This window comes from Podarcis vaucheri, assembly GCF_965113315.1.
Source record: "Podarcis vaucheri genome assembly, chromosome: 8".
Taxonomy (NCBI): Eukaryota; Metazoa; Chordata; class Lepidosauria; order Squamata; family Lacertidae; genus Podarcis; species Podarcis vaucheri.
In genome coordinates, this window is record NC_138766.1 from 64275678 (window position 1) to 64397573 (window position 121896).

Genomic DNA, 121896 nt, shown 5'->3' on the forward strand with positions numbered 1-121896 from the left:
AAGCACTAGGCACCAGCCTCCTCAGCTCTGACAAGCTATTGTTGATCCGATCCCTGCGGCGTTTTTCAATAATCTGAAAGGGAAGCAGGAATATTTTTCAAGGGGGCTTCAAGCAGAGCAGAAAGAGAAGGGACTTCAAGCACAGCAGAAAGAGACCTACCCCTCTGCGTCTTTTCCGAGCCAGAATTTGGGAAGTGGTGGTTGGAGACATGGAACCTGGAGCGGAGCTCAAGTTTCTGAAACCAGCAAGAAAGAAATCGGGCGTCAATACTGAGAAGGCACAGAAAAGGAGTGAGGTTGGGGAGCAGTGATTTCCACAAGAAACAGCTGGAAAGCCTGTAGGCACATAAATAGTTGTAGCACAGAAACGCCTGGGTAATCCCAGGTAACCCAGTGCCAAATGCAGAGCATGGGCAGCAGGCAATGGAGCATGGTTTAATTTGTGCAGAGACCCATCCTTTTCCTCCCGTTTTCAATGCCAAGATTCGCCGTCTGGCCCTGTGCCACCAGGCAAGTGTGTGTCAGGTTGCAGCCGCAGTCTTCCGGAAAGTGAGAAGACGACCTAGAACGAGGTTGCCTTGAGTGAGTGCAGAGGGCCTTTCCTTCGCCACCAAATGAATCTAGCCAGAAGCACCCTCCTTTCCTTAAAATAAAGGCGTCCAAATCAAGAGGGTGAGATCCGTCGCCGCACCCCCGATTCCCCGTGTGTTTTGTTTTAATGCACCAACAAATTCACTAGGAAAATCGAGTGCACAGTAATTATGGAACCGGCTTTTTAGCAAAAGGCAACCAAGGAGCCGTACCGCAGACGGTAGCGCATGGTTACTCTGAATTAACTCCCGCTGAGCGGGACCGGGCTTACTCCCGGGTAAGTGCGCACAGGATCGAAGCCGCAGCACGGGCGGCCGCGGAGATGGTTGTCTCTGCGTGTCAGCAGCGGGAGTTTGCCTACAGCTTCAACCCTGCACCTGGCACAGACCAGCTCGGACCAAGTGCCACTGCTGTGCCAGGGGCTGGAGACCCCTCCCGGCCTCCCCGCGGCCCGACCCCCCAGCACCCTCACCCATTCTCGTCTCCGCTCTCCTTCTCCACCTCGATGGGCTCATCCAGCTCCTCGCTGTCGGAGGAGCTGTAGTCCGGGTGCGAGCGCTTCATGCTGCTGCTGCTGCCGGCTCCCTCTAAACAACCGTCCGGAATGGGGAGGGGTGGTCCTGCTCCTGCTGCCCGCCTGGTGCGAACGAGCGGCGATTCCCCGGTGCCAGCTCAGCGCGCCCTCTGCTCCCACCGCCGACGCCGCTCGCCCTCTGGCTCCGTCTCCCCCATCGCGTTCCCACGCTTCGCCTCTTACCCGGGGGAGGGGCAGCCTGGGAGGCGCGCCAAGCGCTCCCGGCTCCAGGCAACTCCGAGCAGCCGACATACCGCCCTGGCGCCTCCGATTGGCTGCGCCCCCGCCGCCCTGAGCCAATGGCCGCCGACTCAGGGAGATACTCGACGGCACGCCCTCTCGCCCGCCGCCTCTCATTGGCTGGAAGCGTTAGGATTTGCTACACGGCCGCGTTCGAAGCTCCTCTCCCGTTCCCTCCTCCGCCTCCGCCCACGCCGACCTCCCCGCGCTTGTGCAACTGGCTGGGCTCGGGGCCAGTTGGGGGCCTGCGGAGCCACACGCGTGGCCGGGCGGCCGTGGGAAAGTTGCTCTGTGCCCGGCTGGCGGCCAAGCGGGGCCGGCGGCGGCGGCGGCACTGAGCGGGGCGTGCAGGAGCGGCGGCTGCCGCGTGTGAACCTCCCCTGGGCGCGGGGTGGAGCGGCGGTGGCACTCGGGCCAACGGCGGCTGTTGCGCTGAGTTGCCTGTTCTCAGCCACCGGCGCCGCGGCGCGGAGCCCAGCCCGGGGATGAGCCCGAGTGATCGCTAACGACGCGGGAGCCCGCAATTCGCTCTCCGGCTTTGCCTGCTGTCGGGCATTTGTTGCGCTTGCGATGAAGAATCGCTTGTAGGTTCAGCAGCAGCACTTCACTCCGCGTAAGGCCCGACCCTAGGGCGTTTTAGAAAACGTCGTGCTGCCCGCAGTTCGTGCACACGTCCAGCTGGTCGCTTCCTGACGGCGACTGGTAGCAATTCTCTACACGTTTGCGTGCGAGTAAACTGCATTCAAAACAATGGAAGTTTCCTCCGAATAGACTGATATAGAGTTGTGCTCTGTATCACAAACGGTAACTTATAACTGACGTATAGAGTCAGTTTACATGCCCCTTTCAGTTGCTAAAAACATGTCAATCAAGTGAGATGCTAGTTATTTCATAATTCAGGACACTGTAGACTAAATTCAATGTTTTGTATGTATATAAAGTTAACCATAAATATGGGCTGCACTTGGGGGGAGGGAATTGACTGCTCAGTCAGCAAGGCAATTGTGAACTGAGTTGCCCCCAACCTTGTCTGCATAGTAGAAGTGAGCCAGAAAACCATTCATTGTAGATAATGATCTGAAATCATCTCATGTAGTTCTTTCTATTCATGAAAAAGTTGGGCCGGCCCTACTTTGTACCTGGATGGACGATTTGAAAAACCCCATGACTGTCAGCCTTTGTTCCTATAAGGGAAGGTTGGTAAATAAAATACATAAAGATGAAATGCGACCAACCTGGTTTGAACCATCCTTGCAGCCCAAGCTGTAACATTGGCATGTAAGCCTCCATGCTGCCTCTACTGTCGCCTGCAAACTACCGATAATCTTACTTTGGCACTAAAATGCTCAGACTCTAGAAACCCCGACGTACGCATGTCCCTAAATATGTTTGTGTTAAATCGCTTACTGCATTTAATCATAGAAGTTGGCTGTAATGATTTTACAATGATCACATCTGCTTTCTGTGCTTACTGCTCTGGTTGACTTAAGAGACCTCCGAGACTCTTTTAGGCTCTTTTCTAGGCACTTCAAAGGGAATTTATGGGGACAACTGACATCTAGGCATGCCTGTGTAAGTACTTGCAGATGAAGCAGATAGGATGCTGAAGGGAATGATTACTTGGAGCTTGTAGGCCAGCTTGACAGATTCCAACCTGGACATTCTGCCAATCAAATGCCTTTTCTCTGGCCTGTTGGCAGGCAAAGGGAATCCTGGTGCTGCCCTGATACCTCCAAGCCTTTCTAGGGTTAACATCTTTCAAAAAGTGAAAATCCAGACACAAAAATTATTGACCTTTTTTTTAAGTTTTGCCCAAAACTTTCTGAGCTATTTTTAAGGAAAATCGCCAAAATCTAGACTTCTGACATGGGCTGCCATACGTCCAGATTTTCCCATACATTTCAACAATTTCTGCCCGGACATTGCTTAAAGGAACCGAATACCGGCTATGTCCGGGAAATTCCAGATGTATGGCAACCCTACAACTGGTGCTACATTTCCTGATCTTGACTTTGGAGCTAAACTAGACAAGATGTTCAGGGCTGGCAGATTTCTTTTATATATGCTGCTCAGATTCATAAAGGGTGTCTCTCTCCCCCCCCCCCCAGTAGTCAAGAATTGAGTGCAGAGGTCTTTTGAGCCAAGTCCCCTTCCCTCCTCTTTTCTTTTGGCTGTTCTTTTGGCAGACGTCACTAAGCCTTCAGGGGAAACTCAACTGCAAACCCAGGATCAGTCCAGAAGTATCTAACCATCTTTCTTTTAAACAAAAACAAAAACAGTTCCTGCAGGCTGTTGCATGAACCTAGTCAAAATAATACTGAAAGGTGAGAAGAGGTAGCTTTAAGGCACCCTGAACAGGAAACCACTCCTGTTGACCTTTGCTTAGTGGGTGTGCTAAATTAACTTTGAAAGCCTTTCTCTCCTTAGACTCCACCCACCCACTTTTCTTCTTCGGGAAGGAGGAACTGCTTTGAAGAGTAATCCTGTCAACCTGTCATATTAAGTCCAAAAAACTTACTGTGTCACTATGGTGCCTTACTCACCTCCTGTAGATCATCAAATGGTACTGGCATTCCTGCTACCTCTAGTAGACGGCATGAATGCCAACCATAGCTGTCAATGTTTCCCTTTTTTTAAGGGAAATTCCCTTATTCCAAATAGGATTCCTCACAAGAAAAGGGAAAAGTTGACAGCTATGATGCCAACATAGTGCATGAGCTGTCTGATCATACTCATACATTAACCCTCATTCATCTAATGACCTGGGATATCTAATCAGAAGTTAGAACAAACACATGTGAGCGTCCTTCCTTACACAGCACAATTCTGATCATGCATGCTTACAAGTAAGTCCTACTGATTTCAATGGAGCTGACTCCCAGGTATGTAGAGTTAGGATTGCAGCCTAAATCAATTGTAATGACTGGGTGATTTCAGCAATTCTACTTAAACTTTAAATGAAAGAGGCAGAGGCATAGCGTTGGCTATATAAATATGACCCCAGATAATATAATTTCACAGATGGAAAGTGGAAAATCTGGGTAGAAAGGTTAAGCAAGTCCATTGACGTGCAAATGGTATAATGAAAATCTTAAGTTTTACAATGATTGTTTTGTTTATTGACCAGTGTTTTAGCAGCCACAATGATTCAACAGAGAGAGTATTAGCTTGAGAATGGAGGACATCATTTAAATACCAGTGATCCACTGGCCCAATCCTAATCATGTTTGCTCAGAATTTAGGCTTGGGACTGGTTTACAGATCATAAACATCACTTGATTTCAGTTAATTACAACAGCTGAATGTATGAACAAGGTGTCATAGAAAAGCCATGTGCTTGTGATACATAATTTGACCTGCGATGGCTTATTCACACAAGAAAGCCATCACTAGATGTTGCAAGTATCCTTCAGGTGCTGATGGGTGAAGCAGGGTTGAGTCTGGCAGCCACAGTTCCCCATAGCCAATGTGCACATTGGAGGGCCCTTCACACACAGTGGCTGCTTGTGAGGTGGAATCCCAATTTGATGTAGGGCCATTTCACTCACACGCAGGCTGCAAATGCGGCAGGCAGGGGGAGCATGGTTGATGGTCAGGGGGCTTGGCCAACAGCAACCTGCTCCCCCATCAACGCATGAGTGATGTTCATTTGAACATCCCTTCAGTCATCAAATAATAACCATGCACCTGTGAACTAGCCTCACTGATACAGAAGTCTCTTTGGGCCTGCAGTGCAAGCTACCTTGTCCCATTGATTTTGTCCTAAGTCACATTGATTTCAATGCGCCTTCTTCAGACATGACTCTAGTGTAGATAATTCATTTCATGTTAACTGCCCAGGGAGTTTCTGCTGAAGGCATGGGGATTTTTATAATACACAAACAGCACGTTGAAGATCTCAGCCTTAAAAACCAAATGCACTCTTGGTTTTTATTTGTCTCAAAATGAATGCAGTATTGCATAAATATTGAATTATATAAGGCCAGTGTGCCCAGACACCACAATGATGACTTTTGCAGAAATGCAGTAGGTTGTTATTATGAATACTATTTCCCCAGGGGGCTAAGAGAGGCCGTTAGACATTACAGAGCTCTTTCTCCAGATCCAGTGTGTTTAATCTGCAAGGGGTCTCCTCAAAGGAATCTCCTGAGCTGCAATGGAAATATGGGCTTTGCCCTCTCCCATTTTCTTTCAGCCAAACATGTACAAGGGGCGTGCAGTTTTGCAGGACGATAATCTCCCCCATGTGCTTTAAGCTGCTTCAGTACTGATGGAAGCGTGTTCCTTTACTTCTCTTACCTCTCAACAAAAGCGAAGGGTACTAAACATTATCCATGCAGATATATTTTTTGCTCCCCACCACCTCACCCATTATTATTATTATTATTATTATTATTATTATTGCAGAGAGAGGCAGCGTCTGTGTTTTCAGAATCTCGAGATGGAAATAATTGCTGCGTCAGAGCCAATGAGCACCTTGACGTGAGATGCTCGTGCGCCCCACTGCAGTCTGTGGACCACTAGTAGCCAGCAAGGAGGTTGCAAAATCTGAAAGGAATCAGTAGGGCTATAATCGTTAAACCCAGTGGGATTTATTCCCCAACGAGTGGCTTGCGGGTCACAAGGCAGGCCTTCTTTTAGCTGGGGATTTATTTATTTATTTATTTGAGGAGGGATGTAACTGCAATTTATGCCGCGTTCCCACGCTGCCATTGTTTAGGCTTTTGTTTCCTATTCCCATCACGTGTCCTAATTAGCCGGAGCCACTGCCTCGCTGGGAGGCGCGCGGCTGAAGCAGCGGCGGAGAGAGATCACTTCCTGGAGAAGGCGAGGAAAGCCGAACAATTCTCTTGCTTTTATTTATTTTTTTGCTCTCAGGCCTTCTCCCGACGTGGAAGCATTTGTTGGCTGGCAGGCAAAACACTAGAGAGAAATGGCCCTCATTGTTAGAAACAATTAAAGGTGCAGACATATTACTCCACCCACCACTTTGAGTTTATTTTTGCAGAATGGTTTTTTCAAAGGCTTCCTATTGCTTATAGGGCTTTAGAGAAAAGCTATATATTCTGGGGGGGTTCCCTTTATATTTTTTAAACTACATATATCACTGGGTGACCTGCTGAGACTAAAGCTAGCTCAGGCCACAGGCAGTAATGTTAGAAACTACAATTCAGAATGCTGGTTTTCTATTTGCTGGGATTGGCGGCAGGGTAAGGCGATAGTTTTCTTTATGCGGTATCACTCAGTTATGAGACACCCACAGCCACACACCCACATACACCTGTAGTCTGAATGCATATATAGTCTAGCAAGAGTTTTCCATAGAATCTGCTGTTGGTATCAATTATATTCCTAGTGACTCATCAGATCACTGCTGCTCAGTCCTTGGGCTCCTCTGGAGCATCAATGGGCATTCAACCTGATACGCTTGCACAAAGCTTATGCGAAGGTGAGACAATGTCTGTCTTCATTGAGCATTCATTCCGATTTGTTTGCAGGGCAGCTATACCACAATGAACATTCATCCTGATTTGCTTGTGCAGTGGTTATATGTCTTATCCGTTAATCAACCAATTTTCCCACCCTATTTAGTGCAATTCACTTTCCTAGCTGTAAAAACTCCTGTGTTTCTAGGTGGATTTGTTGTGGCAGAGTGCTTTAACCCACTTTTAACTGTGCAAATCTAAATTTCCAGCATGTGATCTCCCAGTTTCTTTTCAAGTCTTGCTACCCAAGGTCCTTTGCTAGGAGATTCCAGCCAGTGATTAAATCCAGGATGGGAAATGGACAAAACTAAGGCCCTCTTTAAGAAAGAGGCGATAAAATGTAAACTGCACAACTTTCTTTCTCGCAGAATTTATATACCGGTACTTCATTTCTAGCCCAAAAGGGCTCTTTGAAGTGGCTACTGTGAATTTCCAGCAATTCTGTACACGTAAGCACCATTGATTTCAGTGAGACACCGTTAAGTATATACCTTTTCTAGGGAATAAGTTCCAGTTTGTATTACTCTGAAGTAAACATGCAAATGATTATGCTGTAAATGAATGCATATATTGGTAGGACCATGAGATAATAGCCAACCTTAGGGTGAGAGGCTATCCCTTATTACATCTGTACCAGCAGGTAAAGGGACCCCTGACCATTAGGTCCAGTCGTGACCGACTCTGGGGTTGCGGCGCTCATCTCGCTTTATTGGCCAAGGGAGCCGGCATACAGCTTCTGGGTCATGTAGCCAGCATGACTAAGCCGCTTCTGGCGAACCAGAGCACCGCACGGAAATGCCGTTTACTTTCCCGCCGGAGCAATACCTATTTATCTACTTGTACTTTGCCGTGCTTTCGAACTGCTAGGTGGGCAGGAGCAGGGACTGAGCAACGGGAGCTCACCCCTTCACGGGGATTCGAACCACCGACCTTCTGATCAGCAAGTCCTAGGCTCTGTGGTTTAACCCACAGGGAGCTGCTATATGTGTCAGATGATTTGATCTGAACTGATCAAATCAATTTAATTTGAACTGATTTTATAATGAATTGATTTTAGAATGCTGTATTATTTTACTATTTGTTACCACACTTTGCTTTTAAGATTTAATAGCTTCCCTTGAGAGTGGGTTGCCTTTAGCTTCATGAGGCAGTTGGTTGTGTATTTAGGTAAAGGCGGAAGGGTGGAAGCAGGGCTTTTCTTTAGCTGGAACTCAGTTTTGGCACCTCTCACATGGGTGCCATTGCCATTACCATTGACTGGGAGTGGCCACCTAGACCATATAACAACGGTCCTGAAAGACCTACATTGGCTCCCAGTACATTTCTGAGCACAATTCAAAGTGTTGGTGCTGACCTTTAAAGCCCTAAATGGCCTCGGCCTAGTATACCTGAAAGATCATCTCCACCCCCATCGTCCAGCCTGGACACTGAGGTCCAGCTCTGAGGGCCTTCTGGCAGTTCCCTCACTATGAGAAGTGAAGCTACAGGGAACCAGGCAGAGGGCCTTTTCGGTAGTGGCGCCGGCCTGAGGAACACCCTCCCAGCAGATGTCAAGGAAATAAACAACTATCTGACTTTTAGAAGACATCTGAAGGCAACTCTGTTTAAAGAAGTTTTTAATGTTTGATGTTTTATCGTGTTTTTAATATTCTGCTGGGAGCCACCCAGAGTGGCTGGGGAAATAAATTAGTGGGGTATAAATTAGTAGTAGTAGTAGTAGTAGTAGTAGTAGTAGTAGTAGAACATGTTCATGGTGAGTTCCAGCATCTCTTTTTCTAGAAAAATAGCACTGGGCAGAGGTACATGGAGGCCACCCTTACAGTGGTTATGGGCAATGGGATATTATTGTTGGTCAGAGGCAGTAATGCTTCTGAATACCAGCTGTTGGAAACCGCAGGAGGGTAGAATGCTCTTGTGCATGGGTTCTGCTTGCACATCTCCCACAGGCATCTGGTTGGCCACTGTGAGAACAGGAAGCTGGACTAGATGGACTATAGTCCTGATCCAACAGGCTCTTATGTTCATATTGTGATCATCAGTAGTCAAGGTCACCTGGAAGAAGGGGTGTTATATACATTAAGTCCATTGCGCCTCCTGGACCACCCCACAGCTATCAAAGTTGGGTTGTCCATGTTAGTCAACCCCTCACTTGGTGGGTGTTATGAAATGCCAGGTCACTTCACAGTAGGTCATCTATTCTTCCTGATTCAATCATGGAGGACAGGGCCCACATGGTATGCGTTACAAAGACCTGAGTGGGCAAGTTGTGTGGACTGAAACTCCAGTCCAATCTAGAACCATTGTTATAAACATTCTATCATTCTTACCAGAAAGCCAATCCACTCTGGGACTGGATTTGAGGATGCTGCTGGTGTGTCACCCATCTCTCTGGCCGTCAGGTTCCTAGGCTGAGCTAGCAGAGGTGGTGTTGCGGGATTTCAGCATTCACACTAAGGTGGTCTCCAATGATGCTTGACACTGCTGCTTCTCGTCTTAGTATAACCCTCCTACCTATGGATCTCTGATTTTCTCTATCAAAGGTATGTTTTAGATATCACTAGCCACTGTGTCCTCGTGGAGCACCTCCAGGATTTGTGTGTGCTGGAAGCCTAGTTTTGCAGCAATTTCACTCCTGCCTCCAGGGTCATTTTCAGAGAATAAGAATAGGAGACTGCTGCTTAGTCCCATGAAAACTGTCCTGCAGGGTCCCACAGGGTTCAGTCTTAGACTATTTGACAGCTATATCAGGGATGAGGAACCTCAGGCCTGGGGGATGGGGTTCAGGTGGCAAATATTTGGTAATTGGGACTTTTACAAGCCTACACACCATCTCCAGCCCTGCTCCACACCCTCCTTGAGAGTTTTTGCCTGGCTGGAATGTGTCCTTGAACTCTCTTAATGATTCTTGTGTGCCTGAATGGATGATAGAGGAGTGTGTGTATGTGTGTAAACTAGCTTAGTGTACAAAGATAAAATTCACATTTGTTGCTCTGTCCACATTTGGTTCTGGCCTCGCTCACTACTGGAAGGGAGTGCCCAGAAGACCCTCAAGTTGAAAAAGTTTCTTCATCCCTGAATTATATGAAGCTGTTAGGAGCAGTCATCAAGGGATTTGAAACAAGGCATTATGACTATACATAGGACACCCAATTCTCTTCCAATGGAATGAAGGGAAGCCGTGCAGGTGCTGAACTAGTGCCTGGAGGTGGTAATACGTTGGATGTGGGCCAATAACTTGAAGCTAAAGCCAGACAAGATGCAGGTGTCAGGTGGGGAAGACTGTCAGGCCAAGGATTGAGAGAAATCTCCTGTCACTGAAAGAGCAGTTGTGTAGTTTGTGGGTGCTCCTGAAGCCAGCATTGTCACTTGAAGCCCAGGTGGCTTCAGTGGCTAAGGGTGCTTAATCCCATCTCTGTCTCATTCTCCAGCTATGGTTATTCCTAGAGTTATCCATGGCCTGATAACTTCCAAGCTAGAATACAAATGGGCACCATGAGTCAGGCACATATAAGACCAATTCTTGTACAATCACGCTGTTTGCCAGTTGTGTTCCATGCCCAATTCCAGGCACTTATGATGACCTACAAAGCCCTAAATGCCTTGGGGCCCAAATATTTGAAAGAATGTGTCGAATACCCTATGCAAAGCTGTCCACGATCAGCAGATTCTACCATAAAGGGACGCAGGTGGCACTGTGGTTTAAACCACCAAGCCTCTTGGGTTTGCCGATTGGAAGGTCGGCAGTTTGAATCTGTATGACGGGGTGGGTTCCCGTTGCTATGTTCCAGCTCCTGCCAACCCAACAGTCTGAAAGCATACCAGCGTAAGTAGTTAAATAGGTACCTCTGTGGCGGGAAGGTAAACAGTGTTTCCATGCGCTCTGGTTTCCGTCATGGTGTTCCATTGCACCAGAAGTGGTTTAGTCATGCTGGCCATATGGCCCAGAAAGCTGTCTGTGTACAAATGCCAGCTCCTTCAGCCTGAAGCGAGATGAGTGCTGCACCCCCTAGTCGCCTTTGACTGAATCTAACCGTCCAGGTGTCCTTTACCTTCTTTTTTTTACCTCTGCCCCCACCCCCAGTGAGGTCTGCAGTTGTGCAGGAGGACCTTCTCTGTAGTGGCTTCATACCTATGGAATGACTTCTCCTCTGAAGTGGGTCATGAATCATGGTGGAATCTGCTTTCTTTGTTCACTGCTGCCATATAGATATTTAATTGACATTTTGCCTTATGTTCTAAATGTTTTAAACCATGAAATGTTTTTAAATATGGTCATAACATATTAATCCGATGAAGAGCGATTTATAAATTTGCTAAATATAAGCAGGCAGGCAGCCCTGTCCTAAAGCAGGTTAAAACACCTTTTTTAAAGAAGAAGAAGAGGAGGAGGAGGAGCTAGAACAAAGGACAGGATGAAAGGGATTGAAAGGTTTGTCCAAATGACCATGGCTAAGGTTATTGGTAATTTGGAAAGGTGCTAATTTTAATACTTGAAAGGGAAAATGGAAGCTGAGACGCAAACTGGGGCAGAATATAGTATTAAAAACAGACTGCACAAGCAATATGTGGCATTTACGAGGAGGGGGAGTCACATGCCGAACAAATTATGGTAAAGATACCTGTTTAGCAAAAACAGGATCTGAACTGACATGAAGTTATGCTGATTCCTGGGCAGAAAGCTTATACCCTGCTAATGCAAAGGGGTGTATCCAAGTCAAGACATGCATGTTAAAACTGGATTGCCCACTGTTTCTGTATTTTATTTTAAAACAGAAAGAATCAGCAGCATTGGGCAGTTTAGGTTTATGAAACTATACATGGGAAGCTGAAAGGAGACCTCCTGCCCACCCCTCAATTTTGCCGCAACAGCCAAGTAGGTGGCTGGAGATTATTTATGTAATTCCCCCAATTGTTTTCTCATCATATTCCTGATTCTGTCATTATTGCATTTCCTTTAGATGTGCTGTTTTGTCAGTCTATGGGCTTTATGAAGACCTCCTCCCGTCTCCACTCATGGCATTCTTCTTATTGAGCTCATTACAGATCTGGAATGCTTTTCTTGCTATTTGGGAAATAACTACAATTTGTGTGGTCTGAGAAGTGGCCCCAGAGTGCTTCAGATGCAGCAGGGCCTACAGGAAATATATCTGGATAGTAGAGCAGTTGTACTAATCTACGAGGAACTAAACAAAGCACTTACCCCAGGCAAAAACAAGTAGCGAGGAGCTTAATTGCTTCCATGTCACCGGGAGAAATTGCCATATAGACTAATGTGAACCTGATTTGGTTGCAATCCTCTACACACATACCTGGGGATAAGTCCTAGTGACTTGCTTTTGAATAGGCATCTACAGAATTGCACTGACTTGTATTTCTGATTAAGGACCATTTTGTTTACCGTATTTATCGCTCTATAGGACACACTTTTCCCCCTTCAAAAATGAAGGGGAAATGTGTGTGCGTCCTATGGAGCGAAGACGCCATAGCCCCGCGACCCTCTCCCGGCTATGGCAGGAGCCTCTCCGCTGCACCTTTCCGCTGCTCCTTGACCTGCTCTTTGGGGCTGGTGGTGGGCTTCCCCCCGCCAGCCCCAAAGAGCAGGTCGAAGGGAACCTGAAGCCTGGAGAGCAAGAGGGGTCAGTGCACACCAACCCCTCTCGCTCTCCAGGCTTCCAAGGTAGCTGCCTGAACGCACCTTAAATGGCACCTTGTTTTAGAGCGGGAAAACAAGAGGGGGAAAGTTCTCCCCCTCTCTGTGCATCGCCTCCTGCCACTTCACTGAAGGGGCGCTGGGCAGAGAGGGGGAGAAATTTTTTTTCTTGTTCTCCCCCCTCTAAAACAAAGTGCGTCCTATTGTCCGGTGCGTCCTATGGTGCGAAAAATACGGTAAATCATTTCAGATAACCCAGATCATCCATAATACAAAGATCCTTGGCTCAAAAGGGAAAGTCATGTGAATAAGGGGCTAAAAGGGGACCATTTAAAATATGGTTAAACTGTTACTGCACACACATTTATCGCTATGGTTTTGCCTTAAAGCAACAGCTAATCAGAATGTAAGGTTTGATTAAAAAAAAATTAACGTTTTTTAATGGCCAAGGGGAGGCAGCTGTGAAAATGGGTGGGCAGCCTCAGGCCAGAGGGCAAAATGTGGGTGTCTGTCTCTGGCCCTTTATCTGGCCCTGCCTACGCCAAGCCCCTTCCTCAGTTCACATCCATCACTGGTCCTTCTTAATACCCTCCTTTATTGCTTTTGGCTGGGCCAGTGTGGTGTAGTGGTTAAGAGCGATAGACTCGTAATCTGGGGAACCGGGTTCGCTTCCCCGCTCCTCCACATGCAGCTGCTGGGTGACCTTGGGCCAGTCACACTTCTCTGAAGTCTCTCAGCCCCACTCACCTCACAGAGTGTTTGTTGTGGGGGAGGAAGGGAAAGGAGAATGTTAGCCGCTTTGAGACTCCTTCGGGTAGTGATAAAGCGGGATATCAAATCCAAACTCCTCTTCTTCTTTTGCCTGGCTGGAATTTGTTCTTGACCTCTGATAATGCCTCTTGGTTGGTTGACTGAATGCACAATAAAAAGAGTTGTGTGAGTGTGTATAGAAACTAGCCTCCCATATAAAGACAGAATTCACATTTGTTATCATGTCCACTTTAGCCTCTGGCCATCCCACTTTTCACCTCTGTCTTCACCTACCACTGACATGTGGAGCCCAGAAAGGAATGTGCCCCACTGGGTTCCCCACCTCTCTGTTAGAAAATTATCTTTTTTCATATACAGAAAACTCACGGAGATGTTTGCAAGGGAAAGTGATTGTTTTCAATGAGGGGATGAGGTTGTAACCAGATGCCTGGCTTCTCTCACTAGTGAGGCTGAAAGGTGTTTCACTTTGGCTGGATCCTACCAATTCCCCTCCGCTTTGGTCTTTTATTAAGGCAGTTACTAAATAAGCACACCCACACTTCATTACTTGCTTCCTCCTTGTTGCTCTAGCAACTTAGCCAGGTTACTAGTAATCTAGTCAACCAGTATTTCATTAGGTCACATTAGGGTTGCCCCCTCTTTATGCAGCTTGACTCCTCCAACAGCTGCACAGCTAGAAGAAATTTTGAAAAAGCCAAAGCATTTCCCGGCATGCAGATTTCAAGAGGAAAACCACCTGCTGACTTCCTGTTTGTCACACAGCAATTATAGGCACAGGAATCTGCCAGAGGAGATGGTAACCATGGGTCAAACAGGTAGTTCTCCAGCCTCCGAAATGTCTGCCTGTGCTACATAAAGAGGAGAGAGTACAGTAAGTTGTCACACTACCATGTGTGCAATAAAATTAATTTATGGTGCACCTTTGACTGCCTCACCTCCACACATTTCACTAATCCACTCCAGCTGGATCAGCTTCTAACATTCCAAACTTCTGAGATGCCTCCGACAGCTGCCGCTGTTTGTTCTTTACCAACCTGCTATAGAGAGACGTTTCATTTGTTTCTCCGCTGAAAAGTCTTGATTCCCTTCCCCCACCACAATCCATCTATCGCATTTAAAATTAGTTTTAGTAAAATGTGCAACCATATACATCCCTTTAAAAAATAATGCTCCACACAATAAAAAATATGACCGTATTTGTAGCAGGGCAGGGAAGAGACTTAAAGCCATCTCCTTTTTAATGGCTTAAGGTAAAGGTACCTATTTATCTACTTGCACTGGTGTGCTTTCAAACCACTGAGTCTCTTGGGCTTGCCGATTGGAAGGACGGCAGTTCAAATCTGCAATGGGGTGAGCTCCCTTTGCTCTGTCCCAGCTCCTGCCAACTTAGCAGTTCAAAAGCACGCCAGTGTAAGTAGATAAATAGATACCACTGTGGTGGAAAGCTAAACGGCGTTTCCGTGCGCTCTGGTTTCCATTTTGGTGTTCTGTTGCGCCAGAAGTGGTTTAGTCATGCTGGTCACATGACCTGGAAAGCTGTCTGCGGACAAACGCCAACTCCCTCGGCCTGAAGTGAGATGAGCACCACAACCCCATATTCTCCTTTGACTGGACTTAACCATCCAGGGGTCCTTTACCTTTACCTAATGGTTTAAGGAGGGCACCTATGACATCAGTTGATTGAAACTTCAACACTTACCACACTGAGCTCCTAATTCTTTCCTTGCAACCATGGCTGCAAATAAACACTTGTTTGACACACATGATCTGCATATGTCAAGATGGTGCTTCTGCTGTGAGGGTCCTGCATGTTGCCTGAGAAATTGCAACACTTCCCTCAGACAGGCATTCCATGTGGAACATGAGGGGTGTCTACCTATTTAGTATCTCTTGGTTTGCAATTCCATTCTCGGAATGGCAGTATTTGAAAAATGGGAAGAGTACAGCCCTTTCACCATCTCTCTTGACACACTCTTGTGTGTGTTTTATGCTTTTATTTATTTTTATTTTTATTTTAAAAAAAATTATGCACATCACACAGACAACAATTCACAACACATCAACCACTTTGCTTTATCAAATTCTTACAGTTTACTCCAAAAAACCTTTCCACATATTGCAATGAGATCTTAGGAGGTTATAAACACAATCTTCTTGATGCATATAATCCAAAAATGGTTGCCACACACTATTTAAAAAGATGGGAGTTAGAATACCCTTCAGTTGCATAAATCTGGCACATCAGCTTTTCAGCCAGGGTTACTGTCCATTTTCTGGAGCACTATGCTTCAATGTTCAAGCCCAAGACAGTGCACCATTGCATTGCTATTTCCATATATGCTGCTGCGAGCAGAAACATTAAAAGTCCTTTATGAGCCATTAGTGGAGTAGACATGTCCTTTATTCCAAGTAAAGCAAGTTGAGGGAAAGGTTGTAGGTCTGTTTTGTCTATTAAACTCAATGCTTTAAATACCAAAACCCAAAATGGGTAAACAGATTTGCAAAATCACCACATATGGATGTAAGACCCTTTTGTGAAACCTTGCAAGGGAGACTATGGATCTTTAGCATTACCTAGGATTCTTTGGGAAAGATCTGGCAATTAAACTGATTTAATCTTTTTTAGAAGCATATAGTGCACAAGGGCAGAGCAGATTTCTAGGTCATTCTCACCACTCCCTAACTCCCCAATACTGTAGGAAGCTCATTTTTTAGAAGAATCAGCGGAAGGTGGAAGGACAGATACAGGTGAATAGCAAAATGTCCCCATGTCAGTCCCAACTAGCTAGGATCAGCAGACTTGTTTCTACTCTCACTATTGGCCTCTTCCAGCATCATTCTAGTTGGGTGAACAGATGATGGGGCCAATGTGGATGAATTTGCAAGCACTCTCTCTTTCTCACATACACATCACTGTTTTGATCAAGTTCCATGGGCTGCTGATTATCTTCCATAGCAGGGAGCCCCTGTACTCATGGAGAAGGTTCCTGTGGAAGATTCCCCATGCATTTTAGAACCCTGATTTTTCAAGTTCACAAGTTTGCCCTCCCAACTCATGGAAGGCAACAGGAATGGCAAAGGGTTGGGGGCAGAGATAGTGCACATGCTTACTGAACTCAAATAAAGAACGCCCGAAGAGGGTTTATGTTTTCATACATTCCTGGTGGTGCTTTCAGAAGACGGCCATTCCAATTGGTTGCTCACACAGACTCTTCCTTTCTCCTCTTTTTTTGACACCTGGTCTGGGTTTTCCAAAGGAGATATATGATCTGGAGCAGGCCAAGCAGCTGTAGGACACTCATAGTTTCCTGATGTCATCAGCCTGCCAGCTTCAATGGATAAGTGCGCAGAAACTCCTGTGTGCCATTACCGATTAAATGCAAAACATGCGGCACCATTTCAGGAGTATCTTTTTTCTACTTGCATAGGAAACAAGTAACTGACTTTGCAGTATTGTAATATGGGGTAATCTCCCTCTTACAGACCAATTTCAGTCCCTCCGTCCCTGTTCACATCAAAGGACTGAATTCTCTATCTGATTTACACGTTGCTCAGCTCTAAATCAACTGAGCTTTGGGCCACCCTATCCCTCTGACTGCCAAAGTACTATATATATATATTGGAGTGCTCTGATGCCTAAGTAAATGTGGAAATTAGGTTAGTCATACTTTCCTGTAATCTATATTCCGGCCCATTTGGCGACAAGCTGTACATTTTTATGAGTGTTCTAGCAGGAGCCAAAGCTGAATGCTTGTCAACAAAAAGAAGTACCAGTCAAGACAAAAATGTAAACTTATGCCACAGTGTAAGAGTAAGTCTGACTCATACAACAACAAATGACTTTAGATTGCTGCTGGGGAACATGCTTTGAAAACAGAAGAGACCATGTCCTATTCCTCATATCTGAAGGTAAAGGATTTCAGGAAGCAGAGCTAAGAAAGACTTCTGCTTGAGACCATTTGTAACTTTTGCCAAATGGAATGAATAGTCCTGAGTGAGACGGGACTGAACGGATACAAGACAGCTTCAAGCGCTCAAGGATTTCTTTGCAAAATGAAAGTTCAGATGAAGCAGGCCATGTTACAAGAATAACTTCTGACTTGTTCCCAGGAAAATCAGACAGAGATGATCCAAAATAGTTCAGATGCTAAGTTACACTGCCTAAGAAGAACTTTAAAAAAGCATCCTTCCCCAACCTGGACATTTTGGACTACAGCTTTCATCAGCCACAGCCAGTACTGCCAGTGAATGGTATTGGGTGATGGCAATTGTGGAAGGCCACAGGTTAGCCACTCTTGGCATGTCTCGTAAACTAGGGTCCACTTCATCAGATGTTCATCTAGTTGTCCCACCCACGTCTTCATTGATGTTGGGGATATCTGAAATACCAGAAGTTGCAGACTCTGGTAGGCTAAGTCTACTCTCTCCTGCCATGGCAGCTGCTGAATATCTTCCCAGCACACTGAATGGACAAGAGCCTCCTTTGACTGAATAATCAGCAGTACTGGCAAATACTCTGAACTTAGGCTTGGGGCTTGACTTGTGCCAGGGTTGAGTTCCAGAGCTTACCCTCTGGGAATGCCAAAGCATAACACTGATGGCAGTGCCAACGAGGAAATGCACAATTTTCTTCCCTTTACCACTGAACAACCACCCCCAGTGGTCAAAGCAGGTGACTACCAAACAAGTTCTGTACCCACCCCCAACTGCTAATTTAAAAATTAACCAGTGCTGAAGTTTGTCAAAATGGTTCAGCTAAGTCTTGGTCAAATTCACACCTGATAGCAGTGAATTTTTAAGCGCACGCACACACAGAGAAAGAGAGTTCTTGCCAAGCTAAGGCAATTGGAAGTCAAATAAAGGAGGATTGTCCTGAAAGTGGGTTGCATAATAAAAACAAACCCAATATTCTGTTAACGAGGGTTTAGAGGTCAGGTTCTCATCCCTGCCCACAAAGACATGTGCAAGCCCAGGAGATTAAGGGGAGGGTGAGGGGAAAGGAGCTGGAGGGAGACTGTTTCCTTCCTCCCCACCCTGGTGCGTTTCTCTCCTCCCACCCCCAATCTCCTTGCAGACTGACACTGAAAGAGAAAGGATCGTTTTTTAAGGCGCCGAGGTGCGATTGCACCAGAGAATGCCATGCATTGTGCACTTCATTGCAGGCAGGCCAGCATTTCAGTGCCAGCAGAGGAAACAAATGCTGCCCCTCTGTCTCCTGGAAATCCCGCTCTCATCCCTGCTGGGCGAGCTCATTTTGACGCCAACTGACTTTTTGCCCTCTTCTTAATAGAGCTTAAAAGGTTCCAGCTTTCTTCTGTCCTCTCTCTCTCTCTTTCTTCCCCCCACCCTGCTTGCCGCATGCAATGATCCCAACCATGAGACATGTGCATAATCCTGGTTCGTCACCAGGGAACATACCGGGAGAGGAGGGGGGAAACTCTGGGGTGGTGGGGATTAATAGGAGGGCGCTTCTCCTCCAGCTTGCAAGGGTGTGTGTGTGTGTGTGGAGCTGCTTGGGTGCGAAGGCTTCTCCCCGCAGCAATCTGAGCAAAACACTATAAAAACAACTGATCTTAAAAGGTAGCAGTTAAAGCCACCCAAATCCCCTCTGGAGCCTAACCTTTACAGCTGCGGGGCTGGATGGGCCCCCCAGCAGATCTTTCTCATACTCTCTCCCCCCTAATGATGTTTTCACTCCCCTGGAGGCGCACACTCAGCCCCTCTCCCCCCCCGCCCCCCCCCTCGGCACGGAAACAAAGGTTTTGTGTGAAGTGCGGCCTGGCCTGCCACCGGGGAGCCCTTTCAGCCTCAAAGAGGCAAGGCTCCCAAGGCGGTGGCGGGCCTGAGGTAGGCTGCTCTCCAGTAATTAAGTTAGCTCTGAGCTTCTGTGAGCGGAGGCCTTCGCCCCAGCTGCACCCCCCCCGCCCCTCTCTCTCCCTCTCTCCCTCCTCCCCCCCCAGACTGTGTGTGTTTAGGAGGTGATGTTTCCCACAGCTCTGATCTAATTCAACTGTAATTCAATCTCCGTGTGACCAACACTCAGCCAGCGCTCTCCCACCCGCCGGCAGACTCCTCTCTCTCGCAGGCTGTGTGTGTGTGTTACACATTTGCACTGTCAATCTGACATACTCCCCTCAAACAACCTCCCCGTATAGATTTACGGTGTCAATCAGGCAGGCTTTGGGGTTGTTGGGGGGGGGGAGCCTGTCTGCAGCAATAACTCTCCACTCTGGACGCCTCCATCCGTTCCTACCTTCCTTTTCCACCCACCCCTTCTCTGTGTCCCCTTTTATGCTGTGGAGAGAGATACCCTATACCTGCCACTCAGCAACTTGCAAAGGGGTTTAATAGGGGTTTGGGAGCAGCCGCAAAGACAAAAGGCACCCCCAAACCAGATAAGGCTGAGAACCTGAAGCAGATGTAAAGGAGATCAGGCCCAGTTTGCCCCTGGATCGACTTGTAAAAAAATTATAATCCCTTTTAACCTCTGTCTAAATTGGGGCTGCTTTACGACTGATGGAACAAGGCTTGCTGCTTATCTTGAAAAGCAGCCTAAAAAGCAGACAGAACTGGTGAATTCTTATCATGCAGGAGTTCGGGCAGCTAACTACATTTCTTGTTGTTTTTCTCCCTCTCACTTCAGTTATCTTCTTCTGACTTCATTCTGTGAATCCCCTGAAATATCCCAGTACTTTTAAACTAGTATAAATATAGCTGCATATGTATCAGCTCATCCTGCATGACTAATGCAGAACTACGATTGCATTGGCTGGTTGTTCCCAACTTCTCAACAGCAGATTGCCCACCAAATTTCTCAGTGCAAAGTTTCGTTTGAGTTGGTTCAATCCCCAGCACATTCAGGTAGGTTGGGCCTCTCCAGATACTTAAGGAACCCACAAGCCTTCTTCAGGCATTTGAGTTGAATGCATGTGGGCCAAATGTGAGGAGAGAGGTGGAAATGCACATGCAAGCCCTGACCCCAACATCCCCACATATGCTAGCTCCACTTCAGACCTTCCCACATTTTGAGAATCTGGAGAAGGTGCACTATCAGAATAATATGTTTTCAGGCATATATACCTGCGTAGTGCTACAGTGTGTGTTGTAATTATGCAATTAGTCACAACTCCCCCATCCCCAGTAATGTGAAGCGGTACAGCCCATGCACATGGACATAGCCAGGATTTTTGTTGGGGGGCAGGCCTTAAGGGGAGCAGAACCTCATTTTCCTATGTATTTTTTGTTGATTTTGAGGGGGCAGCTGCCCCTCCCTGCCCCCTGGCTACACCCATGCTTCTGCATGTGAAGATGAAATCTTAGATACAGTGGTTTTTTCCTCTCATTTTCTTAACCAGTTTTCCCATTGGTAGAGAAAGCTCTGAACTACTCCTCCCCTCCCCCACCCCAGAGGTTTTTCATGCTTTTTTTGGTGCTGAAATCTACTGATGGTTAGAATGCCAGAAACGTTGTAAATCGCTGTGATATTTTCAAGAAATAGCGGTATATATATATTTATAATTAAGAATGCAATAGTATTAGGCCAAGTTCAACTGCTGGACAGCACCACTGAAAAAAACATTAAAACTGAGGGAAATTACTTCATCTTTTTTTTTTTTAAAGAAAACTATCCATCCTCCTCCAGCAAATTCCAGTTCTGCACATTAACCCTAATGCTGCAGTCCTGTAATCCCCATTTGCCTGGAAGTATGCTCCATTGAACTTTGTGGGACTTATTCTGAGTAGACATATAGAATTGCACTGTAAGCATCTAGTTTAGCCTAATCTTAAAGAGCAATCTCACATTTACTCTGGAGAAAGAATTAAGGATCACCCATGACAGATGACAATTTTTCTTCAGCTCGGAAATAAAGCGCCAGGACTTTTTACTTAAAGTCTCAGTGAAATATTAAAACCCCAATAGAACCATCATCTTTCAAAGGATATGTGGTGCTCGTTAAGCTTCATTAGACAGCCTTGAAGATTTGCCTTTTTCCTCCTGGGAAACTAGAAAGGGTAGCAGTATCTTGGTGAAATGTCTCCCAAGTCCTCAATCACTATTTAAGAGATTGTGGTCTTTTGAAGGGCCATAGAGGAATGGAGTTGTTTGGGGATTACGTGAATAGCTTTTATTTCCGCCCATAATGGTGTTGGGAAATGCAACAGATGCCCCTGGGCAGATAAGCTGATCCACAAAATACTGCTCAAGTGCCTTTGCTAAGCTAGAGGATCAGCGTCAACAATGCAAAAAAGAAAACCCAGCCTCTTTTATTCGGTCATAAGTCATAATGTTTTAAAGCATTGAACAATGAAAATGTCAATGGTCATGCAGTGCTGAAAGAACCTGCAGCCGTTACATGCACATCCCCTTTGAAGTGACTTCAAAGTGACTACTCCTATAAGCAGAGGGTGTGGTTTCACCCTGCTTGGCTAACGAAGGAATTCTAAAAATTATTTAAGAAAAAAGAAAAAAATGTAATATATCTGAGCATGTTTGTGTGTGTGTGTGTCGTTGCAGCTCCTAATATTGTTAGCTAGCTACTGGCACTTCATTTCAGCAGAAGATGTTTGTGCTACACTCTGAAGAGAAACTATTTATCTTTGGCATTAACTTGCACACAGGCACAAATGAAGACCTTTTAATTGTGCACACCTAAATTTCCCTGCATGTGCTTGAAACCTTCCCACAAAATACCGACAATCTGGAGGTGCCTCTGGTCAGTTGCTGTGGAAGGAAGGAAGATGCTGGGCTAGACTTGACAAATCCTTGGCCTGAACCAGCAAGACTCTTGCATTAAATCCTTTTATATTGATACACCCTTGCAGAGAGGAATCCAGTCATATAATTGCACAGCCTGTTCCTCTCAGTTTTAGAACTGAGGGAGATTCCTTTAGCCTGAATCACCTCCCTCATCTGGTTTGCAGCAGTGATCAAGTGCACCAAACCTTTGATTAGTGGTTGTGGAACAAGACTGTGGAACACTAGGAACAGGAGCTTTCTAAATGATCCCCTCAGCTTGGCCGAAGATAACAACACAACTTAGTTATGTGTAGCATGGAGTGAGGGACATATGGTGGTCCCACACTCTGCACAGGATGACTCATGTTGAATATTCTGTTGCATGAAGACAGCAGCTGGGCTGGGACTCTTTTGCAGGCACAGGTGGATAAAGCCCCAGCTGCAGCATCCTGAATACAAAGCCAAGGCAGCCAAATGGGGAAATTGTCAAAACCAAGAGAAAGGTTCCTTTGGCCAAGATGTATACATCACAGAGCAACAGCATTCTCTCTCTCACTTCAGCTGCTCTCTCAGGACATACTTGTTGAGTTCTTGTTGCTTTCTTTTTTGGAAACATCACAAGATGATAGTGGAGCTTCCCAAAACACAAAGGGCACAGGAAGTTTCCTTCTCAGGCTCCACTGAAACAAATGAATGCCAGTCTCTTGCCTCTTGATAACACCGGGATTTTGGTATTCCCTGGTGTGTAGGTAAAAGGTAAGTGTAAAAGAACCCCTGGACAGTTCAGTCCAGTCAAAGGCGACTATGGGGTTGCAGCGTTCATTTTGCTTTCAGGCCGAGGGAGCCAATGTTTGTCCACAGACAGCTTTCTGGGTCATGAGGCCAGCATGACTAAACCGCTTCTGGTGCAATAGAACACTGTGATGGAAACCAGAGCGCATGGAAACGCCATTTACCTTCCTGCCACAGCGGTACCTATTTACTTGCACTGTGTGCTTTCGAACTGCTAGGTAGGCAGGAGCTGGGACAGAGCAACGGGAGCTCACCCCATTGTGGGGATTCGAACCGCCAACCTTCTGATCAGCAAGCCCAAGAGGCTCAGTGGTTTAGACCACAGCGTGTGGTCAGGGTGGACCCTACCATTAGGCAGAGTGAGGTGCCTTCCTTAAGGAAGGCAGCCAGGTGTGTGACATATAAACTCTGCTTTGCACCCTGAGCTTGCCTGCTGCCCACAGATTTGGTGGAGATTGCTATTCTGCTGCCAACATAACTTCCCTCAAAGAATCCTGGAGTTTGTTAAGGGTGCTAAAAATTATAATTCCACTCCACGAGAGGGGAAACTACAGGTCCCAGTTTCTATGGAGAAGCCATGTGCATTGAATGTGTTTTAACCTTATAGCGTGTAGCTGTTCTTGTTCTTTCCCTCAAGCACAAAATGTTTTGGGTTGGCTATGAACGTGAGGAGGAATTCTGGAAGAGGATAAGCAGGGCAAAGCTATTGATGAAGAATACCAATTACTAGCCACAATGGCTATGTTCTGCTTCCACTACCAATTTCTAGGGATCAGAATTGGGGAGACTCAGGTCCTGCTCGTGGGCTTCTCATAAGCATCTGGTTAGCTACTGTGAGAACAAGACGTTGGATTAGATGGGCCTTTGGTGTGATTCTCTGAGGCTTTTTTATGTTCTTAAGAGGAGGAGGGGGATAAATTGGTCTCTCGGTGGTCCTGACTTCCCCACTCCGAACTACTCAGATCGCCTCACAGTTTTGACCTATTCACCCTTTCTCCCAGTAATTCAGTTTGTTGCCTTGTATGGGAGAAATTTAGGGGACTATATTTGGGATGACTGCAATAATTAGTCTATACCTGTCATCTTCCTCATCTCTTAGACTACCTCATAACACCTTTATCCTCGTTCTCCCAGAGACATCAACACAAAGCATTTGCTTTCATGGGTCAAGGAAGTATCCATGGCTCATACTGATCTGCACCTTGTTAGTTTATGGGAAGATTCTAAAATCTATAGCTTCAGCATTTGAAGCAATCACTTGGGGGCAAATAAAATTCATCAGTGCCAAAGCTACTGAGTATGGAGCTGAGGGATTAGAAGAATCATCAAGAAGCTTCAACATATAAATAATGAGATCAGGTAAAATGCTGGGAGGTACACAAATAAACAGAACAAACTTCAGGAAAAAATTGGAGGAGCAAAAATAAATATTGAATATGGCACTACAAAGCTTTTTTAATCCAACAATGCAAAACTAGAAGATAGCATGCTTGCACTGCACCTCATTGCCCACACTTTGGCAAACACCTTAAAGTTCTGTTAATCTCAATATGAGAATTAAGCACATGCTTCAATCTCTCCCTTGAAATAAACAAAATTAAAAACCCGTTTGACATCAGATGGATTGCAACCAGTGTGTTTTTCAATACAGTAAATACTTTAATATAACTTCTAAGATTTAAAAAATGTGGACTGCTAACATTGCACATTTTTTCATTCAATGTTGCAATTCTTCATGTCCGTGATAACTTGTAGTTAGTTCCATTCAATTCAATGAAACTTTTTCCTGTATGAAATTAGACTGTATTAATATAGAAGCAGCAAAAAAGAAAAAGTAAACGTGAAATAGAACAGAAAAGGCATATTTAGGAATGCTAATTTTAAAATAATCTGTCCTCCACATAATAAAGAAGTTATCTGCAGAGTTTTCTTCCTTCCCAAATTGTATGAGTCAACAACTGTCCCAGCAACATCCCACTAAACTGAATGGCAACTTCATAAAAACACACTCCTTTTATTTCTGTAGGACTTACTCAGGAAACATTCTCAATGGATTGTAATCACCATCAGGGGACCCCCCTCAACTGATATAGCAAATATTAACAGGAGCTCTTTGACCCTGTACATGTTAGTTTTGCCATTGTTGTCAATGAAGAAAGAGCAGCTCAAACAACAATAGGGATAGTTCTGAAAAGAATTCCCAACTATATATGGAGGGTGGCTCCTTTTAAGAAAAGTACCTTTCTGCAGCTGAGCAGGAAGTCTACAGTTAAGTTGTACAATTTCTCATTCTCAGAATTGTTTCCCTCTGCCTACAAACTTTCTATTGTTCCCTAAGCATTATCCTAGAACAAATCATATCCTTGAGAAAACATGTCCTTTTAAGCCACTCTGTTGTTGTTGTTGTTGTCTCCTCCCATCCCTCCCTGGAGCAGATTTGCCTGACGCACAGAAGCCAGTCTGTCCTTGCTGCTCTTGCTGCTGCTCAAATCTTATTAGGAGGGAAACAAGGACAAAAGGATTCTTACACAATGTACAAAAAGATATACGTGAGGCCCTCTCAACTTTCCTGATGTCACCCAGTGAAGTTTCAGATAGGTAGCCGTGTTGGTCTGCCATAGTCAAAATAAAAAAATTACTTCCAGTAGCACCTTAAAGACCAACTAAGTTAGTTCTTGGTATGAGCTTTCGTGTGCATGCACACTTCTTCAGATACACTGAAACAGAAGTTGCCAGATCCTTCTATATAGTGGGGAGGGGTATTACTCAGAAGGGTGGTGGGAATGGGAGATTGGCAGATAGCTGAGATGAGCCTGTTGACGACTCTTAACGACTGCAAATAATCTTCCCAACAATACTATACTAGCTACTATGGATGTGGAATCTCTGTATACCAACATCCCACACAACGATGGTTTACAATCTATAAGGAACACCATTTCAGATAAAACCACAGCGGACCTTGCCACCAAACTCTGCCAATTTGTCCTTACCCACAACAACTTCAAATTCGGTGATGACCTGTTCCTTCAGATCAGCGGCACAGCAATGGGCTCCCGCATGGCCCCACAGTATGCCAACATCTTCATGGCAGATTTAGAACAACGTTTCCTAAACTCCTACCCACTCAAACCTCTCTTGTACCTGCGATACATTGACAATATTTTTATCATCTGGACACATGGTCAACAGACCCTGGACACCTTTCACCAGAAATTTAATGATTTTCACCCCACAATCAACCTAACAATGAATCAATCTATACAAGAAATACATTTTTTGGACACTACTATAAAAATACAGGATGGGCGCATAGACACCACCTTATACCATAAACCAGCTGACCGACAAACATATCTACATGCCTTTAGCTACCATCCCAAACATACCAAACAGTCCATTGTATATAGCCAGGCACTACGTTACAGCCGCATCTGTTCCAATTCTACAGACAGAGACTCTCACCTAAGAGATCTACAGCAAACCTTTTTAGAACTAAAATACCCAGCAGATGAAGTTAGACAACAGATCAACAGAGCCAGACTGATACCCAGAGAGAACTTGCTGCAAGACAGACCCAAAAAAGAAAACAACAGAACACCTCTAGTCATCACATACAGCTCCCAAGTTAAAACAGTACAACGCATCATCAGAGATCTACAACCTCTCCTGGACAATGACAGTTCTCTTTCTCAAGCTCTGGGAGGAAGACCTTTCATTGCCTACAGACAGCCACCCAATCTTAAACAACTCCTAACCCACAATAATACTACAACCAGACTTAACACGGACACTGGCACCAGAGCCTGCAATAAACCCAGATGCCAACTTTGCTGCCACATACACCCGGACAACACCATTACTGGCCTCAACAACATCACACATACCATCTCGGGACTATTTAATTGCTCATCGTCTAACATTGTGTATGCCATCAAATGCCAACAGTGTCCTTCAGCTCTCTATATTGGACAAACAGGCCAAACCTTACGCCAAAGAATAAACGGACATAAATCTGACATCAAGAATCACAAAACAGAGAAACCAGTAGGAGAACACTTCAATCTCCCAGGACATTCTATACAAGATCTCAAAGTAGCTGTTTTACTACAAAGGAATTTCAGAAATAGACTGGAAAGAGAAGCTGCTGAATTGCAACTCATTACCAAACTTAAAAACAAGGAGAGACCTGGTCTGAACAAAGACATTGGATTCTTATCTCATTATACATGACTAAGCCATTTTTCACCTTCTCACCCCTTGCCTTTTCCTGTAAGACCTTTTGCAGTCGTTAAGAGTCGTCAACAGGCTCATCTCAGCTATCTGCCAATCTCCCATTCCCACCACCCTTCTGAGTAATACCCCTCCCCACCTTCTCACTATATAGAAGGATCTGGCAACTTCTGTTTCAGTGTATCTGAAGAAGTGTGCATGCACACGAAAGCTCATACCAAGAACTAACTTAGTTGGTCTTTAAGGTGCTACTGGAAGGAATTTTTTTATTTTCACCCGGTGAAGTACAAGGACACATATTAACTCCCACCAAATATGAATTCCTATATCTGCTCAGGGAAAGTCCATAGCTCAGTAGCAGAGCACATGCTTCGAATGCAAGAGCCCCAGGTTCAAATCCCTAGACTTTCCAAGTCTACATCTGAAAGCCTGGAGATTTGCTGCTGGTCAACGTAGAGGCAGTGGTTTGATTTGTACAAGGCACATCCCTATGTCACTTTGAAGCCCAGCTGATACTTTTCCTTCTGTTCTTTTCCACTGACAATAGACCAATTGATGTAAATATGTTTACTGTTGAAACTGCTCAACCATTTCAACATGCTTGAATATTCCCACTGTGCTGCTATTAAGTTTTTATATGTGCTGCCCAGAATGGCTGGGAAAACCCTGCCAGATGCGCAGGGTATAAATAATAAAAGTGTTGTTGTTGTATGTTGCAGTGGCTTCTGCTGCTACTTTTCGAAGAGGTTGTTTGTTGGTTTGTTTGTTTTTGCTGCACTCTGAATTTTATTGGAAAATGACACAGTGTTTAAAAACAGGGTCTTTGCTTCGTAAATAGTCCATTCATAAATGGGGACCCCACCATAAAAGGGGTCGCCTCTCCCTTGGACAAGGCGGATGGAGGGTGACGCGTTGGACAGCCATGTGCCCTCATCCTGCCCTCCCTGTGGAATCTGGGCCCTCAGGCCTCCTTGGGGCCCCGGCTAGCTGGATTCTCCCCCTCCTTCCCTCCTTTGGCTCTGGGGGGCTTGGACCCCTGGCCAGCCTTGGCTTTCTCCCCCTTTGCCTCTTCGGTTTTCTTGGCTGCTGCAGGAGCCTTGGCCTCTGCCTGGGGGCCCCTCATCCTCAGCCCCCTGTCTTGCTTTCCTTAGACACAGCTTTCCGGGGGGGCACCAGGTGTGTTTGCCAGCAAGGCCTTGGAAGAGCTTGGTTTCTGGAGGATTTGGGCTGCTTTCTCCCCCTCAGGGGACTTCTTCACCTTGGGCTTTGCTGAAGGTTTGTCTGGATGCTTGCTAGCTTTCGCCTTGCTATTCTTGCTGGGAGCTACCTCCTTCTTCTCCCCTTCTGTGATTGCTCCCTGCCTCGGTTTCTCCACAGGAACTTTCACCTTGGGCTTCTTGGCTGCTTTCTTCAGTTTGGGTGCTGTTTTTCCATCTGAATCCGATTTTTTTCCATGGCTCTTCTTTCCCTTGGCTTCCTCTGTGCCCAGCTTGAATCTCCCCATGGCACCCAGCGCGGAAGAGTTTTGGGGCCAGATGAGGCAGCCCCTTTCCAGACCTTGGGCCAGGGTGTACTTCAGGCAGATGGGGTCCACCCTGGAGTAGCTGTCCAGGATGTAGCACTTTATGGCCACGACAGAGACCCCCTTGCGCTCATCCAGGGTCTTCACCACCTCCATCACCATGGTCAGCGTGGGTGGGTGCTGTGCCTTGGGGCAGTTCAGGAGGGCCAGGGGGCTGGCCAGTGGGGCAGAGGACTTGGCTGCTGACAATGCCTCCATTGCAAGCAGACCCCAACTCTTCCATCCCTCCCCATCTCTTTTCAAAGATGATTTGTGCAGATATAGGTTGTTTAACCAGAGTCCCCCAAAACACTCTATTGTGAAGGGTGAGAGCAATAATTGTCAACATTGTTCAAATACTCTGGCATGATGAGGCAGTATCCTAAAGCATCACTCTTGGTTTATTTTCATTCTGCTGATAGGGCTCACCAGGAATCTTCTATCCAGAAACTGGTCAGGCCCAAATCTGCTTAGAATCAGAGGTGGTTTTATATCGCACCTCTTTGATTTCCCTGTGACATATTCAACGGGAGAATGATCAAGAGAAATATTTCTTCCTCGTTTATTTCTCTCTTTCAACACAGGACATCTAACACAGGACTTAAGAAGCTGTGAATGGTGTTCAACCCTTGAGTTCCATCAACTGTAGCCAGCATGGACAATGATCAGGGAGGATGGGAACTGTAGTTCAACAAAATCTGTAAAGTCACAGGTCTCCCAGCCCTGATCTAGAGCATCACACAATTAAATTGATGCATCTTTGTTGATTCTCAAAATATGGGTGGGAAGTCATGGGAGTGAGAAGACCTGGGCACAAATTAATCTGTCATGTGAAGGACGAGGGTGAACCTAATCCCCTGTGCATGATGATACATTCATTTCACTTCTGCAGGCCTTTATTTGCCAATTAAATGCATTCACAAAGCCACTGATTGTGCCAATTGCTGGGGTTGTCATCGCAGTTCCATATTAGCAGGATAAGCATCCTCCTGTCACTATCCTCCTGTAAACACACTTACATAAAGCACTGCTTGGCTCCATTAGCCTAACTTTAAAGCAGACTCTGAGAACTCTCATCCCAGCAGAGCGGGGGGTGTGTGTGTGTGAGAGAGAGAGAGATTCTATCAATACAAGAAGTCAAACCAGAGGAAACAATTTTAATTGAATCAGAGGCCTCCTGTGGTTGCAGTTTATGTGCCACCAGATTGGTCTCTTCGTGAACAAATTCATTAGACTTCAGGCCTGTCAGAACTGCCAGGCATGTTCCTACTTTAAAAAAAATAAAGAGGCCAAATTATTTTGAGGTCAGGATTTCAATGAAAGTTGCCTAAAATATTATTATTTTCAGCAGCATTTTTAAAAATTTCACAACTAAAGCAAAAAACAAAGATTCCGCAGTGCATCCCTGAACAGAACCCCCCATTCATTAGGGCCCCAGCACTCTTAATACAATTGCACAGGTGCATAGAGAACAGGTGTTCTAATCACAGGTGGTGGTTAAAAAAAACATTCTTTCCTCAAATGGGAAGAATGTTTTTGAGCCCATCATTTTCTCATTCCCTATTCAGATGGCTTCTTCTCATGAGCACGGTCTGCACTTTTCTCTCAAGAATGGTGCAGTGTGTGGACTTGAACCCTGTTTAATATACATGAAGGACAATTTTTATTGGTCCACATGCATCTCTGTGTGCATGCATCCAGGTGTTTGCCTATTCCTAAATACTCAAATGTGTAATACCACAGCCCTATCCTAAATTAAACTGGGCCAGGATCTACTTGACTTGTCAATGTTGTTTTTTGTACTGAATTCAGACTCCAGTCTTCAAAAACCACAATATGTTAATGTCATTGCTTTAAGTAGAGGGTAGGAGTGAATAACAGCACCATCCTTGTACATGGACTCAGAATTAAGTCCCAGTGAGATCTGAAGTAGATAGGATTGCAATCACAATCATTTTAATTTTACAACATACCGAGGATTTCCCCTGCTCCAAATCTCAGATGCGACTGTTACTGTGATACCCTCTTTATTTGCATGAGAATACTTTTATTTTCTTTCACTTGGCTTTTATGTGCCAATTAAATGTATTCCCAGTGCCATGGCTGGCTGGCTGGTTGGCTGGTGTGGTCATCAAAACTCAATTTTAACAAGCTATTTTGTCTTAGAGTGACCATGTGTCCTGTTTTACAGAGCAAAGTCCTCAATTTGAAAGAGTACTGTTTGAAGGGCTGTTCAGTTTTAAATCTGTAATTCTATTTAACTTAATATTTCTAAATATTCTATTCAAATCTGTGTCTCCTTTTGTTTTCTTTTTTGGTGATGCCAAGTGGGTATCCAATTTCCTAGGCTAGTGGGACAATTTCCCAAGGTATTGCCCTTGTTCTCATTCTTGTGCAAAGCTGGGAGAGCTCAGCTGGTAGAGCATGAGACTCTCCATCTCAGGGTCGTGGGTTGGAGTCCCACATTGGACAAAAGATCCTTGCATTGCAAGGGGTTGGCCCAGATGACCCTTGTGGTTCCTTCCAATTCTATGACTCATGTAATAAGTAGAACAACTAATTAACCCTATGAATTTCAGGTAGTTTTCTTGTCACTGATATAGTTTCAAGAGTAGTCAGTGGGGTGCCCTCTGAATGCTACTGGACTACAACTTCCACCAGGCACAGCCACCATAGCCAATGGAGAAGGATGTTAGGAGTTGTAGTGCAAAAACATCCAGAAAGCATACATTGGCTGCTGGTGGTTAGAGCACCAAACTAGGGCTGGAACTCAGGGAAACAGGCTTTGAATCTTCACTCGACCATGAAGCTCACTGGGTGGGATGGGGCCAGTCACTGTCCAGCAGCCTGAGCTCCTTCTCAATGTTAATGTGAGGATAAAGGAGTACAGTGGTACTTCGTGTTATGTACTTAATCCGTTCTGGAGGTCCGTTCGTAGCAGGAAACTGCTCGTAACATGAGGTGCGCTTTCTCTAATGGCGCCTCCCGCTGCTGCCGCGCCGCCAGAGTGCAACTTCCGCTCGCATCCTGGGGCAAAGTTCGCAACAAGGGGCTTCTACTTCCAGGTTAGTGGAGCGCATAACCTGCAACATTCGTAAGGGGGGTGGTACGTAACACGATGTAACACTGTAGGTGGGAAAGAACCGTGTTAATTTCTGGATAGTACAGAACTGGGATGTGGAAGTTACAAAGACCACAACCTTCTGCCTTTGTGGGGGGGGTATACCTTCCGTTGATTTCAATGGTCCTTAATACATGTAACTGAGCTGCAAGCGAAATGTCTCAAGGGCTTTAATCTGGCTCTGCAAAAGAGCAACATGCTGCATGATTACTCAGCGCAACATCAAGGCAGCCTTGCAAAAGACAATGTTGCTTTAAAGGGTCTGTAAAGCAGAGCACACATGTACCCTATTAAAGAGAACTGAGAGAGATAAATGTAGGGTTTGTCCACTGACACATTTTATTTCCCAGCTCAAGTCGGTGAATAACTCTGAACGGTTCTGGGGTGCAGGGGGAGAGAAAACAGAGAGGTAGCGAGCTCTAAATCCTCTTGCCAAGTACCCTTTTCATAATTTATAGTCTGTCACTGGTTTTATCACAGAGAACTGTCCCTCTCCCTCTCTCTCGTTCTGCCGGCTCCTTTCCCACTGGACAGTCCATGCCAGCTGTCTTGGCAGCAGGAACGTCCTTTTTTTCCCAAGCCCCGACCTGTGGGAAAATCTTCATTGGCCAGTAATTGATTCCACCCTGCCAGCTCCATTACTTTACTCTACAGTCATACTGCCAGCAATCTGGAGACAGGCAGCCTCAGCCCTCCCTTGCTCTCGCTATTGAAGTCTGCTCTTACCAGTACTGCAAGCTACTGGCTCTCCCAGTTGATGTGTCAGCCCTCCCTGCAATTAGCACTAATCTGAAAATTGGCCTCTGCTTGCAAAGCCAAGCACCTGACAGCTAATTGTTTATGTCAGATTGATGTGCATTTAATATGGAAAGGTTATTTATCAAAGGGTATTCTTCCCTCCTCCTCTTTCTCTTCCCCCTCCCCTCCCCCCCCCTACTGTTTGGCTTAGTTCAGAGCAAGAAGCATCGCCACAGGCTGTGTGAGTTGCCAGAACAACCCAGATCTACGTCATATACCTTAAGAAAGCACCTAAATAAATACCTAAAGCCAAAACAACTCCAAGAAGGCAGTTGACATAGTTTATCAGGGAATAACTGCTAGTGCTCTTCACTTCTTCAGAATCAGTGCAGCTTGAGGGAAGGAGGCAGAGAAAGAGGGGGGTGGGATAAAATCTCCATACAGTATTGGGTTGACCCAGTGGCACAAGCAAGCCAAGTTGTCATTTGGGATGGCGGTAACATTTTTGGGAATGCCCAGTGAAGCTTCCTATGGTTCAGGAGGTGCACCCCAGTGCATTGCAAGTCCCTGATAATGCCACAGAGTCTGCTGAGGTGAAGTAAAAGAGCTGAAGCCCACCAAGCATTGCTACATTACAAGGGATCTCAGTCCATGCAGTGCGGTCTGTTGGGGTGATAAACTGCCCATGTTGTGTTTATGGAATAGAGGTGCTGTGATTTTTTCTAAGGTGCATGTTAAGGAAGTCATGGCTTCCTCTCCAACAGTTTCTTCAGTCATTGAGGCTGGCAACAGAGCAGAAAGTTGATGTTCGGCTGGGTCATAATTGTTTATTTGCCACTGCTGACACAGCTACATAGGAGCCAACTCCTAGGGGCTGAGGTCCCTTCAGCCCCCCAATAAAATATTTGAGGGGGCCACCCCTCAAAGTTGATGGGAATTGTGTGTTTGTGCCATGACATGTGATCAATTATGCAGGCTTACCTGGACCTGCCCAATATTTTATTTAAGTTGGCCTGCGGCACCGTTTTACAACACCCACTTGTTCACAGCCTGACATCGTATGCAGGGCCAAATGGAAAAGGGAGATCTAGGTGTCAGTGGCGTAGCATGGGTTGTCAGCACCCGGGGCAAGGCAAGTAATTTGTGTCCCCTAACCCGTGGATTTGCGCCCCCTAACCCGTGGATTTGTGCCCCCTAACCCTAACCCCCAGATGTTGCGGCCGGGCCCCCCTGCACCCCCCACACTACGCCACTGCTAGGTGTGCCCTCCACACTCACTTCCAGCTCTTTCCACTCACTGGTACTATTTGATGCTCATTGAATTTGGTACCTTTTCCAATCATCCTATTGCACGGATGCGAAAGTAGGGCATAGCTTCTGGTCTCATCCAACCAAGAGAAAGCTAGTTGTACTGAAGCCTGATTGAAACCATTTGAAGTTAAAGTAAGCCGTGTCAGAATAATTTCAATTGAGCTTAAGCCTATACATATTATTCAAATGTCATTCATTCATACATGCATATATATATATATATATATATATATATATATATATATATATATGCTTTCGTAGATTTTCACGGGTATAGGAATGCAGGTTTTGGTGTCTTCGGGTGTCTTCCCGTGTAAGAGTCGGGGTGTCTGTGCGACGTCGAAACGTCGCACAGACACCCCGACTCTTACACGGGAAGACACCCGAAGACACCAAAACCTGCATATATATATATATATATATATATATATATATATATATATATTGCTGCTTTCCAGTTAAAACAAAAATCATGCTCAAAGAAGCGTACAACAAAGAAACAGGGAATGCATTTCAAGCAAACACTATAAAAACAACTTCATAGAATCATAGAATTGTAGAGTTGGAAGGGACCCTGAGGATCATCGAGTCCATGCAATACAGAAATCTCAACTGAAGTATTCAGGACAGATGGCCGCCCAACCTCTTCTTAAAAACCTCCAAGGAAGGAGAGTCCACCACCTCCCAAGGGAGACCATTCCACTGTGTAACAGCTCTTACTGTCAGAAAGTTCTTCCTGATGTTTAGTTGGAATCTGCTTTCCCGTAACTTGAAGCCATTGGTTCAAGTCTTACTCCCAGAGCAGGAGAAAACAAGCTTGCTCCATCTCTCATGTGAAAGCAAAACAAGAACATAGGATAGGAACCATTTCATACTATCATAGCAAAACAAAACTCTAATAACATACAAAAAACCCCCACATGTCAGTACTATAAATATGACAGGATTACTTAAACAACATACCTATAGCATCCAATAGAAAGAAAAACTAGGGAGCTTCACAGTTTCACCTTAGCCCTAGAAACCCCCCTCCCAAGATGTTACTTAAAGTAATTGCTGTCATAACGAAAGGTTCCTTAATTTACTGTGACATAAATATTATAATGTTGAATGTATCCATCTGAACAGTAAATAAATGGCCACACTACTCTGTTGGATGCAGGAAGCACTTCACCACTTATTCAGTTACTGGTCTATGACTCTGAGGAAGACAAGGCTTGATTTACACTGTCCAAAGGCTAGTAATAGAAAAATATATTAACATTTCCATCGCACTAGGTCATTCACTGCTTGAGTCTTCTGCATCAGAAATGTTTTGTGTTACGGTACTTTAAAAAACAATAACAGCAAAAGATGGCCCTTTAAGATATGATTGTGTAGCCTGCAATTTTTAAAGTTTTCAATTATAGCAATGTATTAATAAACAGTGGAAACAATGACCAGCTTTGTAATTTGTAGGAAACACACATAGCATTAACCTAAGCCAGAACTTTTCAAACTTTTCATGTTGGCAACACACTTTTTAGACATGCATCATTTCGCGACATAGTACTTCAGTTTTACTAGCAAACTGGAGGTTAAACTAACCCTTTTCTAGGCCTGGGAGGAGTATGTGGTGCATTTGTGCGACACACCTATGCACTGCAGCTGGCACACTAATCTATCACAACACACAGTTTGGAAAGCTCTGGCCTAAGCATAACTCCCCAAAATAGAAGGAACTTAGGAAGAATATACTACTAATAATGAAATCTATTACAGAATAGAGAACTGTCAGCTGCAGATTTCGAAGACATTCTTATTCATGAAAAGTGAAAGAAGGAGGTTAACAGAGCTTCACAAATGTTTCAATTGTGTTCAGTTAATACACGCAGATTAATACACACAGTTAATACACTCACACACACATACTTTGGCATAATTTATGAAAGAGCCTGTTTACATATGATTGTTAGACTCTTCACATGATACGCTGAATGGGCAATATCCTGGTCCCTCCTCTACACGTCATGTTGGTTAACATCTGTACATTCTTGTTGTCATCAGAAGGGTAGACAATCTGGTGCTTTCCAGATATTGTTGGATTACTGTTTCCATCCTCCCTGTCCATTGGCTGTTCAAGCTAAGTTAATGGGAGTTGTTTCCAACAACATCTGGAGTACCACATTGGCTTCTACACTGTGGGAACAGGCGTCTCAACTGCCCTGCTATCTGATTTTGGTTTCCTTCAACACTTCTTTTCTTAAAAAAAGAAAAGAAAAGAAAAGAAAATGACAAGGAACATGCATACATTTTATCAGTTAAAGGAAGAAATGGGAATCAGCATGCCTAAACAAACAACCAGAGGATGAAAGATTAAGATGCATCATGCAAGTATTCAGAGGTATCTTTAAGGGAGCAGCAGGGAAATGGAAGCGAAACAAACATTGTGCATTGTATTCTACAGCAATGATTATCTGCCAGTATTAAATGCTTATCTCCCAATCTAGGCCTTTTCAGATAACATACTCAAGTTTGCTCCAAGGACAGTCTGTACCAAGGCACTGAAAACCAGTTGTGATTGAAGATTATGCAAAATGGTAAATCAAAGTGACACTCCTTTCCTCCCCACAAAGACCAGTTCTAAATTCTGTTTGCTTTTTCTTTCATAAAATTCCAATGTAATGAGGGGGAAAGTCCTGGGGGGGGAATGAAGAAGAAGGCTAACATGTCTCCCCTCTACACAACTTCTATTCTATAATATGCAATGTGGTATCAAAGGTTTATTGGTCTGTATTAGTGTGGGCTGCTTTTGTCCCTTAAAAAAGTAAACTGAGTAAACAGTGGAGGTACTGTGTGTGATTTGGGTTGGGGGTGGAGGAAAGGGAAGCAATCAGTAGGAAAATAGATTCAATCACATTCTCCTTTTACTGTTTGCACAGGTTTCGTATTGCCTTCTGCGCACAGCTCAAAATACTGGATTTGACCTACGAAGCCCCAAATGCAGACCAAATGCTAATAGTGGTGTTACCAGTTCATGTTTTAACACAGAGATGGGGAACTTTGTGGCCCTCCATATGTTGTTGGACTACAACTCCCATCCTCCCTAACCACTGGGCTGGTAGGAGTTAGGAGTTCAACAACATCTGGGTGCCAGATGTTCCCCATACTTGCTGTGAGATAGCAAACCTATTCTTACTGGCCATTATGAGGTTGCTCTTACCACCCTCCTTCAGAATGGTAGAGCATCATGCTATGCAAGTGTGAGAGAGTGAAGGGGTGGGGAAATTACATTGGCAGAGTGCTACATTTGAACCAGCAGAAAGGCTACTGACAACTAGGGATGGGTAAAAATTGTTTCAGTGTGTGATTTTCACTTTCCTAAACAACAGAAACCCAATCACTGGCATCCTTCAAAATTAAAACTTCTCCAAATTTTGCAATGCAGTTCTCCAGCCAATTGCAATACTGCAATATTATGTTGGCCTGAATGAAAACACTAAGACTGAATTTAATGAACAAGCCAAAATGTCTTCACTCCATTCCTTCCTCTTTGTCCCACTCCCCGCCCAGTGTTGTAGTGGTGGTTGCAATTCTGTCTGCTTCCACAGCTAATTAAATCATTGTATCACTGGAAGGACAGATCCTGAAGCTGAGGCTCCAATACTTTGGCCACCTCATGAGAAGAGAATCATAGAATCATAGAATCATAGAGTTGGAAGAGACCACAAGGGCCATCGAGTCCAACCCCCTGCCAAGCAGGAAACGAGAAGACTCCCTGGAAAAGACCCTGATGTTGGGAAAGATTGAGGGCACAAGGAGAAGGGGACGACAGAGGACAAGATAGTTGGACAGTGTTCTTGAAGCTACCAGCATGAGTTTGACCAAACTGCGGGAGGCAGTGGAAGACAGAAGTGCCTGGCGTGCTCTGGTCCATGGGGTCACAAAGAGTCGGACACAACTAAACGACTAAACAACAACATGACACCAGAGGCATATCAGATCTAGCAAAGGAAACTTGCTGTCCCTTATCAAGATGTATGGCACAGGGCTGCATCGCTCTGGCCTTATATACCTTGCAGCACAGAAATGAGAACACGGATAAAATCACCCTGCAAGAAAAAAAGAAAAAGACTACCAAGGACCACAATAATCACAACAATGTAGAAAGTGCATATTGCTAACACTTGTCTTCTTAGGACCAGAAACAACCATCAGGAACCAAAATACTCCCACAGCTGGGGCCTAAAGGATAGGGTTTCCATATTTCAAAAAGTGAAAATCTGGACAATTTTGTTTTTTAGTTTCTTTGTTCACAAAGAAATTGGATGTTTTTGAGCTATTTCTGAAGGAAATTGGCAAAAATGACACTGGCAACATGGGCTGCCAAAAATCTAGATTTTCCCAGACATTTTGCCAATTTTCACGAGGACACTGCTTGCAGCTACAGTATTCCGGATATGTCTGGGAAATTCCGGACGTATGGCAACCCTATTCAAGGACATAGAAATCTACCTTATATTGTGTCAGAACATTGGACCATTGGCTATCCTGACTTGAGAACAGCTCTACAGAGTTTTAGTCAGGACAGAATCTCTCCCAGCCCTACCCAGAATGCCAGGAATTGAACCTTGGACCTTCTGTATGCAAGGCAGATGCTGTACCACTGAGCTATGTACTTTCCCCAAACAAATGCAAGCAAGAAACGGGAGCAGTTAAATTCAAGTAGGACTTGCAAATATCCTACATCCTTCACTCTGCGCACAAGAGCAAGCAGAAGAGCTCACCACCCAATACCACCAGATGACTCCTCCTGAACAGCTGCAATATAGGGAAACATGTATTATCTTAACAGCCTTCTCCTAATCCACAAGCTACATATATTGTCAACCAGCAGGCCATGACAATCATCCAAATGAAGATGGAAATATGGTTGGACAGCATAATGGGAGCTGGCTAACATGGAAGGTTTCTGGGGCATAAATGGGCCAAGTTAACAATGTGAGGCTATCATGCGTGCTAGTGTGTGTTTCCATCCCTTTCCCCCTGGGAGATGGTGGCAAGATCTCAGTTTGCATAGATGCTTTGTTCCCACAGTGGAACTCAAAATACTTGGGATCCCACTTGGATTCCCCATGTAGAGTACCTGTCCAAGGCACCATAATAATTTGAACACAATCAATTTCCTTTGCTTCCTATGAAACATCACAAAACAATTAAACCAAATTTTCTGCCTCACATTTTGCCTCCTTTTGTTAATTGGTGGATGAGTGCGATCACAAAAATGTTACACTGGCATCTGGTACGTTGCTAGGGGTGGCCTGGAAGGGTGGCAGAATGAGCTACGGATGCTGGGAGAGTCTTCTGTTAGCCAGGTAAGCTACCTGACCTAACTCTCAGGAGCATTCATGAATGCATTGCTTCCAAGAGAGCCAGTGGCTAATGTTTGACTTTAGACTGGGGAATCCAAGACTGGGTTGTTTTTTATTATGATTTTTTTTCATTGTGTACATAAACACTCACCTAGAGAAGTTTTCTTTAAGGGGACAAATAAATAAATAAATAATGGGGAGGGGGAGAGGATAGAGAGCAAGCAAGCAATCATTATCCTACACCACATCTTGTGTCCTACTTAGCTGCCCACTATCCTTCGTTTCTAGAAATTAAGTGACACCACAAGACTAATTGAGCTTCCATTGTGAATGAAGGCTGCCTTGACGGATGGGCCATATGGGAGCTTCCTGGTCAGCCCTTCTTGTTCAATAATAATAAAAAGGGGGAGAAAATATTTGATGGGAAAGAGGGTGGTGGAGACACTCCCCACAGCTCCCTAATCGCTCGCGGTAGTACTGCCTGTACTACCCTTGTCACAGCAAACTAGCAATTACAGGGAATATCCTGTGGCAATTGGATCCTGATTCTCACGTCAAAGGCAGGTCTCACCATTTGCATGCAATAAATTATGCAGGGCTGTCAGCTGCTCAGATGGGAATTGGTACGTCTGTGGTTAAACGCTCGCCACATGGCTAATTTGAGGTGTGCCCACCAGAGCCTTACCCCACTCAAATTAAATATTATCTGGGGTGCAGACAATCCCCATCTGTGCCACAAGCTCATGTAATTTGGGTGAAGAATTGTGGTTTTGTAGATGTGTGTTCATGTCTCTCTGTATATCCATCCTGCTTGGCAGGGGGTTGGACTCGATGGCCCTTGTGGTCTCTTCCAACTCTATGATTCTATGATTCTATCTTCTGGCTAAGGGGGCAAAGCAGGGGGGGGGGGAGGAAGATAATATCGTAGTGTGATGATCCAAATTTCAAAAAGACTAACGTATTTGCAACCTGCAGAATACCTTGCTAACGTTGTTATTTGCACGAAGAAAAACGAACATTTTAAAATGCGCCTCACATTTTCAAAAGCGCAGCAATATTGAGAAAACAATAAATTATACAAGATGAAACGTAAGGTCACTGTTGTTAACTAATCTTGGTTGCTTATTTAATTAAGGTACAGTTCTTAAATACTGCTTTTCAAGCGGTCCTCACAAAGCTGTTGCAATAACTATCACATCTAAGATCGCCATCACTTGTCTGGGCAGGGATAGTTGCAGGAAATTGCTCATCATATTTGATAAGAGAAGATGTTTATATGGGGAGACATTTCTGCTGCTGCCTATCTGGAACTGCTGAGCAAATGGGGTAGCAGGGAATTCATGGATGTGTGCAAACATATTTGTATAAAGAGAGTCCCCCAATCTGAGCTGGCAGTGGTGCAAGCCCTGGTGAGGCCAAGAATGAAATAGGAGTGTAAGGCAGCTTTCCTCCAATGAAATGCTCTCCAGCTCTTTTGGACTACAACTCTCATCTTCTCCACCCAATCACCATGCTGTCTGGGGCTGATGTAATTCTTCAGCAAAGAGTTCATTCAAGGAACCTGACCCATAGGATTCATGCACCATACTCCCTGATCCACTGAGTCTGCATTTAGGCAGAGGGAAAATAAAATAACAAATGAAGAGTCCTGCTCCAGCCCAGCATGCTCTTCTCACAATGGCCAACCAGTTGCCTGTGGGAAGACATGAGCTCAACAGCACATTTTTCCTCATGCTCCCTAGCAATTGGTTTGATCTTTGATGCGCTGTGGCAACACCTACATAAGGTGTACTGCTGTTACGCAACCCAGTCAGAGCAGATCATCTTAGGAGCTGATTGAAGGCCAATCGGAGATGCTTCAGTTCGAGCAACTTGTCAAACGAAGCAGCCTTTATAGCACAATTTAACGCATTTCTGATATTTATTTTGATGGATTGTTTAATTTCTTGACCGCTTAATGTATCTGCAAGCGGTATCCAAAATCTGAAGCAACAACAGACAACTTAAAAGATTACAAAAAACACAGAGTTACCCAGTTACGATTATCTTATATTAATTTACCACTTTAGAGTTGTGACTTGGGTCTTACGATGCACAGATCTCATGTCTCCAGACGCAGCAGATGGATTCAGGACAGTTTTATATGATTACATAATTTAGTGTTACATGGCACAGTAGACAAACTCCCCCATCCCTCCACCTCCCAGTGTTATTTGTAACATTCAAAGCAATCCTCAGGCTTCTGGGTTCATGTGGGAGATGGGCCCAAGATGGTGGCAACGGAAACTCTTTTCCTTTTACTGTCATTAGGAAGAACTTCCTGACAGTAAGAGCTGTTCGACAGTGGAATTTGCTGCCAAGGAGTGTGGTGGAGTCTCCTACTTTGGAGGTCTTTAAGCAGAGGCTTGACAACCATATGTCAGGAGTGCTCTGATGGTGTTTCCTGCTTGGCAGGGGGTTGGACTCGATGGCCCTTGTGGTCTCTTCCAACTCTATGATTCTATGATTCTATGATCCTTGCTGGTTTGAAGTTCCATGCCCTTGCCTAATGGGGCTGCGAGAGCTGCAGGGAGCAGCACACACATCTTAATGTGCTAGCAACAGCTGTGGATCCTTGATCTAGGGAAGCCCTAGAAGTAATGTGCAGTAAGCAGGTGTGGTGCTAAGCCAGGGGCCTTAGTAAAGGGTTTGGAAATGTTGGGTGGGATGTTAGTGGGGAGTGAGTCCGTCACTGATTATTTTAAGTATTAACTTTTTCTGGGAAAAGACCTAACGTGTTCATGTTTGAAATATCTTGAAAATGTATTTTGAGTCTGTAAGTCTCAAAAATCCCATTGTGACTTTCAAGTTTATTTTCACAGGTGCAAAAAATACTGATGGATTAAAATGTGGTTACAAATGGGTTCCAAGATACCACGTATTTTAATAGCGATCTTTTGTTCCATAATATCATAGTAACAGAGAATATGATATTTCCACTCATTCTTTTAAGAAAAAAAATATTGTTCGTTTAATCATGTTCCCCGAACACTGGGTAGCCTATAAATCACTACATTTTAAACCATCATGGTAAAAATGAAAGGGCCTAGGAATCACGTTTGTAAAATGAATTTTTTATGATGTTAGCAACAAAAAAGGGATGGATCAGGAACAAAGGTGCTGGACATTTGGTTTTTCTGTTGTAGTAGGTCTTTCTCCAGTGTCCCTCAATGAATATGTTCTTAGTAAATAAAACAAAAACAAAAACAAAAGGTCTCTGAGAAATTATTGGCACTTGAACTTTCAGGGCTCTAAATGAAAAGCACGACTAATTTTCCAATTAAGCCGTTTGATAGGCACGATGACATGTGCAAAAGAGGAGGGCAAGCTTGAAGCTGCATTTTTTATCAAAATTTCTCATGACTACAGCGGCCTCTCTCCTCACTGACAGCTGAGAAGTACACTTTCCCATGCCGTCAGGGGTGAGAAGGTTACAACTTAAGTATTGTGGCAGTTGTTTTTCACACAAGAATCCAGCTCGCTTGAAAGAATCCAGTCCCTTGAAAGAGATGCAAGCGTCCCCCCACCCCCACCCCCCACGCACCCGGCTCTTTCCTCTCCTTTTATTGCACGCTACGCCCCCCACTTGAGTGGGCAGCTCAGTTTAACCCGCCATTGATCTGGACAACTTGCAACACTAATTGGGAACAGGGGCTTTTTTTTTTCAAAGCTGCTCAGTCGGTAAATGAAACTTCAGCTCCCCTGTGATCCAGCGTGTGCAGGGAAGCTGCAGCCCAAGGGGCAAAGAGCACAGCAGAGAGATTCCAGGCAGCCGCTGCTCTTTCACAGCTCACGCTTGCTTTGCCCCAAAGCCAGGCAGCTTGCTTTGTTTGGCAAAACGGGGGGACACACACAGATCTTGATCTCCTAGCACGCCTCCCAACCCAGGGTTCATGGGGCTACTACGCAAGGCACCAGCAGGCTTTTCACTACTGGTCTCATTACTGTAATAAATATTCCTCCAAGCGGCTCTTCAGCAGCGGAGCTAGAAGCTCAGGTATCTGGGGTGGCGCAGAGCCTGCAAGTGTCCAAGCCACCACGTCACTCTTAGGAGAGACATGTGGTGCCCAGTGCCCCCTGCCGCCCCCCAGCTACGCCTCTGCTTCTCTCCCTCTCCCATTTCATCTTCAGAGCTACCCTCGTGAGTAGCCTCAGAGGTCATGGCTGGCCCAAGGTCACCTAGGAAGCTGTACTGTTTAGTGGGGCTTTGATAATAACTGTGCTGAAACCTCATTCCCCAACTATTCAGAATCATAGACTTGTAGAGATGGAGGGGATCCCGAGGGTCATTTAGTCCTGCAATGCAGGAATCTCGGCTAAAGCATCCATGACAGCTGGCCATGCAACCTCTGCTTAAAAACCTCCAAGGAAGGAGAGTCGACAACCTCTAGAAGGAGTCCGTTCCACTGTCGAACAACTCTTACTGTCACAAAGTTCTTCCTGATGTTTAGTCAGAATCTCCTTTCTCCTTGAAGCCATTGGTTCGAGTCCTGCCCGCCAGAGCAGGAGAAAACAAGCTTGCTCCATCTTCCATGTGACCGCCCTTTAGATATTTAAAGATGGCTATCATATTTCCTGTCAGTCTTCTCTTTTCCAGGATAAACATTCCCAACTCCTTCAACCGTTCCTCATAAGGCTTGGTTTCTAGACCCTTGATTATCTTGGTTGCCCTCCTCTGCACATGTTCCAGCTTGTCAACATCCTTCTTAAATTGTGGTGCCCAGAACTGGACACAGGACTCCTGGTGTGTCTGGCCAAGGCAGAACTATTCCTTCCTTGGACACTATAAGCCTGTTAATACAGCCTAGAATAGCATTAGCTTTTTTTTTGCTGCTGCATCACACGGTTGACTCATGTTAAGCTTGCGGTCCACAAAGACCCCTAGATCTTTCCCACATGTACTGCTGTCAAGCCAGGTGTCCTCCATCTTGTGTTTGTGCAGCTGGGTCTTTCTGCCTAGAAAACTCAAAAGTTTTCTACATCTGCAAGAGAGGCTTTCAGTTTTCCACCTTTCACAGGACACTTTAGAATTTTGGTATACTTTCATCGCATAGAATTTATCTTTGTAAGGTGCCTCTGGATAGTGTGCTTGTTTTTTTGTTCCAGTTAAATATTTTTGCAGCCTCCCAAGCTGCCTGTGCCCCCTGATCATTGAAAGCCCTATGGAAGAAGTTACCTCATGACAGCCTTCCCTGAATTTTAACTGATGTGGGAAGTTGTAGGTGGATACCAAGCACCTAAGACTGGTGTGCATGCCCATTTTGTTTCTAAAGGGAACTCCCTCCATCTTTCTTTTTAAGCTTTCTGCTCTGATTTATTTACAAGTGAAGAGCTCACTTAAAAGCCACCACAACAAACAAACAAGCAGACAGGCACAAGGTAGTTAGCATCCCTGCCTTCTGTACTCAGAGTAGCTCAGCCAAGGACATTGTGGGTTTTTCAAGACGTGCAGGTGCCCAGGAAGGCTGCAGAGTGCAGACCAACTGAAAGTTTATTTGTGCAATGTTTTATTATGTTTTTATATAGGCTGGAAGCCACCCAGAGTGTCTGGGGCAACCCAGTCAAATAGGCAGGGTACAAAAAAAAAATTATTATTACTACTTCGATGCACTAGATAACTGTGTAATTCCTTATCACAAAATACATGGCCTTTTTTCAAGTTTCTACATAACTCATCGGGCTAGATCATGGGTAGGCAAACTAAGGCCTGGGGGCCGGATCCGGCCCAATTGTCTTCTAAATCCGGCCCGCGGACAGAAGGGGAATCAATGTGTTTTTACCTGAGTAGAATGTGTGCTTTTATTTGAAATGCATCTCTGAGTTATTTGTGGGGCATAGGAATTCGTTCATTTCCCCCCCCCTTCAAAATATAGTCCGGCCCCCCACAAGGTCTGAGGGACAGTGGACCGGCCTCCTGCTGAAAAAGTTTGCTGACCCCTGGACTAGATGGTAAACAGAACAATGTGGCAGGGTGTTTGTGTGTGTGTTGGTGATGCTGAAGCCATGGATATTTTTGTCTGGCTATACTAGCTCCTAGTACTCAACCGACCTACCTCACTAACCACAACATATGAAAATTTGCTCCAATTCATTTAATAAGCACAGCTTTAGCCACTGGCATTATGTCGTATGCAACTTCATTCAGGACACAGTAGCCTACATGAGCTCTGGGTGTAAATTTGCAAAGTCTGTTTGAACATGTGGTTACACTGATTAACCCAGAGCAGTATCAGTAAATTTCATAACTCAATTTGCATAACCAATAATATCTCATAGTTCTCGGGGGGGGGGGGGAATGCATATTGGATTGTGACTGACAGGTCAGAAGAGTCTCTACATATTCCCAATCTAAAGAACTTTATTAAGCAGGGTATAATTGTTGGAGAAATATGTTTCCCACTGATTTGATGCTGAGCAGTCATAAATGAGCAACCACAGACATAGCCATGTTCTTGAAGTGGGAAGGGTGTGTAAAATAATGAAATGCAATTGTAGACTTGCTAGTGATACTGTAAGTTCTCTGAGGTGGCTGACAAAACAATACAACAATTAAAATGACAACTGTTAAAATGAAGAACACATACAAAACACAGATTTTAAGGACCTGGTCGTAAAATACAAGTTATTTTAAAGACATGGATGTTCACTTGGTACGAGAAAGACCATAAAAAATAGTAGCAGGAAAACCTCTCTGGCAATGCTGTTTCATAACGGGGGGACTATTACTTTACATGAGTAGAATGTGTGATTTTATTTAAAATGCGTCTCTGGGTGATTTCCCCCCCCCCTTCAAAATATAGTCCGGCCCCCACAAGGTCTGAGGGACAGTGGACCGGCCCCCTGCTGAAAAAGTTTGCTGACCCCTGTACCAGATAGCCTGACACCTGGCTGGTTGATAGGGGATCAAATACTTATTTCACTCATTATAATGCACATCAATCTCTGACTTTTGTCTTCTGGGTTTCTGGGTGTTTTCCTGTTGTTATTCTGTCTCTCACAGCTACAATAAACCCACCATTAAAATTATGGACTGGTCATTTCTTCGTCAGAGGGCAAATGGGCAAATTTAGCAGGGGATCAAATACTTTCCCCCCTCACTGTATAGGAGAAGACTGTCTTTCAGGTAACCTGGTCCTAAGTGCTTTGAGTTTTAAAGTTTAATGCCAACAGTTTGGGCCTGGAAACAGTCTAGGAAGCAGTGCAGCTGCAGACTATGGGCAGCTCACCAGTTAATAATATTCTAGACTTGCAGGGGGAGGAAAAGCCCTGTTGTGCTAGCGGAAGTCCTTGTGTGGGCTTCTGCTAGCAGTACTTGCTGGCTGAATCTGGCCCAGCATTTGGTGTTTAACTAAACAGCTCACAGACAAGCCAAGATGGATGATAATTCCTAGCAATACTAAAAGCTCATACCAAAGAAGTACGGATGTCATATTTTGTATGGAATATAAAAGAAGCAAGGACATAAAAGTATTTCTGGTTGCCGCTCCCTTCCCCCAATATTTGCTGGTGACACTTGTTGGTTCCTGAAAATGTATTGCCCATCTCTCTTTGTTTTTTAACCGGAGGGTAACATATGGAATTCATGTTCAAGCTCTCCTAATAAATAACACCATGAGAGATCAGTTGTCTTTGGCTTAGAGCATTTCCGATCTGACAAACAACCTCTCATTATTGGTTGGTATGCAGAATATGCTAAAACATGTCTCCATTCCAAGCATGTTATTTTTAAAGGCATCTTATTACCCAGAACGTGCTGTGAGAAATATGTTATAACTGGGCTGGACTTAAATCCAGTTTACTCTTTTACTTACCAGAAATACTGAAGAGAAGATCAAGAGTAGCTACACAGGACATTTCAAATAGTCTGGTCTTACAGGTGGAAGAAATAATTTATATACAGTGGTACCTCTGGTTATGTACTTAATTTGTTCCGGAGGTCCGTTCTTAACCTGAAGGACCACTTTAGCTAATGGGGCCTCCTGCTGCTGCCGCGCCACCGGAGCACAATTTCTGAAGCAACGTTCTTAACCCAAGTTACTATTTCTGGGTTAGCGGAGTCTGTAACCTGAAGCGTATGTAACCCGAGGTACCACTGTACTCTGCTACACTTCTAGTTAAGACTTGTAATTCTATGAAAGACAGGTATAATGGGATTCAATATACGAGACACAAATGCATTATGAACTTACCTAGAACACATCACTGAAATGACTGGAAGTACTGAATGATTCCTTTTAAAAGTGGCATATACTGAATTTCTCCTGACTTATCATGGAGACCAAAATACACATTACATTTAAAATATTGTGAATAAAATGTGCTTACACTGGCAGCTTTTATTCTGAAGGAAAGATCAGCTGATCTGGAAAGTGCTTCTGCACCAGTTTCCTGCTGACCTCCCTCCACCCCTGCTGCTATGTGCAAACAGCAAGTTTGAGGTCAAGTAGTAGTTGGGGTGGTAGTGTGCATTGGCCTTCAGAATGTAGCCAGTTGATTGTCACTGGAAGCTTCAGAGTTTAAGACATTCAATGGTTCACACTTTAATCAGAAAACTTCATATTTCATCTGTCATGAATTTGTGTCACTGTTTGTCATACATGGTGAAATTACCTCTTTCTTGGATTAAATATGAATACAAAATAGAATTAATATAAACAATTAATAGTATGAAGGCAACAGAAGGGAAACAGATATTACAGAACCAAATTTGCTAAGACGGTTTCTTTTTAATTTACATTTACTTGCATCTATTAGGCAACAGAGGTGGAAGAATGGTTTCAACGTTTTAATTCAGTTCAATTCTTTATTGCTTAGCCAAGCCATCACAAAACACTGAAGTGCTGCACAAATCAAATAACTAGCTAGATTTGCTAAAATGTAGTCAGGAGTGAATCTATATTGAGGGTTTTGGGGAGGGGAAATAGCATTTGCTATTTTTGTCTATTTTCTTTGCTTTCCACAAGTCCCAAGAGTACTGCATCAGCTTCCAGTAAAGTTGTGTCTGTTTTGGCTCCCAAGAATCTAGATGAAAGTTCAAGGTCAGTAAGCCTCAGCCGGACTTTGGATCCCTTCTGATATTTCCTGGTGAGAAAAAGGAAAAAATGTTCAGCACTGTTTGTACTTACATCTTCTCAAATACAGCATTTTAAATTTGGCAATAATGTGACTGTGTTGAATTCTTTCATTTACTGTAAGATATAGGGGTGCGGGTGGCGCTGTGGGTTAAACCACAGAGCCTAGGACTTGCCGATCAGAAGGTCGGCGGTTTGAATCCCCACGACGGGGTGAGCTCCCGTTGCTCGGTCCCTGCTCCAGCCCACCTAGCAGTTTGAAAGCACGTCAAAGTGCAAGTAGATAAATAGGTAAACGGCGTTTCCGTGCGCTGCTCTGGTTCACCAGAAGCAGCTTAGTCATGCTGGCCACATGACCCGGAAGCTGTACACCGGCTCCCTTAGCCGACCCCAGAGTCGGTCACGACTGGACCTAATGGTCAGGGTCCCTTTACCGTTACCTTATCCTTTGTGATCTTCAATAAGCTGCTTCAAATGAAAAGCTATTTTGTTGTGGTGCTTGTCACCCAAGGTACAGATCCTCATGGAGCCTCATGTTTTTTATATAGTTTGACAATAAAACAAACATCAAATCACAGAACACATCTGTGGCCTATAATCTGAGAGGACCCCTCATAAAAATTATGAGGGTCCTTAAGGATCCATGCTTTCGATTCATGTTTTTGTGTTGTGATAGCACTCGAAAGTACCAGCGCCATAATTTTAGGGTTCAGTCAATGGAGATATGAGATCTGTGATTTGATGGTGGTTTGAGAGAGGGGGGAACTATGGAGAAAATATCCAATTTCAAGAGTTTCCATTTAACTTAGTCTGGCTTTTGTGTGTGTGCATCTCTCTCCTGATTGCTGCAGTACCTCACTCTCTCCTTCCTGGTCACCTTGTAGCACTGGTAAGAGTAACAAGGAGCCATATAAGTGAAGGCTATATTGCATGGGTAGGCAAACTAAGGCCCGGGGGCCAGATCTGGCCCAATCGCCTTCTAAATCCGGCCCACGAATGGTCAGGGAATCAGTGTGTTTTTACTGGAGTAGAATGTGTGCTTTTATTTAAAATGCATCTCTGGGTTATTTGTGGGGCATAGGAATTTGTTCACCCCCCACCAAATACAGTCCAGCCCCCCCCACAAGGTCTGAGGGACAGTGGACTGGCCCCCTGCTGAAAAAGTTTGCTGACCCCTGATATTTTGATCAGTCAATGCAAGCTGTATCTGGAAACATTCTATTGTTATCCTAGGTTCTGCCACCACCAAGTTCCTCTATGGTTACAAGAAAGAAGAAATCTCATCATTAAAAGATTGAAATGGCAAATAAGGTATAGCATGTGAAAAGTTCAGTTCTGACTTCCAGTTGCACTTTCCCTTGCTTAATTTTTTTGTGATAGCCGGAGCCAAACAAATATTAGTTTTTGCCTTGAAGACTCTCATTTACTATGCACCCAAAGGAGCCTGCTTGTCTGAACAGGATAGAAAGAGAGCAATTAAATCTGATTTTGCAATTCTGCATGAGGGGGTGATTTGAAAGCTTTTCACTTGGAGATTTTTATTTTTACTTTCTTACATTTTCCCCTATAGGCATTCCTTAGCATGTGCCAATTCTCTCTAGAAATTGCTTTGCTTTCTTAGAAGGAATTCTCTGTGCTAAGGCTTTGACATGATGAATGCAAAGCACACTGAAGCGAAGAGACCCATCATCTGTTTGGGTATGGACTCATGCTGGAAAAAAAACTTACTGGTACTTCTTTATAACTGGAGCTTCCTGGCTATTACATACACCTCATCCCACTAACACCTGCCATAGCCTTGAAATTAGGAATGGACCTAATTAGTGAGAGAACTCTCACTACAACTAGTTGGAAGAACTAGTTGTTAGTTACTCTTGCAAGCCAAGCCACTATAAAATTTTTGCTTTGTTTTGCCGATCATCAGGGCTTCCAATACAGTTATACAATACAGCTGAATTTATAACGTAGTATTCAAAGCCTAAAACAACTGTCATAAGCAGGCCACAATGGAGTCTCCAGTGTAGGGGTAGTCTATGTATCGCTCTCTACACATTGTGGGCTATACTGTTGAGCAGCTCCATCCCACATGGCTAATGGTCAGTGATGATGGGAGATGAAGTTCCCAACATCTGGAGAGTGCCATACTGGTTCAGGAAAATTCAATATACAAGTCAAGATGAGTGCTATCACAGGATGTTTTGGTCTCTCTCCCCAATCCAGATAAACGGCCAGAACACCCTTCAGTCGGATTTCCTGTGAAGAGATATTCTGATTTTTAGGACAGCTGAGAATAAATAATTATTATTGCAGAATTGTTTATTTTCTAGGAACAGCTTTTTGTATGGTAGAAAGGGGGTGGGTTTGCATTATACACGTCATTTTCATTCAAATGTACACAAAGCCTTCCCAAAGTACTGGACAAAATATTACTATTTAAAAAAGAAAGGCCCTTGTGGGATTCAGAAAATTACAGATTTGCTAATCTAAGTGCTATAAAACAGGCACACTGGTGAAAACATTAAAAGAATTAACTGTATAAAAGAACAAGCTGTATGTAAGAAAAATCTGCATGGCTTCTGCAGTAGGCCACTTTTGACATGTTGGCAGATCCACACTAACTTGACACCATTTGGCATCAGGTGAATCTGTGCCCACCAGAAAGCAGAGAAGCCTGCATTGGGTGCTATATTTAAAAAGCTTTCAGCAGGGATCGACTTCAGCCAGGAGCTCCTGAGTGGAACCAATCTTAGCAGTGCTTAGACTCAGCACCAGATTTAAATAGCACTGAATGTAAGCCCTGATGTGAAGAAACAATCAGGAATGCACACCTGCTGCTGCAACTTTAACCTGTCTCACACCTGATGTCATATGATGACAGGTAGTGGGGTGGCTGTTTGAACATTTTGCCCACGGACCAGAGGTTTCCCTTCCCTGGCAAAGGGTGATAGCAAACAAAATCATACTCAAGGGTAGATCCACTAAAATCAATGTTCCTAAGACAAGTGATTTCAATTGTTCTGAGACTAATATCAATAAAAAATAAATGTATTTTAAAAATACATAAATAAAGCATTCTAGGCTGCAAACACACTTTTAATAAAAAGTTTTTCAACAATAATCTGTATACTGTTGCTGCTGCCCATTGAACAACTTGTGTGCTGTAGAATGTTGCATCTAGAGAGATTTTTTTCCAGGGGATGGGGGTGGGGAATCACCTTTCTTTTCTTTTTTAAGGTGTATCTGCCTCCCTGTGGGACTTATATACATTTCCTTTCAAATCAAAGATGAAATCTGTAACCTTTTCATTGTGGCAAAACGCAGAAGAATTTGACAACTGAAACTCAGGAAAAGTAACTCCTGTCATCGCAAAACTTGTATTGCATGTGATTATGTCATAAAAAATAGTTAATGCCAGTCACCTTTCAAGGCAGTATTATAGAATTTATCACCTAATTTGAGATGAAACGCCATCTCAAAAGGACAGTGACAGGAGATAACTGTCTCTTTCCTTCAGACTGTCTGAAGTACCTGCACATCTATGCATAACATCAAAATAACTCTTCCTTGCTCTCCCAGCCATATGTTTCCAGTACCATAAGGTTTACATACTTTTCGGGTGCCTCTTGTCAAGCATCAGAGCTTGAATAGCAAAAAGACAGAAGCAAGCAAGCATGCCAAGAGCCCTTAAATGTCACAATAGCCAGCTTACGTCAAGACATCTTTCTGTACCCCATATTATCTTCTGGTTCTAGAGGGTGAAGTTGCAAAATGCTAAAAAATAATGGGCCGAACCATAATTCTCCCCATAGCAGCCAGTGTGTGCAAGCAGATATGTAACAATATGCAAGCCTTTCCCAGTGTAAGATCTGTGAAACTTGAAAATATTTCACTGAATCCAAGGGTATGTTTTGCCTCTCATTACTATTTAACAATAATGATGTGGGAAACATTTTATTTGTTACCACTCTGAATGTAATAATATTTCAGTTGGATGAAAAACAATGCAAGTTGCTTTGTGTGTTCATTCAAACTGTTTCTAAAGCTATTTTTAGTTGTTTTATTGTGTATCTTATTGTAAGTACCTTGAGATTAATAAAGCACAACTTCACAATGAGAATGTAAGCCAACAAGACATCAAGCTGCTGTTTTACAAATGTTTTCGAATTTCATGCAGTTTTCTTTTTTTTAATGTAACTAGCTACTGTCTTTCATTAGCCAAGTTCGTGGATTGTCTGTTCTTAAAAGTCCCATTCTGAGGGAGCGTAATGATTACTGCAGTGGTTTGCACCTTGAAAAGAAAAAGAATGACATGCTATCTGAGGTACAGAACTGACAAGAGGAGTCTGTATTCTGCAGTGTAGTTCAAGGCTGCTGTTAAGCTGAAATTTCAGCAAATGAATGGGTTTGTTCCTCAGCATCTCTCACACTTGAATTTCAACAGAATCAGGTCTCACACAAGGGAGTATAGTGATGATAGGGACTCCCACCAATGATATGGCTCAGCTTCCTTTGGTCATGTAAGTTCAGAGCTATGTTGGTGCTCCCAGAGGCTCAGGTTACAACAGACTACTTTCCTGATACAGGAAGCTGGGCTACCAGGAGCATGCAACAATAGTCTGTCAACATTTGCATTGGTTCCCTATTTATCTTGTCTTCTAGGTTCAAATCAAGAGCTATTTTTGACCCACACAACCCAAAAATTGTTATGGTCCAAATACATAAGACTGCACATTCCTGTACTGTATTAAGCAAGATGCATTTCTGCCACACACACTGCTGAACACTGTTAAGTCCTTTCTATTTCAACTTTTTCAGCGACAATGGTGAATCCAGCAGGTTGGCAGTTTAAAAGTTTGAGGTTTTAAGCTTTCTTACATTGGATTTAAAATTGGGATTCGTGGTTACATCCAATGTTGCATGTGCAGAAGGCAGCTCATGCAAGCAATCTTGGCCTTCTCACCCCCACCCCCCTGAAAAGCTTTCCCAAGGGCCTGAAGACCTAGTGAACACTGTGAGCTGCATTTTGCAGGGCTTCATGCAAGGTGGGAGGAATCTTGCACCACACAAAGCTCCTAGTTTCTCCTTCCACTACAGCCCTGTAAAACAAAACCCACAGTTTTCTGGTAAGTCCTCCATCCAACTTTCTGGAGAGGGTACAGGTAACTTCAGAGGAACAGAGAAAGATTTATTATGTAAACTGCTGTTGACTCAAGCACTACTGGGTGTACCCCCAAGATCTTTTGTCCTTTTCTAATTTTGTGGATACTTACTCCAAGCCTCTGGGAAGTGGTAGCCTATACAGTTACAAAGATGGATGTTTATTGTGTGGCTCTTTTTTATTATTTTTCAAGAAGAGATTCTATGCCACCTCTAGGGTCAAAACTCCTGTAATTCATGTTGTTAAATCTTGAAACGCACAGAAGCGGCATTGATACCTAGAATTGAAGCAAGCCACATGACTATGCTAACTATGTGAAGCATACCTCGTAAGACTGTCTGCTGGAGGAGTATGTTATTAGCCAGGCTTGGATGAAACAATCCACTGCTCACAAAACTACTTTAAATGTACAGTCTTTACTAGAATGGGGGGAAAGTCAGAAAACTAAAACAATACATTACGCTACATTCCCATCTCTGCAGCAGTTCCCACCACAGGCAGCACTTTGTCTTCAACAAAGAGACTCACATTCTATGCTACTAAAATCTCTATACTGGCTAATACTGTAAGAACGCCAAGAGGAACATCTGTGTGCTCAGAACTATACAAACCCAGCTTTAAATAAAAACCCTCACAAACAATGCCCATGTGATTGCTTGGTTAGGAGGCACTCCTACATTCTTTCCCCATATCCTCAAATGTATTTTATTATTTTTATCCAAATGCATGTTTCATTGTCTAAATTAATTGAGTTTCATGAAGTTTATCTTCTATCACCAAGACTGATTTGCATTTATTTTTAGAATAAGCAACTGCTGTAGAAGCAGAATTCATCACTGAGTAGCATTAATGCCAGGTATAATGGTTGCAGTTTAATCACAGAATAAAACTAATATGAGATTACTGTAAATCCTAAGGATAATGTATATTGTACTACAGAAAATCATGGCGATAGCCACCAGTTTTTCAAACCGTTACAATGGGGGAAATGTTGTAATTCATCATGATTTTAACAAGAGACTCACAAACACATATATGCACACAATGAGCTGCAGCATAAAAAACTTCGAAACCCTACATTTTAAAAATTATTTACATGGAGGCATAATCTTCAGATATGGGGAATTCAACTAAAAGTACTTCTTCGTTTTATGGTTTGTGAGGTTTTTATTGTGTTTAATGGTATGTTATTTATCACAGAATTATAGAACTGTAAAAGTTGGAAGGCACCCTGAGAGTCATCTGGTCCAACCCCTTGCAATGAAGGAATCTCAGCTAAAGCATCCATGACAGATGGCCATCTGACCTCTGCTTATAAGTCTCCAAGGAAGGAAAGTCCACAACCTTCCGTGGGAGTCTGTTCCACTGTCAAACAGTTCTTACGTGTGCTTAAGAATTACTTTTAGGTGCCTTGGTGGATCTCTTCAACTGAAGGGCTGGGCAAAAGTACGTTAGTTAATAAATGAAGCCAGAATCAGACATTGTTCCTGAACACTCCCAGTTAATTAATAAATACACATTTTTAAGCATTCTTAGTTCTAAGACCACCTTGCACCAAACAATAATATAGTAGTTAAAATTTATAGTAATAGGTATCAAACATGAGAAAACATTAAAATGAGAAGGGGGGAAAAGCTACCATGTGCACCATGTTAAAGTCTATTTTAATTAAATTAAATGATTGCCCCCCCCCCAAAAAAAAATCAGGATCATGCATATATGAAGTATGGATGCAATGCATAACCTAAATGTAACTTGTATTCACAGTATTTCTTTCAAACAGGACAAACTATGTTTTGTAGTTTTAAAAAAAATTGATCTTATTGATGCTGCACAAAATGATAACAACAACAATAAGGAATTTCATTTTTCAACTTACTGTATCTGGGCCTTGTTGTTTTTTGGTTATGTGCAACTAAAATAGCCCCCCTACTACTTTTCATATATTCCCTTTTTGGGGAAAAAAATGATTGATTCATATCCCTGTAGACATACTGTTTGAATAAACCATTATTCTGTATGTTATTTAAACTGTATGTTATTTAGAATGTGTCTGAGCAATTTCATCTGGGAACTGTTGGCCACCACAAGGGGTTTTCTATCATCATCTTCTCCAATAAACCTATAGTACAGCAGATCTTCTGTGGGTCTTAATCTGATACCAAATCTGTCTTTTCAGCTCATCAAATAGGCGTCACAGGTTCATAAGTTCCCACTGTGAAGTCCTTCAAGTGTGTGTGCTTAACATTGAGGAATATGTGGCTGTATTACAGAACTTGGCTACGGGCCACAATTATGCAGTACACTCTAGAATGTAAGTGGGTAAATAATGGTTAATTGTGTTGTATTGTATTTTTTATTTACTTTGTTGGAAGCTGCCCAGAGTGGCTGGGGAAACCCAGCCAGATGGGCGGGGTATAAATTTATTATTAGTACTAGTAATAGTAATGGTACATCAGGGTAAGTATAGCAGTCAGTGCAAAAACTGGGGTTTTCAGGACCACCATAGTAAATCAATTTAAATTTTACATGGATTCAATTAATAATGGGCACAGTTAGTAATAAAGAATACTTGGTTTGAGTCAAACATAAAGGTGTCCTAAAGTAAGTGGATAGTGTGAGAGGATTACGGCATATTCTATTTATTATAGCACCACCTATAGGCCATGATCAGTTTTTGCTCTTTGCTTTGTTTCTCTCAAGCACAGCTTGTTGAGGTCCCAGGCAGCGGTGATTCAGCTTGCTCCATCTAACAAAGAGATCATGCCACATAAAGGGCAACAAAAGGGGGCATTAAGGAGGCAGGTAGACATCTTCACAGTCTCTGTTCATCGAAGTACCCTGTTTGGTAACATCTCTACCCCCGGGAATCATCTGCATGAAACAATTCAGTACTGCAAATCAAGATGTGTTCTCTTAGTTGCATTGCTGCAACTTTGTAAGGAGGACCTTCAGAGCTACCACCTTCCAAGGAAAATGCTGTGTGTTTAGGCAGATGTTTGGGTGTAAAATTTTCTGCATACCTATGGAAAGCATTTGTTTTCCTGAGTATGGCTGCAAATTAATATCAGCGGCATTCACACATGACTAAGCCGTGGCTTGTTTAACAAACCACAGGCTGTCTCACAGATGAGCAAACAAGCCATGGTTTGTTTCTCCAAACCTTGATTTGTTCTCCAGTTGCTACTGGCTCTGTAGCTTGGGAAGGCTGGATGGCTGAACTAACCACAGCTATGCCAGGCTGTTCCATTTCAACCAAATCTTAATAAAACAAGCCTTGCCCTAACATTGTGATTTGTTGCCAGGAAACAAGCCATGGTTCATCTGCTTGGCTGGGTATGGGCATTCAAACAAACCACACTTTTTAAAATGTGCTGCACTTCAGTCTGACATTCTCAGGCTTATAACCTCATTTAAACAAAATGAAAGTACAGTGGTTCCCCGCAAGACGAATGCCTCGCAAGACGAAAAACTCGCTAGACGAAAGCGTGTTCCGTTTTTGCGTTGCTTCGCTAGATGAATTTCCCTATGGGCTTGCTTCACAAGACGAAAACGTCTTGTGCTTTTTTTTAAAAGCCGCTTGAAGAGGCGCAGTTGCAACGGACCGTGCTTCGCAAGACGAAAAACATCACAAGACGAAAAGACTTGCGGAACGAATTCTTTTCGTCTTGCGAGGCACCACTGTATCTAAAGGCCTCCTTCCTTATACCAACCATCTTGGGTCCTATGACTGACAGGAGAGGCCCTGTAGGTAGCAGTGCCACCAGGTGTTGCTTGGTCAGGGCCTTCTCAGTGGCCAATCCCCATTTGTAGAATGTCTTCCCTGGTGAAGTGTGTCTGTCTCCTATGTTAATATTCAGGAGGAATGGAAAACCTTCCTGTTCAGTGAGTCATTTAGTGACTTAAACATACTGTTTCTGACAATGCTGAAAGTATTAGCTATGAAGGTATGTTACTGTTTTATAATGTTGTGAAGATGTTTTTAAATGTGTTTCTATTTTATTTTCAATTGTATTGTTTTACTATTTGTTGTTTGCTGCACCATGCTACTTTGGCAGGACGGTAGGAAATAAAATAAATCTATAAAGATACTCCTAAGAGCATAATGAACCTATATTTTTTCAGTAGTATACATTTCTGAGAAAATATAATAAATTCAAATTACGGTAAGTTTACTGATTTGATCATAAGAAGTTTAAAATACCAACTAGAAATTATAAATAAGCCTACATATTGGTGAAACAATCACAGCAGCTTTAACTAATTCTGCTCTTATTAGGAAAAACAAAATAAATTACTATGTTATATTTATCCTTTCTGACCAAAAGAAAGTCAGCAAAGTACCCTATTAAAATAGGAGGAAGTAGCTGATGCTAAAATGAAATATAAACAGGCCTTCTGTAGTTGTGTTGTACAGATGCATAACATATGCATAACATATGTACAACACAGCCGGATGGAAACCCAGCCAGATGGACGGGGTATAAATTATTATTATTATTACATGCCATTTTAAAAAATAAGCAACCGAAAAATATCAGAAGTCCCCTTCATAGTAACTTAGAACAAGCCTTTTCCGTGTAGCTGACCCTGTATTGTGGAACAGCATCCCTGTTGAAATCTGACAGATACCACTATTTGTTGTTTCCAGAAATAACTAAAAACATCCTTATGTCAACAAGCTTTTCAAAGCTTGGGGGCGGGGCGGATTTAGGTCTCTGCCCTGGTTATTTGCATTGTTTTTAAACTTATCTGTGGGAGAAGTTGCATTGTTTTAAAATCTACTTTTCATGATTTATTGCATAGTTGTAAGTCGCCTTGAAATTCATAAAAAGTTGACCCATAAATCAAACAAATAAAAATAAATGAATGGTTATACCTAACAAAGTCATCCATTAATTAGTACAAGGCCTTTTACCTTGGGGCAACCCAGTCAGATGGACGGGGTACAAATATAGTAGTAGTAGTAGTAGTAGTAGTAGTAGTAGTAGTAGAAGAAGAAGAAGAATTACTACTATTACCTGTGCAATGGGACTTCTCTCTCTCTTTCTCCTCTCACTATGCTACCCCCTGCAGCCCTCCCTATTCTGAGAGAGCAGCTTTGAGGGGAGAGGAAGTCCTGTTGTAGCAGTGGAAGTCACTGTGACTTGGTGGGAGCCAACAACTTAATAATAATAATAATAATAATAATAATAATAATAATAATAGTTTGTAGAAATGGAAGAGTCAAAATTTAGAGAACTGTACTACGATTAAGATCTATTTCTCAATGAGTTGGTAAACCAGTATCTGGGCTGTCCCACTTGGTTCACATGATGAAATGATCTTCTACTTTCCTCCTGGATCTTAAACCCTTCCTTCTAAGTCTAGCCTTCTCTATGACATCAAGTTTTCTATATACAGGGTATGTAGTGGACAACATGCTAAACCTGGCTTTTGAACTGGCTTATCACAAACCAAACCATAATCAACATAAACTGCAGTTTGTTGATTTGGATAGCATGATAAAACTGTGATTAAGCAAAAATAGAAGCAAAACATTCCAAACTCCTCCTGTTGCTACTTGCTCCTGTCGCATGATGGAATGTCCCAAAGTTTAATATAATAGTTCAGCCGGTAAAGCATGAGACTCTTAATCTCAGGGTTGTGGGTTTGAGCCCCACGCTGGGCAAAAAGATTCCTGCATTGCAGGGGGTTGGGCCAAATGACCCTTGTGATCCCTTCCAACTCTACAATTCTATTATTAAGTCCCATCTGTAATTTTTAGGTGATGCAGTCTAGACACAAGTCTACAACATCAGTGAGAACCAGGCCCAAAGAAGACGAAATTTAAAGATCCTGTCCCTTCTTTTTAAAAAAATTAAGCAGGCCTCATGGCCTGAAAATGTTGTATGAATTCATTTTTTTAAACGAATTAAAAAGACAACCAAGTCATGCCTTTTCAAACAGCTGATCTCTTGTAACTTGAAGCCATTGGTTCAAGTTCTACCCTCCTGAGCGGGAGAAAACAAGCATGCTCCCTCTTCCATGTGACAGCCTTTAAGAACACTCCAGATTGTTCACAGATTTCTACGGGTGAGAATCACACTGCCAAGAACAAGAAAAAAGCCCACCTTCAGCTGGCGAGGGTTATCAGCCATTTCACAGCAGAGTACATTAAGACACACTACACAAATCATATACCCGAGTGTGAGCAAGATTAATTGAACCTCAGTATCTCTCTTTTTATTTGCCATCTCGGAAGGTGCTTGAAGCTTTCCCACAATATCAAGTTGCCTCTGTGTGTGGGTGTGGGTGTGTACACACCAAACACCTCAGAGATAATTCATTTCACTTTCAACCACTTTTTCAAACAAACTTTTCTAAACAAAAGCATTTATCTGCATTTAAGTGGCAGGTGAAATTCTAGCACACTTCTCAATAAAAAGAACAGAGCCGCTTTACTATTCAACAAAAGATTGAGGAAAGTATTGGCAGTACCAGCAATCTAGAAATACCCTTGGGGTAAAGAATTATTCTGAAAGTTTTCTCACACTCAGACAAAAGGGGGAAAGCAGTGCGTATAAAGTGATTCTATCCACTGATGTACTGGGCCATCCAATCCCTCGTTAAACACTTTGAGACATCTAAATAATGTTAACAGTTGGCTTTCTGAGACAGGAGGTGCCTGATTTGGAAACCTAAACAGGAAAGCAGATATTGACTGCAGTTTATGAGAATTACTTTCTTTTAAAATATATTGTTTATTAAGATCATAATTTGAATAGCATTTAATTGTGAAGTTACTAAAATATTATTATAAAAAATATACAAACACCAAGGGCATATCAACATGGAACCAAACAATAATTTTCAAAATTTTCCATCTAATAAATTCCAAATCCAGTTCAGTTATAAAAACAATTTAGTATTCAATACTTAGCTTACAACTTTACATCAGCTTTTGCCATTCCACTGCCCATTTTTTTCAAGGCTGTTCATTTTACTATCTTTAATTGCTCTCGTATCATATTTAATCATTCTCTTTTCTTTGGTTCTTTGTTTACCTCGTAATACATAACAAAGAATTCCGGTGGTGCTTAATACATATATCAGCTATTTCTGATATACAGGTAACTTGTGGCAAATTTGCTTTATATAATCAACGGGTTGAGGTTGAATCCTGACGAGACAGAAGTACGGTTTGTAGGGGCAGGGTAGGCGGGTCGGGATGGGCTCCCTGGTCCTGAATGGGGTAACTGTGTCGTTAAAAGAGCAGGCATGCAACTTTTGGATCAGTTTGGACTCACGGCTGTCCATGGAGGTGCAGGTTAACTTTGTGTCCAGGGCAGCTATCTACCAGCTCCATCTGGGATTCTGCCTGGGACCCTATCTGCCTGCACACTGTCTCGCCAGAGTGGTACATGCCCTGGTTATCTCCCGCTTCGACAATTGCAATGCACTCTACGTGGGGCTACCTTTGAAGATGACTCAGAAACTACAACTAATCCAGAATGCTGCAGCTAGACTGGTGACTGGGAGTGGCCACTGGGACCATATAACACCAGTCCTAAAGGATCTTCACTGGCTCCCAGTATGTTTCTGAGCACAATTTAAAGTGTTGGTGCTGACTTTTAAAGCCCTTTACGGCCTCAGCCCTGTATACCTGAAGGAGTGTCTCCATCCCCATCGTTCAGCCCGGACACTGAGGTCCACTTCCAAGGGCCCTCCGGCAGTTCCCTCACTGTGAAAAATGAAGTTACAAGGAGCCAGGAAGAGGGCCTTCTCTGTAGTCGCGCGCACCCTGTGGAACCCCCTCCTGTCAACTCCAGTAAACGTGAAAGAAACAGCAGCAGAAAGTCTCTTTTTAAATTCCAAGCACTTTACTAAGATTTTAATTATAACCATACCACAGAAAGATAAAATATTTATAAGAAAATAGAAATTTCCACATTTTTAAGTGAACATTGAAGTGAAATGCAGGGACAAAAGAAATAAGAATAGAAAACTTCTAACATGTACTCCAAAGCCTCTCTGCCTATATGGAAGAAACATCCATCACATTGTTGCTGAACAACTTGTTTTGGGTACTAGAGATTTTATGAAACATAGGCCTTCCTCTTCCATAAGAAAGGGCATTTTGCTCAATACCAAGATCCTCTCATGCCTTGCTATTAACTTTTCAAGCACTCCTTATCCCAGAAAGTTTATATTAAAAACTACAAGAGCCTCAAAAGTGTAATGCACTGTGTCACTGGAGCCTGATCTGAACAATGGCTGGTATTATCACATGGAAAAGACTAGTACAACTGCATATTAAATATCCCATTCTGCTTCTGGCCTTTCTTTGCACTCCCCACTTTAAAGAAAATGTTCCCTGCATAATTTTGAAGAAAATGCTGAATGAAGTAACAAAGTCTGAAGTGGCTTAGGGGAAGGCGTTGGTCATTTACTGTTGACAGCCTGGCTTTATGTTACACACAGTATTTTTAGGCTTTTCACTAATCCCTCTTCTTTTTCATTCAAAACCTTATGTTACTTGAGAATTTGACAGGAAGTTTTGTACAGACAAGGCCTTCCACATATTGGCAGCTGATGACCAGATCAAACACTTGGATTGGAAGCTTTCATCCAACAAAGACTAAGCAAACAAATGCAAACTTTATTCTCTTTCTACATAGAGGGAAAAATACAATTTTCACGTTTCATGAGTAACCCCATGGGACCCACTGAAATAGGACTGTGACATATGTATGACTGAACCACAAAGTACTGTAAAATGTGGTTTATTCTACTTATCTTTGGGAAAACTCATTTATGACATTCCTGCACTGCAGGGGGCTGGACTAGCTGACCCTCAGGACCCCTTCAAACTCTACAGTTCTATGATTCAATGAACCTATTCTTCCCCACAAGCCTTCATATGACAGCTGATGGTGGAACACTGAGGGGTGGGGTGGGGAGAGAGACTGTGCTTGTCACCTACCCACCTTGTCGCCTTCTTAAGGAAACAGCTGCCAGAAAAACCGTTAAGGGGTTTCTGACCTTTTGCGTCCCATTATAAAAGTTGTGTGTGGCCACTGTGGGATATGAAGTGGCTTTTTGCTAAGTCTTATGCTCTCTTAAATAAAATTAATTGTTGAACTGCTAGTGCTATAGTAGTATTATAATCTTAATTCTATACAGTGGTACTTCTGGTTGCGAATGGGATCTGTTCCGGAGCGCCGTTCGCAACCTGAAAGGAACGCAACCCGCGTCTGCACATGGGCGGGTCACAATTCACCGCTTCTGCGCATGATGTCATTTTGTGCGTCTGCGCATGCACGAGTAGCGAAACCCGGAAGTAACCCTTTCCGGTACTTCCGGGTCGCCGTGGGACACAACCTGAAAAAAGATACCATGAAGCAAATGTAACAAGAGGTATGACTGTATTACGGTTGTGACTCTCACCTTTGTACAGGAGACATTCAAGCCACGCAAAAGTCAGAGGTTTCTACACACACACACACACATTCTCCATCCAGACAAGCAAGATGCACTATCCAATTTCAAGGACACATTCCAGCCAGGCAGTGGCTCTTGGGGAGGGCTCAGAACAGGGCTGAGGAGGGACGTGGCCTGGGAAAAAGTCGGGGGGGGGGGGAGCAACATTCAGTGGTGGCTTACAACTATCAACAAAGAATTATACCAAACAAGAATATCTACACCCTGAACCAATTTCTTGGTTCACCGCTCCCATCACTCCCTGTTGCTGCAGAGGAAACATGCATTTCCTCTCTGCTCCTCCAGCCAGTTAGTCATGTTACAGCTGGGGAGAAGCCAGAGATGTTTGGGGATTTCACCCAGTGCTGGTCATCACACAACTGATGGGCGAAGGAAAGATTATTTGTTGTGCTTTTAAAAAACCACAACACACCATATTCTCCTATCTATCTTTTCAGTATGTCTGACTTCTGGCTAGAGATATAAACATTTTTGATTGTGCACCAATTGTAAATTCTTCTGAAGTTCCAAAGCTGATGTCAGACCCCACTGACTGAATAGTGCAGCTGTCAGTATAGGCAAAATGGTTCCTGTCCTAATCCTGTTCTGACCTCCGAGTGGAGCCTGAGAACCTGCCAGAAAGGTGCTCTCACAGTACCAGACATCAAGCAACAGCTGCACAAGTTGGGCAAATTCAGCAGCTGTTTTTTTTTGTTGTTTTTTAATATCATTTTGGACAGACTTCACATTTCACAATGATTTTGCAGAGCAGAAGACACAAAACATCTAAGAATTCCATGAATGTCTTGTTTTATTCAGAAGATGATATAGAGAAATTGCTTTCACCGCTACCCAAGTTCTTTTCAAATTTCATGACTGGTGCTCTCTCTCCAAGGCAGTACTGCCTTATTTTTTTGTTTGTTTTTAATCTACTAAGTTAGCTTTAAAAAACAGACCTGAAAGAAAAAGGCATTCATATGCCAATATGGAACATTAGATGTATTATTTGACTCTCCCTGACTCCTCAAGTGTTCTTACATTATCTCTTCTCTGTTGCTTGTTATCTGCTTTGTTTGCTTCTTTTTTCTGCTTGCTGTTAAAAAGTTGCACCTTGGGCCCCTCAAAAGTGGGACAAAAAATGAATGTGATACTGTATTATTATCCCCGACATGCTCCCACTGAGAGGAACAGTAGGGCTGGATCTCGATGCATCAAAGAAGCGTTTCAGTTAAAAGCGTTGTAAATTTAAACAGGGGAAACAGGTAGAGAAAAACAGGACTCCACATCGCCATCTGGTGGCACAATGTTATATTGCATATACAACACAGATAAATCGCTTTTTCTTTACCAATCTAGCTGAGTCCTAGGATATCAGCAGGAGGAAATCAAGGGCTGAGCAATCCAAGCCTGCCCCTGCCCTTGCCCCCTGGGCACTCACAGCAGCACATGGTGGTGGTTGGGAGACAGACTGGGTCTGATCAGACCTGGATTGGGCACTATGCCAGAAGACGCTGGCTGCGAGAGCTCAGGATCCAGGAGATTCCACGCTGGGCCCTTTTATTATTTTGCTGTACATGCAACTAAACTTGCTGCCATTTCTGCTTGCGTTGAAATTAAGCACACGGTAGACAGAAGAGGCAAGCGCATTTCTTGCATTCTTTCAGACAGGGTTATGGCACTATGCAAGTGCAAGGTACAGTGGTACCTCGGGTTACAGGTGCTTGAGGTTACAGACTCCGCTAACCCAGAAATAGTATCTCGGGTTAAGAACTTTACTTCAGGATGAGAACAGAAATCATGTGGCGGCGGCGCAGCAGCAGCGGGAGGCCCCATTAACTAAAGTGGTACCTCAGGTTAAGAACAGTTTCGGGTTAAGAACGGACCTCCAGAACGAATTAAGTTTTTAACCAGAGATACCACTATAGTTTCTTTTAACCTTTCCACAATCCCCATTCCTTCCCTCACGGTATCTCACTCACACTATCAGAAACTCTGCAACCAGCATTTAAGAAATGCCCATCAATTTGACACAGTAATCTGGTATCTTAAAAATGAGATCAGAAAGGCTTGTTCCTGTATATTCTTACTCATATTCACATAAGAAATAAATGGTATCCATAGTTGCTCTTTGTGCTGTATTCTTATACACTAAAGCATTTCATCTGGGCTCAGATTTCAGATGCAGAGAAATGAAGCATAATAAAAAATACTAAGTTGAAGCAAGAATTGATTCTTTTGAATTATGGTGCTGGAGGAGACTCTTGAGAGTCCCATGGACTGCAAGAAGATCAAACCTCTCCATTCTGAAGGAAATCAGCCCTGAGTGCTCACTGGAAGGACAGATCGTGAAGCTGAGGCTCCAATACTTCGGCCACCTCATGAGAAGAGAAGACTCCCTGGAAAAGACCCTGATGTTGGGAAAGATGGAGGGCACAAGGAGAAGGGGACGACAGAGGATGAGATGGCTGGATGGTGTTCTTGAAGCTACCAGCATGAGTTTGATCAAACTGCGGGAGGCAGTGGAGGACAGAAGTGCCTGGCGTGCTCTGGTCCATGGGGTCACGAAGAGTCGGACACGACTAAACGACTAAACAACAACAAGTTGAAGCAAAAGCAGAAGATCTGAAAGAGAGGCACGTCTTCATATCTGGTACAGTCTGACAAAGCTGACATTTTTCTACAGGTTTAATTAGTCCATCCACTTGTGACTGAGTTTTGTTGAGTACAGTGGCTCATAACAATGATCATGTTCACTGACAGTTACCCTTCTTTCCGAAACCTTTATAGTTTTTAGACTTGCACTGGGAAAACGTCCACCTGCTTACTTCAAGCCTGGGCAGCATCCTACTTTCTCACAACAGGTAAGTACAAGCACAGAATGTTGCTAAGAAAGTCAAGACCCTGCCAAAAACTGATACTATGAGTTTCTGCTGTTGTCTTAGGAAAATCCCATTTTATACTGGCCATGGCTTTCAGCCAATACCTAATTAAGACACTTAGCAAAACAGAGAAAGATGTGTCTTTTATTCAGCCTATAGGGAGTTACAAATATTGCAAAGAAGCTTTTTAAACAACATGTTGTTCTTTAGACATGGTGTCCAGAGGAAAATTGGTTTACAGTTTCATGCTGTAACATGCCAAGGCTTTGGGTTCTTTTAGTTAGAACAAAGGAAGGGAAAAAACTGAGCAAACTATACTAATAAGATTACAATGATTCCTAAGGGTTTCAGGTTATATAGATTTTCCAGGGACACAAATTAAAAATGAGCACCAAAACTAGTAGGAAATTCTTCTACTCTAGTGTCATTCAGCTCCTATAAAATCCTTGGAAGGCAGACAAAAAGAAGGAAAAATAAAACATTATTCAACAACGCTATCACTTAGATTGTGTAAAATATTATTTTGTTAAAATAATTTACCCAGAATACTCCTTTGCTCTTAAATATGCAAAAACACGGGACTGAACTGCTGGACTAATCTAAAGATTCAAAACTACGGTTTTTATAAAGTAGGGTTGAACGTTCAGCTTTCTTTTATCTTTGTACACTAGCTTGGGTGAGCTTTACCTAAAAAGTAGCTTATTAAGTATTTTAAATATTCAGAATAGGTGAAGTCCCTGCATATAGCATTTGCCCAGCTCCCCCACTATCCCTTCTGAGGCAAAGAAGAAGAAAAAGCAAACCAATGTTCTTACTAAGCCAAATCTGGAGACAGATACCTTGTTCTATAAGCAGGGTACTTCAACTGGTACAAAATATAGCAGTCAGACTTTTAACTAAGGCTTATTGTTTGCAAAATATCTCAATCGTCATTGACTGCCATTTGTTTCCGGGTCCAGTTCAAGGTGCCATTAACTGTTAAGGGCTTTTAAAGCCATTTGGCGCCAGAATACCTGAAGAATTGTATCATCCCACATGTACCAATTTGTGCATTCTCGTCAACAGCCAAGTTCCTCTCCTCATTCCCCTGCATTCAGAAGCGAGGTGGGTGAGCAGTATAGCCGGGGACCTAGCAGTCATTACTGATTATAGCTTACTGAGTAGGTCTCTTTGGCCCAATCACTGCTTGCTTTTTACAACTGGAACTGAAAACCTGGCTCTTGAATAATGCTGATGCTGCAGCTTAAGTATTCCCCACCCTCTGTATTTTACATGATTTGACTGTTATAATTTTAATTTTTATATTCTATACAATTTTATTCTTTATTGCTTTTGTGTAAAGCCACTTTGAGAGCCCTTCAGGGGAAAAGTGTGGGCTACAAAATAAAATAAATAATAGAAGTAAACTCATTGTAAGTCAAAGCATTGCATTGCCCAACTTCTCCCACATATTAAAAAAAAAGCACACAACACAATTTTTCAACTCTACTGGTCTCATGCTACGTACAATAAGGGGAAGCAGCTACAATGGTCAGTGTATGGGTGGCAAATGCCCACAGCTGAGGCTGGCACGTACTGATTGTAATATGAATTTTCATAGTCTATAGGTAAAGGTAAAGGTACCCCTGCCCGAACGGGCCAGTCTTGACAGACTCTGGGGTTTGTGCGCCCATCTCACATCTATTGGCCGGGGGCCAGCGCTGTCCGAAGACACTTCCGGGTCACGTGGCCAGCGTGACAACGCTGCTCTGGCGAGCCAGAGCCGCACACGGAACGCCGTTTACCTTCCCGCTGGTAAGCGATACCTATTTATCTACTTGCCCCCGGGGGTGCTTTCGAACTGCTAGGTGGGCAGGCGCTGGGACCGAGCAGCGGGAGCGCACCCCGCCGCGGGGATTCGAACCGCCGACCTTTCGATCGGCAAGCCCTAGGCGCTGAGGCTTTAGCCCACAGCGCCACCCGCGTCCCTTTCATAGTCTATAAACTTATTTAATTACTGTATATTTAAAAAGGGTAATAGAAAGATTTGCAAGTATGCCTCGCAATACAGAAGAGGGGGGTTGGGGACTCATTGCAGTCCTATTAGACTGAGGCTAGAGAAGACATGGCTTGTCCGTGGGGCTTCTGAGATAGGTGAAGCTGATTACTGTTTATATTTACTACTGTGTGACTGATCTACTGCTTGCTGGTGTTGCAGCTATGTGTATATTTACTGTTATGTAATTAAATGATTATTTAATTGTTTTATTGTGATTCTATTTTGCTAGCCACCTTGCAAGTTCTATTGGATGGAAAGACTAGGTAGAAATAGTTTACTTAAAATATCTGATACTAATAAATAAATGGGTCAGTAACTGAATAAGGCTAATCTAGATGCGCCCCTGAAAAACTCAGCAGCTTATTAAAATATGGAAGTGACTTGTATATTATCAAAAATAATAACCAGAAATATACATTCAAAAGTTATCTGCCCGCTAGTGTCCTAGTTTTCTCTTATTATTATGGCACCCACCTATCCATGCTAAATGTTGTGGATATATCCATTTGTCAATATGTAGGACTGATAAATATAGTGTGTGTGTGTGTGTGTAGAAGTGGCTTAGACTCAAAACTCAAGTACCCAGCTAAAAAAGCAAAGAGCTGAGAGATCAGTCAAGTTGATCAAGTGAGCTGGAATTATATCTGACTTTACATTCACTACAGCCTTGTTTTCCAAATTCAAGTTCATCACCAAACTTGCAACAAACATTATTAGGCCCTGAGGAGAATCGTGACTTTCAAAACATCTGCCTTTAAAATTCCCTGGAAAATACACTGGAAACAGGCTTTTACATTGGAGGATTTTCAACTGGTACCATGAATGTCAACCTTTTTTATGCTGAAAGCAAGGCAGCTGCAATAAAAATAATTTATTGCCAGGAATGTTATTACCACCCTAGCACACTTACCACTTAAGGATTTAAACTTACGCATAATAATGCTATAAATATTGAGCTCCTACAGCTCAGCCTAGAGGGATGGTATAACATACATATGTGCTACAGCAGTAAGTCAGTTATGAGAAAGAAAGTGACAATGGTATTAGAATATGAAAAGAGGCAGGAAGGCAAGATACAAAATGTACTCCCCAAACTTGGCTCACAGTCACTGAGAAACTAGATCGGGAAATACAAAACAGCCAAATGTACAGCAATGGAAAAATGCTGAAACAGGTAGGATGAAGAAGTTCATATCACAGCTTTACCCCCTTATATGTATAAAAGTATCTACCTTGTTGACCTGTCAGTCTCACTAATCCATCCTCTACTTCCACTTAATATCATTAAAGTCAAGCTTTCAAGGACCTAGACACTGTAGAGAAAACCACCTATTTTCCCCCCTTAGGGCGGTAACCAGATGTCAATAGCTGCAGCTGTGACTACATAATTACCTGTTTGCATTAACAAAGACCACAGTTTAGATTTAATAGGTCAGATGACAATGCAGCAAAATGCATTTACCCTATGATTACCCCTTTTCAAACATTCTCTCACTCGCAACTTCGACCCTGGGAACATTGCAGGCACAGACTTGGGTCAATAAGAAACATTGGCCGGCACAATAGGCCTTGCCTCAAACAGCGCTGTTGACAGACACCAGCACAAAGGAAGTGAATAGAGTCCCCCTCAGTTCTCACACAGAGCGAAGAATGAGTCAGTGTACTGCTGCTTTGGTGCTCTGTTTGTACAGTGTATACAGCTTTTGTCCTCAGCCACTGTTCCCGGCTCAATGGGGGCTAAAGAGCCTAGGAAGTGAAGGAGGAAGAATGGCGCTGCACTCTCTTCTGCAGCCAACAGAATATCCATGTGCACATGACAAGGTCAAATGAGAAGCCTAAAGTCACCAGTTGACTCTCTCCCACCTTAATTACTCCCACAGCACCTCTGCTCTTCCCCTGAAGATCCAGCAGCAGGGACTTGGAACAACTTCTACCACTAGGATATGCGCTTGAGATTCACTTTTGTCTGATTTCTCCCTCTCTCTCTGGTTAATCCTGGTGTCTCAGTACATTACTGCTTTGTTAGACACCTGAGAACTGCAACGTCCTGGGACGTTGAGTGTTAAAAGTGCACAAAGGTTGCAATCCTAACCCACTTACCTGGGAGTTAGTCCTACTGAATTATTTCTGAGTAGAAATGGTTCAGACTACACTGATAGTAGAGTCACAGCCAGTGCTTTTTTTCCTGGCACTACACAATGATAAGCAGTACCACCACATTTGGGGGGGGGGGCAAAGGAGGTAGGAAGGCTCTTGGACCACATCAGAGCATTGCGCCTCCTTCCCCAAATTCAGAAAGTGTTTGCCCAGCTTAGGAAAGGAGACATGATGCTCTGACAGGATTCTGGAGCCTTGCTTCCTCCTTCCCAAAGTTGGACATGGGAGGCCTCTTCACCTGAGCAGGAGCAGTGCCTTGGTAGGTGAGTAGGTGGGCAAGGGAGAGTCAAGCAGCTAACCAGCCCTCAAAGCACAGAACCCCTTTCTCCCAATTTTTAAAAAGCAAATGTGGAACCAAAAAACATGAGGCCTTCTCCATTTCTGAGGCATGTTTGCTGGCAACATGCAAAAATGGTTGCTTTGTTGCAGCACCCCGTATGTGGAACTTGCTGTCCCAAGAGGTTTGACCATCTTCCACTTTGTGTTCAACCAGCACTTAAAGACTCTTCTTTTAAAGCAACCTATGATTATGAGTTGTTCTCTGGTTAGTACTGGCTCTCTGGACCCCATTTTTAATGATGCTTCATTGAAACTGTGTTATTAAGGTTCCTCAGGGGGAATTAGTTGGAGGTCACATACAGCCAGAGCCAAAAGTAAACAAGGAAATTCCTTATTTCTATCCATGCCGCCATAATCTCTCTTTCCCTTTATTTTCTATAGGGGAGAAGGTGTGAAGCCGGGGGGAGAGAAATGGCTACATAAATCTGGTGACCCTATCCCAGTCTTTCTGCTCAGATGTCCTCGACCTGGAAAGGGCAGGAAACCAGGAAGTTCTATTCACCACTGATGGAAGCACCACCTTTGTCCCAGCCCGTACAGTCTCTAGAGGCAATAGGAAAAAGGTGGCACAAGGGAAGAGATATATTCCTAGCCACTGCCCCAGCTGGGATGCCAAAGGTCTCCTGAAATGAAATATTTTAGGGAGTCGCCAAAGTTATTGAGCTGCCATGAACCGGTAACATTTAGTTCAGTTCAACACTGCATGTGGCTTTGGTGATCCTTATGTTAACCCATTTACATGTGCAAGCAAAGGATATGAGTTCATTTAGAAAAAAACTGAGTAGACCCTCAAGTACAATGACTATTCTGATGGATTGTGTTTTGCAATGACTTGCACACTGGCTCCAAGATGTAAATTCTGCTAGCTAATGCTTAATTGTCTACAGCGCTAAACAAAGACGTACTCCAAAAATGGGTACAGATTCATGGTCTCAGCAATTTGGGCAACAGTGTTTTTGTGGAATACCGAGCCACAGAAAGCAGCACCTCAATTTGCGGCTGAAAATAACTTCTTCAGAACAACAAAGTGGGTGGCAAAACAAAAAGTACACTGTAAGGCAACTAAGCGAATAATATGATGTCCACAGTAGATAAAGAGTTATAATTTCCAAAGTATATACTACTATAAATAAAGTTGGGGAGTTATTTGCTGGAAGAATGCATAGATTCAGCCTGCAATCACACAGCTACTATGTGTGAGTGCTGTAAAAAAAAATAAAAGCTGTCTATTGCTTGACAGTAGACATACTGGCACCACATGCATTGTTTAGACTAAGAGCTATGGTGAATGTGTAACAGCAGCTCTAAAATACTACCCTCTTTGAATTTAAACTTCTTTAAATATAAAATAGCAGCTATTCTCTTAAAAACACATACACTTCTATGATACAGAAACAGGACAAGGAAAACCATCTTGTCAAAGATTTCTTTCTGGGATTTCAGTACTTTGTGGCTAGAAGCCTAAGTATTACATACTTTATTTGCCAGCAACCATCTCAAGTCACTGAAACTCACACCACCTTTTCTTTTGAGGAGGAAGTTAAGGAAAAATGAACACACACAAAAAGAAACTGTTAATAATCAGATAGCTTTGGTTATTCATTGTTAAAAAGAGAAGAGCTTGCAAGGGTGTAAGTCAGCACATCTCTTTAACATATTTTACAAAGCTTAGGAATTCCATCCAGTGAGGAAAGGAACAAGTTACAACAAAACCTTTTTGTTATAGTTTACAATCCTGGTTTACAGACTTTATTTTTGAAACAAGTTTTCATTTAAATTGCTTACCTTTTGCACAGAATTTTAACCAAATTTATTTAACTTAAAGTATTTCACTTAAGTCAATGGTTATTACTTGTAAACTAGCTAAAGAATTATAAAGTTTCACAGGCATGTTAGGGGACATGGGGTGGGGAAAGTGTTTCAATCCTTCTCCCTCCCATTTTCTCATTTCCTGACCTCACAAACCAACCCTGCCAACCACTCCCAGTCTCTCCTTCCCTACCTCCAATAGCAACAGCAACTTCAATGATGGACAGAAAGATAAGAAACTCTTCTCCCAGCTTCCCATCCTTTCATCCATCAATGTGGGGTCGTGTAGACTGAGAGTCAATTCTGCTTTACTCCAGTTGACTGTAGCAATTACTGCAGATCCTTTGAAATGGACTGTGTACCCACTCTTAAAGCCATGTGCTCAGCTGGCAGACAAAGCACAGGAAATAGACCCAGTACCCATTGGAATGAGAATTCAAAGTGTAACTCTTTCTCTTTGAATGTGACGGAGTGTTGGGAAATAGCTGGTATGTATACAGTAGTACCTCGAATTACATACGCTTCAGGTTACATATGCTTCAGGTTACAGACTCTGCTAACCCAGAAATAGTACCTCGGGTTAAGAACTTTGCTTCAGGATGAGAACAGAAATTATGCTCCGGCGGCGCGGCGGCAGCAGGAGGCCCCATTAGCTAAAGTGGTCTTCAGGTTAAGAACAGTTTCAGGTTAAGAACGGACCTCCGGAACAAATTAAGTATTTTAACCGAGGTACCACTGTATTTTAATCTTATCTGACCCCACTGTTGCATGGCAAAATTATCTAAAACCAGAGACCCAGAGCCACATTTGTCTAGTTATTTCAATTCAGTCAGCTCTCATTTCCCTTCTGCTCCCCATACCTCACTTCCCAGAACCATCTCAAACCCTAACTTCCCATGAACAGCATAGAGATCTGTGTGAAGGGCCTCTCTCCAAAATCATTTCTCTCTCTTCTGTTAAGACTTGTTTTACTCAGTTTGCTTTCTACTCTACCCTATTCCTTCACCCATTCTGTCTCTTGAGGCCCATCTGATGTCTCATGCAATTACTGCCAGAATGCAGGAGCACGTGTGACAGCAGCAGGAGTTCATTGCCAGCAACACTATGAACAGATTTTAAAAGTACTGGAAGCAATATTTAGCCATAGCTGCCTGTTTTAGCTCCTTCCCTTCTTCTGGAGCCAGGAAAAGCAGGCGAAAAATTCTACACGTGTACTGCCTCATTAAGAGGCAGAGGGGTGAACGGGTTCCTATACTGTCATGGAAGCCTGTCTATGATATTAAATGCAAAGTATCTTTTATGGTCACTTCCCTTAGCAGCTGGAGAGAATAGAAAAAACAGACTTCTAAGGTAACGTCTAAACCAATTATGAGATTGTAAAGTTTCAATATCTGAGGGTGAACTTGTCTGAAATACATGAATATTCAACTTTTATCACACATATTATATAATAATAACTTATTTTTTATACCCCACCCATCTGGCTGGGTTTCCCCAGCCACTCTGGGCAGCTTCCAACAAAATATTAAAATACAATGGTCTGTTAAACATTAAAAGCTTCCCTAAACTTCCATCATGAATGTTTTACTTACTCGCCATCTACTTCTGGTCGCTTGCATACACAATGAAATTTGCCACCAAAATCTATATACAGATCATCTTCTGTGATGTGGAAAATTTCTCCAATGGCAATTTTGTCTTTGCAAGGTCCCATCTGAATTAAAGGAGAGCGCCTCAACATGGATGCAAAGGATTCCGCCTTCCTGGAAGGAACCTAGATAAAAAATAATATTTTTTCTTTAAGTTACAGATTTGGTGCACCAGCTCATTCAACAAAACACTAAGTAAGCATACTTTTGTTTTAGATCATTTGATTCCCAATCTAGAGACAACAATAGGCAGTAATAGCCTACATTCAATGATCCACCTATATGCAGTCAAAAAACTACTGAAGCTATTTTTTAAAACCTGCTATGTGGAGAAAAGACTGGGATTGAGTAATTCCACTCTTACACCAAATGAGTGATTGGTGCTGTCAAAACTAGCATGTCCTATCAACTGCTGTAATGATAAGCTGGGATAACCACCAAGGTTGTGAACTATTAACTCTTATCATCCCTGACCACTGATCACTCTAGCTGGGGCTGATGGGAGTTGTAGCCCATAATATCTGCAAGGCACCATATTGGCTACCCCTCAGCCAAGGACATTTACTTGATTGGGACTGATTCTACTGAAACTTCTTATCAAGGAAGTAGCACAGGCTGATATATGAATGAGCCTTTCAGCTGCACATGCAGTCCCTTCACTTCTGTGTCAGCAGAACTTCTTATTTTGTTTGAACCAGCTTGGGAGCAAGCCAGAATATCAAGCCAACTTCCAATCATGGTTTCCTATCCAGGCATGTTCCGAAGCTTTTAACCATAGTTCTCTGGTATGGGCAAAACAGGAAACCTGTCATGACCTCAGAGCCTAGTGCCAATCAAGACACAGAGTTGGAGATGTTGCTGTTAAGGGGATCACTAAATCCAGAACTGGGGGGGGGGGGCAGGAGCAACATGGACCAGAACTAACAGAGCTAGGCCTGATGGAGATAGAAATGGAATCCTCATGGGCACCTTCTTCCCTGGGTCCGAAGAACCAAAAGACCTCCCAACCCACCACGCAGGTCCAATGGGACAGAGAGTGCAGAAGCACCCATTGGCAGGCACTTTGGGTTAGATCGATACAGTGGTACCTCGGGTTACATACGCTTCAGGTTACACACTCCGCTAACCCAGAAATAGTGCTTCAGGTTAGGAACTTTGCTTCAGGATGAGAACAGAAATCGGGCTCTGGTGGTGTGGCGGCAGCAGGAGGCTCCATTAGGTAAAGTGGTGCTTCAGGTTAAGATCAGTTTCAGGTTAAGAACGGACCTCCGGAACGAATTAAGTACTTAACCTGAGGTACCACTGTATAGTTAGGTACCAGAAAGCTCCACTGCTATACAGTGGTACCTTGGGTTAAGAACTTAATTCGTTCTGGAGGTCTGTTCTTAACCTGAAACTGTTCTTAACCTGAAGCACCACTTTAGCTAATGGGGCCTCCCGCTGCCGCGCGATTTCTGTTCTCATCCTAAAGCAAAGTTCTTAACCCGAGGTACTATTTCTGGGTTAGCGAGTCTGTAACCTGAAGCGTCTGTAACCCGAGGTACCACTGTAATGGAACTTCTGTTTCCTCTTCTCTCTCCTGCCAAGTGCTCCTAAATATGCTCTGGAGGGTCCCCAACCTCCCAGAGCTGGTTTTGGGGGTATGTAGGAGGCTGGAAGGGACAAAAGAAAGGTGCACTGCACACACTGAAGTCTGTTGCACCAGCTGAGCTGCAGCACTACGTATGACCCATAGTTCCTCTAAGGCAGTGGTGGAGAAACCTTGGACATCCTAAGGGCCAAATATTCCCTAATCCTGCTCTGAGGACTGCAGTTCTCATGAAGGGAATGGACCCTAGAAGAGGACTGAAGAAAAAAGCTCAGGAGGTCTCAGTCCACCTCTGTCACAGGCAGAGCTCTCTGAGGTTCTGCAACTGCTCACCTGCCCAGCCCTGTAGGCTACTTCAAAAGATCAGAACAGGGCAAAACTATAGTTAATTGAAGACTTCCTGATTTGCGTGTTCTTGCCACAAAGGGAGGAGCAAAATGGCCTGCCTGTATGCACACCAAAAGGAATGTTCATCACTTGGCTCAATTAAGCTGAGATATGATCAAACTGAGCATTACCACAAGACCAGATAAACAAGGAGCTGCTATAAAGTTACTGCCAAAGGGCAGCTTATTGTAGAAAAGCTAATTATGTAAATCTACCCTCAGAATTCTGTTGCAGGTGTAGAGTTTCAATTTAGAACATTTTTAAGTAGCATGGTTAAGAACACAAGAACTTGTTGATATCTAGTAAAGCTGAATGTTTGAAGATACAGGACACATAAAGTACTTCCTCACACAGCACAGGGTTAAAATATGGAATTTGATCCCACAAGAGACAGTGATGGCCACCAACTTAGCTTTAAAAGGATTGTTTGCTTGCTTGTTTCATAAAATTTATACACTACTTGATTGTAAAAAAAAACAAAAACCTCTCAATGCTGATTAGACAACTGCATGGAGAATAAGGATAAGGATTATCAATGACTAATAGGCATGTTGGCTATGCTCTGTCTCCACTGTTTCTGAATACCAGTTGTTGGAATTCGCAGTAGAGGAATGAGCTCTTATGTTATGGTCCTGCTTGTGAGTTTCTCACAGGCATCTGCATGGTCACTGTGAAAACAGGATGCTAGGCTACACGAGCAAGTGGCCTGATCCTACAAGGCTGTTCTTATGTTTTCTTAACAGTGAATGAAAATGTGACATCCAGATATTCATATTTTCCTTACTTTCACAGTGATCATTCATGACATTCATGGTACAAAAAAAATGGCATACAAGAGACATTGTCCTGAACCATCCCATTTTGCATCATCCTAGCAGCTAATAAAGCCTCTGCAAAACAGGAAAGTTATCACACCTCTAAGAAAGCTATCCTAGTGGTGCAAATGCACAAAGCCAAGTAACTGTCTCTGAGGTTAGGATGCCAACTCAACTGAGTCCTAGAATCCAGTCCATACCCAAGAAAAGAAAAGAGGATTTATGATAACAACATAGTTTTTCCCTTTAAGCCAGGGGTAGCTAACCTTAGGCCCTCCAGATGTTGTTACACTCCAATTCCAATCATCCCCAACCAGCATGGGTAAAAGATATGTAACATTTGGAGGGCCAAAGGTTTGCCAACCCTGCTCTAAGTCTACATGGCTGGAATAAATACGAAGACAAACTTTGAATGTTCATATATTACTTAATATAATATTGATAGAATGAATGAAAATAAGCATTCTGTATAAAAAAGTGCAAACAAACTGAGTAACAAGCTTTAAGTGACAAGCCAAGTGGAAACATATATTAGCACCTTTCTGCTTTACAAGTACACAACCTCTCTCAAACACTGTCATCAACATTTGGGTAAACAGAATTTTAAAAACCAAAAGAAGAACTATGCTAGCACATATCAGCAACAACAGAAACTATTCCTTCTACCTTAGAAACTACTTGGTTTATCTGACATTTTGTACCATTATTTGGCACATGGTGGTCAATAAACATATTAGTGTGTGTACATTTTATATGTATACACAAGCCAACAGCAAATAAAGTTAATAAGGTGAGAACTGAAGGTAATGAGAATACAAACACATTCTGACTCGGAAGAACAATATACAATGGACAATCTGAACATTTGCTGAAGCATGAAACCAAAAATATCACCTAGATGCTGAAAACACTAGACATAGATACAACCCAACCCAGTAAGAGACATGAGAACCACTCCTAGTCCTTGTTAGCACTGCTTAAAAAATACCAGTCTGATGTTTTAGGCGTGCCGACAGAAAACAAACAGCAGGAGCAACCTAAGTGAAGTATTGACCTAAAATAATTTGTCAGCTAAATCTGAATCCAAACTATTCTTATCCAAGATACCATACCACTTGTGTGTGTCATGTTACAAACAAATCACCAGTTTTGAATTAGAAATAAAGGCAAGTATAAATATTAGGCACTAAGATAGCCAAATATGATGAGAAATTGTATATGAGTGGGCCAGCAGAGGGGTAGATGGAGTGCTAACAATTAACTAACAATTTAAACATCCTTTCTCAGCTCACACCATAGAAATCAAGTGGGCTGCTACAAGACAGAGCCTCCTCCTCCTGCTGCACATTTAGTATAGAAATGCAGTTCTTCCTCCCTCCTCTGCCAGCCTCCCGTTTGCCATTAAAAAAGAAGTACCCTTTGTGGGGTTATTTACAAGTAACACAGCAAGAATAAACACATGCATAAAATGAAGTTTTGCAAAGGTATGTTTTTATACATATCTGTAGCTCACACAACCAGATATATGCAAAGAAAAGTATGCCAATACATGCTACTCTAACCAATCTATTACCCTCTAACTGATCTCATACCTCTAACCTCTCCCCCTTTCTTTTCTTGTGTGTCACTTAACCTAAAGACGCAGCCTCATATTTTATGTACTTTGTTAATGTATTTGTCCAAGAAATATTCACCTCATTCTTAGACTTCTGGAGATTAAATATAGCTAGTATGTAGCTCTGGAAAGAAAAGCTTCCCAAGTTACATTTCCCCCCCTAACACATTAAGAAGCTGTTTGGAGAAGATTTGGGGCTGCTCCACAAAATTACTTTTCTACAGATTTAAGTGGGTCCAACTGTTTTTCAGTACAAAGCAACAAACCAGATTGTATATCTAGCAGCAGTCTGCGAGACCAGAACCATATTTCCCAGCTGTCACAATCAGAAATATAGCCTGGTTCATATGCTATGCTTGTTTGAGCACACGTCTGAGGATGGCTGCAACTGTTTGAATACCCTAAGATTCCAAGCTGTGACTTGGAAAGGACTTCCAGGACCAAGCGCCACCTTCAGTCTTGTGTACAACTCCATTAAAAGCTAGGTTAAAAATATGTATTTGCCCAATGAAATGCATGTCTGGATTGTGCAAAATGAGCCATTGAGAATTGTTAGAAAGTGCTATTTCCTGAGAGGAACTAAAGAGAAAATAACAAGAGACTATGAGAAAAAGACTCCAACATAGCCTGGGTATTTCTCTGTTCCTACTTCAGGCCATGAGTTTAAGTGTTAAATTTTCTTTTCTAATTAAAACCTAAATATTGCATATTAGCTGATAAAAAAGAGCTAGAAACAAATACTGTGTTTTATAAGCTGAATCTATGCACACTTATTCAGATTAGTTTGTGCACTATGCCTACTTCAGTGTTGGTGATTCTTGAAGACTGCAGTCTCAAAAGCAAAAAACTTATGCAGTCTTTATTTATTTTGTCTGTTTATACAAAAATGTATATCCTGCCCATGGTGTTGTCTGTTTATATAAAAAAGTATAAGAAAATATACCCAAATGAAGGAGCTTGTATTCCAAAAAATTGGCTTCATCGTGAGTACTAATTCGGTTTCATCATGAATACTAAAAACCGACGGCCAAAAAAACCTGTGAGCTCTATTTTGTTCTGGTACTCGAAACAAATTCCTGGGCTTAGAATTATTTAATTCACAAGACCTATTTAAGCAGTCAAATTATGCGTGTGTAAACAATCAGGGGATGGGCCACTGCCAAGCCCTGACAACTTTGATCTTCACATATTTGACAGAGGTCTGAAGCTCGGAGCACTCTTTTTTCATGGAGGTTCCCTGAACAACAACAAAACAGAATTTACATGTGAGTAATCTAAATGCCCAAATTAGTACAGTATATGTCTCACACATCCACCACTCCAGTTGGTGGATTGCAGCATTCTAGTAGAAATCTATTCAGTAGATTCTACAAGCTTGAAATCTGCTCATCCCTATTTTACACTACCTACCAAGGCTGCAGCCATGTACACTCTGACCTGGGAGTAAGCCACATTGGGCAATAACCGGGGCTTACTCCCAAGTAAACATGCACAGACTCAGATCTTCCCGTCTTGGAAACCAGTCCCGGTACGTTTGACGAGCTTAAATGGTAAATGTACCCCTGACCATTAGGTCCCGTCGTGACCGACTCTGGGGTTGCAGCGCTCATCTCACTTTATTGGCCGAGAGAGCCGGCGTACAGCTTGCGGGTCATGTGTCCAGCATGACTAAGCCACTTCTGGCGAACCAGAGCAGCACACGGAAACGCCGTTTACCTTCCTGCCAAAGTGGTACCTATTTATCTACTTGCACCTTGACGTGCTTTCGAAATGCTAGGTTGGCAGGAGCTGGGACCGAGCAACGGGAGCTCACCCCGTCACAGGGATTTGAACCGCCAACCTTCTGATCGGCAAGCCCTAGGCTCTGTGGTTTAACCCACAGCGCCATGAGCTTACCTACAAGCAAATGTGGAAACCTAGGGCTACAACTCTCTTGTGTATTTTACCTGGGGGTAATTAATTACTCCATATAACTCTGCGGGACCGGCTCCCGAGTAAACGCGCGCGCACGTAGCCAGGCAGTCCCTCTCAGAAGCAAATGTGAGAGGGAAAAGAGAGGCAAAGAAGGGACTGGGAGATTCCCACACAAAAAAGCATCCACTGAAGACGCGTCCACTGGCAGGGCCGGGTTTGTCGCCCTCCGCCCCGGAACAAACACTCAAGCCACGCCAGAAGGAAGCGGGGGGAGAGTAAGAAGAGATGCACGTCCGCGCGCGCCGCACCTCGCTTCCGCCGCCTCCTGGCCCCGAAAGACCTTGGCGCCGCCAGCCAACTGCCGTTCCTGCAGCCCCGCAGAGGACTCGCGCCTCTAACAGAGAGGCTCTCAGGTGTCTCGCGACGAGAACGGCCGCCGCCATGGCAAACACCTGCCCCGCGCTTCCCAGTCAGCCAAGCTCCTCCTGCGCCGGAAACGGTCCCCTTCTCAAAGCTCGCCCCGAGAGGCAGAAAGGTTTAAACGTATCTGGGCCGTATGCCGGAAGTAGCCTAGGGAGGCACAACCCTTCTCACTGCAGTTCCGCCCGAATGAAGTTCCGTAGCAACCAACGCCCGCCCCTTCCCTTATGAGGAGAAATCACGCCAGGAATCATCTCGTCACGTGGCCGACCGCGCTCGCGATGCGGAAAGGAGCTTAAGTGTCTTCGCTTTGTGAACGCCGACAGCCCGTTGAGAGAGAACTGCGCATGCGCTTACGCCAGACAGCAAGCTTGCTTATTTACTTATAGGAGCTGTAGCTACCAGTTACTTAATGGGCCATTTAGACATTGTAGAATGTAGATCCTTATATAGAAACACACGAGGGAGGAAGGAGCAAGCTCTGGAACTTAAGAGCAGAAATGCAAAAAAACAAACAAACCCTGGGGTGGGGACGAGGACACTGCGTGGGGGGGCGGGGTGAACCCCAGAATAGCTCACTGTAGATGCTGACCAAGGGTGGAAGGAAGAAGAGGGCGAAGTGAGGTTTGGAGAATCCTGGAACAGGGCCTGAAGCTCCACACAGGAGCATCCCCACACTGCAACATTTTGTTGCAGATCTCACCTATGACAGGGCATGGAGACAAGGGAGAAATAAGCAGAGCTACTGTCTTTTAAATTTTATTATGTCCTATATCCCACAATGTAAAATCATTCCAATGCTACTTAAAAATAGCAGTAAAATTATACCAATAGTCGTACCTTGGTTCTCAAATGTTTGACTTCTGAAAATGTTCGAAAACCAAGGCACAGCTTCTGATTGGCTACAGGAGCTTCCTGCACTCAATCAGAAGACGTGTCGGCCATTCGTCTTCCAAAGAACATTCGCAAACCGGAACACTTACTTCCCGGTTTGCGGCATTCAGGAGCCAAAATGGACGAGTACCAAGGCTTTCGAGAACCAAGGCACAACTCTAGTCTACAAATTTTAGCCCCAATGAAGCCACTTACTAGTATGTATATTCCACCTTTTCAAGAAGCTTAAGGTACCATCCCCAATTCTGTCCCTTTATCCTCATGACAAGCTTATTGAAATACTTTATTGTCATTGTACAACTTGTATACAGCGAGATTACACGAGACACACACCCCCACTCAGCTCTCTTGGTCTTAATTCCCCTCGTTGACTGACGCACACCCACCAAACCCGAAAGTCGGTTGCCCTTTTGTCATCTTTTCATTCAGCAGCCTAACAACTCACAGATAGCTGTTCTTTACCCTGTTGGTGCGACTAATCATGCTTCTATATCTTCTGCCTGAGGGCAGGAGATCAATAAAGTGCCGGCCAGGGTGTGAATCATCCCTGAGAATTTTCCTCACTCTCCTGAGGCAACATTATGAGGTACATGAGGCTGAGATCAGGGCTAGCACAAGAGATTTCACCACCACTGCCACTCTTACTCATCCAATTCTCCTACTGGCAGTGGTTATAGCTCCTTCACCCGGGTTACTTTGTTTTGTTGCTGCTAGATTGGTGGAGAGCAATTGCTGGGAACAGCAAGTGGGGAGAGTGCTATTGCACGCAGCTCCTGTTTGGAAGCTTCCCAGAGGCATCTGGTTGGCCATCGTGAGAAAAAATTGCTGGACTAATGGGCCATTGGCCTAACCTAGCTTGCTCCTTTTTATGACCCTCCGGGCAAGATGTGGAGTCTTGTCACTGTTAAACCAGCAGTAGCATACCAAGATGAATAAATCTCCTTACAAACACTATGCCTGCTTCAGTCTGCCCAATGGTATGCTCAGTTTTGCATATAGCTTTTGACCAGCCTCTACAGATTAGGTTGCCATGAGCATATACCCCAGGCCTCTGGTAATGGCCCCTGAACCGAAACAGGTTCTCCAATATTGTGCTGCATTTTGGAGACTGAAACAGAGCTAGATTTGTTGTGCATATACCCTTGTGCTCCAAAACCCAGTGTTACTTGAGAGACATCACCACTCCTCTCGAAGGCCAGAGGGGTGCATGTGCCAGAGGAAGTAGAAGGTGGGGAAGGGTGGGTAACTATCACAAATGGCCCCAAGTATGGCTCTGTTAGTTACTGTAATGCAGGGCTGGTTAACCTAAGGTCCTGCATGTGGACTACACCTCCCATCAACCCTACCCAACATGGACAATGGTCTGGGATAATGGGAGTTGTAGTCCAACGACAATAAATTACAGTGGTACCTCGGGTTGAGAACTTAATTCGTTCCAGAGGTCCGTTCTTAACCTGAAACTGTTCTTAACCTGAGGTACAACTTTAGCTAATGGGGCCTCCCGCTACTCTGTTTTAGTCTTCTCCAAAAGGCAGCACAATATTGGAGAACCTGTTTTCATCCTGAAGCAAAGTTCTTAACTCGAGGTACTATTTCTGGGTTAGCAGAATCTGTAACCTGAAGCGTCTGTAACCCGAGGTACCACTGTACAAGGGTTTACCACATGAATTTGAAATCTAGGTAAGTTCTAAGTCAACTTTTGAAGAACAGTGTCAAACACTTTATATAAGCAGATGATATAGATTGGTGCACTGCACTGAATGTTATCATAGTTTAAGTATAATGAATCACACCACCTTGAATTGTATCATGTTTGCTATTTTTCATTGCCCTGATACTGTTTTATTAAACAGGACTAACTTCAGGGCAAAAATGGAGAGAAACAGAAATTGTTGATTCCCAAGAATTTGTGCACAAGCATCTAACCCTATGGCACTAGCAGAGCAAGACTGTAGAGGACTATAGTTATGTACTGTACTTGTGATCCTTCTGTTACCGAAAAATTGGGATATTAAAGTAACAGAAGTAGATGCTTGGTTGGTTTCAGCACAAGACATAAACCTGCCTGACACATTATTTTTTCAAAAGTTTAGAAAACAAAACGCCCTCTTGCTGTTGTAAATATAATGGTTTATCTCAATATCTTCATTTAAAATAGTTTGTTCAAGTGCTTCCACCTTGTGGCTACTGCGAGACTAGCCTATTTTAGGTATGATTAAAAGGTAAAGATACCCCTGACCGATAGGTCTAGTCGCCAACTCCTCTGGGTTGCATGCTCATCTCGCTCTATAGGCCAAGGGAGCCGGTGTTTGTCCGCAAACAGCTTCCAGGTCATGTGGCCAGCATGACTAAGCCACTTCTGGCGAACCAGAGCAGCACACAGAAACACTGTTTACCTTCCTGCCAGACCAGTACCTATTTATCTACTTGCACTTTGACATGCTTTCAAACTGCTAGGTTGGCAGGAGCTGGGACCAAATAATGGAAGCTCACCCCATCGCGGGGATTCGAACTGCTAACCTTCTGATTGGCAAGCCCTAGGCTCTGTGGTTTAGACCACAGCACCACCCGCATATGATTAAGTTCATTATATTTAAAACAGTGTGTAAGACATAAATATTTTTGGAGACAGAGTAAGCCTTGTGGGTGGGGAACAGGTAAGTATAACAACACTCAATAACAATCAAGACCCAAAGCTTGACACCCAATTCTCTGGACCTTTTTCTCCAAATCAAATCCTGGAATTCCAGTACTTACTTGGTATATGACCATTCTTTGAAACTGAATCCAAACGGAAACTGATGTCCAGACATGACCTTTTGAGAATATGACCTAAAACAAATAGGATTTTCCTAGTTCTCAAGCACCTTGGGGTACCGCTGCATCCCATCACAATATCTGGGTGCCCCGGTTGAATCAGTGAGCAAAATGCTCGCTCCTCCAACTCCATCTAGAAAGGAAGTGGTCTCTCAAATGCATATTTAGAAGCTCTAATTGAGACCTTCATTTGAAAAGGATAACCTTGTTTAAAAGACACAAGCCAACTCAAAGTAGCATTTTACATTTGAGAAGACAATGCTTTTATTTTAACAAGTAATCAAGTATTGAGGCTAAATCTGAAATGCTACAGAACGCTGTCAAACACAGCAAAATTGCTTAATAGGCATTATTTGTGGCAGCTCTGGTGCAGCTATAAAGATGAAGCCTAAGTTGCAATGCACCTTTTAAGAATGTGTTCTAGTTCATTTCAAGCTTTGTGATTAATGTGGCAAAACACTTCTCCTAAATATAACCTTACAGTGTGCCAGAAATTTGTCTAACGCAGGCACATAGTATACATACAAGGTGGGAGTGCATTTAGCTTCTAGGAAGCCAAGTCTTTTTACAGGATCAGCAACAGGTTTTAGTTAAGAGAACATTTTTAAGCATAGAAAGAGTTGACCGTGCTCATTTTTGTATTTCCAGGCTGTGAGATTGCCCATTTTATCTTATTCTAATCTTCCACTGCAGCCAATTCAGAGCTTGGGTCTATATTGCCTACATTCCAATGTGCATTTCCCCCAAATGGAAATGCATAGCCGACTTTGCACTGTTGGTACCATACACTTACTTTATTTATTGATTGAGGGGGGGGGGAGTGTTATAAGCAGCAGAAATAACATGGACTTTTAGTCGATGTTCCTTTTCATCAATTAGCAAGCGGAAGGGAGCAACCATTTTATTTTTATAAGTATGGTGCTTCTAAACCACTCCCTTTGCAGTAGGCTTTCGGCCTATATAATTTATGTTAACAGCCTGCCTCATTTTACATTTTGGAATTCAACTTCTAATACCCAGAAGAAAAGTCATCTCTGCTAGTTGGAACAGTTCAGAGAAGTTTACTATCAGGATTTTTATTTTTTTAGGGAAACCATAAAAATAGTGAATGTTTGTTGGAATCACCCTACTTTCAGTGTCCGCTTACCAAGACCACAACACATACACTGATAACTTAACATTGCAATATCAAAGCAAACTTATTCTGCCTGTGGAACCTCTTGCAACAGAACCAATTAAAGGTACACACTTAAAACAACAATGAAGTTTTCAAAGGTTTTGGCAGTGAATTAAGTATGAAGAGACATGGCAACTGCTATTCGTCCCAGCATCCATCACATACAGTGTTGAGTCTCCCATTTCTAAACCTTTTGTAAAACCTTAATGATTTCTTTGGACCAGAAATAAATCTTTTTACATACTCAAAATGCATAAAAATTCCCCATCCCACAGATAACATAGGCAAGAGTGTATTTTACGGTTTCAAAAATACTCTGAACCTATAGAAATGATTTACATTGAACAGCTATAAAGCTAAGTGCTAAACAGAAGGACATCCTGGAAGAGTCTACAGCAGAGGTGTTTTGCTTGCAGCATCTGGCAGTGGGTAGCATAAGGAAGGCAGGACAATCATTGAGTCTCCTCTTCTGTCTGCTTTGTAGTAGCTTCTGTGGCACTGGCACTGGCAGCAGAGTTCAAGACCTCTCCAAAGTCACCCCCAACAGGCTTGGTTCCCCCAACCTTATACTGAAGAGAGATTTAGAGACTTCAGATTACACTCTTTAGAAGTTAAACTGCAATTATGGTTAACAGCCTATGGCTATATACCCAAATATTATTTCTCTCTGTCCAATCCAAGTTTAGACAGCAAAGGAACACAGGTGCTTCCCATCCATTATGTATTTCTACTGGGAACAGTCTCAGTTCTGAGCTTTTGGAAAACAGGTTGATACAACTGAATGAAGTGTGTACACACGAGCATCTTAGCATACAGATTAAGTTTAGCCCCAGCAATAGTAGAGGAAACTTTGTAGTAAAATACCAGAGGTAGATAAATGATGTAATCCCCAATTTGACATGCAAGCAACGTGTTAAAACAACCATCTCTGTGCCCTATAGATAAGGTAGAAAGATGGTTATGCCAATTTGCATAATCCTGGTTACAGAAATGCCACACCTGGAGAGACATACTAAAAAAAATCAGGTAAGGTCAGTAGCTAAAACACTGTCCAGTAAGATTTATTTTCTATACTGTCATGAAAGGCACATAATAATGATGATATTAGGTAAAGGTGAAGGTACCCCTGCCCGTACGGGCCAGTCGTGTCCGACCTTAGGGTTGTGCGCCCATCTCACTTAAGAGGCCGGGGGCCAGCACTGTCTGGAGACACTTCCGGGTCATGTGGCCAGCGTGACGAAGCTGCTCTGGCGAGCCGGCACCAGCGCAACACACGGAAACGGCGTTTACCTTCCCGCTAGAAAGCGGTACCTATTTATCTACTTGCACTTTAGGGGTGCTTTCAAACTGCTAGGTGGGCAGGAGCTGGGACCTAAGGACGGGAGCTCACCCCGTCGCGGGGATTCAAACCGCTGACCATGCGATCGGCAAGCCCTAGGCGCTGAGGTTTTACCCACAGCGCCACCCGCGTCCCCCAATGATGATATTAGGGGTGTACAAACTTTTATCTAAATCAGTTATAATTTTAGTAGCCTTCCTTAAGCATATCCTCAGGGTGTAGGTGCACACAAGGCATTGTATAAGCTAATGTTCCTAATTCAATGCAAGTTTGACTTCCTGAGAGTTTCAACTGTGCTTCAAATTGGTATATGGGGAGAGATAGGGGGAAACTAACACTGTCCTCCTACTGCATTTCTCAGGCTGCTTTTACTGAGCACACTTCATTCTGGTCCCCTTAAGAACCAATAACCTGTCCTCTGTTTTCTCTTCCAACAATGCAGAAATTAAACTTCATTTACTTCCCAACGGTGTGGTACTGCTAGTAGACACCATAGTAGTTAAATGTTCTCCACTGTTTCAAGGAAGCAGAATACCTACAGATCAAGTATATTTAGAAATCTCAGCTAATTTTTAAATTTTATTTTAAGAATGAAGTTTGTCATTAGATTTACCTTTAAGTTTTCCACTTTTTCTTCAAAGGACTTGAATGTTGGGGAATTTCTATTCAGGAAAGAAAGCAAGAGTTACATTTCTTGTTTGGCCTTAGAAAATGTATATGCAATGGCCAACCACTTAAAAGAAAAACTTGAAGAGCAGAACAGTGCTTTTAAGATGCAGCTATGGTGCCAGTCAGCAGCCTGCAAGATTGCAATTATAGAATTCCCTTTTTATATTTATTTTCCAGTCCAATCCTATATGCCAGGGGAGAGAGAACTAGATCTGGCCAGTGGGCCAGATTCTGACACACACACTCGCCCGGGGGCACTTGCCAGACACGTTGGGCTACCCACCTCAATCTTCTGTTGTCAGATTAAACATTTCTCTTTACAGACCAGCTTAACCTCAAACTGGGCTGCAAAGGAAGTTCTGTGCAGCTGTTCTTAGTAAGGGCTTCAGTCAGCACCAATCAGCTGAACGCTGGAGTGTAGCCTATCCCACCTTGCATTTGGCACCAAATATATAATACACCAAATGAAAACCCCATTTGCCAAGAAGCCATAGGCAGCACACTTTAAAGCTCCCAATTATTCCTTTGTTTTATTTAGGTTTATTTCTCCACCCCCTACAACAGACATCATAAACAATGCTATGCGTCACATACGATACCGTGTGATGTTCTCCACAACTGGTATTTGCAGTTATGCAGAAGCACATAGGTCAAATGAAACTATTTATCTATCATCTATCTATCTATCTATCTATCTATCTATCTATCTATCTATCTATCTGTCTGTCATCTCCTTTTCCACCTTCCTTACTCTAACAGAAGTCCACAGAATCAGTGGTGACAACGCAGGGTATGTTCCTGCTTCAATACAAATTGGCATTACTCAAGCACTCTATATGGGGCAAGTCAAATACACCTTTACTTGTTTTAAATATGCATTTGCAGCAATCAATATTATTTGTCCCTGCTTACATTAGAATAGGAACTAAAACTTAATGCAATTACATACATTACCTCATAGCAGGCATGCTAATTGAATGTTGTAGACAACGTATACTACATGGCAGCGTTAAAAGAAAGGAGAATCAGTCAGATTATGAGGAGAGGTGAGCCGTGTCCCTGCCACTTCGTGTAGCAACACATTATCAGAATATTTATCCAACACACTCAAAACAGGCATGCAAATCTGTCACCATGCACCACTAAGAGGCAAGCAGTAGCAACATATAAGCACATCATGCTAGGTTAGTAAACAAACTCCACAGGGTGGTTCTTAAAGTAACTGATCAGACTTTACAGATTAATCAGATGAGTGTAAACTTCAGGAGTAAGTACACCCAGAATTTTAAAACCTTAACCTAGGAATATAAACATGATTCAGTATGTTAGTCAATATCAATGTGTTTTCAGAATGGGGCCAATCAGCTTCTGCCAAAAACCACTCCTCTTTTTATATTAGCACTTTATGTTCATGTTCTTTATAGCATATTTATGTTCATCCTCACAACCATCCTGCAGGATATACCAGGCACCTATTATTTTATCTGTTCACCCAGCCTGGAAAAGTGCAAGGAAGAATCGGATCTGGACTATCAATAACTATACAGTGGATCACAATATCAGTATACTAATAATGCTTGTTCCTTCAGCAACACAGGAGTAGATAATGCCTTGGGGCAGTCACTACACTGTTATGGTGAGCTGTTACTTTATAGGCCGTTAGATGCTGCCAAGCCTCTCCGGATTTAGTGATGCGGTTGTTAAACAAGTCAGTTTTATGACATGTTCCAGATGACCAGGAAGCTAAAACAAAGCTATTGAAAGCTATCAGTTCATAACAAGGGACAGGTTGTTGTACAGAAAGCTTTCCATCTTGAGAAAAAGCAAAAATGGTTCTCACTTAAGCTGGTCCGAATGTTTCAATTATGTTCCTATATAAACTATTTCTATATACAGTTTGGGCAACACCAATTAGTCTGCCAACTACACAACCGATACTAGCTACATAGGGTTGAGTCCAACTAAGTCATGATTAACTTCTGAATTGATTTCAGTGGGTCTACTCAAAGAGTATGATTTAGTGGGATACAAACCATGGTTCACACTGTAGGTTGTCTTCTAGCTTGGAGTTTAAGTAACTGGATCATATTTTAAATTCTGATTATTTTTTTAGCCTTGTGAAGACTGCTAACAGCTCCTCTGAATGCTTGGGCATAGAGAACCAAAACCCCACCACCTACATAATAGGAAGTTGGCATTCATACCACCACATATACCCCAAAAGTGAGTCAAAGTGCATGTGTGACCATGCACCTCTAACTCACCACATCATTCCCCCGGGCGCATCAGTGCTTACCCAGGCATAGGCAAACTCAGCCCTCCAGATGTTTTGGGACTACAACTCCCATCATCCCTGACCACTGGTCCTGTTAGCTAGGGATGATGTGAGTTGTAGTCCTGAAACATCTGGAGGGCCGAGTTTGCCTATGCCTGGCTTAACCTCTCATTTTCACCTTTTAACATCTACAGTGGTACCCCGCAAGACGAACGCCTCGCGAGATGAAAAACTTGCAAAATGAAAGGTTTTTTCGTTTTCGAGTTGCCTCGCAAGACGAATTTCCCTATGGGCTTGCTTCGCAAAACGAAGCTTGCCCCGGGGACAGCGGGTCTTCTCTTTTGAAGCAAGGGGCGGCGGGGAGAAGCGATCTTCTCCCCGCAGCCCCAGGTCCGGGGGCAGCAGGAAGCGCAGCGCTTCTTCCCCGCTGCCCCCGGACCTCTTTTGAAACAAGGGGCTGTGGGGAGATCGCTTCTCCCGGTGCTGTGAAGCCGGGCGGGGGGGCGGGAACACCTGCCCCAGCCACCCCGCTTCGGAATGCTGCTCCGAAGCGGGGTGGGAACACCTGCCCCAGCCGCGGGCTCCGGAGCGCTGCTCCGGGGCGGGGGAACACCTGCCCCAGCCACCCTGCTTCGGAACGCTGCTCCGGGGCGGGGGGCGGGAACACCTGCCCCAGCCACCCCGCTTCGGAACGCTGCTCCGAAGCGGGGCAGGGGGGGGCGGGAACACCTTCTGAAGGCGGGCGGGGGGGGGCGAAAGTCTTTGTCCCCCCTGCCTGCCTTCCCAGGGGCTTTTAAATCGCCCCGGACAGCGGAGAAGTCCTCCGCTGTCCCGGGGCGATTTTAAAATGCCGCCCGCCAGCATTTTAAGATCGCCCGGACAGCGGAGAAGTCCTCCGCTGTCCCGGGGTTTTTTAAAATGCTGGGGGTGGGAAGAAAAGCCCTTGTCCCCCCCCCCCCAGAAGAGGTCCGGGGACAGACTGTCCCCGGACCTGGTCTGAAGGCGGTTTCCCTAGGAACGCATTAATTGATTTTCAATGCATTCCTATGGGAAACCGTGCATCGCAAGACGAAAAACTCGCAAGACGAAGAGACTTGCGGAACGAATTAATTTCGTCTTGCGAGGCACCACTGTATTCACTTTCTTGCCCTATCGTCTTCGTTGCTACTTTCTCTCACACATAAGCTCTTTTCCTCTTCCTGATTTTCCAGCTGTTCTGCTCTTTGGCGATGAAGCAGCCTCAAGGCTGTCAGGTAGCAGTCCCAGTTCTGCTGCTACCCCTGCATCCCCTTGACCTATATTGCCACAGATCCAATTTCTCTCACAAGTGCTGCAGAATCATTGACAACAGAACTGGAAAGAATACAGCACACTTTTCACTTGCTTAGGCATTAAAGACAAGCTATCCTCCTCGAAATGCTCACTGTAGCTACAGCACACCCCAAAGGGCCATAGCTCAGTGGCAGAACATTTGCTTTGCATGCAGAATGTGCCAGCATCAATCCATGGCACCTCCAAAGTAAGGCTGTGAGAAACCCTGCTTGAAATCCACTGCCGGTCAGTGTAGACAACACTGAACTTGATGGACCAACTGGTTATGATCCAGTATAAAGAAACTTCCAATGTTTCTAAAGGAATCTAGTGCCTAGTGTTGCAAGTGAACAATAGTCAAAACTGCTAAGAATTAAAAGGTAAAATGTTTTTTGGCTATTGTGATCCTGCACAGGGAAGTTCAGCAGACACATCGTTTGCTTTTCATTCTTCCAGTGCCGCCATCCAAAGGAGGATTATCTTGCCTCTATTCTTGTTTGGTGCCCAGGTATCTCACTGTGGAGGCAACAGAAATTTCCCTCTTCAGATGTTCCACTGGAAGAATGTGTTATGTGCACAGCACTATCCCCTTCTACTTTCCCCAGCAGGTCTGGAACATTCAGTCATATAATATAAGGCACTAGAGAGGGGGCAGGAAAAATATCTGAGTTTTAGATAAATAAGAAAAGCTATTGCTCATTTCTGTGCTGAAATTCTGCTCCAATAAAGTAGAAGAGTATTATCTGAAAGGGAGAAATTCAATACCATGCTAAGAAAATTGTTCCATCGTGGCAAACATTTCAAGCTTGTCAAACATAATGATCCCCCTGTGTGCTGTTTTAGTGATTCTCCCAATACCCCCTCCCCCCCAAAAAAAAGTCATTTCGGAGGAGAGAAGCTTCACTGCACGAGTGGAAGTCCTTGCACAGGGCTTCCACTAAGGGGACTCATTGGTTGAATCCCACCCACCAGTGTGGTTTGTGCTAGGGGGCAACGAAACTGTTCTTGCTAAGACTCTCTTCCTTAGCACTAACTACAAAGTCAATCTGTTGTTATTTGATCACTGGTAACATTCCCTTGAAACAGGCTATTCAATATGTTTTAAGTGCTCAATCCAGGGGAAACTTGGTTCATAGGAACTTGCAGAAATTACTCATAGTAAAAAAATTCAAACCAACATATGTAACTATCAAATAACAGGTCTAAGATTTCTGGTACATCTTGTGATTGAGAGGTGGCAAAACCTGGGGTAGACCTGACCTCTGAGAAACCTATATTCAGTGTCTATCCGTCTGTTTGGCTCTCAACAGATAAGGCACCTGTCCATGGATGGATGGATGTGGTATCCAGACAACATCCTTCCACTCACCACAGAAACCCTCTGCTCTTTCCCTGGCTCCCTTCACCTCTTCCATTCCTTATTTAATTGTACTGCTATTGAAATCAACTTCACAGGGCTCCCCCCTCCTGAATTTCACATATTATATATGGCTAACAACATTGAAGTGCTCTTCAGAGTTGCCATATGCTACCTCCTACATCCCTTCCACAAATGGGTCTTCTCTGTGGACAACTTCATTGGATATAACCTAGTATTTCTAATAATCTATTAAACACTTTTTTTTAAAAAAAAAGTTGTTTTTGTGGTGGGGAAGGAAAACTACTTTAGCCCTCTTCAAGTTACCCAGTATTATGGTCAGTCAGGAGCTATTCACTACACAACAAGACTACTTGCATGCTCTACAGCAACTTTTCACAATCTTACCTAAAGGAATGTGTAAATGCGTGCACTCTGTAGGACACCAAGCAAACATTTAAAAATAAAGAGAAAGTTCCAGTATAAACACACAGGGATTTTCACAGTAAAAGTAGTGAGCTTGAGGTAGTGCACTTATATGTTAACTGACTACACTCCAGAAGAAAACGGCAGCAACAGGGTTCGTTTTCAGCAATGAAATCTAGCTCTGAGATTCAGCAGTTCCAAGGAAATATTGTGCAATTAAATGCAAGTGATTTTAATTCTGAGTGAAGAAATCTGAGTGCAAGCACCCACAAACTGAAATAAGAAAGATGCAAATTTTTGTGTCGTCTACACGAAAAGCTGCCCAGAGTATAGCGAAGAACCCAAACTTGGCTTAGTGCAGGCTCCTAAAGAGGAAATTGCAGCCACTTTGCCCCTACCCAGTCCTTATTTTGCTGCCATGTTGAGCTGCACAGAACTAAGCCAAGCTTAAACACAAGCCCAGATTGGGACACCATGCTAAGCTCCCTGCATATTAGCCATGGGGTGAAGCCAAAAGCAAGCTGGTTACAGCTTGTTTAATGACATGTTCGGGTGACATGCTAAGCCAAACCTTAGTGCAGTGCAACAGCCATAAAAGGGCCAGTGAGGAGCAATGTGACTGCAAACTCTTCAAGGGTCCACACCTTCATACATTCGTGTTCAGTCAAAGTTTGGCTTAACTTGACATGCAAACCAGGTCACTGTGTGGCTGCTGTTATACCATTAGGTTTCATCACAAGTTCCCACTACCACTGCTTTAATGAAGAAAAACAATTGGGCCCTTCAACCTCAGAAACAATGCAAATATTTAAATCTTTTTAAAAAATTAAAGCTTCCAGGATATAGAATCCAAAGCTACAGTTCACACATGCTCTGCTAAGGATACCTAGAGATGTTACAACCCAACACAAGCACGTTCCATCCCTCACCCCCAGAAAACCTCACCAACAGTACAAAACATAAACAGAATAAAAGATGAGAAGTTTTGTAAGCCACAATTCTAGGAGGGGAGTTAGTTTTCACAAAAATGCAGGTACTCAGAACATTATTGATTTATTTCTATATGCCTGGGATTCATGCAGCTCTCACATGCTTGCTTTCAGTAACATGATGGCTTCTCTCTTTCTCAGTGTACAAGTAACCGAAGAAGAGAGAACATGCAACCCCATTCCAACTGATGTTTTATTCCCTACTGCCTACCCTCCAACATGATTACATCAAGAAAGGAACATCTAGATACAGGACCTCTCCAGATTTAGCACTTATCTTATTAGTGCAGTACCGGCCCAACTATTAGGTAGGTTGAGGTGGCCTGCTTCAGATGGCAAATTGTGGGGTTTCGTTAGAGAGAAGCACAATGCAGCCATAGCTGTCAGTTCCCAGCTGCAAGCCACCAACTCTGCACTCGGGGAGGAAATGCAATTTGCAGTCTCAGGCACCTAAATATCTTGGGAAATGCACTGAATAGGAGAAACCTAATCAAGGCACATTGGAAAGATGTAACTGTCTACGTGGATCACTATTAGTCCATTCAATGGACTGGGGACCATTTCACATGTAAGTGGCACAGTCCCCACCCACCCATTAAAAAAATAGAATGCCATTAGCACAAGGCCAGAGGTGGTAGTTCCCTGCTTGTTCATGTCAAAATAAATAGCTTAGTTATAGAATCAAGCTGTCAGCTCCCAGCTGCAAGCCACCAACTCTGCACTCCTGGAAGGGTTTGCAATTTTGTGTTTGGCACTGTTGAAACCCTACGCAGTGTAAACAGATACTACTACAGGCAAGGGGAAAATTAAAGTCATACTTCACATCTTCCAACTTCTTCGTTATTGCAGAGCCAACTGTTGAGAATGCAGCAGAAGCTTTCTGCCCAGCTTGAGACAGTGTTTCTGATGTCTTCTTATACCTAGATTAAAAAAAAAAAGTCAACCTATTATCACAATTCTCAAACACCTGCACCACAAGTGTTGGAACAGGCATACGCATTACTTCGCTCCTAGTGCACTTGAAATTAAGAAGTCATGCATTGCTAGTAAGGCAGCTTATATAAGCTTCTTCAACCCTTAGCATTTCCAGTGAACACTAGCTTCGGTACATCAAATTTATCTGAAAAGTTAGCTTTTGTATCCTGCGTCCCTTTCCTCTATCAAAATGAGAGAAACTGGGTTTAGAACTCGTGTGTGTGTGTGTGTGTGTGTGTAAAAGTGGCATAACAAGTCACAACAAGGCATCTATAGGAGAGCACATGGTATAACTGATTTGGTTTAAAATGGAAAAGGTTTGCCAATAACACATGTCTTTCGCAATATACATGGCAAAATATTTGCTCCACGATACAATTTGTGTGGTAAGAAAACAGTTGGGAGAGTTGCCTCATCTTCCTATCAGATTTAACCAGAAAAAGTTCTAGAAATTTGCAAGACATCCAGGTTCTTTTGTCTGAGATGATGGTGCCAAAATGCCATATTGAGTCTTTTACACACAGTTGCATTAGGTGTTTTCAGCAACTGTAGCTGACCAGAAAGAATGAACCATCTGGCCACATGTTCAACACATGTGCTTAAGAGCAGGGACAGGAAGCTGTGGTCCTGCAGATGTTACTTAAGTGCAGCCCTGCTAGACCAACTGTATATAGCCCAGCATTCTGTTCCCACAGTGGACAATGAGGATGATAAATTGATGTAATGTTGAGATGTGTGTGTGTTTGTGGTGTAGAAATGAAGAAAGTATGTATCTGATTCTATCAATTGCTTCCCATAAAATACATTGGAAGTGTTTTCACAATGAAAACATCTATGTTCAAAAACAATTGCAATGGCATTCTCACACCACGATCTCCCGGACAACCAAAAAAACCACTGCCTCCAATATATGTGTGTCGAACTACAGCTTAAGCCTGACCAATGTTCATGCTGCCAGGGATTGATGTTAAACAACATTGGAAGAGCCAGATGCTTAATGGTATGACAATTTTAACCAACCCTAGAAAGAAGCTACCTTCAGCTTTGACTAAACCTTGCCAAGACATTAAGGACCACTTCGCAAAGTTTTCCTAGCTCAGACTTCATGCAAAGTGTCTGAATACTCTCCCACCACCGAAGAGAATCCAGGTGTACAGAAAACTAACATTTCAGGAAGAATGGTATCCTCTGAATGGTCCTGCTAAAACCCTCGCTACAAACCTATAACCTGCCATCACTAGATCCTGAAACAAAGGCTTCCTCTGAGAAAGCCCACCAAATTCAGCTGACGAGGAAACTCAAGCCCATCCCTTGCATTCAGGCAAAATAATTTAAGTGAAGAAACATACGCATTTGTTGCTGTGACATCTTGCCACCCTTTGGAAAGGTTCTGCCTCAGCTCCTGCAGTGAACTGATCCCCAGTTTTCTCTTTATTTCTGCTAGATGCTTCTCTTTAGCAGCTAGTACCTGTGACAAAGTCTGGATTTCTTCTTCCACCTACAAGATAAGAGCCCATGAAGAAAATCAACTAGGGAAGCATAAGCTACTGAGGAATTATTTTAAAGCAGATGTTTTGACATTTACTACCAACATTTCCTTGTTTGGAACAAATTACACTTGCATCCTTTAAGGGTTTAAATATATGTTAATTATAGGTTTCAGTTTGAGACAAAACACCAACCGATTCTGATTCAGTAATCAACTAATAGAGCCCCAATTCAATTGCATGGGTAATTTTCACATCTACTTATTAATGAACTTATTGGTTGCTTTTGGTTACTGGTTGCTTTTTCCCCACAAAAGCAACCCAAAGCAACTTACAATTAAAATAACATTCACATTAAAAACAGCATAAACCAAAACAGAAAAATCTAAAACTTGTAATGGATTGAAGGCAATATAATTCCCTCTGTTCCCAATGTTCAGGCTGCAAGATAATCAGGGTTGTTGGTTTTTTGTTGGGGTTTTTTAACAGAACTACAGAAAGCCATCAGGCAAAAAAACCAAAAACCCCTAAGTGACGGTGAACCCCACAAACAGTTTGGTGATGACAGAATGCTCGGTGGCCATGTTGATTTGGGGGCAGGGTAATGGAAAAGAATGGTTGAGTTCCTGAACAGCATCGCTCCACAGTACAATGTTTTGTTTCAGGTCCCACTGTCACAGAACTAAGAGCAAGAAACATGAAAAGCTTTGAAGGCACAATCAGAGCAAAGTGAGTGCTACATCTGCAATGTCTTTCAAGTGTTCTTACTCTAAACCAAAGCCTTCTGCATTTGCAATTCCTAATGCCAGCTTCTGCTTCAGCTCTTTTTTTTAATTCTGTAAGGCGGCAGAGCTGACCGAAGCAAGTGTGGCAACAGGTAACCAGGAACTACTTTTGCTTGCAAAATAATATACTGATCAATATGTGTAAATTAAAATGGATGCACTGATATTTAAATGTATTGTTAATGTAAAACAATTGGAGGTCCTTCTTGTGTTTTTCTGTTTGTTTTGTTTTGTTTTCCCTTTAATGAATTTGCAATTGTTAAAACCCCCAAATATATGAAGCAAAAAAATCAGCTGAACCTTTCATGAATACAGAGGTAGCTTAAGCCATAAATCAAGGTTATACATATTGTACTTTTCTTCCAACAAACACAGAGCCGCTTTACATGGACCTTCCACTGAGACCAAGACACAATTAACTACAGAACAGCACCACGCAGCCTTAGGCCATTCACTGTGTCCATTATAAGAACTCTGCTTATTACAAATTATTTTCCAACAGCACTATCAGAAAGACAGCCTCATAACTCCATATTAAATGCAACTGTGGCTCACACATGTGAATCAGATCAGTTTTGAGGGCCACACATAACAGGTTTACCTTAGCAAGCTCTCTTCTAAGTTCTTCCTGTTCTTCTTCTGACAAAGCTTCTGCAACATTAACCGAAGCAGCAGCATCTTCTCCAACTTCAGGAATTACTTCATTTTTCAGCAGACCTTAAAAAAAGAAAAAGCCCACAGATTTGTCGTTTGGGGTCACTATTTTAAGATTGCTTTGTTATCAAACATCCGTCATCAAGGCTGGTGGTGTGTGTGAAAAGCAAGAGTGGGGGTTTCCCATCACTGCAATGGTGCAGGGATGGTGAACTTGTGGCTCCTCACACATTGGACTGCATCATCCCCAACATTTCGGCTGTGCTGAAGGGTCACAGGTTTCCCATGCCCCTGATAAGAGGACTGTCTGATTTATCTTGCTGTAAGGAGCGTTTCAATGAATGGATGCATGACAACAGACGATATTTGACAGTGGATACAGAGTTCAATAGAGGCAGAAGCAAAAACTACATTTACAACACTGAGCTGCTTTATCAGGGTTTTGTTATTTTAAGATCAGAATTAACTGCTACTCAGATTTCAGTGGCATGGCCTCATCCAACCTCTTAAAACCTATCCTTACTACTTCTGTGTGATCCAAGATTTCCCCATTTCACACCTTCCCTTTCACATCATATTCATGCCCTCATGGTATCTTCATCTTCTGCAAAAACTGGGCGAGGGTTTTATAGATCATATGGACAATGCAGAAATGACAACCAAAGACGCTGGTTTACAGGAATTTGATTCCTGAAGCTTGGAAATCTGAAACTTGCAAATCTGTGTCCCAAAAAATACTGTAGAGGGTATACCATTCAACACTGGACTGTTCTGGAAGTCCAAAGTTGTTCCCGATGCCCAGAAGGCATCCCAGAGGACAACCAACACTCCTATGCAGCTGCACAGTAAGTTCAGTAATGGTGGGAAAGCTATTTTGCATTACCAGTCTTCTCAAGGGCATAACTGCCCCCAATATGGTTCCCTGGAACAGTCTGAAAATCAGAGGTTGGTGCTAAAGACCGATGTAGTAAATAACACCAATACAATCTTGTCATTCCACATACCAAAGAGAATGTTCTTTTTCCAATAGCAAATGGAAGGATTTCCCGCAAAGCTCCCTTCAGATTACTATCAAGAGTCTTAAGCAGAAGGCAGTAAACCAATTGAGAATTATTCTGCATTACAGGAACATAAAAATCATTTATGCAAAACCTATCCTCAAAGGATGGCAAATAGTGTTTTAAGTTTTCATGAGCCAGCAAGCAACTGAATTAAAACATTCCGCCAAACGCCTCTAGTTCTCTGCAGTAAGTGCATTCTGGTTTAATTTTTTATACGAGTAGATTATTCTAGTTATATTTTTAGCTGTGCTGTGACTTTATTGGGGATATCCATCCAGGAATGTGCCATCTTGCATCCCCCAGAAGGATGGTGGGTGAAAGGGTTTTTGGCTCTTGTGCCACACAACTCTCCTGGCTGCCTCCCAGTCACGCTGCAGGGAAGTTGTCTCAGGATGCACAGAATGACAGCTGAACACATCAGCAGAAGAGAGCCAGTGCGGTGTTGCAGTTGGGGCGTTAAGATTGGGATCTGGGAAAACTAGGGCTCAAATCCCAAGTCAGCCGTGAAGCTCAATGGGTAACTCTGGGCCGGTCACTTCCTTTCACAGAGAATGGAGTGGGAAGGAGTTAGATTTGCTTCTCTTCCACAATCAAGAGTATTGCTAGAAGTACTGGAAGGACACTGGTCATCGGTAAACAAGTTTATGTGGAATCCTACCCACTTAGCTAAACATGCATTGCTACTAAAGCCATTTAGGATCCTACCAGGCCAAGAAGCATTTCAGATATATTCTTACATAGATCTCATTACCATAGACGAAATTGCACAGAGGTCATTTCCATCATCTGTACTCACAGTAGAAAGCACCAATATTCACAGCAAGAACCCGCTTTTCATAGGGTATAGTAGTTATGGGGTACATAATAACCCATCACTCTGCTGGAAGATTGCTGTGCAGAGCATGTCTAAGTGCAGATTCCAAATTCAGTTTTATCTAACTAAGTTGCAATCTTATTTCAATACTGTAATCGGTTTTAAAAGTATGCCAAAGTCCAATTTTAAGAAAAGTGTTGTAGTGGCAAGTATCTAGCTTTACCAAATAACTTAGTAAGTTAGCTATGGCCTGCAAGCATGAAATAGTATTAAAAGTTTGGTGCCTTAGGCATCAAACCATCTCTACAGAACCAGAAATTCTAGTCTGTCAAAATCTAGCTTGTGATGTCTAAGGAAGTCTTTCAAGTTTGTAAATTCATTTCTCCACACACACCCCTTTAATTTTTTGCAAGAAGATTTGCTGAAATCTGAGCGTTATTCATTGTTTTCTGAGCATAATAAAAGGTGGTAGGGTAAAATATGCCAAACTATGTTCAAATTTGATGGAACTAATTTTATTCTAAGTTATTTGGAACAGTTTCTAGCAGTTATGTTAAATATATATATAAAATCACTGGGAAATTCACAAAGGTTCCACTCCCAAAATCTTCCCCAAACTAGTGCCCTCCAAGATGTTTTGGACAACAATTGGCTGGGACCGATGGGAGTTGGATTCCAACATCATCTGAAGGACATCAGGGTAAGGAAGGCTGTGCTATAGTTACCTAAATCAGTATTCTATGAACACTTGGGAAACACACACATTTTTTCCAAGATCAAGCACAAAGGAGAAGTTCAAGTGAGCTCTGAACCAAGAACCAGAAGAACATTTAACTGATTGTGCATGTCTCTAAGAGCTAGTGTGGCGTTGTAATGGTTAGAGAGTGTTGGACTATGACCTGGGAGACCAGGGTTCAAATTCTCACCCAGCCATGAAGCTCATTGGATGACCCTGGACCAGAGAAACACAGAAAGCTTACAGCTTCTGCGCAAGTCCTTGTTGTCAGATGCACGTGAAAGCTTGTTTTGGAACTGGATGCTAACACAACATTCCCCATTCTCTCACATCATTCTCTATGCCTGATAGTGTTTAAGGCAGCTCTGAGGCAAAGTTCCACTAACATTTAATTACCTATTATTCAAATCAGGCTTTCAGTTGCTCCCATATTATTGAGTGCATTCCTATTTCTTCATTCATTAAATCTAACACGCTATGTTTTGTTCCCTTCTGGGAACCCTGTTATGATCACTTCCATTCCAGCAGAAAAGCACAGAGCACATAACAACAAACACCTTAGGCTATAACTTTCAGAAAGCATCCTGAGCTATGATCTGCTCTTATAGTATGGATTCTCTTAAGAAGGCTGTAGATATAAAAACAGTTACCAGAATCCTTCAACACAGGAGATCCAGGAGGAGAAAAAGCCATGCTGGGCGATAGGTAGAGATAATTTCTATTAACTCCAGTATCAAAATCAAAAGGAGATTTGTAATCCTCATATAAATCCATATCCAGCCAGTCCATCACAGAGATCTCAGCATGCATGGGGGCCATTCATGTCGCTCCTGCATCCAGTCTTCTCCTCTCCTTTTCTTTGCACAAGTCATTTGACCTGTTAAAATCCGAGGCACCGATTTAAAGATGCTAGGCACTCACACCGTGTACCAGGTTTCCACTGGAGAATCGTAAGCAATTGATATAATTGCGAGGTTTAGGATACCAACTTAAAAAGCAATGGCTCGGGTACTCCTTAACTGCAGTAGTTTGTGCAGAGCAAGGCTACAACTTTTCAGTAAGCCCAAATCCACTCTACGCAACAAGGCATTTTCAGGAAACTGAATTGCCATGGGCTCTGGGAAGTCTCAGTCCTGTGCAGGATTACACCAGAGTTTTCAGTCTTTTTTTTAAAGCGTCAGCTGACTGCTGTTGCACCAGGATATTCTTAATCTTCTAGGGCACAAAAGGATTACCAGCCATAATCTATCCTATAAGCCATCTGTGTAGGACTTTATGCCTGATTAATGGAATAGATTTTTCTTCTCCAGTGTGTAGCTTGCCAGCCCTGTGTGTCTTTGTATATATAGTAGACAGCTCTAGTCAAATTTCCTAGTGGGAGGGGGGAATCTGTATTTGTTGCTTGAACACAGCAGGTTTCTACAAGTGAAGTGCCTCTTTGTCAGACTGCAACAATCCCTTTTCATACTTCCAGCTTCATCATGTTGCTGCATTCTACACTATCAACTGCAGAGATATGTCAGCCGACTGACTTCACCTCAGATGAAGGTCCTGGCATGTAATGTAGCCTTTGTTAAGCTCTGCTGAACTCAGAAGTGGTATGGGGTATGTGGCTCCCCATCGTTCAGAAAAGTGCAACAGCAAACATAATAGGTCACAAAGGAAGAAACAAGATGCTAACTGTCATCCTTAGAAAGGATCCATTTAAGAAAATGGGGGAGAAAATGAGCAACGAATATAGGCACAGAATTGCAAGTGGACAGTAGATGCACTAGCTGGATGCCAAACTAAATTGACTGTGTAGGATACCGAAGCAAGACACATTTTTCAGGGTTTGGTCCAAAGCTTAAGTGGTGGTGATTATTTTGGAGGGGAACATAGGAAGCTGCCTTATACCAAATCAGACCATTGTTCCATCTAGGTCAATACTGTTGACACTGACAGGTAGCAGCTCTCCCCAGTTTCAGGTAGAGTGTCTGTGTCAGTCTAATCTGAAATTGCTGATGATTAAATCTGGGACCTTCTGCACGCAAGGCTCTTCAATTGTACTACAGGCCTCTTCCCCTGCCCCCAAAATAAAGCCCTTGCACAAAAAGCTGGCTTATTTATTTATTTATATTTTATTTATTTGTTAGAGACTTGTATATTGTCCTTCATCTGAAGATCTTAGGACAGTTCACGGTGTAAGAACTATGCAAGAGCCACATTTCAAGTATTGAGTGGGCATCTTGCTAGTGCTGTGTTGCAGACACATGGTTTTAAGAACTCAAAAGAGCTTAAAGAAAATCACCATGCTTTATTTGTAAAATATTACTGTCCATGATAAAAAAAAGTTGTTTTATGGAACGTATTTTTATCTCACCTTTCATCAGCAGTACACAACAGTTCACAACAATACAACACATTTTCAAATAAACCAACACATTTATAAGGTACATCACAATCCACAGAACATACCTCCCAAGCTCAATTATTAACCTGCAAATGCCTAGGTGGACAGATGCATCTTTAATTAGCACTGCAGGCCCATCAAAGTTTGTGCTTGCCATGTTTCAAACTGGAGACAATTCCATACGCTGGGTGCCACCATGGAAAAGTTCGAGCTTCTTTTTAGATGGATTACCACACTGATCCCCGATAGTTATGCAGGTCATTTAAAGCCCCCAGAAGCCTCTAAAAAGTCTTATTGCAAGAGTAATAAAGTTACAGGACAATTTGTAGAAGTGAGGGAGTGAATAAGACTGACTTTTAAAGTACCAAAGTATTCATACCTTTTAAGGAACGTAATACAAAAAACATAGCATGAGTTATTTGTGTTCCTTTCAATCTCACTGAACACTTTGGTGGTCATTATTATGCCACATGCACCAACAAAAACTGGATGTACCATGTTGCTCATTAATTGGTTCTTTTTTGGTGCTTACAAATGGCGCCACCACCCCACATTTCTGGATGCTCTATTTAAAGGTCTGTACTCCCAACCCAACATTTTCCAAAATAGTGAGCATAAAGGAGCTGGGGAGGATTGACAGTAGGTACAATTCCTCTGCAAATGCTGATCGTCTTGTGCAACTACCACCCTCCCTTCAAGGCTGGGGTGGATATTTCAAGGCAATACAGAAGGCACTTCATGTTCAGTTCCACCCTCAACATTCAACTGTGCTTTCCTTTCTCCAAAGAGTTTGGAGCCAGTATATGTCTGTTGAGGAGGTGCAGAGAAGTTCTGGAGCACAACCCCACAGTGCACTTGTTCACAAGCCTGTAAATACCTACCGCAGTTGAATTCCTTGTTAACTGTGGGCCAGAAGCTTTAATTTTATTACAGAGGTGTTGATGAGACAACAGAGTATATTGCTTGTGGGCAAGGCACTTGAGCCAATTATAATGGAATTAACCTGAATGCGCTGCAACGTAAATTGGCTTGTTCAGGCTCAGCCAAGCATTATCAAGTGTCTTCAACGCTGGTTGCAGTAATTGGATTGCAATATTATCTGCTGAGGCACGGTTTCTTTTCTAATCATCCCTCAGGAGCAGTCCTGGGAAAACCAGCAAGCAGCCACCTAAATAGATACACACAGACACAAAAACATATTGCACTGCAAAGGCAGTCTGTCACAGCTATTTGTGGAAAATTCATACACCCCTTCCGAGGACATGGCTACAGAGGAATGCTACTAAAATGAATTAATTTGGGGGACGCAGCATAACACCTCTTCTTGAGTGGCATTGAAGCACACGGCCATGCTCCTTCCTTCTGAAGAGCCTAGTCTTCCTTCCACTAAGTTGCTAAACCATCGCTTGAATTAGCAACCGTCAGCAGTTAATTAGGCAGCTGAAGGAGAGCAGGGACTCTAATAAGAAGGCATCAGCTTGCACCAGTGCATCCATGTGGCAAGGCTGATCCAGAATCCTCTCACATGAAACAGTGCAGAGAGCTGGAAAAGCCCGTCTTAGAGGTCTTGCAGATAATTACAAAGAAGTCTGTGTGAGAGAGGTCCTAAGACAGACAGAGACAGAGCGCACGATGCAACTCCAGGAAACTGCTCTAATCCCGGGAGTGACAGGCTGGCATTGTTACCATTCCATCAGAGGGTTGTTGTGCTCTTCTTCTTCTTCTGGCTTTAGTACATATTCACACCGTACACACCTCCATATCAAAACAGGAAAGGTTAGAACAGTCCTTAATATAGCAGGTTACAACTTCCTGGTCCATCTTACCATGTTGGCTTTGGTGGCAGTGGTGTTGTTGTTGTTGTTGTTGTTGCTGCTGCTGCTGTTGTTGTTGTTGAGTTGTTTAGTCGTGTCTGACTCTTCGTGACCCCATGGACCAGAGCATACCAGGCACTCCTGTCTTCCACTGCCTCCTGCAGTTTGGTCAAACTCATGCTGGTAGCTTCAAGAAGACTGTCCAACCATCTCATCCTCTGTCATCCCCTTCTCCTTGTGCCCTCAATCTTTCCCAACATCAGGGGGTAGTATCCCCAATTTCCCACCAAGTGTGTAGCTAAATGATGAATGAGAGCAACCCGCAAGTGTGGAAACATCTCAATGTAACCTACTACAGTGTAGCTTTCAGTATAATCCCTCAATGTTATTGTCATAACCTGCGAAGACCTGCAGAAAAATGAATGCAAAGGAGGTCTGCAATCACAAGTAGCAACATTTTCAGAGTTATATTCCAAACTAAAGAAAGCCTTCACTGCTGCTTTTGGGCATACTAGCAACTACCATATATCAAATACTGTACAAGTTTCAGTATGGATCCCACTTTGGCGCTTGAGAAAGTCACCTCATACACAATCCACTTCATCTTCAAAACCAAAGTCCATCTCAGTAAATCCAAGGCTTTGTCTGGATTAGTCTTTGGGCAATTTATATGCAGATGGAAACATCAAGGGTCCCCAGGAAAGTCATCTGCAAAATTCCAGGAGAGAGTTTTAAAAGCAGGTTGAAGTTTTTATTTTATGCTCAGTTCACACTTATGGTACATCCCTTCCAAAAGGATCGGGACTAGTAGTAAAAAGCAGAGCCCTAGTAAAGGTATTTCCTGGCAGAAAGCTAGATCCATTGGTCACAATACTACCTCGCCCCCCACCGCCAATGCCTAGATGCTAAATTTGAGAAATGCAGCAATTTTAAACAGTGACAGTTGTGAAGCAGGCCAGAGGCTTTGGGAGCAACAGCATCTTCCTCAGGACAACTCAGAGGACAACTGCTTCCCATCAAAAGAGCCCTGAATCTTTCTTAAGCAGCCCAATTCAGCTCAGGATTCAACTGCTTCTCAAAAGCAAGAAGGGGAAGGTGCTCATTTTACAGCACTAGAAATTCAGGTTTGCATCGTCTTCCTCTAAGTGCTCAAAAGACTAGCTTTTCCTGATATTCTGCTGTTGCCAGACAGTTATACCTAGGGGCTTGCTCAGATTATACTCTCCCCACTAGAACTTACAAACATCTGAGACAGCAGCAGAGGCACAGTGACTCCACACTCAGTGGAATGTGAGATCTTCCTTCTTCCAAAAGTCCTCTATGTCTTGTGGGGGGAGACAGGATGGCCAAAAGGATAACTAGAATAAGTCAACATCCTGGATCAAGTCAAGGTGTATATGAACAGGAACAGCCAGCGATTGTGGAGGTTGTGCTATGGGAACTGTTAATGTGTTTAAAAGCAGATTCTTGCCTTTGAATTGACTGCTATTTTTAAAAGCAGGTAGCATTATAAACTTGTTTTAGCTTATACATCACAAAGCTGGCCTCTGTGTCCATCTGGCAGCCAGCCACGAAACTAGAAGCATCATTCTTACATAAACTGCATCTTATAGCTCTGACGTTTCTGTTCCAATTTGTTTTAGAGGCTGAAATGGAATAGAAAGGAGAGAGGCTGGGACACTCCATACTATTGTGGGGGGGGGGAGTGTTCAGATAAATATATATATATATTTAAGAGGATTTTATCTAGTAGAGGATTATCTTCTACAAAGGGCTATAAAGTTTGATTCTGAAATGTCGTTTTCAAGTAGCTTGGAGACTGTATTATTTGAGAAAAGGAATTGATTTTAACGTTTTAAGTGTTTCAAGTAAAGAAATAAAACTAGATTATGAAAGACATGATCTTGGCATCCCTTGCTTTCATTAAAGATTTGAAGGAACATTTCCTATTTTGTGTGCTTAACTACAGCCCTAGGAATGGCATTCAAACCCATTTATTTCTCTGCAGATTTCACTCCGAGGAACCTGTAAAAAACGCGAAGAGTCTGGTAACCTCAGGTCGAAAATGAAACATTATTATGGAGCTGGACCAGGGCTTTAGTTAGAGTGAAGAAACAGCACAGAAGTTTTGAATATAGCAACTGAGGAATAAAGCTCCAGCTGTGACGGTCATCATCGTTTGAAAGGACTCCTTTTAGAAAACAAGGTATACTTTTGACAACCAAGCCAAAAACATCAGTCACCCAAAATCCTTTCCACATTCCCAGTCTTATGCTGTGCCTCTGTGAACAGAATCGTAGCCCTGCAACACTGGGTCATGGCACAGCTGAGGAACTCCCAACCAATACAGCAAATAAACAATCACCTCTCTTTCCCTCTAAATTTCGGAATTGCACAACTGCCAGGGCAATCTCGGTCTACTTCAGTTCCAAGGATGTGCAGAAGGCTGCAGCATATCCCACCATGGAGAATCCAGCAAGACAAAGCATGAAAACCTGCTTAGGGTGCAACTACAACCAGCCTTTCAAGACCAGGAAAAAAGTCAATAGCGCCGATATCAAAATCAATTTAATATGTTTTCCAACACTGTTTTCAAATAGTGATAGAAGGTTGTGAGAAACGTTTCAAAGGTTTGAAGATTTTCCTGTACAACCTATGAATGCCTGCAGCTGTTTCAGTGATTTATTCTCAGTTGTCTATGTTTTATTTTTAATGTATCTATCCATTTACAAATTTATAAACTTTAATGGGTGTTTTTTGAAGTGTTGCGTAACAGAAATTTCAGAAAACAGAATACAGTACGTACTTGGCAATTTAAAAGCACATTTTAAGAATGTCGTTACACAAATTCAGTATATATGGCTAAATATTTATACAGTACTTAAGACAGAACAGTAACATTTCTATAAGCTAGAAAGAGAACTCTGGTTATGGAATGGTGCAGAAATATTGTAAAACACTGTAAATTTGGGGGTGATTATAAACCGAACCTCAATACCCCGTTTCCTAGACTACTTTTCCACCCTTAGTCAGCTCAATCTAAGCAAGACAAATACAGAGTTAGCTGCATGCATGTACATCCATTTTGTATTTCTGAGTTTTGAAAAGAGGAGCGATTCCGGTTTGGGCTGGAGAGTATGCTGCCATTTGGTTGTCTATAAGCTTTTGCAAGACTCCAGCATCCTAAATATTTTGTGCCCATTGCATAACTGTGAAGAAGCAATATTTCCTGAATACTGGAAGATGCCACTAAATACCAGTTACCCTTAGACTATATAATGTTATGCAGCAGTTCTACCATGGGAAAGCACTAAAAGATTCTGAACAATTGTGAGCAAGTTAATGCTTCTTTCACTTTGCTCCCCCTCCCAAGTAAGACTAGAGTGACTGGATCCTGTTTTCACCCACAGCATATGGTTTCAGTTTCCAAAAATGGAGACTCTATACAACAAAATAGTGCTGTATAATGGTAGTTATTTATATTGCCCTGTTATCTGAGGGACGGAAGGTCAACGTAAGGATGACTCAATATGTACAATCTCGTTGGTAGCCAAAATCAGGGAGGAAATGCCCTATCAGGGTGCAGTTAAATGTGTGCATGCAGAACATGTAATTGGCCCATATGTCAATAATCAAAGAGAAATCTTCTACCATCTCCTAAACATGGCATGCTATGCAGATGCCACTTCCACCCACGCTCTTGCACAGGTAAGTTAGGCGCAATTGTGCAAATATTTGTCCACCTGAACGCAAAAGCCAGTTCCATGGGGTGGGGCTATCAGACAGTTTTTTTTTTAACTGCAAACAAGGGTTGCACAACCACACCTCGTAGCTTTCTTGGCTGATCTTTCAGTTCAGAAGCTGAGAAGTATCCACAAGTTGCCCAGACAGCTAGTTTTTCAGGAAGAAAGAATTGCAAGGTGATATCTGGAGATATCACAAAAGTTCATGGTTTCCCCTTCAATAAAGCACACAGCTGCCAAGTTTCCATCTCACCTCTACCAGAGGAACTCTAGAACTAGTCTTAAGAATCTAGTGCCTTTCTAAAATATGCAAGCTTTTAAAGCAATTTTACCCAGCAAATGACTTGCTATATTGACGTTTCTATTGTTTATTCAAGACCACATAAACAATCACCAATATTTATTAAGATGTCTTTAGCAAACATCCAATTACACAGAAATTGCACAAACATAATTTTCTACAAACTTAAAACACTTGAGTGTAAGCATTCAACACATTCTGCATTTTTATACAGAATACCATACAGCCATATAAATAAAGTAAGAGAGCTCCCCCTACTGACATTCTGTTGCGTCTGTATACTTTTTTTTTGGGGGGGGGGGGGTTGGATGAATATTTACATGGAAAACTGCATACAAGAAATCATGCACCAAAACAAACATATATACAAAGCTACTCAGATTTCTAAGGCTTGTGTCTTTTCAATCCTTGTTTTCCACACTAGTTTTGTCTGCTAGTTTACAAGGACATGGATATGGCAAAACAAATTTAACTTAATGAAGCGTTAGCTATACAAGCTTTCCATTGTTGTTGTTTAGTCGTTTAGTCGTGTCCGACTCTTCGTGACCCCATGGACCAGAGAACGCCAGGCACTTCTGTCCTCCACTGCCTCCCGCAGTTTGATCAAACTCATGCTGGTAGCTTCAAGAACACCATCCAACCATCTCATTCTCTGTCGTCCCCTTCTCCTTGTGCCCTCCATCTTTCCCAACATCAGGGTCTTTTCCAGGGAGTCTTCTCTTCTCATGAGGTGGCCAAAGTATTGGAGCCTCAGCTTCACGATCTGTCCTTCCAGTGAGCACTCAGGGCTGATTTCCTTAAGAATGGATAGGTTTGATCTTCTTGCAGTCCGTGAAACTCTAAAGAGTCTCCTCCAGCACCATAATTCAAAAGCATCAATTCTTCGGCGAGCAGCCTTCTTGATGGTCCAGCTCTCACTTCCATACATCACTACTGGGAAAACCATGGCTTTAACTATACGGACCTTTGTTGGTAAGGTGATGTCTCTGCTTTTTAAGATGCTGTCTAGGTTTGCCATCGCCTTTCTCCCAAGGAGCAGGCGTCTTTTAATTTCGTGACCGATGTCACCATCTGCAGTGATCATGGAGCCCAAGAAAGTAAAATCTCTCACTGCCTCCATTTCTTCCCCTTCTATTTGCCAGGAGGTGATGGGACCAGTGGCCATGATCTTCCGTTTTTTGATGTTGAGCTTCAGACCATATTTTGCGCTCTCCTCTTTCACCCTCATTAAAAGGTTCTTTAATTCTTCCTCACTTTCTGCCATCAAGGTTGTGTCATCTGCATATCTGAGGTTGTTGATATTTCTTCCGGCGATCTTAATTCCGGCTTGGGATTCATCCAGCCCAGCCTTTCGCATGATATACAAGCTTTTTGGGGGGATCCTACTTCCCACAGCAGCCAACAGCTGCCTCCAGTCTGCAAATGATACTTGTGTTTTCTTTGCACAGAAATGAGTAAGATGGGATAACATAAAGACAATAATTTTGCCGCAACAGGCAGTGAGACAACTTGAGTTTCTGGTGGGAGACAAACTGCAGCAGAATGGAAACACCGCTGTATGTAATGAATGCAGGGCAGAATGGGAAGCAAGGCCTTCTGACAGCCCTAGTGACAGATGAGAAACAGAGAGGAGTGGCTCTTGCCCTGCTCCAAAAGCAAACAAATGGATCCCTTTGAGAAAATGTGGCCCTGGATTTCTTTGGAGGGCGGGGAGAATACCTTCTGCACTAGGTGAAATAATGCCCTTTAATGTTATTCTTCATTCTCTAGACTCAGTATGGCTTTTAACACCCAAAGATCAATAAGACTGTCAATTATTACAATGTCAAGAGTCTATTCAACTGTTGGTATTTTATTTATTTATTACATATGCAGAGTGCCTTTTCCTCCAAGTAGCTCAAGGTTCTCCCGCTGCCCATTTTATACTTACAACCACCATGGGAGGTAGGTTACGTCTGAGAGATAGTAACTGACCCAAGGCCACTCAGTGAGCTCCATGGCCAAGTGTGGATTTGAACCCTGTCCATCTGAAAGTCATAATCTACTTTATGGTTAAACCACAGTGGCTCTCCTCTGCACCATGGAAAGACCAAGGTGTCACAAATTAGCCACATGCACTCATGTTTCAGATAAAGCACTTCCATGTGAACAATGTCATTTCTCGATCCAAGAGATACACTCTGGCACAGACCACTAGAATTAAATCCTTCTGACAGGAAAGCCTATGTTTTCTAGATTGCCCCATTTATATTTTGAAACAGAATGGATTTTAACATACAGTAAGGCTGTTGCATGAAATCGAGCAAGGCAGTCATGAGATACTAATCACAACTACTAAAAGCTAGTTTTGTTTCACCAGCTGTCATGAGTCTGCAGTTAGTAACTTCCTCTGAACTGCACTTTTACGAAGCGATTCATTTCAGAATACTGTATAAAGTGTTAGAAACACGTAGCTATATAAGCTAGGGATGAAATGGAAGCTGAAACCTAGGTTACAGTCGCCACAACGGAATGTCTATTCGCCAGGGGATTGGACTAAAAATGACCCTCAGAATCCCTTCCGACACTACAATTCTGTGATTCTATGATCTCAACTACCTTGCTTGATCTTACAATTCACTTGTTTCAGTAGGCAAGGAGGAGAAATGGAAAAAGTATTAACTATGGACCAAGGCAGAGGTTTCTTAATTGTGGCCTGTGAATTCCATCTAGATAGCCTGTGGAAAGACGGCAACACAGTAAAATGTACCTGTACTCAGCCCTGCACTTACTTTCCATGTGATGATGGAGGACTAAGATGCCCAGTCCATGATTCGTGGGGCGGCGCAGAAGCAGATATGTGCATCTTTTGTTGAGAGTGAGTCACCTGGCTCGATGGAGATGTCCATCGCCACCCTAGCACCCAGAAATCTCCATGTAGTTGCAATTCAACCCATTTAGTTGAAACCTGGTTTTCACCTGCACTGAAGGGCAGACATTAAGCAACAGGTGTGACAAGAGGAAGTTTACACATAGCATTATTGGTATTGGCTGGCTTTTGTCAGAGTTGTGAAAGAGCCCACAAAGTCCTCAGGTTTTTGCAAAGACATTAAAGCTAGACATAAGAGGTTGATTTCTACGTCAGTAAACACTGCTTTTAAAAAAAGTGTGGTTAAAGAAAGCTGTCACGAGAACAGCCTTGACAAATCCATGTTTGCATTAACTGTACCAGGTCAAAAGGCTGGTACTGTGAAATTGGGAGCTGCAAATATCATTGCATCACAGATATTAAGAGTTTATTCCCAACTGATCCATGGACTTGACCTCCTGATGCTAAATTAGCTATCTTATGTACTTTAGATCATAAGGCACATTAGAATTACTTACTGTGCTTTTAAGGTGCTATACTAATAAAGTAAGCATGTGTTTGGTACTCGGTGACTGCACTTTGTTTTTTTATTTATTAGGTTTATATTTCACCTTTTCCTCCAAGGAGTTGAAGGTTGTGTACATGGTTGTCTTCCTCTCTACTCTATATTCACAACAACCCTGTGAGAGTTGGGCTGAGAGATAGTGACTGGCCCAAGGTCACCCGTTAAGCTTCTTGGCTGAGTGGGGATTGGGGCCCTGGTCTCCCAGGTCATAATCCAACACTGACTGACTCCACACTGGTGCTTGTGCACCCAGAACAGTATGGCAGATTTGCATTTTAACTCATGGTTAACAACTCACCTGGCCGTCATAGTGCACAGAATTCTATGCTGATAAGTGTATGGATCAGTAGTATCAATCTGCTTGATAGAAGACTCTCTTTTATCTTTTTGGGTACTTGCCTACAAAGAGGTCAGCAGTCTGTGTTTCTATGCTGGCTGTGGAGAAGGGAGCTTCCCCTCCTCTGTGGTCAGTTAAATTAAAATCACAAAACTGCATATCAATAGCTTTTGTGGGCTTGTTTTAAAAGGCTGTAATACAGTACAGTGGCACCTCTGGTTACAGACGGGATCTGTTCCAGAGGCCTGGATGTATCCCGAAAAGTCCGTAACCGGAGGCGCCCTTCTGCACGCATGCACGACACTAGTGAGCGTTTCTGTGCATGTGTGCAGATCACTTCTGCGCATGCGCGCATGGCGAAACCTGGAAGTATACACTTCCAGATTTGCCACATTCGCAACCTGAAGATTACCATATTTTTTGCACCATAATACTCACTTTTTTCCTCCTAAAAAGTAAGGGGAAATGTCTGTGCGTGTTATGGAGGGAATGCCTACGGGTGGCATGCCTATGGATTTTCCTCCTCTAAAAACTACGTGCATGTTATGGTCGAGTGCGTATTATAGAGCGAAAAATACGGTACATATCCAGAGGGATACGTAACCCGGGGTACCACTGTACAGCAGTCTTTCCTCACTAGGATGCATGAAAATGCCAAAAGTTCTTACTATAATACAAGTATCAATCTTGGAAGCCCTACTTGCAAGTAAAGCTTGCTCTGGCACCTATATGCAGATCAAACTATGCCTTTAATGCAATAGGATTACCAGGACACATACAAGGAAATGTGCAGTTCAAATTAATAGTAGGTGGACATGCACTCACACCTCGGGCCACGTAAGACAAATTAATCCCAGGGCCTGCCCATTTCGTATTTTAGACCTGCAAGTGTTGTTTGCTTTTTCCACAAGTGCTTTCAGGCATCCTCCCCTCTTCAGAGGGATTCTGCTCAATTTTGCTAAATCATTTGTCAAAACCAGTTGAAAATGTAGATATACATGAACCCTAGAAAGCAGCTACGGCCTAGCCAGATTGTTGTATTCTGAAAACAACACTGTCTCAGTAGCAGAGGAAAACAAAGAGTTTTGATAGTTTGCTGAAACTCCAGTGGCCTCATACAGAACAAAACAAAAATCCTGTACTGCCCACATAACCATTCCTAGGAATGGGAGAATAATTTGTTCATTCCCTGTTGGTAGGTTCCCTTTTCCTATCAGTGTGCAGATTCAGGCAATACATAATGAAGGTCTATTGACAGTGCCCCCCCAAAAAAAATATTTTGTACAACCAATACAAAAAATTAGCACATGGCCCTTTGAACAGATTTGGAATCCTTAACTAGGAATTCAGGGTCAATACTCTAGGAAGCCCATAGCTTGCATTGATAATTTGTAGGGAGACTTTGGTCTAACAATCCGAGGCACTGATCTGCATCTACGCCTTTTCTTTACTCTTCCTTGCTCCTGCTGGTTTTCATGGACTGCTGTCTCTTGTGCAGGGTATTGTTGGGGGGGGGTACCTTATTCCTCAATTGATGGTGCATAATTAAGGGGAAATGCAATACCAGTGGCAAGTGGGTGTTGATGTGCAAGAGGAGAGCAAGTCCAAATTATGCAGACAAAATGGCAAGTTTTAGACCAGGCTGTTGCACAAGCTAAAAAAAGATGACTTGCTCAATGCATATTGGCAAAGTTAGGGAAAGTATTTCCAAACCATTAAAAGTGTCAAATGGAGTCTAAACACTCATTTGTCCTGCATAAAGTTTATCTTATCTTCCACTATGCCAAAAATACTGAAGAGGCTTTGCTGGCAGGCAAACCTCCCCTAGCACTGGTCTTCCCACTTCAAACATATTTTTGGAACATTGTCTGAAGGTACTATAATAAACCTTAGGAAAGAGAATTGGCAATGTTATGAAACGTTTAACACTTCATTCTAACTGAAGCTGATTCAGCACATTTGCCAAGAGTACAATAAAACTGTCACTTTTGCATAATTTTCATCAGCAGAGGGGATGCACCAGGAATGACCATGTACACCCACAGAGTCATTACTTATGCATGCTGAATAGGTTCAGAATGTCTCTAAAGCATGGCAGAAATTACGCTGAATATTGGCCATGCCAGCTAAAGCTGATGGGAGTTGAAGCCCAACACATATTAGAAGGTCACAGATTAGTCATCCCTGAGACAGAATCACAGAATTGTAGAGTTGGAAGGTATCCCAAAGGTCATTTAGTCCAACCCCCTGCAATGCAGGAATCTCAGCTAGAGCAGCCATGACAGGTGGCCATCCAAATGGCAATAATGCTGTACACGATACTCTTAATTCTAGACATGATAATATGAATAGAAACAAGCATGTTCTAGAGCTTAACCACACATTCCTTTTAACTGTGTCACTTGAATCGGTGTCAGAATTCTAAAAAATTGAAATCAAGCACAGGGCCTTGATCCAGATTGGACCCACAGCATATGGAGAGAGATGTTCAAACATTCAACCCCTACTGTGGTCCTGAATAAGTCTCTCCCCGGTGTCACAAACAGGAGTAGCTTAAAAAAACACACACACCTCCCATTGGTATTATTGGGAGCTTTTCATGCATCACCAACTACAAAAAAGTAAAATGTTTGCTAAAAGAGGGGAAGGAGTTTGCAGAAAAGCTGAATGAATTATCTGCATCCATCTTCACAACAGAAGACATTGTTGCCTGAACTATCAGATGTGTCAAGAGACCATTTTTGTTCTTTAAAGATCAGCTTCTATAGCAAAGGACTAAAAAGTATTCACTGCAACACCAATTCTGTAAGAGAGATCCATGAAATTATAGGCCAGTTAGCTTAACTGGTATTAAAAATAGAATTACTAAACATAAAAAAGAATGAATCTTGCAGAAGAACCAGCACTAATTAACTTTTCAGAGTTCTCAGAGTCAACAAGCATTTAGAGATGATCCAGTCAACCCTGTGTACTATAAACTGCAATCTGAACCAAACCTACCTGGGAATGATCCCCAATGAATTCAATGGGTCTTACTTCTGAGTAGGCATGGTGAGGATTGCAGTCTAAGACTTCCAAACAAGTTTTTTATTAAGCCCCTCATCAAAGACTCATAAGTAAGCTTAGTAGTCATGGGATAAGAGGACAGGTCCTCTTATGGATGTGTAAAGAGCAGAAAGCGGAGAATAAAAACAAATGGACAATTCTCACAACAATTTATTATTTATATGCCACCCATCTGACTGTGTAGGGATGTAAGAGGTGAGGTGCTCAATGGTTCAGTGAATCTGAGCTTTTAAAACTTGTCCATAAGTTATCTAGAGCTAGAGGTGATCAGTGAAGTGGGCAAGCTTCCTAATGCCAAATTGTTCAGGGTGGTTAAAACAAAGGATTGCACGGAGCTACAAAGGACTCTCTCCAAACTGGGCTCTGACATCAAAATGGCAAAGATGACCTAATGTCAGCAAGTGTCAACACACTGGGGCGAAAACTCTTAGCTTTATATTTATGATGTTTGAACGGCTAGCATCCGAAATTGGGAGTCATGGCAAACTAGCCGGCAGCAGCTGTGAAAAAGCTACATTCCAGGTCAGGGATCATTGGAAAAGGGATTGAAAATAAAACTGCCAATATCATAATGAATGTTGTGGGAACAGAATGTCATTTTAGAAATATATGGCACCTCAGAAAGGTTATTGCAGAGCTGGGAAAAGTTCCAGCCAAATGTTTATGGAGCTAGAACCTCCCTATGAGGAAAGACTACAACATTTCAGGGTTTTTAAGTGTAGAGAGAAAAGGCAAGTAAGAGGGAACTGACATGCTATTGGAGAGGGTGCTGTAAATAAAGCACACTTAGTATGGTTTAAATATTATATTCAAAGAAATTCAAATATTTAGATATTTTTATTGGAAATACTTGTAGATATTTTAAAATACAGTTCAACAGCTTGTTGCTTCCCTTGCATTGCTTATATTTTAAGAGGAATTGAGAGCTGTTAACATACTAATTTTAGCATTCCTCAAGAACTGGGGCACATAAATATATGTGCTTCCTAGTGCTAGTTATCTGAAGTAAAGTTACTTATAACTTTGACTTCATTTGTTTATTTCACTTCTAAACCACCTTTCATTTGAAAGAATCCCAGGGCATTTAAACAATTTTAGATTCAACAAAATACCAGCCACACACTGTACTAACTAGCTTATCACAAAATGCATTACTTAAAAATGGAATATTTTCCACAGAAATATATAGTAGTGGAAAATTCCTAGAAGTGTAAACTTTTCCACTGCCAAATTCTTCCACGGAAACTTTTCTGCCGTACGTCCCGGGTCAACACTTGTACCTTTTGCAAGTTATTTTCCTTGCCACCAGTCCTGTCTGAATCCCAGTCACAGACAGAAAACTGTACTCGATTCAGCTGCTCTGCAGAAGTCAGCAGAAATAGCTCAGCTGGCATGAACTCTTCAGAAACGCTGAAACGGCATCAAAAGGACGAGGGAGCACTGCTGATATCCACGGATCGGATTGGCACTTGATCACCTACCCTTGATAGCAGAACTGGCAGAAACAGCAATACAAATTGAAGATAAGCAGCTGAAGTAATACCCACTTTAGACCTGACCATTAGAACTGTTAGTAGCCACATTCCGTGTTATGAAAAATATTCCTAGTATATATTGGCTACTCAGATGTGACTGAACGCATGAGGGCCAAACAAGATGTGATGTAAGAGATACACAAATAGGATTTTCTCTCTGTGTGTGCATGCGCTTTAAAGCACTAACAGTAGCCCAGAATAATTCTTGGCACTGGGGAAGGAGGTTAAACTCTTTCTTCCTACATACCATTTCCCCCAATTAAATATGGTTCCTCAGAGCTGTTTGCCCACAGGGTGAAAACCATCATCTGTAGAATGGTCTACTTTGCTTACTGAGCACATAGCTTGTGGGGGAAGGGAGCTCAATTTTCACCTGGAAAATGGTAAACATCATCTGGCAGTCCTTCCCCATTGCCATGGCCACTATCTAAATTCTCCCCTGCGCCTCCCCACTGTTATTGACCTTTCAGTAAAAGAACGGGAAACTCTAAATGTGAAACTGTCTTTTGACAACAGTTAACTTCCATGTATTGTTAGATCAGCCACTTTTGAAATTATGCAAATAGTGGTCATTTCATATGACAAAAGAAATACAGAGCAATCCTAAGCATGTCTACTTTGAAGTACACAGGATTATAGTACACTGGTAAGATTTTACGTTTCCTACACTAAAATTGCTCAGCCTTATAGCTCAAAGTATTTCCAGGTCAAGCAAATGGCACTGTGCTTGGACAACCAAATAGTCTAGTGACACAGAGCCACGTCATCCATAGCTGTTATCTCTACACAACGTGTGAAAAAGACCACAACCATCCTAGGGTTTGGCCTAGTCATGCGCCACAGCTATAACAGGCAATGTAGAAAGCTTATGAGCTACATCTGACACTTTAGGCTAGGGCGGAGAATCAGATCTGGCCAGCAGGCCAGATAATTATTTTCCCCAGCCCTCACAAGCCAAGCTTCATAAGTGAACAGAGGTACCCACCTGTTAATTGCCTGATATCACAATGTCAGGTGAACTTCTCTTGCCGCCTGCAGGAGTCTTGGCAAAAGGCTTTGAAATGGGCCTAGTAAAACCCAACAATCAGCTGAGCAATGGTGACTGCAAACTCCAGTTCAGCAAGGCCAGATTTTTACTTGCTTTACATCTGATATCATAAATGTGAGGTCCATTGTATTGGCAGGTGGCTTGCCCAAAATGGTCTGGGGGGGCCTGTTTTATGCAGATTATAATGCAGGGGTAGGCAACCTAAGGCCCATGGGCCACAAGCCCACGGGGGTAGTTTAACCTGCCCACGAGCCACCCCCGAACCAAGAACACCTGCTCAGCGAGTCCCCACGCACTGCACTAAACCGGCACAGGGACTCGCTTCCATGGCGCTGGAAATTGCGTCTGCGCAGACGCTGGATATCACGGGTGCATATACTCAAACACGGGCGCAATACGGCCCACGGAGGGATCTCCACTGGAGTGAACTGGCCCAGGCAAGGTAAACTTTGTCGACCCCTGTTATAATGTATTGACTTTCTTCTTTTCTTTTTTAAGGTTAGGGACCAGTTTTCAGGAGTTCATTGTAATGACTGAGAAAACAATGGAAGAGACAGGTAGGCAGTTTCTCATCTCACTGGTTTTGCAACTTTAGCTTTCCAGCTCTAAGATCTACTAAATTTTAAACACGCAGCAACATTGGTTATTATCACGAGGGACTGTAAATGAACAAAATTTATAGTTCCATTTGAAAAACATCTTTCTGGGATTTTTCTATACCACCCAAAATAACTTTCAACAGCTGTCATTTTGGACCTATAATAACCTCATAAGCTTCATCTGGGATGTTGTAACTGCTCTAGCAGCTACGCAGGCCATGCACCCTCCTAGTTCATGCTAATGTGGATCGAGCGTAAACATCCCACTCAGCTGCACCAGTCCAGCTTATTAGATGTTTTTCATGTGACCCTTGGTGTTCAACTGCTCAACTTTGCTGACTAAATATCTTTCACATACAGGCTATAAAACTAAAATCTCAGCAAGCCCCATTGAAATACCAAGTATCACAATCCTGCTCCTTAGAAATGGGCACTTTGCCACCAACTTCATTAGGAGGTCTGCATCCTGATCCATTTTAATGCATTATTCATTTCTACCCATCTTCCTATAAAAATAAAGCAGCTTACATTTGAAAAAAAATGAAATATAAAGAAAAGAAACACAAATGTAGCAGACAATCTAAAGGGAAATTGCAAGTGTTATATAAAGTTATATAAAGCATGAAATAGGCCTGTAAGACCTTGAACTAGAGTTGTTTTGCAGTCTCACTGCATGATGCTCTTTGAGTGACCTTGGTGGTTATCCATTATTTGGTTTCCTGTGGCAAAGACCTGAGTAAGATACACGCCCCATGCTGAACTTTGAAGACACTCTGAAGCAGTGGTAATTTCTTGCTCTCTGGGGCTCTAATGCCTGCCATAGAGTGACAGACTACTACTTCCTTTCAGAAGATCCCAATACCTGAAACAAACCAGAGAACATAGTGGGGGCAGTCTGTCTCTCCTGCACAAACACAAAATGAGGCCCTAGCCACCTCTCTGCGATGCAGGAAGAAATCAGTGCTCTCTTGCTTTATCCTGGGCAAGCCAAGTCACATGGTCACCAGAAGATCTGTGGCTGCTGTTGGCCACACAGAGGCATTTGGCACCTGCTGTGCTAGGAGTATTTTGCCTTCTTCAGCATAGCCCACAAACAACTGTTCAAGTCAGCTGAAGCAAGTGGAAAACTTCAAAAAGGCTTTCCCAGGCATTTGCCTCTTCCTCAGACACACACCCTAGGCTACCACTGTTACAGCAGATCCAAGGAGCTCAACCCTGGGTGTCTGAAAAGCAGGCAGACCACAAGTGAACAAAAAGACAAATGGAAACCCAGGGAGGGTGTTGTGTTGCTTTCTGTTCTCAAAACAGCAATAAATGTAAAAGTGCAATAAATGTACCGTAATACCCGAACATGAATAATGGTACATACTCTAAAATATCTCTCTGCTTTTCTTTTTCACTTGCACATACACACAAGACAAATTTAAAGGCTTCAGTACCCTAATGTAGGGTGCAGCACAGAAAGGGTGTGTTGTGGCTTGCAAATGCCTAAGACGACAAATGACAGGTGAGAGAGGCAAAGAATCTAGTGTCTCCTCTCAAACATTTTGCTTTGTCTCACCATTTGCCACAGACCCTTTCAAACCACCCAACTCAAGCCTAGAAAGGAGACCCCCTCCAGCCCACACAGGGTTAGTACAAGTCTTCCAAGATGCCATTTCGGCATCTAGCAGCCTCCTGGAAGAAACGTACCTCTGTTCCTAGATCAGTGGCAGTTGGCCAGTGGCCCTCCAGATGAGGCTACACTACGCCCGACCATTGGACATGCTGGTTGGGGATGATGGGATTTCACAGAATCATGAGAGTTAGAAGGGACCCTAAGGACCATCTACTCCAACCCCTTGCAATGCAATAATATGATGCAGTTGTCCCTTACGGGGATCGAACCTGCAACTTTGGGTGTTATCAGCGCCACACTCTAACCAAGCTGTCCAGATAGGCAGGCCAACAACATCTGGGGTGCCCCACAACTCCCATCAGCCCCAGCCAACAAGGCCAACATCAAGGGGTGCTAGAGTGGTGGTGGCCCAACAACATATGGAAAGCCACAGGTCGTCGTCCTCTCTCTTCCTGCGCCCTTCAGATGCGCTTCTATAGCCAAGAGCCACACTGACGACGACGGCGCCCCCAGCCACCCCCGAGATCCTAGCCCATCTTGCACCGACAGGAAGACTCTGCTCGACAGCTGCGTTCACGGAGCCATAGAAATCTCCAAGCCAGCCAGTTCCCGCCTCCGGATGCAACAAGCAGGAGGGGGAAGAAGAAGCAGCCTCCGAAGGAAGCGAGCCAGATAAGCACGGGGTGGCCGCACAGCAGAAGCCGAGTGTTTCGACGCCCCCGCCCCGCCCCCCAAAGGTCCAGAGGGGCTGCGTGGCGCGAGGCGAGCTGCCGCCTTCTTCGCTCCTCTTTTCCACGAGACTCTCTTCGGGCTCGTGCTGCGAGGCAGGAGAGCCAAGGGCGGAGCCGACCCGCGGGGAGAGAGAGAGAGAGAGGCCTCCAGCGGAGCTGCGAAGGGGGCGGCTTGGCGGGGGAGCCCCAACCCGACCGACACGCCCCCCCACCCCCCCAAAAAAGTGCACTTTTACACCCCCTACTTTTCCCTTTTGCGCGCACGGCGAGGGCCAAAAGCAGTTGCTCGTCTCTCTCTCACGCCCACCCGGAGTTAAGCGCCGCGCCCCCCGAATAGAGAAGGGGAGCCCGCGCGCAAAAAGCGCAAAAACTGCTCGCGGTTGAACAGGAAGGGGGGGGGCCGGCGGAAAGAAAGCCGGCCGGAGCGAGGCCCGAACAATGCCCGTCCCCGCCCCCCGCGAGGGAGGAAGCGCCCTCTTGCTTTCCCGCTTCCCTTACCTTGCTCGCTGTTGGGGTCCATTTCGGCAGCCATCGCCCTCAGGACGCTCTCTCTCTCGCGGCCGCGTTTTCCTCTTCGGGGCGTGCCAAGAGGGAGCAAGCGGAGAGGAGGAGGGGAAACGTCGAGGGGACGCGCAACAGCAGCAGAGCAGCCGGCTCGTCGCCGCCCGCCCCGTCCGACCTCCTCCACCCTTGCAGGCGCTCGGCTCCTCGCTCCGCCGCACTCGGCGCGCCCGCCCGCGCCTCATATAATAGGGCGGGTTCCTGTTGGCGTCCACGTCAGCCAGGCAGGCAGCCGGAGCCACCTGACCAGCGGCTCTCGCCCCGCCTGGCCCGCGCGGCGGAAAGGTGCGCGGCAGGTGTGTGGGAGGTGCGGGCGGGGGCGGGGACTGGCTGCGTTTCCTTTCAGGGGGTGCCTCTCGAAGGGGTGCGCAAGAGTGACGGTGCGGGGCTCTATGTGTATGTAAGGGGGAGAGAGAGAGAGAGAACACACACGTGTGTGTGTGTACAGGCATACTCCTGTGCCAAGTGGGGTTTGT

At 43.3% G+C, this 121896-nt stretch overlaps 3 protein-coding genes and 1 long non-coding RNA gene across 6 annotated transcripts in view; all 4 read right to left on the minus strand.

The window, feature by feature from the left end:
• Positions 1-1381, minus strand: part of HEY1 (hes related family bHLH transcription factor with YRPW motif 1) — a 5327-nt gene extending 3946 nt beyond the window's left edge. Inside the window, exons 1-3 of the mRNA XM_082235242.1 lie at positions 1064-1381; positions 161-236; positions 1-73 (exon numbers count right to left, since the gene is read on the minus strand). The exon at positions 1-73 is cut by the window's left edge and continues 11 nt beyond it. Of these exons, the coding sequence (XP_082091368.1) occupies positions 1-73; positions 161-236; positions 1064-1155 (241 nt within the window). The 5' untranslated portion in view covers positions 1156-1381. The remainder of the gene's footprint in view (positions 74-160; positions 237-1063) is intronic.
• A 46586-nt stretch (positions 1382-47967) lies between these two features.
• Positions 47968-80675, minus strand: MRPS28 (mitochondrial ribosomal protein S28). The gene is made up of 3 exons (XM_082234067.1): positions 80385-80675; positions 73701-73882; positions 47968-48276 (listed from the first exon to the last, which is right to left on the minus strand). The coding sequence occupies exons 1-3, from the start codon at positions 80517-80519 to the stop codon at positions 48126-48128; spliced, it is 468 nt and encodes a 155-aa protein (XP_082090193.1). The 5' UTR covers positions 80520-80675; the 3' UTR covers positions 47968-48125.
• A 3771-nt stretch (positions 80676-84446) lies between these two features.
• LOC309538447 (tumor protein D52-like) lies at positions 84447-121555 on the minus strand. 3 transcript variants are annotated; one of them, XR_014222185.1, is made up of 8 exons: positions 121358-121555; positions 97599-97714; positions 96075-96223; positions 94569-94670; positions 88347-88388; positions 87337-87385; positions 84668-85953; positions 84447-84611 (listed from the first exon to the last, which is right to left on the minus strand). XR_014222185.1 is itself a non-coding variant. In XM_082234047.1 (7 exons), exons 1-7 carry the CDS (start codon positions 121389-121391, stop codon positions 85837-85839), a joined length of 609 nt encoding a protein of 202 aa, XP_082090173.1. In that variant the 5' UTR covers positions 121392-121555; the 3' UTR covers positions 84447-85836. The 3 variants fall into 3 exon arrangements, 2 of the variants coding, with proteins under 2 accessions (XP_082090173.1, XP_082090174.1); XM_082234047.1 differs by having other exon boundaries at positions 84447-85953; XM_082234048.1 differs by lacking the exon at positions 88347-88388 and having other exon boundaries at positions 84447-85953; positions 121358-121544.
• Positions 90853-94126, minus strand: LOC309538496. Its single transcript, XR_014222236.1, has 2 exons — positions 93919-94126; positions 90853-93880 (listed from the first exon to the last, which is right to left on the minus strand). It is a non-coding gene; the product is annotated as an uncharacterized lncRNA (long non-coding RNA).
• Positions 121556-121896: the final 341 nt, after the last annotated feature.

Coding starts and splice junctions, on each gene's coding strand:
- MRPS28 (XM_082234067.1), bottom strand. CDS start 80,519: ATGGCGGCGGCCGTTCTCGTCGCGAGACACCTGAGAGCCTCTCTGTTA. Junction 73,883..80,384: donor CAGGAGGCGGCGGAAGCGAG/GTGCGGCGCGCG, acceptor TTTTTTATCTAG/GTTCCTTCCAGGAAGGCGGA. Junction 48,277..73,700: donor CGACCAGAAGTAGATGGCGA/GTAAGTAAAACA, acceptor TTTTCTCACCAG/GAAATATCAGAAGGGATCCA.
- LOC309538447 (XM_082234047.1), bottom strand. CDS start 121,391: ATGGCTGCCGAAATGGACCCCAACAGCGAGCAAG. Junction 96,224..97,598: donor TTAGAAGAGAGCTTGCTAAG/GTAAACCTGTTA, acceptor CTTATCTTGTAG/GTGGAAGAAGAAATCCAGAC. Junction 87,386..88,346: donor ATTAGCATGCCTGCTATGAG/GTAATGTATGTA, acceptor TTTCCTGAATAG/AAATTCCCCAACATTCAAGT.